The sequence below is a fragment of the Thunnus thynnus genome, chromosome 7, assembly GCF_963924715.1.
Source record: "Thunnus thynnus chromosome 7, fThuThy2.1, whole genome shotgun sequence".
NCBI classification, from domain to species: domain Eukaryota; kingdom Metazoa; phylum Chordata; class Actinopteri; order Scombriformes; family Scombridae; genus Thunnus; species Thunnus thynnus.
The window spans coordinates 18,368,275-18,490,170 of record NC_089523.1 but is presented as its reverse complement, the minus strand read 5'-3'; the positions used below and the strand labels follow the sequence as shown (position 1 = coordinate 18,490,170).

The window sequence follows — 121,896 nt, the reverse complement described above, 5'->3', positions numbered from 1 at the left end:
AGACCATGAGTAAGGAAATCAAGTAAACTATTAAAAATATACTGGGAAATTTAAATTATATTCTATTGGCACTTAATGTGGTATAATTGTAAAGCAGGACATCATAACTCTCACTTTCGTTTCTTCTTAACAGAAACGAAACAGATTTTTCTCTTGTTGTTTGTCAGGTCAACTGTTTTATAAAAGAGCAGTGAAGTATGGCATTGACGTGGTTGCCCGTAAACTGCTTATTGTGCCCATAATTACTTCAGGACAATGCAATCACTAGTTAATCATAAACACCCTCTGCACACTGTAGCTTGTGTCTGTTTTTGTTATCTACTTGTGTCACAGCAAGCAAACAGCCTCACAGAGCTACTGCACTTTGGACTGCTGTGTGTGTGTGTGCATGCGTGCATGTGTGGAAATTCAGAGTGAAGCAAGTGCAACGAGCAAGCATATGATTTTAAATTAAAGTCCAAAACTGTTGTTGCTCCTGATTATAGGAGTGAAGGGTGGAGCTGGATTTGGTTGCCTGATATCAGACAGAATTGTGGTGGAGTGGGCGGATGCAAACGTCTGGGCTCAGGCAGTGGATTTGGAGCTGGAAAAGTAGTTTGCAGCTATTTAAATGTCTAACTGAGATGTAGCCTGACAATACTTGACAACTAAACTTCATCACAAAGGGGTGTGTTTGCCTGACCTCCTCTCCTCCAGTCTATCAGGGTCTACACAGGGCCCAGTTTGGTTTGCCAGGCCCAGCTAACAATGTTTGCTCTGCTTTATAGCCTCTCTGTTTGCTTTCCCCTTCACTGGAGCGACCACCTCTTGGTCTCAGCAGTACTCAAGTGCTGCCACATTTGGGGTCACCAGCCTGGGGCCCGGCCCACCCAGAATGCCGTGCGTCAGGCGATAAGAGATAACTGTTCAGGTGGTTTAGTGCAGAGATGTCACCCTCCTTTTTGCAACACGTACACAATGGTAATCTACCATTTAATGTGGTTCTGAGATTCTCCTTCAGATAGGCAGTTTTTTCTCTGTTTGGCAGCTCTCACCTCAAGTTCGTCATGCTTTCCCTTGAGGACATCATAAAATTAAATAACATACGCTAGGAGAATAAAGGAGCAACTGCATTTTTTTCCTTCAGTTAGAACCTTTGAATCAACCATATGTTGTCATCAAAGGTAATAATTACCTGATGGATTTATTTCAGAAGGGTTGGTGTTGCAGCTGAACTCACAAATTAAAAAAAAAAGAAAGAGAGATGGCATAGCATTAGATAAACAACTGAAAAACAGAGGAGTGAAGTCGCAAATAAAAATTATGCCTTATCTTCATTTTATGCAACTTTTTTTCTTATGATAAAACTGAGGTTACAAAAAATATGTAGACTAATAGAACAGCCTATACCTCTTTATTGGGCTGTTGGTGGTAGATTGTAGCGATTATTTTTGAAATAATAGTGAATTTCACACATCTGTGATGCAAATAAGCCAAAATAAATGTTTAATATGCCAAGACGATGTATTATCTAAAGTTACCTTCATATATAGCATATTGTCCAACAAGAAGTGTCGTGAACTTAGCAAAATATCTACTATGAGATAAATACATTTAATAAATGTTTTCCAAAGATGCTATTGTTTTTTTAACCATTGGATGTTGTTTTGCTTTTTCACCACCAGCAGTTGCAGATTATAGTTTGCCCAGCCTTTTATTTATCCCTACATGACACGAACAACATCCACAAAGCTATGATTTACAAATCCTAATAACACCTTTGTTATAATTGCAGGGGATATTATTAGTTCAGCCTACTTGCTGGAGTAGAGGGAGGATCACATGAGGCCTTTAGGGGGATGGGCAGCAGAGTTTTCAGAGGGTGATGTGTCTTTAAGAGTTTACTACCATCACTGCACTCACTCACACACACACAACAGAAAGTTTGGAGGCCAGGCGAGCAGTGGGACGCCGACGGATAGGAAGTGACGGGACTGCATGAATTGCAGAAGGAGAGAGAGAGAGAGAGAGAGAGAGAGAGAGAAAGACGGTAATATCAACAGAAAGCAGAATGAAAAGCAACGTGCGATCATCGGACTATTGGCTATAGTGCAGGAGAAACTGAACAGCGCATAATCTTATCAACAACGCTGGAGAGAGAGACTTTCAATGGAAGTGAACTCGGCTCCCAGAAGTGAAAAACAGTGATTTTTTACTAAGGGGGATTGCCGTTTCGGTGTAGTCTAATTTCCATGACCGTGTTTGTAATTCTGGAAAGTGCTGGCACACAGGGGACCATATGGAACAGCGACCTGTAAGCTATACCTTGAGTATGAAGGAAAAGACTTTCCGGAAAATCAAAGAGAAGAGTTAGGGGATATGAACGCAGACTTTTGGATTTCGCTTCGATTTTTTCCTCTGTCGGGTTCAGTTTTGCGTGTTTGGGGATGGTTGCGAGTTGCATCAGTGCGGCTTCAGGTCGGATACTGAGCCGTCTCTGCACCCTGGTGCTGCTGGTCGCTCTGGGACTCGGTTCGGAGCTACGGGTCCGGGTCCGGCTCTCTGACGGATTGGTGACTGAGGAGGTTTTGGAGGCGGACAATGAAAGAGACTCGATATCACTCGAATTCAAGCAGGGAGATGGGACACTCATTACTTTTGTGGCGGACTTCAAACAGGTGAGAGGCGGTGCTGTTTACCGCTTAAACTAAAGGTTGTTGTGCCTTCATAGGAGGTTCTCCTCTCTCAGTCTGACACTCTGGTGGTATGAGAGTAGGTAGATGTGGTTAGTAAAGTCTAAAATTACTGTATATTCATAAAATGTACAAAGTGATGGCTAGGGCCAACCACTGGTCCCTGAGGGGTCCCTAGGAGGTCCCCAAGTAAAACAATGAAAAGTGTGTTATTGTATTAAATAACTGTATACAGAATTCATACTAGGGAGGTAAACATAGACAGTTAATTTAATGTGAATTGCCATTCTTTATGATTTTCAAATTACTCAAATCCATACTTACACTATTTCTTGTTTTACTTTGGGACCTCCTAGATACCTCTCAGGAACTACTGGTGAGCTCCAACCTTCACTTTGGGAGAACCTTATTTGATTTAGACTATATTTGACCTATTTTAGCTATTTGGGGCCCCAGGACAAAAACTGATCAAACAATGTTTTGTCAATAGCCTATTTCACATGACCAGAAACCCCTGCTTTAACAAATCCAGGTCATTTACTTAGTGGTGAGGTCAGTAGCCCACAAACAAGCTGTGATAGTTGGGAGTGAATGTTGCCTTGATACCTTTTTGACCAAATTTACTGTTGGTATTATCTATCTTTAAATCTAGAGCCCATCAGGGCTGAAATCTGGGAATCACAATGGCCTCTTTTCTTCAAGCTAAATGATTACCCCTAGGCAAGGATGGAGCATCACAAATCTGGAGCTTAAAGGAAAACATCCTAAAACGCCCAAACCCCCTGGAGCAAATACTATAACTCACACATAAACCCAAGTCAAACTTAGAGTTTCATTCATCTTTTTCCATCTCGGCGGGAGTCTCACAGAGGTCAAGGCAGCTGCTGTAACTTAGATGGTGATGCCCACAGACCCCAACAGCCTTAAAACCCCTGCTGCTCATGGGGGTCCAGCCCAGAGCTCATCATCAGCGGCCATATTTAGCATTCTTCTAAAAGTAGACGAGCATATCAAGTGTCCCTCCCCGACCAGTATTACATTCATGATTTTTTTGGAAAGATGACACTGTTTTACTTTTGACAATGACTACTCAGAGACACATAAATGTCAGTCCTGGAAGGAAAACTACAACTGCTGAGCGTAAGGGAGGGACTCACAGAGGCGCACAGAGCAAAGGCATGTGTCTGTGATGGTTGCTGTCACACAGAAGCTGACAGGCTGGCGAGATGTGAAGGGGGAGATTTACCAGGATTAAGTGGGCATGTCTGACCTTTTTGATCTGCACGTCTGGTTCACTAACCAAAACAGCTAATTTAGAGTTGAAAGAGAAGAGGCCGTCACCCCCAATCATTGGTGACACACCAATATAAAGAGACATACACTGATCTCTGAGCAGGGAAGCCATCGCTTGGTTGTGCAGGCGCCCCGTCTTGTTACATCCTTTCATGCATGCACACACACTTACATATGCACATATGGTTTTGTTTATTTGTATAAAGCCAGCAGAACCTCTTAGATCACTTTACTTTTCCGCTGCCTGATTTATCTGTTCCAGTTGTAGGTCGGCCTCCACATCCCCCCTCTTTCTGTTTCTCTTTCTCCCTCAGTCCCACTCTTCTGTCTCTTGCTCTCTTCTTCCTGCTCTCTCTCTCCTCCATGTGGTTTTTATTCAGCTCTTGTTGCAGTATCTCCAAGATTTATGGAAAGTTGGATGAGCTGTCACTTCCAGCTGCCATGAATATACAGTCCAGATGAACGCATGTGGGAAGAAGATCCACATGAAGTGATATTGAGCACAAGAGAGTTACAATGACCTATACAGCCAAAGGTGGATTTGAACTATGCAAGTTTAAGTTCTCTTTTGAAGCATTTACGCTTGTTACTTTACTCTTGCGATTTACTTCTATCAGATTTTATAGTATGTTTGATTCATGGAAGATTGAGAAAAAAGATCAGATCTTTACAAAGACTAGGACCATTTCAAAAAGAACTCTTTATGAATGACCAACAGAGCAGCCGTCCTGCTTTCTTTCTTTCAGCTGCTTCCTGAATATGTGGCAAAAATGTGATGCTAAATGTTATAGCCATTAGACACTGGCAGAGTATCCCGCTGGATGGGAGAGGAAAGCTTAGTCGACATTATCCAAGCAGTGAATCACTGTGATTTCAGGAGGGTTACATGTGCTCTTTAGGCATGTAGACATATGGAAAAGGTGATGTGGTTTAGCTTGCTCATGATACAACCGTGTCATGTTGAGTAAACCTCAACATGTATGACATTTTCTATTGAATTGAAACCTCTGGAGGACTGTGATATTATCTTCTTTATGAAATATAGGCATCATGGGAGAGAGTTAATCATCTCGTATTTTTTGTCTGTAGTAGTGTTTATAGGTTTCGTAATTTGCTCAGAACTTGAATCCAGATTTTTTACACTATAGAAGAGGGACATCATTCAAGTGATTTCACAATTTCATCAAAGTCAGGTGTCAAAGTATTGTCAAATTATTTACAACCGAGCCTATTCTAAATTATGTCAAATTGCAGCAATCTGTCAAATAATATCCTGATGACATGCTCAATGTCGGTGTACAGTTTTGCAACATGAGTTGAATCTGAACACAGATGTGCCGTTGTGCAGACCTTTTTTTTCCTTCAGCAAGCTCTGTAAAAATTAATAGTCTAACACAGTCTAAGACCTTGAGCTGAACATAAACCATGTCTTGGAAATTAATCCAAAGGAAATGTCTCACATATCTGAAAGGCTGTTTAAGGTCTTTCCAGATGTAAGAACTTTGTCAGAAGAGCTAATCAGTCTGTATGTCTTTTCATGTGCAACTTGTGGGTTTGATCAATGTTGGAATGTGAGCAACTCGGCTGAGTTAACACTTGAGGAAATTTTAATTTGTGGGATAAAATGATCTACATAAACAAATCTGCAAAGAGATATACATTTTTAAAGAAAAATGTACCAATACCATCTAATGCAGTTTAATCATTTGACCTCACTGAAATGCCAACGTAATGGTAAAGTGCTTAAACGTCTTTGGAGATACATAAGCCACTTAAGCCAGCAGCTTTATAAGTGATCACATGACAATCAAAAAGCTCCATTATCGCCTCCACAATACCACATAAGACCAGTCATTTCCAAATGTATCCTCTTTGAAGAGAAATATTCTGGAAAATACCCAGAACAGAGAGAAAAAAGCATTTGTTAATGTATCCATATCAGCGTTGACATGGAATGAGGGACTCCATGCTGTGCCGATGGGTCAAGGGAGCAACAGATGTTGGAAGCCACTTGACGCTCAATCTCACACTATCATGTTAAATGGATCTGGATTTTTGCAAACAATGGCACCACAGTGTGAATGAGCATGTTAGTTGTTTTGTTAATTCTTATTTCATTTCAGCCATATAAACTAGATTTTGTTCCAGCCAGGAGCTGTTTTGCCCTCAGGTTAGTCCTGTTTACATCCTGGTTGTCTTCAAAGCACAGAGGCTTCATGGATACGCCCAACAGCAAGCTTGCTGTAAGAATGAACTGAAGATTCTTCACACACCCACATGTACTATGTAAAAAGCAAAATGAAAGTTGGGGGTTGTGAGGCAGGTTTTGCCTTTCTGCGTGCCCTCCCTTTGGGATACTGTACAGTATCTGTGACCCATTTTGGCAGATGTCCATTCTCGGGTATCTCTTAGCTTTCACATACTGTATCTCTCATTAAAATTGTTTAAATGGATTTGGCCTGTATTAACACTTGTGTGTGTGTGTGTGTGGGGGGGGCTTTCTGGCAATCCACAGTACTTTTTTGTTTGTGGGAAACATCAGTGTTTGCCAAGAGAAGCAACTGTGGGTTGTTTTTCCTTGATTTCAGGAACTCTACATCATTTGCAAGTCAGTGCAGTACAGTCATCGCTTTTTATGTGTCACTTTTTTTTTTCTCTTTTGGCTGCCACACCTTGCCTCTCACTCAACCCTGAAACACCATCCCGCTTTGTCACTTGCACAAACTTGTAAAGACTTTTTTACAAGTACGTGTCACCTGTTCTATTAAATGTTGTTGTTTCAGACACAGTTGAAGGACATATTATAGGGGCACATGAGTCTCACCCTCTTCTGTTGTGAAAGGTCACAATGAGTCATCTGTGAGTCAGTGAGGTCATCCATCCACAAAATGTGACCAGACTCAGTGAAAATGAAACACAACTCCAAATTGACATAAGCTTTCCATGAATAAGCATCCTCAACCCCAATAAATGCTCAGATATTTTAGCTTTGCTTACGCTGAGCAGTGCCTTAGAAGACCTCTACGCCTACTCCATTTCCATCTTCATGATGTGGCTCCTCTTCATGTGGGAGAGATAAACTCCACATAACAGCATAATAAAAACAGATGTGTGATTCACAGGAATTGCAGATACTCTTGTCTAGAAAGTAATCTCTGTTTTGAGATTACTCCAGACATGTTACTTAGAATTTGACTACAGCAAGATCCTGTGAGGTCATTCTGGGATGAAAAACATTTTGGGATTTTGTTTTATATGTATATATTTATATATAGGTTTTCATATTATGTCCCCTCTGTTTCTTCTCTTCTTGCATCTTTCATTGCAATGTGTGCAAGCAGCGGCCCTTTTCAGAGATGAACTCACACATGTAGGTCTTTCTCCTAACTACCCTTTGTTCACTGCTGACTCCGAGTCTCAGGAAAATAGCTTCTTCTATGGCCTTGTTGTGGCCCTTCAAGGCCCACATGGGCCTCTTTTGGCCTCTCATGGCCCCTCGGCCCCTGTTGATGTCTTTATCCTTTATCCTCCTCCTACCAGCAGGCCAGATGTTCATCTGTAATGCTTCTGATAAAGTAAAAAGCCTCCCATTCCCACAGTCTCTCATAGGCACACAGCGAGAACAGCCCGAGCTGAGCAAGACAGTTATCATCCACATTATTAGATTTTTGTCCGATGGGCAAGGACAGTGGACAGCATGGCGCTGCAGTATGCAGTAACAACCTTTGATGGACTAGGAGGCTGTCATTGTGGCTTGCAGTGTGCATAGTTGTGATCATTCGTGTCTACCTCAGAGGTTTTAAGATTGCAGTTGGCAACAAAAAAGCTAACGAAAGGGTTTACTCTGCCAAAAGTTCTGTTCTGTCCTCCACACAGTGTCATTAAATGTCCTTTTGTCAAATTCATGGATGTGTCTGCCTTTTGGCTAGCTCACCCTGGCTAGTTTCAAATGAATTTATTTGATGTGTTAGACTTTATTGTGCTACCTTTGTGACATTTCAGTCAGTTCTAGTGCTAAATAGCCATACCTGTATATCACTCTTTTTCTTGTCAAATAAACTGCTCTTTTTGTCACTTTTCTAGTTCGAAAAAAGAATTTCTGTAGAAGTTCTGAAAAAGAGCAAAGAAAGGTTCAAAAGAAAAGTCATGAAAATAACCTTCACTGTTGTAAACACTAGAATTAAGCTGCTGGGTTTCTCTGTAAAAAGAACATTTGCAAGTAACATTTTCCAAATAGATTGATAAAATAAAAACTCAGTAGAGTAGAAACTTAACAGATCTCTCAAAACTGACACTGATCACATTCAAACATGTTTTTTTAATGACAGTTTAAATTAGTTGAATTTTGGTAGCCTGAAATTTTGATTATTTACCCACTAGGCTTTGTTAAAGACAACTTTAACAACAAACCTTATTCAAATACCTGCATTTACAAACAAATAATCATGATATTTTCAGTTTAAATCATGCTATTATTTTTGAATCCCTAGCCATAAGATAGCTGTTTGTGTGTCCATTGCAACAGGATATGAAAGCTGTGGGACAACAGTTAGAGGCTGAATAGGACTGTAGCCATCTCTATTGTTTATGCCTTATCTATCTGCCTCATTTCCTTCCCTGTTAGCACTCACTGTTTGTCTCCCTCTCATTTCCTGAATGCGAAGTCTCCATAAACAGTTTTGGGTGTCTGGATAATTGTATCCAGATTGTGTGTGAATGAATAGTTCCCTCGTTGTGGCCCTGTGCATATTTTGCACAGGTTTTGAGGCATTTACAGATTAACTTAGAGGCTGTTGTTGGAGTATTTATGGTTGTATTTGGAGCACTTTGGGTTGCTCTGTGCAGGACAAGGTGCTAAATAAATAAATTTGCCTTGCCTTTGCCTTGTATTTCTGAATTCATGTGCAACATTTAAATATTAACACTCCAGCAGTTTGAAAAGTAAGTTACCCTCCATTGTATTCAAGAGAATAGCCAAGATGAACACCTTTCTTTCCGTGGCCTCCAGTGTTTTTATTGTCCATTCACTGCCAGTGTTTACTAATTGGTTCACTCTTTGGACAGCCAGGTGTGACCAGCCCCAAATGTGACTCTGCATTCCTGCCTTTGGAGCCTCTGTAATTAGCTTCAACTCAAGCATTTCTTAACGCAGCGGCTTTTCTCCCGCTCCTTTTGTCTGTGTGAGTCTGTCTCACCCTCTCTCCCTCTGTCTCCCAACATGATCTTTAATCCCTGCTCTACACCTGTGCTTTTTGACTGGGCTGCCCTCGTGCACCAACGCAAATATCTTCCCCATCACCAAACATAGTAAATCCTTATGTTGTTTTTAAAGGAGAATCAGAGCCATTTAGGTAGGTTGGGAGTCTTAAAAGTAAAAACAACATTTCATCACTTATGTTTCTACAAATAGAAGCCAAATAGGCTTTGTGATCCCGAAGCTGTGGGCTTTTATATTTCACTTGTAGACTAGCGTTACTATGCCAACTCGGCCCCCTAAAAGAGAAATATTTCTAGTTGTGTAATATTTCAGGTACTTTTTGGTTTCAGCACTGAACACTTGATTTAAAAAAAAAAAAAAATTCAGACCCAGTCAAATAACCACACAGTCGCACAATGATCCCAAATGACTCATCCGAGCGTGGCTGACCAGCAGTCCTCCCCTGCCAGCCATCAGCCTTATCAACAGACAGGGTCTTAGAGGGGATTGGAAAACCGGAAGAACCTCCTGCACAGGGGATAGCTACTGCCCCACTGTTTGTGTTTGTGTGTGTATGTGCGTGCATTTGTGTGTGTTTGAATGTCCATCCATGCATGCAAGTGTGAGTTGGCACAGTTAGAATAGCATCAAAAGTGAGATGTAAATGTCTGGCAGTAGTCATTTCAACTGGAGCATTTAAACTGCTCCTAGCTACAGAACCTTCATAGAAAATAACAGTATTTTTTATTTTAGTATAGGCCTTGATACAGCTCTCATTTTCACAGCTAGTAAACCGAGTATATACTCTGTGAAAAGAGCGTATTTGGCTAGCTGGGTTATTACTACAGTGACGGAGACTGTTCACTGTAAATGGCACCCTTTAAGTGTCTGAATAGGCTTTTGTGCAACTCTTAAATAATCTGGCCCACCAAAGGTAACCACCAATGAAACACACCCCCACCTCTCGCCTGTTTAACAGGTCTTAGTATGACCCACTAGTCAGGTTGCATGAATACAGACTTGTGTTTGGCTGTTGGCCAGTGGTAGTTTGTCCGCAAATGGACTAAGTCCTGGGTGTCAGGGAGCAATGCTGAGGAATCTGTACTTGTGTTGATTATTTATAGCTGTGCTGACATTTACACTGCTCTGGTGGGGAAAAACTCAAGGCTACCCTGTCCTTTGATTATATTATTACCAGTCTTTTTCAAGACTGGGAAATGTCATTCTTTTAATTCTTAATGTCCGTGCCTGGTGATTTTCTCTAAATGTTGGTCTGCAAACCTTTAATTTCATGTATGTTTGTGGAAATGCACATTTAGAGGGTGACTCATGTTCCTGGTATAGGCTTCACTTCTTTAAGGAGTAGCTGGGAACTCAAATGGCCTTGCTCTTCATTTTCAAGCTGCAGCAGGCTCACTTGGCCAAGATGTTCTAAATTTTAATGTGTTATTTTCCCTCTCAGATGTACAGTATTACCCAGCCTTAACTGTGTCTACTATTTAGTAATGTGGGGTATTTGAGAAGCATTCAACATAATTTTTTATAGATACCCATTACACAGAGGAAACAGTAATGTACCCCCACTGCAAACCCACACAAACTTGGCACCTGCTTCTATCATATTTCCTCATACATCCACAGTTTGCATAATGCTCTGACTTAAAAAAAAAAAAAAAAAAAAAAACACCACCAACCCACTAGGCAGATTTAAAAGAGATAACTGTTGTTTGATCAGTCAGTTCAGTACTCACTCTCTCCTGGTGTTTGGATATAGCCTTTCATCACAACTACAGGTGTTAAACTTCCTTTAATCAAACCAATGCACATTTCACTCTTTTGCTACTTTTATCATACTTATGAGTATGTCTGCACAAATGATTCAGTGTGCTTGTGCCAGTGCTGCTTTCAGGGAGGCAGAAGTGAGTCTAGTCCTGTCCAAACAAATAGTTGAATCCAAGAGCTTCTGTCTGGCTATTTACAGTGGAGATGATGTCATTGTTATTACTCTATTTGCTTTTAGAAGCTGTGCTGATTATTATCTCAGCAACACCTAAACCGCTAAGATATCAACACTCGTTATTACTGTTTAAAGGCCTCTATTAACCTTAATTTCCATTAACTGCAGGATGGAGACCCATCAGTTGCAGACAGAAATATTTTCAGTATTTACAGCCAGCAGTCGGTTAGTTTAACATGAAGTATATAATTGGGGAAACAGCTAGCCTGACTCTGTCCAAAGATAACAAAATCCGCCTACCAGCATATGTAAAACTCAACAATTGACACGTTATATATCGTTTTCTTAATCAAGGGGGAAAAAGGAAGCATAAAAATGGCAAGATATGGTTTTATGGGGCACTCCAGGAAGTGCTAGTTGTTGTTTTTTTGTTACCTCAGACAAAGGCAATTTAGCTGTTTCAAGATATAGCAGGGGTATCAATCTTCTCATCTAACTATCTGGAAGAAAGCATATTTCTGGATTTGTCAAATTATTCTTTTAATATTTTCTATTGTGACACAAAGTTACATCAAAAAGTGTTGTTGCCACAGTAAGCACTGGTGCCCTCCTCTTGCCCTTTTGGCCTGAATCAAAACGCAAGGCAGCAGGAGTAGACAATCATTAATCTGGGCACATAATGACACCAGAGGAGGAGGAGATCTCAGCGTCTACACTTAAGCGTTGAATAAGTTCCAAAGAAGCAGAGTTGGTGGAGCTACACTGCTTCTCTGTAATTACCCAGAGAGCCCTGGGGCAAATCCATGTGGCTGACACGAATGCCTTCCCCCTTCTTTTGCTTTCCCTACACACACGTACGCACACAGTGTCCCAGCGTAGCGCCATGTGTCTGCAATATGGGAGGTCTTAAAGTCGTGGCCTCTGCGTCTCCCTACACTTGAGGGGAAATGGCACTCTTGCCCGTCTGTCTGTCGGCATTGTACTCCCTGCTCTTCACATCTCACTATGTTCACTATGATATACCCATGCCTCCTCCGCTCTTGACAGACTCTTTAATCATTCAGACTTTGTTCTTTTTGTTAAAAACTAAAGTGCCGGGTTATTATCACAGTGTGGGAACATCTGAGGTCTTTAGTTTCAAATGCCTGTTATTCCATGGTCCCTTTGAGTCCATATTTTCATACAACACCAAGCAGCACACAGAGATGTGTGAGGGGGTAAAATCTGAGGTTAATATCACATAAAGCCCATGAATCAATATTTGCTCAGTGATTTGCTTTCCAAAGGTCAAATAGTATCGCATGATTGTCTTGTGTAATACCCATGCTTGTATTGTACGCCTGCCAGAGACTCATTTCAGAGACAAAAGTGGCTCTCAAAATGAGGAACCAGTGATCATGCAAAGTGGTCTATGAAGACCTACAGAGCGTAAACACTTCTGAGGCAGGTTGTATTTCTTTCTTGCCAACATGTACAGTTTTGCATAAAGGAAGTAGGACCAAAGAGCTTAAGAAGAACTCAATGGGGTTATCTCTGGGCTGTTTATCTGTCCCAGAATCCCTTCTGCTCCGGGAGTACAAGCCCTGAAACTGCTTCTCCTCTGTAGCCTGTTTGCTTCAGACGGTTGTGTGAAAAGCGGAGGAGGGGTGTTTGGGACTGTGTGTGTCTGTCTTGAAGCTGAAGCCAAGAGAAGGGGGGCGGGGTGGGGTGGGGGGGGGGTGTCGGATGAATAGGAAGACAGGTCTGCTGGTCTCCTCTCCCCACTGCTGGAGCTTCCCATCATGCTTTGCATGCCCTCTCACAGAACTCTTTATGGCCTTGGGTTTGACGCCAGATTTCTCACACACTTGCCAACAGCAACAAGTTTTTTTTTGTGAATTCTCAGCTATCACCATTTTTCTACTTCTACAGTTCCACAAAACAGTGTGGTAAAATGTTTTTTACTTATACGGCATGTGAGGAACTCTGATAAGTCTGTCAAGAAGCAGGCCCAAAGCCTTAATTTGACAGTACAAGTAACCAGAGCATGACTGGAGGAACATTTCACAGGCCTACAGATATTAAAAAGTATCAACACACTGTCAGATGAGGCTTTACGGGTGTAGTGAACATAAACCCCTCCTTACTTTTAGCCGACAGTTGTTTGAACATCTTTGAACTTTCACATATTGAATTACTTTGAGTGTCTGGAAAAGTGCTACATTAAGTACCAAAATGGAAAGAATATTTGTTCTAATCTGAATATGCCTGCACATATAAACAGTAAGTTATTATAACCAACCCTAACGCATCACTTCAATGTCCTCTGGGAATTGTCTGTTTATCCATTCAGGCAGTCATCTCTCATCCATTGTGTCTTGCAGGATGTGAAGATATTTCGAGCACTGATCCTGGGCGAGCTGGAAAGAGGGCAGAACCAGTACCAGGCCCTGTGTTTCATCTCTCGCCTCAACCGCAATGAGATCATCCCCAGTGAGTCAATGGCTCGTCTCAGGCAGGTATGAAACGCAGCGTTCATGTGTTGTACAATGAACTTTTTTCATTCAAGAAAAATGAAATATTTATATGACTGAAAGGATCTGAACACTGATTATTGTACTGTCTGCTCAGAAAAATCCTCAGGCCATTCGCTTGGCGGAGGAGCGGAGAGGACTGGAGCAGCTGACAATGAGTGCTGCGGTCAATCTGAGTCGGGCCTGGCAACTCAGCTCCCACATCCACAACATGTGCAGCGAGGCTCACGAGGCCATCTACACCAGAGAAGCTGATGTCAAACACTGGCTGGACAAAGGTCAGTGGTCACCTTATCTTTGTTTATCATTGAAACTGGCATTTCACGTTTGGTTGGTGGTTTGAGCAAAACATCTGTCTGTCCCCCCCGTCCCTCCTGATTGTCTCTGTATTCTCTATATCTCTGTACTGACATGCTTTTATCTCCCTAACACTATCTATCATCCCTGTTTATTATCAGCCAAACACTTCTTTCCACTTAATTTTAGTGATATAACTCCCTCTAGTTTTTGTTAATAAGGCTCTATCGCTAGTAAAGCTATCTGCTTCCCTCCTTATCTCTTTACATTCTGTAGAAATGTTCTATTTTTGCCTTGAAAAAATCTTTGAAAAAATCCTCACCCTAAATTGAACAACATATCATTATTTCCATTAACTATTTGCAAAGCGACCCAGTATCTTAATAGCAATGAAGTCCAAATTATCTGGGCCGAGGAGAATGTATATGACAGCACTATTGTCCCCTGACAGCACTGTTACAGAGGAAACAATGTTGATGGTCATGGTTCAGCGAGCACTCTGCACCATTATCAGCAGAGGCAATCACAGTAGCATCTCCTTTGCATAACAAAGCTCCCCTTTTACCGCACAGTCTCCCCTCTTTTTAGCCACTTTGTTTGCCCTCTCCAGTTCAATACAGTATGTAATTGAGCAAAATCAGAAAGAGAATGATTCACACAACCGTAGATATCTGGCTTTTGTTTTTAATACCACATGCTCTGATAATAATGCTCCTCCTCTGTCTTTGTTATAGGTGTGGATGGGTCCATATTTGAGGTCTTGCCCCAAACAACAGAGGTGCCCAGCTTTCAGGCCTGTCACTCTACTAAGGACTTGTGGCAGCCATGTCTCTGCACATACAGCCTGCGTCTGGAGTGGTACCCGTGTCTGCTGAAGTACTGCCGCAGCCGGGACACCACGGGCAAAAGCTCCACCTACAAGTGTGGCATAAAGAGCTGCAGCAAGGGCTACCATTTCACCTACTACGTTCCCCAAAAACAGCTCTGCCTATGGGACGAGGAGACCTAACATTTTGTTCTGGAAGATTAAGAAAAGAGAAACAGATTTTATTCCCAGCCAAGCCAAGGCTTCTCCACCCATGCTACTCAAAGTAAACACAGTAATACCGGACCTCGGTTTATTTGATGTTAAATTAAGCTGTCTCAGGTGGGGAGTGGTGAGACCCAGATGTTTAAGCTGAAACAGAAATGATTTCAGATTCCAAATGAGACCAAAACCTTTATGGAAGGAGAGATGCAGCATGTCAGTATAAGAGGACTCACTAACTTTAAGCCTTTTCTGGGAAAATGACATATCACTGTCAGTTATAATGTGACTTTGCCAAGAAGTCGTCACTTTTGTGCCTTTTTATTTGGGAAAAATTATTGGAGCAGGTGACAGATGCCAACAACAATAACCTCTCATGAAAGCTACGTTATGCACAAAGCTGGACAGTGCATTTGTGGTCAGTCAGACACCAGCAGGGGAACAACAGTTCCACTTTGATCAAACATTGTATAAACACAATCTTCCATCCTGGTGAAGGAAAATTTGGATGGTGGATTTATCTTTCTTTATCAAGCTCTGTGAAAAAACTGTTTATAGCCAGCTAATGTCCTGTTTATAACAATTTATGCTGGCTGACAAAGAAAATGCTTCTCCAATGCTGGCTTTATTTATTTTGGTTGCAAAGTGAAATTATGGAGGACTATTTTTGTGTCTTTTTGTTAAAAAATAACCTCATGAGACTTTTCTTTTCTTTTTGCATAAACAAGCTCTTAAAGTCACATGTCTAAACCACATCTCCTCAATAACAAGAAGCATTCAAACACATCTCAAAACATTTTAACCTCTAGCTTGTCTGTTTCTAGTTTTCGTGACTGTACAGAGAGTGTGGATAAACAGGTCTATTATTCTCTTCAATAGGACAGTTTTAGCTCTGATTCACCCCATCATTCCCCATGGGGGGACACCTCATGCCCACATCTAGCATTCTCAGTCTGTATGAAAGTGTCAAATAAACCAAAGTCAAAGGAAATGCTGTCAAAAGAAGGGTGTAAAGTTTCAGTTTCTAGAAACGGGCTCTTCAGTTTGGTGTTTTTCCATGTTAGGATCCGCTTAAAAGTGCAGTGTGACCTTTTTAATAATCTATACTGCCATCTTCTGGTTGCTCGGATTTTCATTGTTTCACTTTCCTGCTAACAGTTGTATCCCAGTGCCAGAATTCTGGATTTTGGTTTCTGTTTTTTCTCTTCATGTCAACAGTTAAATGTTTATAATTTATGCATCTCAAATCCCTGATCACTTATGTGTAATTCAAGGAGCACTTCTTGAACTTGTGGGACCAAATTTCATTTTGTCTGTCTGAATGTTCTTTAGAGTGATAAGTTGAAGTATGATTTTTAGTTTGTCTTACTGCCATCTTCATTTCAGTCTTCAGTGCCATATCATTTTATGTTTTCTGTGTCCTGCTAACTAAAGAACCAAATAAGTGAAACGTTTCTATTTGTGGCCTTCTCTGGTGATCAAGTGCCTTAACATTTCCACTGATATCTTTGCTATGTTAATTGTAGATTAAGTTGTTAAACATATTTTTTCTATGAAAGAGTTTTAAATATGCTGTAAAAAGTTGCCATAAGGAGAAAATGAAGCAATTAGGTAATGTACCAGTTAAGAGTTGTGTTTTACATGAATTGTTTCAATAAAGTTTTTCTTTGCACTGCACATACAAATTGAACTCATTGTTTTAAAGTATTTGTGGACAGATTATGTTATTAGACAGTATGTAGACGACAACAAAGGTCCTTGGCTGCACTCGAAACTGGTGACATTGCAACTGCTTGGGCGGCTTACACTCTTCAGCCAACAGGACGCACCCTGATGATTGATTCTAATGATAATGTGATGCTTCATCATGTCCATGTGGAAACTATTTTTAAAAATGTCATGGAAGATTATGCGCAGTGACAGCTGGAGGTGGGACTGAATGCCTTACAGGAGGAAACTTTGTCACAAGGGTTTGAGGCCAGGTTTTACAGGTAAAAGATGCTCTCTGCAACCACATAGTCATTGCAGCCCCCTGTTGCATGTCATAACATGAGTATACTATCTAATTCTTCCATTTTGTCCCCCTACTGGAGGGGAATTTGTCTTGTAATGTCTGTTATTGACCACAAGGTGTCGCCACCGTTCATGAAAGATGAGGCATCCTCCCATCGCAGTTGGAAGACAACTAGAAGGATGGAGACATGATGATTCTTCTTGTTAAATATTTAATAAGCCTGCCATAATTTGTAAGCTACAGTATAGTATAGGGAAATACAAACAGGGCACAGTTCTTGTTGATACTACTAGTTGCCAGGTTAGCATATACAGCGAGTAAATAGGTGGAAGGAGAGTTGAGGGATGCTGAGGGAGCCGGCTGACGCTCAGATAAAGGACAACAAATAGCAGCCAGCGTGTCTGCAAACAAACCTTTGACAGCTTCCTCCTGAAACAGACGACATCATCATACGACACAAAATACCCAGGGTGTAAAACGAAGACTCAGCCACATGTGCACCATCGAGGTAACGATGTTTTACTGCATTTGTGAGCGTGTTTACTGTCTCGTTATTGGGAAAACGGTGTGTTAGCTGGCCCTATAACGTTAGCTTGCTACTCGTTAGCTTGCTATCTGATCCATTTAATCATCCTGCTGTGAGAGCATCTTCTTTAAATGAGCCTAAGCATCCATGAAGTAATGTAGCAAGGGAATGTAAACATTAATCCGGCAAGTTGTCAACTTCTTTTCCCTCGTTTCATCTTATAAGGTTCCCTGGACACGTAATTAAACTGTAGTAAACGTGACGTTACTCCTTAGTTTAAAAACTAATGAACCATCCTTCATTATCTCACTCAGAAAGCATTTAACAGCTTTTTGGTAATATAACTTTATTTAACCAGAAAAAGGCCCAGGTTTAAATACAAATCCCCATAAAACATACAAATTTAAACGTATAATGAATTACATACACATGCTGCTATATGAAGAAAACAGTTTTGGAAATGTACTCAAAATTTTTGCACACATCTTGTGTGTCTTACAGGGTATTCATATTTTGCTTAAGCTTATTTCTCTTGATTTTTTTTGTCTTCTTATCCCAGTGTTCCATGTTGGACTGGTTTTGTGTTTTTTTATTTTGGTTTTCTTCTTTTCTTTTTTCTTGTTTTCAAAATCAAATCAGACCAGGGCTTCAGCCCATCATACTGTCATCACATCCATGTTTCCATGCAACTGTTCATTCCTCTGCACAAAACAACTAAGTCAACAACATTTGTGAATTTCTAAACTGATTTTCGAAGGGCATGTCATTCGATAACAGTTCAAAAAGTATTTTTCTCTCATGGGGACTGTCTGAGGCCCGGCACCCAGTGACCTCTCATCTAGTTTTGAAACTTGCTTCAAGTCTATGAGAATCAAGTGTACTTCTTGTTGCAGTCCAGTGAGAGTGGGCTCGTCCATCTGCACAGTCTCACCTCCTAGTACAAACGTCACAACAGAGGAAGAGACGTCCCCCTCACCCCACCAGACCCTCAGCCGGCCAACTATAGTGCTATTATAGTTCAAGCAAAGGCTAATTGTTGTTCACTTACAAAGGGTTGCACAGTCTAAGTCTCAGGACGGTAATGCTGTCTCTTTCTACTGTAAGCGATATTGCAGAGCAAGCTGTGCCTCCATGCATTTTTACAGTGTAATGTGACTTAAAAGTTGGCTTGATGACTGCTGGCAAATAAGTTTTTGAAAGAAGCTGTAAGTTGGTCTTAGCTGTTTTTCTTGTCGGTTTTGCCCTTAGAAGAGAAGATGGCAGTGCTTGTGGTTTGTGCACTCCTGTGCCTGTCCGGCTGGGTCTCTCTCTACTTCATCCTGTGTAACATTAATGGGTCCCGGAGTTATGAGTGGAACTGTCGTCTTGTCACCCTATTTCACGGCATCCTGGCAGTCTGCATCACAGCATACATAGGCTATGTGGATGGACCCTGGCCTTTCACTTATCCAGGTAGGACATCCTCTGTCTGTAGATTAACTTATTAGAATTTAATTTGTTCATTTGTACTGTAAAGACATAATAACAAACGATGAGGGCAGTCTGAGTGATTTAAAGAGTATGAGCTTCAGTGCTTCACAACATTATGTTGTAACTGCTACATCAGTAGCAACAACATCGAATCTGGAAACATTATTCAGTGCTGCAACTTACTTTTTGCTAATAATTTTCTCAATGAATCATTTGGTCTAGAAAATATCAGAAAGTGGTTAAAAAAATGCCCACCACATGTTCACTGAGCCCAAAGTGACATCTTCAAATGTCCTGTTTTGTCCAAACAACAGTCCAAAATCTAAAGATATTAGGTATCTATCATATAAGACAAAGAAAAGCAGCAGATTGTCACAATTGAGAAGCTGGAACTAGGTGTTTTTCATTTTTGTTTGAAAAATGACAACTAGGCTAATTCATCATCAGAATAGTTTCTGATTAAGTTCCTGTCAATCGACTAACCAATTAACTGACTACTTGTTTCTTAGCATGTTGTTGAGATAGTTTGGTGTTACTTGAAACAGCTGTAAACATGCACATTGCAGGGGCCAAATCATTTTACCTTTCCTGTCTTAATTATGTATTGATTACGTATTAAGTTCCTAATGAGAAATTTGTTTCTACATGTTGTTGTTACATTTTTATGCTCCTATCAAGGTGATGACAGTGTTCATCACAGTGATTGCATGTTTTTTTTTGGCTTGTATTTCAAAAGTATGCTAACTAAAAACTGTCTGTTTGTGGATGCAAGGTACTAAGAACACCCCTCTGCAGATAAGTGCCATGGTGGTGAGTCTGGGCTACTTCATTTTTGATATGGGCTGGTGTGTGTACTTCCGCACAGAAGGACCCGTTATGTTGGCCCACCACACGATGAGCATCCTGGGAATCCTGCTGACCCTGTGGTTGGGGGAGTCTGGCATTGAGTCCTGTGCGGTACTCTTTGGCAGCGAAATCACCAACCCCCTCCTGCAGGCACGCTGGTTCCTCAAACAGACGGGACATTACGGGACACTTCTGGGGGACGTTGTGGACGTCCTGTTTGTGCTGCTGTTTGTGGTGATGCGAATCTTCGTGGGAGGCACAATGCTGTACTGTGAGCTGATCTCCCCAAGACCCAGATTCTTTATCAAGTGTGGGGGAGTGGCTATGTACGCTCTATCCTGGGTGTTCATGGTGGACATTGTTCGATTTGCCATTAGGAAGAGCAAGAGTTGGCACAAACAGCAGAGAGACCAGCAAGGGGCAGTAGCAGCTAATGGTCATGAAGGGAAGAAGGACTGATCGGCTTCTGTTTTTCTAAAGGAAATCAATTTACATTAAGTCTGTGTTTTTCACTTTGGAGAAAGTACATAGAAACTCAAGTTTTTGTATATTAAACTGAGATTTAAAAAGGGATATTATCGAGGAGTATCCTGTGACATGTGTCTAGAGGGTCCAACACCTGTGCATTTTGAAAAAAATTCATTTTTACGCAGATATTGCAGCTGAAGACATGTTAGATTGTTGTGTAAAAGGTGCGGAACAAACAACACAGACTAAGTTTATATCACTGAAAACCAAAGCACTTTCTATAAACACATGAACAGATGTTGATTTCAGCTGCAGTGAACTGTGGCCTAGTGATATGTGGCGGTGCTTATCCAAAAGGAGGCTCACTATTAGGAAATAGACAGTTTACATGTACTGCCCATGGTACTTGTGAGTCATATCAAAAAGCTACTTTTGGTTTCTCATCTATCCTAGGGGTTTTTTGTTTTTTTTTGTTTTTGCGTATGTGAACCTTTGAGCAGATGTGAAAGGTATACTCAGGTAGATGAAATCATACCAGAAACTTGGGATGAATTCCAGAGAAATGTGCATTTTTGATTACGTTGTTGAATACACTTTACCAGGTTTACCTGCTGTTTCAAATCCTATTCCAGAGCCTGCACAAAAGAGCACTTCTCTGACTCTGCATTTCTTTTAATTCCCTCATGTGAAGGGATACATGAGAAGGTCCTCTCTATTACATAGTCTTACTTTGGTCATAATAATATTTAGATATTTACATTAAGCTATAAATTGTTTTCAATGATGATGGTGAAATGGTGTCAGAATTAGAAATATAGATGGTATTTGAAGTTATTTAAAGTGTCACTGTATCTGTACTGTATTGTAAAAATTGACCTTCTTGGCTTAATCTTTGAGACAGAAGTCAGACAAAAGATCCACACTCTTTACAAATAGCTCCCTATTAATTTAATTTAATAGTGCAATGTTCCAGTCTCACAAAGATTGACTTGACAAATTAAATATATTTAATATTTTTATGCAGATCTTTTGTCCGACTTCTGCTTTAGCTTGATTTTTTGATCCATCACCTGTAAACGTTTCTTTGGATGCACATGTTCTACACTCTGTCTTGATCTTTGACAAACATATCCTACTGTCAGCATTGAGCAGGTAGCCTTCTGACAGATGACGAGGTGAAAACCTGTGCTGCTGCGCACTTGAGTGCATTCACTTTTGTTTCTAGCTCTTAAAATGTTATGTTTCAATATTAAGTAAGTCTTAACCCAAGTCAGTGACACACACATACAACTAGGGCTGAGCAATGATTATCATTTAGTGACTTTGAGTAAAATCATATCGATATGATAAAATTATATTAAGTTACCGTTTTACAAAATTCTGTTATCCAATTAAATTATTCCAGATTGTGATTAAGAACTAACAAAAAATGTTATTTAATATTTGGATTTACATGTGTGAAGAGTTTTATCTAAGTGAACATCAATTGTAGTATTTTGTGTGTGATTTTGAATACATTTGCCATATTAATTATGAGAAAAATATTCCTTTTAATATTATGATTTTTATGTCAACCATATCATCCAGACACAACACACAAGTGCAACATGGGATGAAGACAAGTGAATTGTTAAATGTAGAGAATGATAATGCTCAGCCCACACCATGACTGGATTGCTGACCAGCTTTCACCGTTGTGCTCAGACTTTATATCTGTGTTGTTGTTATTGTCTTGTATTTTATTTTTTAGTGCACACAAATTTACGCGGTAACGTGCTAAAACACCTGTCCTTCAATCGTTTGTGCATTTATGTTGTAAATGTTATGTGTTGCTCTCATCTACCTGTTTACCAAGCTGCTACTGTTAAGAGTCATGTGAGCATCACCTATATATCTACATACAGTATATCTACAAAACAAAAATCAAACTGGCGTGTGCCTTAGTTATCTGAATGTACTGCCATTTTTGTTTGTATTTTTTCTTTTTTGTTTGTCTTTTGTCTTCTTCTGTACTGTAAATCCTATAGCTTAGATATAGGAGTAAAGAAGAACCATATTTACTTTTTGGTTTCATGATTTTAATACAGTCTTTAGCCTTTGTAATCCCTGTGTGAAATGAAATAAAAATGTGGTGGATTGTTTTTATGCTTCAGAATAAATTTTAAACAACGAATAAGTCATATTTGCATTAAATGCTGCAATTACTCAGCTGTATAATTAGACTGAGACTGAAGTTACCTCACATGTCCACATGATGGTGTCATATCAATTATATATGAATGATCAGTAAGGAAAGTAACATAAGTCATTTGAAAGTGCAGAAATAAATACATTAGTAAAAACAACAAAAAAAACTTTTACAGCCTTGTCAACCGGAAATAGCATCACATTATAGTTTTAGTTAAACAACAGTGACCAGAGTAATATTCTAGGCTACATTAAAATTACTACAAAAGGCTTGTAAATTGCCATTACAGTTTTACTTCTTGCTGTTATTTTTAGCAGGAATGTCAACTGCTTAAAATGTGCTTTTGGTAGCACACAAAGTTTAATATACTGTATGACACTGTATGTTGATACATTGTGTGGTGTCAGCTTCCATAGGGGTACATAATTAGACAGGAATGCAATGCACAGCACTGTATAATAATCATGTAACAGGATACAAACAAACAAATTGACTAAAAGACAGTGGAGAAGAATAATTGCACATATTTCACACATTTATGTGTGCACTAACAAACTTTGACAGATTCAAAACTGCCCTTTTGAACCTCCACTATCAACCATATCCTCTATTATGAAATTTGTGATATTGTGATGTTAAGTTCGTCTTCTTCTCTCAGTTTGATAAAATTCACAAAGACTCACATGTAACTGAACACTCATACGCAGTGGACTACAAATAGAATCAGTGAAGATTAATTGCATTGAACATTGATCTTGGTCTTGATATCTTGTCTATGCTGACTCTGCAGATACAATAAATGAATCAAAGCCTCAAGACAGTTTTATGTGTCAGACTCTTGATTTTTTCTCTGTGTCTTACATTGTGTCACACATACAGCCATCTTAGCGACTTATCCCTCTCTGTCTTTTTCTGTGTAGATGAATTAAAGACATTGCTTCAGAAAACTGAGTGTCCTGTTCGTGGACAAAGGACTGGACTGTAAGATGTGAATAATCAGCATAATGACTGTTCTCCCAGTTCCAGACTAGCCACAGACTTGGCTAGAGTACAGAAGTAATTATATAACAACATGCATCATCATCAAGTTGATCAACCACCTAAAGAAAAGTGCATCCTTAGTGACAAGTTTTAGTCTTAAAAACTGGTTCCCCTGCCATGGAAAAGTAAAAAAAATAGCATCTTTAACTATTCAAACAACTAGAGCTGCAAAAACACATAAACAATTTTCATTATCAGCTAATTGATTTTTTGTTTAGTCTATAAAACTTTAGAAAATTGCTCTCACAGTCCAAGGTGACATCTTCACATTACTTGCTTGGTCCGATCAACAGTGTAAAACAAAAAGATATTTAATTTACAGTGATCGAACAGAGAAAATCCTCCTCACATTTGAGAAACTGAAACCAGATTTATCTTCTGTCACTGACTAATCAGTTATCTAACTAATAAACATAAACTATTTCAATTTATCTTTATCACAGAGATGTTGCTCATGTTTAATAGCTGAATAATTAGTTGATCGACTAACTAGGCCATATACGTAACTATATATCACAGGGCTGCAACTAACAATTATTTTCATTATCTTAATTAATCGATATATTAATCTATAAAATATTAGCAAATAGTGAAAATGTTTCCAGAGTCTAAAGTGATATCAGAGGTCTTCTTTTGCCCGACCAGCAGTCCAAAACAACAAAGATATTCAGTTTACTATAATAAAGACCACAGCAAACAAATATAACAAATATTCACATTTGAGAAACTGGATTTGGTGGGTTTTTGCTTAAAAATACCTCAAATTGTTATTCGATTATAAAAACTGATGCCTATTACTTTTCTGTCGATCCACTAATTAATTAATCGACTAATTGCAGGTCTGACATAACATTTAACAGATAGTTTATTTAGCCTATAGCTTACCATACATACTTATATGCGTATATACTGTATGCATAAATTAAATACTGTTCAAATTAATATAATGCCATCATTTTCAACATATTATCATGTTATTTTGCAACACTGTTCCTTGACGTTATACAGAAACATAATGAGTTTTCCCATCTCCCGGCGGAAGTGGTTAGTGGAAGCGCTATTGGACTCCAACAGCTAGCTGGCTAGGGCGTTGCTAGCGGCAGAAAGTGGGATTTTTGGTACCTTTCCGCAAGTTATATTCCTGTACAAATAACGCCTTGCGTTGGAAAAAACGGCGTTTGATGTTCTCTAAAAGTTTTAAGCGCCTCTGTGGTATTTTTGTTGTTGTTTACAGAAGACTGGTTGTTACTTTTTGTCCCGTTAGCTGGCCACATAGCTAGCCTGCTTTCCATCCACGGGAATTCTGCCGAGAAACGACTGAATTCTGGAAACATGGAGTCAAGGGACGTTACGCTGTGCTAACCGACTTCACTGGATTTTCTTTCCTCAAGGAGACTTTTTGAAGGACATAACACGGAGATATATCGCAAGCCAGCCAACATTCATGCGGTGCTGTATATATATTTTTCGGTCGTTGGCCGGCTCATTGTTGTGAACGGGAGTTTGCTTAGTTTGCACTCGAAACAAGAGCACACGAAGCAAAGTTTTTTGCTGAAAGAGCTCATCTGTTTTGTTAGCTGGTAGCAGGCAAGATTCAACGCCAGCCAACTCTCCGTGAGAAAGGATTTGCTAGAAAGAAAAACACAACAACAACAACAACAATGCGCTTTTTAAAATCGACCGTCTAACCAGTATTGTTTTTGAATCTAACGTCTTACACCGGTATAACATTAGCTGCGGTTGTTTTGCTAATTTGTAACACGGGTCGCTTAAACTCGCTATTGAACGACTCTCATGGTCACGGGAGAGTCGTCCCCACAGCCGCAGACAGGCATTTCTTGGAGCAGGGAATACCAAATGGGACTGGAGGAATTTCCAGCATCTTCAAAGATCATTTAGGCACCGAGGCCATTCAGCCGAGCAGGGGTGGTGGCAGACGGACTACATCGCAGGGCCAAGGTGTCTGTTACGTTGGAATACTGATTGTGTACACACCTCATATCGGCAGAAAACTGGGATGTGAATGCAAAGGATTCATACAAGGAGTTCATACATGCACGACAACTTGTGCCAGCTGGAACAATATATTTATTCTTGTTGCCAAAATATTGTTTATAGCCGGGGTAGGATATCATCTGACTGTACAGCTAATACGACCGAGGCCCCGATTCATTTTTAAGGTCTGCACTGTAGATTCCTTGCTGCTATTCAGATTTGACAAGGAGTATTGGTTGACACATAACATATAGGTAGTATTTTTTTTTCCTCCGGTGTTTCGCAGTGCCTTACAACACCCCAGCAGTGTTCTGCAGTTAATTTATTTTCAACATCATCCTCAAAATCCTTGCCTACTTCAGACGAATGCCAGAGAAGGACGCTCCATGAAATCGCCTCATCACACTCTGGAAAATGTTAATCGGATATAATTTGCTGCAAATCTAGAACCGGAAGCCCAATGAGTGACACACAGTCCAGCTTCACTGACAGGTACAGTATACCACAACCTTTTTCTATCCATGCACACTCCATATGCACAAATGCACTCCTCAAAGAAATGAAAACAGAACATTTAGTTAAAAGTTCTTTGATTTGAGAATGATTATGTTAATATGAAACACAACCCACAGACTGATGAAAATATGTTTTACGTGGTCCCAAGTGAAGCACTTCTTTGTGGTGATGTGCTCAGTAATAACTGTGTTATACAATCTAATTACTAAGGAGAGACATCAGATCTTGATGGAAACTCTGCTGATCTCAGCATGGGTAATGGAGTTCTCTGCAGACAGTAAAGTACTACTTGTCCAAGGAGTGAGAAGGCCTGCCACTGTTTGTGTGCCAGGGAATCTGTGATCCCTGTACACCTTTCAACATCACTATTACCCCTAAGCCTTTAAAGCTTACCTTCTCCTACACCTATTAAAACAATCTCTGGATTTAGACAAAACCCAAACTCCGTCAAGTAATCGCCTTATCCGAGGCATCAGTCAACTTAAACTCAAAGCTCGGACACTGTTGTCAACAGCAGTGAGCTAAATAATGTGTCATAGCCTGAAAAACACCGAATAGTAGAAAGATGTGTTTCTGTGTTATTGTAATCCATTGAGATACACATGTCCATTGCTCTTTTGCATCAGTACATGTATGAATTCCCCTGTTATTTTGTACCAGGAGAATGAAGAGGTTTCTATTCTCAAAATGACGTACCCTGGCAGTGCAGCTGAGGCTGTTGCATTACGTCAAGCCTTCCCACCTGAATCCCACATACCTGCTAGGAGAGCAAGCCAATACACTGGAATGTGGATGTTAGATTCAGAGCAGAAGGAGTCTCTTTGCATAGGTTGGGATATGAAATATTCTCATGGCTAGAGCATGAGCTAGAGGCTAAAGCCCAACCCCATTTTGCATGACCCCCCCCTCCCCCACTGCAATGATGACAGCAGTGGCTGGCACCAACTGCAATTGTGGTGCTGTTTATTATGATTTTTTTTAAACTGATTTTTTAAACAGTACTACCACAACACTGTGCATGGCACTAATGACTTAATCTGTGCAGCTGCTCTGATGTCTGGTGGCTTTCATCAGTAAAATGAAGAAGTCCGTGCTTTCAGATCACTTCAGCAAACCTGTGATGAAATTTACACTGCAGCTGATAGACAGATAAACCACAGATGTCACATATTGATGTCATGAGAAACACAGTGTGAGGTTTTATTGCTATGAGACAGGATGATTTGTCAAAGAATATCATCATGTATTTGCTCAGCTCAGTTTTGATACTGCATTGAGCTGTTTCATCTGTTTGTTTTTTTTACAAGCTTAGTGTCATAAAAGTCACAGTTGTTACAGTACCAGTTGGGCCTGATGCAGGCTATTATATTCATGCAAAACAGATAAATGCAAAACAGTGTGACAGCACTCTGGATGCTCTGCGACCAGCTTGTGCTGAAGGTAAACTCTGTTGCAACAACATGAGAGCTGGCCTGTGATTGCAATTATTGTTCAGGCTGCAGCGGTTTTGGAGGGTGTTTTCTTCCACAGTGGTTGATGATGATAACTTTATTGATTCATGGTGCTGTCTGTCTCCCCCTCTATCCTTAAGTCAATCTGTATTTCCCTGTCCTTGCTTTCTTTCCCTGGCGGTGTGGGGTAGTGCATTTTGTTTTTGCTCAGTTGGCCATGGTGGGAGTGCGCATCTAACATCTATTGGGGTTGGGCCGCCAGCCGGTGGGTCAGTTTAGTGTGCTGTTAGCTCTTTGTCATAGAGTTCTGCTGATCTCCACGTTTTTCCCACCCCCCACCCCCCCTGAGGCCCTCCCGGGAAGTGGTGCTGGTGACATCACTAATAGTAAACAATAGCTTTCAGTGGGAGCAAACTGGCTGTCCGCTGTATGCTCCTCTCAGGTCCATCAGTGTAGGTCAGGTACATTTGGAGAGGGTGGTCGTAGTATGCCTTCATTATGACCCCGTGGGAGGAAAAGGGTCAACAGTGATACAGTATCTCTGTGGCTTGTTAATTATGAAAGGAATTGCAACTAAAAATTATTTATGTATCCTTAAGCGTATCATTTAGTCATGACATTAGTCATTAAAATGCCAAATACAATGCCAAAATGCTCATCACAACTTACCAGAATGCAAAGTGATATCTTCAATAATCAAAATGTTTATTTTGCTTGGCCACAGTATGAAAACTCAAGAGCATTCAATTTACAATGTGAGGAGACAGAATAAAGCATGCAGCAAATTTGAGATGCTTTGAATTTGAACTGGTTGAATGACCTGGAAATGTTAATCAACTATCAAAATCGTTATCTGTTGTTATTATGTCAGTTGACTAATAAAGTAATCATGTCAGCACTAAATGATAACAGGGCACTGGAGTTGTTATTTTCCCTAAATGCAGAGGAATTTGTCTCCTCATGACAAATGTGTTCATGAGTAGCTCTGACAGCGCGGTCTGCTTGTGATGCATCTCCTGTATTTGGCAGCCCTCCCTCATAATGCAGTATGCTTCTACTCCATCCAGTCAGCACTGATACCGGGGAGGCTGTGTCAGCTGCTCTGAACTGTGCATTAAAATGAGTATCCAGAAGTCATTTAGAGCTCTGATCTGAGGTGCAAAGGCTCCAGCCCTGCATGCAGTGGAGAGCAGCAGTATTTATATGCTAACATGTTTCACACAACTGAAAGGACAAGATAAAAGAAGTTGGGGAAAGAAACTCAAGTTCAAGTCAAAATTAGCATATTAAATTAATTTATTAATAAATATTTAAGATATTAGCCTGCAGGAAACCTTAAAGCTATAAGATACACTGTCATATCCAAGTAGGGCAGTCAAATAGATAGCTGTACAACTATATGCATTGTATGGGGAAAGCACAACGCCTTCTGCTGGGTGAGAGATACCTCCAGGGAAGTGTCATTTTATGATTTTATGATGCAATGTTCTTTGGCTTAAGATTCTTAACACCTTATCTTCTCCATCAAATTGCTATGGAAAGTGTGACTTTCAAAGGCAGCGATTTCTCAAGAGTGAAGGAATTCATTAAATATAGAGCAGAGACAAAATAATTTTTTACCATATCTTAACCCTAGCTATGATAGCCTGTAGCTCTGACTAACCCTTTCATTAAAATCTTTGTCACAGAAATGTTTTGGGTCACAGCAAGCTTTAGCCAGCCTAAATATCACTAGGTTGTTGCCAGCTAATACATTTAGGTTATTTCAGGGTTATTATAGGTTCAAAATGAGGCAGCAGTGGTATTAAAAAAAAACACCTTCACAGAACACCTCATCTGTAAAACAAATGCCACCCAAAGCAGATTATATACAGTATGATGCTAGTGTATGCTGTATAGTCTTATGCAATCTAACACAACAACTCTGTAATAAATCCTACCTTACTGAGAGTATCATATTAAGACTTTGTTCAAATTGTGTCAAAGAGGGGTTGATTTAATTCCATTGTACATTTGGATGTTGTAGTTTGTGGTGGTGCACTGAAAGGTGTTTCTAATGTTTTGTCCACAATGGCTTAATACCTTTGACCATGAATATATTAACTAGTAGGTAGTTAACAAGGAATAGCAAAGATTGATATGTTGCAAGTGCGTGGTTGTCCACTGTCACAAGCTGATCTAGCTGTGTTGTGGTATTTATACATTATGAGCAGCTGCGCCAGCAAGAAGTAGACACAGTTTAACGGTGAACTGGATTACTGCATTGATTTCTACTTATGTTGTACAATAATATGGTCTCAAATCCTGTATGGACTTTTTTCACATTGAAAATCTATGTGAATAGTGTGTGTTGGTGTCAGTATGTGTCTAAGACTTATATGAGTGTATTGTTAACATTTAAATGAAAAGGGGCAAAAATAGGGCATCCACAAGTACAGCTATTATAGACATTATCTTCCTGTTTTCAACATCTGTCGTCACTACCATCACACATAGACACTCTCAGGCAAACGTCACCAGTTAAAAGGGAAACTACTAGTTAATCCACATTACCAATACTCTGACTCCTCCATAATCAGTCCATTTCCAATCCAATATTCTTCTCTTATGAGTTCCAACAAATTTACTGCATCCTCTAGTAATGTGAATTATGGTTGTAATGACCAGTATTTGATTATTAAGTGGTTATCATCGTGCTATGTTGACTTTTCACCCAGGCCCACACAGAGTTATTACACTGTTGCAGTTACAGTTGGCAGTGATGCATTTTACACAACACTCATGAAATATGTTGTGTGATTGACGACATGGTCCCATTTTGGTAAAGGTGGAAAGCTTTATAGTCTCTATGCAGCAAAACTGCTGCAGTGTTGTCTAAGTATTCCTTCTGGTTGTGAGTGAAGCTGGCCTTGAGTTGTCTGCAGTGAATCCTTTTACCTACCAAATGTAAGCACTGAGTGACTGGCCAGATTCAATGTTGTTTATTTATAGAATGTAAATGAGGAGCTTAGGAAGACTCTGCTCACACCTGTATGTCACTTTGGCAGGCACACACCAACTCTCACCATACTCAGGTCCCATTTCACTCTTTTTCACACACTATCTCGATCACATCCATCACTTATCCCATTCTTTGCATCAGTCAGTCCCAGTCTCCCATTATCACCACTATTATTATTTATCATCAGTCTTTATTATGCATCAAGGTGGGGAGTACTCACTTTTGCATCAAATTCAACAATTAGCTACATACGAATGAAAAGTTGACAAGTCAAAATGAGTAGGCCGTTCTGTGGTTTAGCCTGGATCTTCTTTGTGTCTTTTAAGGTTATTAATTTTTCTGCAGTTATCTTAGTCAAGAGAAACCTGGCTAGAAGGAAAAAATAGACAGTGAGATAGAAAAGGAGAGGGAGATGCAGAGAGGAAAAGAAACAGGCAATGCCTCGGGGTTGGTGGTGTTGGAGGGGGGGGTGGAGTCAGGGCATTAGCTGGGGGTTCTTATGTGCAAGGGGAGTTGGGGTCTATCACCCAGCCCTGTGATGTTGATGCTTGTGGACACTCTCTACAGTCCTCCCCTCTTAGCCAAGAGAGCTTCAGGGCCCAAACATTACTTTCACTTCACAAAAGACAGGATCACAACAACAGATAAAAAAGAGGACAAGGGAAGAGAGCTGTCTGGCTAAAGTGTCATGTAGGGTTGGGCAATGTTCTCTATAGTCAGATCGTCCTATCATCACCCTGTGACACCCTTGTCACTAAAATGAGAATGGACTATATCTCTCGCTCGCTCTCTCCAGGAGCGAACACAGCCACGATAGGATAACAAATACAGTCTATTATGTTGTTGTTGTTATCATTACTCAACTATGAAGACCAGAACACTGGGCAGTCTTCTGGGCAGGGTGAAGCAGCCTATGGCCACAATTCCCAGCAGCGAGCAAATTCAGAAATCACAAGTTATTGATAGTGATGACAAGTCATTAGGATGGTGGAGAGAGAATGGAAGCCACTTTCCTTTACTGGCAAACGTAGAAAATAGAAAACAGGCTAGAAAATACCCGTGTGTCCCCGCAACCAGCACCCCAGCAGAGCGCATGTTCAGTGTAGCTGGCAACATCGTTACTTTCCACCACAATAATTCTCAAACCAGAGAGAGTAAACCAGTGTGTTTTCTTGGCTAAAAATCTGTAGGCATACAGATCGCTGGCCTGCCTGGCAGCATAAATTGAAAATTGTGATCTTATATTGTTTCTGGCCTTATGTTTATTTTAACGGTACGATCAGCCTGGCACCTCAGCCTGTCCATTTCATTACAGAAAAGGACATAATTTATTTCTGTAGCCCTACAGTAGGCCTAAGACAAAATATTTTTACTATCCATCGTCTGCTTACAATAAGGTATTTGATTGCACTTTAACAACTAATCTGATTGGCCTAGTTTATTTGCAATATTTGTGTTATATATATATATATATATTACATTACATTAGGCTGACATTGTTAGTAGGCTTTTATAGTCTGTTATTTTTCATAATAATAATTTTATTATTAGTAGTAGTAGTTGTAGCAGTAGAACATTTATTTGTGTTATTAAATAATTTAAATCTCTTTAGCAGTTTTTAAATTATTATTGACGTTAGAATTTAATTTGTATTGATGACTTTGAATAATTAGCTTGAGCATGGCTCAGCGTTTGACGGAGCTTTGAAATAATCAAACCTTTTATATGGCTTGATGAGATTATTTTATTTAAGTATTTAAACATTCCAAAAATTCTATTAAATAGCAACGCCTCCTCTATTCAAGCAATCGCTCCCTTTTAAAAGTCTGTGTGTCTGTGCTTGGTGTGACAGTATCATAGCGTCATGTTCTGTTTAGCATTATTATCTTTTATATCACAATTCAAATCATATCTTTAACGTTAACTACTCTTATGGAGTGCTGAGCAAAGTTTTGGTGAGCTCTGAGCGGGCATATGGAGAACGGAGATGCAGGGTGGAAAAGAGACCACAAACTGGTTTGTAATTAAGGATTTAAAATTAATCACTCGAGCTGATCACCGGGGATCATTACAGCGGGCGGACATGCCGCTCCACCAGGAACATGCACAGTAGGGCACAGATTTTAGAGATTTTTTATAACATCTAAGTTCTGATAGTAAGTTAGTTAAAATTGCCTTAATATCGGCTTAGGAAAAAACAATCATCAAACACCCCTTCAATCGTTGATACTTGATCCGATCACCAATCAGCATAAGCCTAGTATCATGTCCTCACATGTCCATGTAAAGTTTTTGTAGCCATGAAGTAGGTTGTGCCTTCGAGCTAACTGTGGCACTTATGAAGCTATTATATTCTTCAGACAGCACAGTGGCTAAGAGACATGATGGTGGACATTTATCTTTATTTCTCTATTTTTACTGGGAGAGTTTAAAAAAGACAGTGACTGCTGACAAATTCTTTATCTCATTGATACAGTTACTGTAGTACATACGGTATGTTGAAGTGTTTGTGAGTTTGCATGTACGTCTGCTCCGTCTTTCTCTGATACAGAAGGACGTAGTTGACATTAGAAAGCAGTTTCTCTGCTGATTTAATATAATTCATGTGGCATGTTGAGGCTCCCCATCCCCAGGTCTCAGAATGGGGACGCTCTAATTGAATGTTGTCTCTGTGTGCTAGTAGAGGCTGTATTGTAGAGATACCACCAGCAACCTGCTGCTGCACTGTGATTAATCTTACACTGCTTGTTTCTGTTGATTCAGGGGTGACTAGACAGGCTGAAACACAGTTGCACTTTCTCAAAAAGAACCGCTGTCAGACACCAAGTTCTGTCACCAACCTGGAGGCATGCTGAGTGGAAGACACTGTTGTCTGAAAATGCAGAAATGCTTTGATAGTAGAAAAACAGTGGAGAAAAAAGGAAGGCGAGTAGGAGAAAGTGCAGGGATGAACTGTAAACTTTGGTGTAGATATTTTTGTTGTTCCTTGAAAGTCCCAATGACAGGCTTTTTACCCTTGTGATGAATCAGTCAGTATATTAAGTATTGTCTCACATTCAACAAGCCAGATGTTTTTATTGAGTGTTGACCAATTGATGAAAGGACTTACAACTGTGGAAAGAATGCAGTGTGGTTTTACTACAGGTTGCATCACCTTAAATGTTATCATAGGTCATCTTGTAACACCCATTAATATGTCTTTGAGGTCATTGCAGGATACCAAATTAGACACAGAAAGTTAGTGATTCCAGGTGTCCATGTTTCCCTGCCAGACACATCAACGCACACTGTCAACAGGTAACTCGATTAACAGAAAAATGTTCCCCCTAACCAACCTGAACTAAAAAACGGACTAAAAAGAAAATAATACATTTTCAGAAAAGTTGCTCCTCAATCAGAGAAGTTCTCAGGTTTTTGTGGCAGGGCTTTTGACCAGCTGTGGTGTGGACAGTGTAGCATGTTGAACCACCTCCTTTCCTTTCTCAGTGCTGGAGGACAGCAGACAGCATAGCGTGAAGAAATGTCTATCCCCCAGCCCTCATGTCAGGAATCCTGATGAGGTTTATTGGGGCAGAAAGGGCACAGTTTTCCCCCTGAGGCTGTAGCTTGAGCTCCAGAGCTACTGCTCTTGTCTCTCTAACACACACCACACCTCTCTCTCACTGTCTCTGTCTCATACACTCACTTAATGCTCTCTCTCTTGAACTCTTTGTCTCTTCTATCAATGAACACATTGATACATGGAGAATCTGCTGATGTCATGGTGATGATATCAGGCTAGATTATAATACAGAAGGTAGTTCAAAGAAGGAGTATTACTGCGTGGGTGTAGACTGCTTCTTTCTCAGTGGCTGGGAGTGGAAAGCTGTGACGTCAGGTTGGCTGTGTGTTTGTGTGTGCACCCACATTGTGTGACTCAGGTATAAAGATGAGATAAGCAGTGTGTGTTCTCTCCCGTTGGCAGTTTGCAGGCATGCATCAGGCTGTTCAAGAGACTGTATCATTACACCATTGAGATAGAATCACAGACTCTTTTTAAAGAGGTGGCATGAATGGCTGCCTGGCTGGCAGGTTGAATAGGAAATATTGTAAGCTCCATAGGGTACTTGGCAGGCCACTGGCATGACTCAGCAGCACAGAACACTGCTGAGGAGATTGTGCTGTCACCACAGAGCTCCATACCGGTACTGCCAAGTTTTCCAGTGTGATCTAACATCTGAGGATGTTAGTGCTGCAGTGTGCACCTCCTGGAATGGAACACACCTCAGTCTGATCTCCGCAGCCTGAGGGCAACTCCCAAAATTGTCCAATCCTCTCCTAGTTTCAGACAGGCCCCACCTCCTCCAGCTTTAACAACACCTGAGAGCTGTGTTGCTGGTTCTGGTAGGAAACTACACATTACAGCAGCGACTCAATATATCATGTTATAATTTAGCAGGATTGTCTGATACATTTTTATTTATCTAGCCTACTCCCCCTACTTTGCTCCTTAACTTTGGAACATAGGATTGAGGAAGTAATCTCTCCATTTGTGCTAAATTTGATTCTAGGAGGAACTGAGAATAACCTGAAGTGCTTCCTCTGAATCTTGCACGAGTTGGTCTAGTTCCTTATTGTTCACTGTTTTCCTTCCTCTTCATTTTGGGAGACCCTTTCACAGAATTAGCTGTGTGTCGAAGTCTTGCTCCCTTAGGGCTGTCCGTCCCTCCCTCCTCCACTACTTTTTCTCTCTCTCCATGGTTTGGTCTGGTCCCTGCCTCTTTTGCTGCCACTGTTGCTGCAGTTGACCCAGCTCTGCCACAGTTTTCCATCAAAACACCAAACCTCAATGGAGCATTCAAGCCCAGGCCCGCTGCAGTCCCTCCCAACCCTCCCGTCCCACCCTGCTCTGACTCTGCCTTCTTTCTCCCTTTCACTCTCCCTGCAAATTTAATGGCCCTGTCCAGGAAGAGGTCCTAGTTCAGACTTGAAGACTTATTTAGCTGGATCTGAAGAATTAAATGAGCCAAGGAAAATTGATTCTTAAACACAATATGTATGTTTTGAGACACAAACACTGTCTTTTGGGGGACTTGTGTTTTGGTATGTTGTCTGAAGCATTTCTTTTAGATCTTCAGAACATCTCGGGTCATAAGTAGAAGAGCTGTGATTGTCTGTCTCACTCTAGTAGGAAGATTGAAACTTTTTTTTTTAATATATGACCAAGAAAACTATTTTTTCAAGTGCTGCAGCAGAGCAAAGTGGAACTGTGATCTCAGCCTCCTCATGATTCAGTTTTGTTTACTGATCTATCTTGACGGTCACAATTATTAAGGCCTTTACATTACATAGTGATATTAATGATTAAATTCTTGCAGAACTTAAATGTTACACTCACTACTGTTCACATTCACAGCATTAGTGTGTATTTTCTCTGTTATGTCAAACAACAAATCATATATTATTCTCTATTGTCACAGTAGAGTATTTAAAAATCATCAGGGCATAGAACAATGAACTACTGTTGTCTACAGGACAGATAATTCACTGCCAGTGTGGAACCATTATGATACTACTCTAGAGATTTACTGTGGAAGACATGTAGTTATGTGTGCTATGACTGTGTGTCAGTGATGCTTGTCAGTGGAAAATTGAGAGAAGTGTTGCCCTGGTATTGAGACCCTTTAATAAGACCAGTCAACCTTGCAGTAACGGAAGTCTGCATTGATCTAGATACAGGGCTACTGTAGCAAACATTTCTAAAAGGATGCACTGCTCTTTTTTCTTGGCTTGTTCTCTCACAATTTGCATATTGAAACTATGCTGTTTCCTTTCCTTATGGCAACCACTACTGTATATACAATACCAGTCAAAGTTTGGACACATTTTCTCGTTCAAGTAAATGGGAAGGTGTGTTCAAACTTTTAACTGGTACTGTATATTATTACTATGGAAGCACTACTGACTTAGGACAAACTGAGCTAAGGTATATTACTCACTATGCAGCCTGCTAAGCTATTTAGTAGCCTACATAACTATGACAGCTCCTTATTTTTAATAGTAAATCTTTGGGTTTAGAATGCATTCAGTTCTTAACATGTATCGCATAAGTAAGTGTTAGTTAAATGCATTTAAAAAGTGCTGTTTTTTATGTATACAGAGCAGAGCAAAAAGATAAACAACACGTGTTATAATTGAGAAAAAAAGCAAAAAAGAGTGTTAATGAGAGGCTTGTAAGCCTACCTGTTCATTTGTCTTGCCAATGCATAAATCAGGCATAATGACCTTGTTATTTAGCTGCTTCGCTAACATACAGGCTAGGTGCTGCAGAGTCTTGTCATGGGAATTAAGTCTGTGGTATTTGCAAGTGACTCAAAATGTGGTTAATGTGTCACATCTGTTAATTCCTCATTTTCCACCAAATGAAACTTTCGTCTCCATGTTGAAAGTAACATCTCTTTTTTCACTTTGTGAATTCAAAATAGATGTCATTTCTGTTTTGTATACCTCTGAGAAGGCATTCAATCTAATCAGTTATAGAAAGCTTAACAGATAGGAGAAATTGCCAGAAGAGACTTACTGTTAAATAACTTAATGTGTAATTATGTTATTATGAGGACACTCACTAACCAAAATGAATGACCAATGCTATAAAGATGAATCATATCAAATAGCAGCACGTTTCACCTCCCTGTATATTGGATGTGTTTGTCAGTTTCAACTTATAACCCCTCACCCCTGTCTTTTTTGTCCATCCATGTAGTAAGCAGGTTTAACGTAATGAAATGGCCCTGTAGGAGTTTTATTCAGTGTCATGTGTTGCTTTTAAAAATGTGTATATCACACAGCTGATTGCCAGACAACTTTTACATTTTTACTTGTACACAATTACAGTTTCTTTTGAATGCCTTTGGTAGCACTCTCTGCCTCTGATTGTTTTTTTTTTTTTCTTTCTTCTATGCCTCCAAAGTTGTGATGGGGTTTCTTCTCATCTTTCAGACAGGTCATTATTAGCACTGCTGTGCTGTGTTGTGTTGTGTAGTTGTGCCGTGATCCTGGGTCAATGTTTTTCATTTTTTCAATTTTTCTCCCACACTCATTTTTTTCTGGTTCAGACAGAAAATCAACGTGACAGCAGCACTCTCATTCGCCTAGGTGGAAAGTTGTCCTTAGAGAGAATAGAGAAAGTTTTATTATAGCCTGCATTTATTTTTATATTGACATTGGAAAAATGGTTGTCAACAAGAGCATCCAGACCTTGAAAATGGTTTACAGTGATCCAGATCTGGTTGCCAGGCACAAGCCCTGGAGTGGTTTGTGTGTTTTCACCAACTTCTACCAGAGGCCTGGGAGGTTCAGGATTCTGTGCAGCAGGATACTTTTGGTTTCCCATTTAGACATAATATCCATAATTTAAAGTCCCCCTCCAGTCAAAAATATGTTTTTCTTCTTGTTCCTACAGTTGGATGTTTGAGCTTCACTGTGCAGAATAATGTATGTGCAGAGTTTGACACTAGAAGGCTGTTTTTACATTCATCTGCTGAAAGTGGAAAGTTTCTCTGTGCTCATTGAAAATCCAATTTTAAGGGATTGGCCCACAAGCATGATTTGTGACATTACAACTAGTTTTGGAAACCATTCTTGGTTCAATTGAAGAAGCCTCCAGTGCTCATACTCTGAGAATTGACTTTTTAAGAGACATGTTGTGTCCAACAGTTAAACTTCTGAAATGAATATATTTTCATATTTATAGTTTCTAGAGTTTTCAATGAGGGAGAAGAATAAGATGACATTTTAAGGATTTAAACAAGAAAATTGGACTTTTTTGTGGAAAAACCATATCAGACACAAATTATTATTCAAAGTAAAGTATTTTATACCCCTTTTCCATAAGTTAACACAGTTCCCTGGGGTCTTAGTAAAATGTATCTGACATGCTTTAGACAAAGTACCACAAGGATCAACCCCTGCAGCAGCCTTCTCATCCTATCTAAACAGCACAACAGGTTTGAGCGCCTGTCCCGCCCACGTCACCCCCCCTCTTCTGCGGGGTGTGCCGGCTACCATGGCGACTGAAACATGGAGAAACATGGCTGCCAGAGAAAACATAGCGGTGCCCATGAGTGGTGCAGCAGACACACCAAACACCTCGCATTACACATGCGAGTTTGACCGCAGGATCATTTGTGTTTATTCGCCCTAAACAGCCAGCGAGCAACGGCAGGCACCGACTAGTCCCCAACCAGCGCGGTAATGTTACTAAAGCTCGGCCTGAATTAACCCAAAATAAACTTTGCTGTAATTTATTTGCAATAAACAGGTCAAATGGATGCCAAAATAACTACATCATGATGCCCATTTGTAAAAAGTCTGAATTCATGCTTGTCAGGTCTGTCCGCATAACAACTAACAAACATTTAAAATGTTTGTCTTCTGAATAGAGTTCAGATCGATCAGGGCTATTACAGCATTGTAGCTGCTGCATCCACACTCAAAATAACGTCATCTAAAGGCATAAATACAGCAGCAACATTACACTTTAAAATTATATAAACTCACCATCATTTAAGATGTTTATTATTGATGACAGCACCTGAGGTGGTGTGTGACTCTGGTGTTAGCTCCGGCAAGGTTGAGAAGCGAGTTTGAAGATAAATCCACTTAATCCCAAAAGTTTAAAAAATAAACTGCTCTCATCAGTAAACTGCTCCGGATCAGAGCAGAATCAGGTGTTTATTCCCCCTGAAGATGAGGCAGCAGCAGCAGCAGCAACGCAGGACTCTCCGGCTCTGCTCCCTGGCTTTCTCCTCCAGAGCTGGCCTGCACTCAACAGCCGTCTATCATTCAGGATCAGTGGTAACAGTGATGTTGTGATTAGTGATGTCTCTACTCTAGGATATTTTTTTCATATCAATTGATATTGATATATATTATGACATGAATCAAGTTAATATTCCGATCCATTACTTTCATTAGCTTCTCAAATCATACCTTTTGCAATAAATCAAAAAGCAACAGCATGTATGACTGTGTTTCTTTTTGTCTTTTTGTCGTATGGTGTAACGCTAGAAAACGCCAACAGGCCAGTTTATTGCTGGGGTTTTCTCTGAGCAGCTCCCTGCTCGTTCCAGGGGACGGGTTTACTTGTGGTTGTGACTGTGACTGTGAGCGCTTGCTTTTTGCGTGCTCTGTTGCATGACAATGTTTCGGGTGATGAAATAAGTTTGTTTTATTTTTTTGACAAACGTATTCGGCAGAGTTTACAATATAAGCTCCACTCTGTTCCAGAGTCGTACTTTAAGTAGCCATTGTACCGCCACCACCGTGTTTTCACCTTGTCTATCTACAGTATCTCCTTTGTTGAAGGTTGTTGTGGCCGCTGAGCTGTCGCTGTCTTCATCAACACTAGAAGTTTCCTCTAAAGGAGCATTAATTGCTTTCATGACTCTCTTGTATAATCAAAACAGTAGCATGTGGTTTGCTCAGCCAAGTCAACCAACTGCTGTGGGCGTGGGCTGTTCATTCTTAAAATACTGCCATATGACTGGTTACAAATAGCTTTGTTCCTGTGATTTGCTGTTGTGCTCTGTCAGGCAATGTCTCCTATTGACAGTTATGTCAACGTTTCTAATTTTCTTATTGTTTAAATTTTATATCGCGGTGAGTTTATATATCATTTCTATCACCCAGCCATACTCTCCTCTTGTTTCTAGACATTTCTGTGATTTCTTCCTACATTGTTTCTATTGTCCCACTCCTCAGCCCTCCAGTGTGTATCAGATAGGCTATTTCAAATGAGTCGTGTTTTTTTTTTCCAATTATTTGCCCTTCTGGATGCTCTCTCTGCTGTGACCATATGAGTCTTACCCATGGATAGTCAGGATGTAGTTACTGTATGATATGAATGCTACAATAATTCCCTTTTAATTGTTTTAACTTGTACAAAACTCAGTTCAAACGTCTTGTAGACCTGCAGTATAATTTCTAAGGACATGACTCATAAGTCTAGTTCAGCACAGACATTATAGACAGCCTGATGCATCATCCATCCTGTTAGAACTGGGTTTGACTGTCATTTCATTTATTCCTGTATGATCAACCAAGAACAACATCTGCCTACTCAGTTTTGCCATCATGAGGCTTGTACTTATCCATGTCCCAGTTCAGCATATGTGTGTTTATGTGCTGACTTTTCCATCTCTCCGATTCAGAGGTTTCAAGGGAGTGGGCGACTTAAAGCTAGTTTTTTTTTTTTTCTGCTGGAGGCTCTGGAACTTATTACAGTCAGCGGCATTTTCATAAACGGGCCATTCAGCTTCCCCGGCATGGCACTGAATGGGACACACTGTCGCCAGGAGAAAGAGAGTTAATGTGGGCTAGTTAGTCGTGAGACGTCCCCATTATGAAGACTGGTGTTCTGAAATGTTTAGTTACTCGTGCTACTCTTTTGTATTATATTACTGTGTGCATTTAGAGTTTAAAGAATCCCACTAAAACTTACAGCCTGTCTCCTTTTATCTTTGTCTAGTTAACGTTTCTTCAAGCATTTTATGAAGCATACTGTATTCAAGGCTTATTTAGCTAATTTTACAGTCTTGCAGCTTTAAAATTACCGTTGTCTCGCCTTGCAAAGTCTCAGAAAAAAGAGATGTGGGCTTGACAATAAAGTTTAAAAAGGTATTTATGTTTCAGCACAATAAAATAATAAAACTGAGTCCAAATTTAGACTTTATGGTAACTATGTAACAATATAACTTTGAACTAAGTGAAAGTGTTTTTTCATACTACATGAAGACAAATGGCAAAACATGACTCTCCCTGACTGTAGAAAAATGAGCTATGCTGACTGTGCAGACCCCACCAGGAGTAATATAGAGTTGAGGGGCCACCCAGATGATTGGCACAAACTTCACGAGTGTTCAGGAGATTTCATTTCAATGAAAATTGCACTATAAATAAAAATTATTATTAATATTACCCTTTAAATTACTTTGGAATAGTTTCTCTTTCAGTCCCTCATTTACTTATAGTAAAGCTATAATTTAATTTTGACTATTTTTAAGAACAGATTGCGTCTGTTAACCATTTGTGAGTATTGTAAGTCAGAGTGAGGAGGAAGACATTTAGCGTTCATTACAACTCTTTATCTTCGGTCTAAGCTGAGTCCATACACTGTATATTAAAGATGAGATTAAACACTTACTGCGAGAATTAACAGTACACTATCTCCTCATATCCAATTTTTTTTATCTATTCTGATGTGTCTGCCCAACAGTAAGTCAATTCGCATACAGTATATGTAATTTCCAGGAAAATATCCCCTTTTCCAATATGGTGCTGTCTATCCCTAAATTATTTTATCTCTACATCACTCTGTGGCACTAATCGGTCTCAGGGCAGGCTGCCTCGAAAGAAACAGGCCATGGATGTGATTAGGATATGATTATTACAGTCAAGTCGTGATGTCTGTGAAGAACTAAATAGAGGCGCACACACACACACACACACACACAGCTGAGATCTGAGAGGCGGAGGACATTTGACCTGGAAAAGGCTTTAATCTGCGGCTGAAGAACTCTGATGTTTGATCAGGATTATCATGTTTACTGCTATATGGGTCTCAGGAGAAGCTGTCAGCCAGGCATCTTTTTTTTCTCTCTTCGGATAGTCATAAACAGCTCCGCTTTTTTTTTATTTATTTTTTTTTTTACTTTATCATATTAATAGTTTTGTCGTGTCATTGCTTTACTGATGATCATTCTTGTTTTATCCCACAGGTTTCCCAAGAAAGCAAACAGGTAAGAGTCTTTATTTTCTCATATTTTATTGTAGAGACATATTCGTGCTTATGGGCGGGTAATCCTGTGGCCACAAACACACATACACCAGTGGTTTACATACACAGAGCTGCAGATGAAGGAAATGAGGCAGGTTTTACTAGGCCTGGTGTGCTGCAACACAGAAGTCTTCAGAGTTTGGACCAAACATACCCTCCCCACCCCCCCTCCTCTAACTCATGTACACACACATATATACACACACAGTGAGGGACAAAGGGGTCCCTCTTCTAAGGGCGGCCCATCACTGCCTTTCACTGTGAACAGAACAGTGGCCTTTCACAGTTGGGGCCGGTATAGGCAGAGGCAGCCATACATAGCCTAGCGAGGTTCAAGCCGGAGTCTGGCCTTGTGGCACCTCCTCTGAGGACTGTCCTTTCTCTGGCCCTGCTCTCTGGGCACTCAGCAGAGCGGCTCCACATCCTCTCTGGCTGTCACATTATACAGTAGACACACTCAGCGTGATTCATACACTAGGAGGTCCTCTTGCCACATTATTCTCGATACTGAAGTGAACAATTGCTGGTTCTGTGTGTTGCTCTAATTCCTCCTGAACCTTCACTGGCTTGCAGCTTGTGGTGGGCATACAGGGAAGTAGTACAACAAGACGCATGCATTACAATGACATTGCCTGTAAAAAATGCTACATATAAAAGACTACAGTGTTGTATGTGAAAGCACATGCTGGATAACTGCCAGTTTTGACACTTATTTGCAGTGAGATTACCTGTTTCTCATCGGTGTTCCTCTTTCTGTAGAACCAGCAGCATTCTCAGTAAAGACCACCCCCCGGACAAGAAACCCAAAAGTGACAAAACCTCACTTCCCTCCAATGAGTTTGACCCTACAGGTAACTTCCCACTTTCATTCTCAGGGTCTTGTTCTGTTTTTATTCTTTTGCTCACACTTTTTTATTCTCAATCACTCTTTTTTCCCATCCTGTCCCTCTTTCTCTGTATGCATCACTTTATCTGATTGCCTCATACTTTTCTGTCTGTCCCACTCACCCATTTCTTCTTCCTCTCTCTGTCTCTCTCTCTCTGTCTCTCTCTCTCTCTCTCTGTCTCTCTCTAACACACCTGCAAACACTGAAAGAATTGTGCTGATGATGGTTTGCATAAGGCATGCTGGGATGGTGAAAGTCGGTGTGTGTATCTTGTTCTATGCTTTGTGCTCTCTTTGAAAACTCGACATTCATTTTTTACTTGTGTGGTCTGATCTAAGATGGGTGTTATCGCTGAAACATGGCAACTTATTTTAAATGTGTGTGTTAGAATCATCTGTCTTTTTGAAATAATTCAACTAATGGACAGTATTATATGTGTTTATTGTCTAAGTCATAGCTGCAATATATTAACTGTTTGCTTTACATGCTGCAGATTTTAAGCCAATAAACACAGAAAGACCACAGGACCTTGGAATCTGAAGCTGCATGTTTAATGTTCACATGGTTCTTGCAGTTTTACATAAGTCAGTGCACTGTGGGTTTTTTATGCGTATAAGTTTTTGGGTGGTCTCAATGCATACTTGAAGGGCACAAGAAGCCTCTAAGTCTGTTATACACTCCAGTTTCAAGTTTATTGCAGGGTGAGATTGTTAAGGTTCAGATACAGACTAGTTTGATATGGTGACACTCCTTGTGCTATTTGTCAGCAATCCAGGAAGTATGATTTGAGATATGACCAAAGCTTCTGTATTCAAAACAACACAGAAAATCCTCTGCACCACATGGTGGCTTATCTCTGTATGATGCAACAAAACATAGACAAGATTATCTGAGAGGTTACGCAAGACATGCACGCTGTTGTCTGTAGGTGTGTAGCACCACACTAAAAATCTTTTTCCATGTATTTTTCTTTGGAATAATGCAGTGATTAAACCAAATTACACAGTATACACAGAGAAGCAAAGGCTGCTTTATTACACTGAAATCTACATCTTTACATCCTCCTTAGATTACTTTTTCTAGACATGATTCATGTTTGAATTTCTGATCTTTTGCATGCCTGCATGGTGTTAGTTTGTAAGTCTGTTTGTCCTTTTTTTGGTTATCTGCTAGTTGCATGAACTCTAACAATCTTTTCTCAGATTATCTCCTGGTTGCACTTTCTGACTTAATTTCAAAGTGGTTTGGGTTTATTAGGGATGGGCACGAGCTGTCAGATACTTTGGAAATAGATGTTAAAACAGACTTCTTAGATTCACACTCTCAAATGAATGGGTTAAGTGCAGCCATTCATTCATTCATCCATCCATACCTTAAAATTACTGGACATTTTTAAGAATTGTTTAGGCTACTTATTTTGATTGATTGGACCAAGACTGGTTCTTCCCATGTTATTAGCTGTCATCTATTTTTAGCGTCATCTCCTTTACCACAACTTGTAAACCACCTTTTTGTATGGGCAGACAAACCTCTAATTGCATTGAGTACAGCTGCAGTTGCATCAGCTGTATATTTAATTTCAAATGGAATATGTTTGAGCCCTAATATCAACACTCAGTTGCAGTGTTCAAGTGTCCAGTTAGGTATGGACATTTTAATAATAATCCAGTATTTGGTAATGCTTAATGTTACAGATCCTTTCATTTTATACTAATTTAATGGAAATTTTAATTTAATTTTTTAGTAATTTGTAGGTACTTGACAGTTAATTTTTAGGACATATTTCATTTTTTTTAAATAAGTATCTATCTTAAAATATAAAATGCTCTTAAACGGCTTATTTTATGAGGCTCATATAATATTTTTAATGCAGGATACAAAGTTTGAAAATGGGTCCCTCCTTAATGAAGTCATGTTGAACTGGTAGAGTATATATGTACCAATAGGAGCATAGGTGTTTTTAAAAAGTAACACCTGGACATGTTCCTCTATCTTGCACATTTCCAATCCTGACCTATAGGCTGTGTTTAAATTATAACTAATTTCAACGACAAACCAGGTAGTTCATTTTTAGTGACTGCGCTCCTGCCTGTCCAAACCATTATGTTTTATTAATTACCTATTTGTTCATTTAATTTTTCTTCTCCCATGATTGTTTCTCCCTCATGATTTTCTCTTTCCTGTTTTGTGTTTCCTTTCCTTGTGTTGGTTTATGTTTTGTTTGTGCGTGCGTGTATGTGTGTTCGTATGCTACTGTGCTGTCTGCGTGGTGGGGGCTGTGAGCAGAAGCTCTGGTGGTGCAGAAGAGTGGCAGCAGCAGTGTGCTAGCAGAGGGGAAGCCTGAGTCCTGTGGTAAGACGCTCCTGCTGGAATGGCTGGTGTGACAGCTGTATTGATACATTCTTCAGACTCTGTTGTGAAAATGCCTCTAGATGTTTGTTTGAAACAGAGTGACAGCAGAGAGTTGTATTTTTATTTTTAATGATTATGATATCAGGCTGCAAGGTCAGAGCTAGATGCCCCTCTGAGTTGGATGCAGAATCAGTGCCAAGAGTTCAGCTCAAGTGTGATACATCATGATGTCATTCAGCTGCTTTTTATATAAGGACAATTAAATTCATGCCTAAGAAAAACCAATAGACACTTTGGAATGAAAGTTTGGACATTAAGAGATACTTTTTCCTTCTCTTTTTGTACAGTTATCTGTCTACAGTGCATAGATGGCCTTACTGTTGGCATGGGGACTTGTTGATAAAGTTTTTTTTTCCTTTTAGATGTTCGTTGACTATGGATAGTTTTTGTATTACTTTTTGTATTATTACTTTAATCACACACTTGAGCCAGGTCCTAATATTTGTGTAAATAAATTAATAAGAAGTTAAGTGATCATCCAAATATGATTAAATATTAAGCTCAGACAGAAAGTAATATTCACATGTTTACACGGACTTACTGTTGCTTAGAGTAACACCAAAGGTCCACTGAACAATGTCTTTAGTGGGGTGTTTTCAGAATCTATACATTGCTAGAGTCGTTAGAAACCACGAGACAGATATAGTGTTATCTAATGTGAGATGTCCTCACATTACATCTGGTGGGTGTCTGGTCTCACCTGCAGTGAATTGACAAAACAAATTCTTTAGGCAGCCATCAACTGCCAGTCACTGCTGATCACTGTCTAGTCTCTGTCTAGGAGACAGTTTATCAAGATAATCCTCTACCATCATATTCAACAAAGCACAGGAATCTTTTGTCTGTCTGAACCAGTTATTTCCATTATGTCTGGTCTTCCACCAGTTTAAAACATTCACAGATGGAAATCCTTTATTTCAGAACATTTGAAGCTCTAAGTACTTTGACTTTTAGATTCAAGAAAAGTAGTCTGACCTTTGTATGCGATATTCTGATGACTTGGGTTTCTTCTTTTTGTGATTGTGTCGCTGAAGATGCTCTGTCAGTATTAAAGGTCGGTTTATTCTCTAGAGTACATTTCCTCATGTTTCAGCAAAGGATGCTGAATACAGATCAGTTAAACCTCTGAATAATACATTAGTTTAGATGGATTAACCTGGTCAATGATCATGTCAGCACTTCCACTCCTCATTGTTTATAAAATACCGACCAAGATCTCTAAAAAAAAAACTAGGAAATAAAGCAAAAGATCAACATCTAGAGGCAAATTCACACCAACTCTATAACCCATATGGCTTCATCTGTTTCCTTGACACCCCTGCCCTCTCTCCCCCTTTCCCTTCCCCCCTGCTCTCTCAGCTCTATGTAACCCTCTCTCTACTCTCCTCCCCCCAGCCTGGGGCTTTTACCTCCCCTAACCTCTCTCCATCTATTAGCTCCTGTTCCTTCCACTCTCCAACCCCCACCCCACCACTACCCCTGTCGATCTACTCACCTTTCTGGCTGATGCTGCACTGGCCAGGAAATCTCAGACACAACAAGAAACTAGTTCAAGGGTCACATAGTTTGGGTCACTTAAAAAATCAGCTTGATAGAGATATTTGATTTTAAGATAGCTTGCTATTATTGGAAAATCCACACATTTCTTGCTCTTGACAACATGAGACTGTCTATTTGAGTAGTGTAGTGAGTGTCAGCCAGACATTAGATAAGCTCTAATCTCCTCTTGCCACACAGATGAAATGCCGCATAAAGAACCTGAAAAGCAATGTTTCTCCTTTTAGCCTGTGAGACAACAAACAAAAATGTCTGGGGTGTGAGATCAATTTCAAATGTCACCTGACATGAAGGGATTATCAAAAGTATTTACATTTAAAAAGAGATTTAAGGGTTATTTTTTATGTTGTCAGTGAATAAGTTTGTTGCTAAAGGACAATTTCATGTTGTCCAAAAGACAGAAAGTTTCCATCAAAGATGTTGTCTCTTTAAATTTGTCTTCTGGTCAGCCTTGACGGGTTATATGATGATGTGTTAAATGAGGGGTCTGCTCCCATATCCCCATATCCCTCTGTGAAACCTCCCAAAAGCAACTAATGTTCATAGACTGTATCAACTGCAAAATGTGATTATTGTCACTTAATTGAATCCCCTCACAAGGCATATTCTAACTTCTGTTAACCATTTCATACAGGGGTGAGGTTTAGTTTTATATTTCAATAACTTTGCAGTTGATGCATGTCTTCAGTGATATAAGTACATTTCCACTAATGGCTTCCTGGTCCTTTTTGAAGACACTGTTATGTCTTTTTGTCCCGTCTGTCTCACTTGCAGGTCTGGTCCAGCGATGTGTAATCATCCAGAAAGATGAAAATGGCTTTGGGCTCACTGTCAGTGGAGACAACCCGGTGTTTGTGCAGCTTGTCAAAGAAGGTAAGGCGGAGTTTCAAACTTTAAAGGAAGAAAAAGATGTTATTACAATGACTGCTGCTGGTCTAAGCCATTGCAATAGAGATGTGGGCCCCTTTTTCATGCACTGACATCAAACTGTCATGATAGTTTGCTCTGAACTCACAGATATGAGGAGTAATTGGGACTCCGAAACCACCACCACCACCCTGGCACTTACTGAGAGTAGTCACCATTGAAGCCACTGACTGTACATTTCCTCCTCAGTAGTTTCAGAGTAGCTGCATCTTCTGCTTTATCATGTTGTCTTTTTAAGAGGGGACTTTGACAGGATACTTATGTGATCCCTGGCAGTCTCTTACTGTCTGTAGAGGATGATGTGGGTTGTTATCAGGTCACAGAAAACATTACATGGTCTGTACAGTAGTGTAGAGAGACAGAAGAGGAAGGAACTGATGAAGGACTTTTGTTGCACTGTCATCAGCGCTTGGCAGTTTTCAACTATTCCTGCACGGCTTCCCATTTGTGCTTTTGTCACTGACTCAACACTAAGAAAGTCTACTTAGTCTAGTCTGTTCTTTTTATTGTAAACTTGGAAGCAAACTAAATACATCTTTAGTATCTTGCTGCAGATTTTCACATTCATAGTTGTGTTTTCAAGTTTGAAAAGAGAAAGATGAAGCCTAATTAAACCTTTGTTCATATGCCTGCAATTTTAAATCTTGATGTTTTTGTTGCCCTTAATCAAATCCTCAAAAACCCAATATCTAAAAATCCTTTAGCCACCATTCATCAGTCACATTCCCCTTCTGCATTTAGATGAGCTCTTCAGACAAGATTGTCTTTCATTCAGTGACACAAATTCGCATACTGATCCATATGACGTAAAGAATTCCCATAAAGGCCCAAAATGCAGATCATAAGAAGTGTATTAGGAAAACTGTATTTGGTTTACAAAATGCTTCAGCTGTTTGCTGCTGACTATAGAGTCAGACCTGGATCTCATAATTACCTGTCTCATGCCTAAATCCCTTTGTTTGGGGTGGAGCTGTGAAACAGGTCCTTCTTGTAATATAACCACTGTTATGGTCTTTCAAAATAGCACTCAAATAGTCACTTTGCCACATCTGGTCTGTCAGTGCTATATGGTGTATTCATTGTGCAGAAGTATCAACAATTGCACCATGAACCTGTATGTCTTTTGTGTCCCCCCTCCCATTTTCCCCTATTTCATTCTTCCATTTCTTTCTTTGCCTCCTGTGTTTCTTTAATGCTCTTTTTCCTTTATGTTTGCCAGATGGGGCTGCTATGCGGGCAGGTGTTCAGACAGGAGACAGGATCATCAAGGTATTGTGTTTATCTGCCTCACTGTCTTTAAACTGCTAATGTCACTGTTTCCTAGTCTAAGGCCGGTAAAGAGGATGTAGGCTGCCACCTTATGGTCAGTCAGTATTTCTGCTCTTTCTGCTGTAATCAGGAATGAAATTGGGTGTGAAATTGTATCTAAAACTTGGCCTAGAATGGAATATTTTGATCTTTCTATCTGGTTTTTATTTCTCATAACACCATTTCTGTCTTCCAGGTTAACGGGACCCTTGTTACACATTCTAATCACATTGAGGTGGTGAAGCTTATCAAATGTAAGTTCTTCTGTCAGTCTATTTTTGCAGAAATGTTCTGTTTGGAAAAGGTTTGAGCAGAAGTAACATGTGGACAATTAACCTTGATGTAAGTCCAATGTGTCTTTTTCATTTTTCTATCCTAGCGGGCTCCTATGTGGCCCTCACAGTGTTGGGGCGCCCTCCAGGGCTTGCCCAGATCCCTTTGTCTGAAGCAGAGTCTGAAATGTTGGGCGTTAGCATTTCCTCTCCAAACTCCCCAGCAGCAGAACGCCCCTACAGTCCTCAGGACCGCCTCTCCTCCACACAACCACCATGGGTATACGAGGACATCAGTTACTTCTCTTGCCCTCTTCCTATATCTTGACTGATTCTGTGTCATTGTGGTTATCTATGTCTATGTCTTTCTTCTAAATATGCTTAGATTTTTGTGGTGGCGTCAATTTTTTAGAATGTTTAAATATTTGTTAAATGCATCTCTTTCAAATCTATTATTTGCCTAAATGCTTTTCATCTGTTGTCAAATATACATTTCTTGCATATGTCATTCACCTTTTTTTTTCCTTGTTTCCCACAGGATGAGAATAGCAGCATCTGCAACCAGAGGGTTGACATCTTGCAAAAGATGCTCTCAAAAGAACAGCAGGAGCTGCAGGTTAGCATAACAATCACTGTCACATATTGTCTTCTCTCAATTGAAATAGTGAAATCATAGCTAGGTGTTGGCAAGAGCAAGATAATTTGCCTTTATTCCACACTTAGGTATATTTAAACCCTGGTAGGGAATTTTGTATCATTATCTGTGTTGAAAATTATCTGTTTTTAAATAGAACATTGCTTTAGGTAGGAGGCAGGAAAGGTGTATAATTGAACAAAATGCACCCCAGGCTTCATCCCAGAGTCTAAATATTAAACATTTTACATTCCTTATTGTATACAAATAGAATATGGTTTGACATGTAGAAGCTACTATTGCTTCTGATCTCTTGTTTTGATTTCACCCCTATCGCTGTCCAGGCCATGAAGGAGGAGTACAGCAGAAACCCCTCCCCCAAACTACTGAAAGACATCCAGGAAGCTAAGAAACACATTCCTCAGCTGCAGGGTCAGCTCTTCAAGGCCACTGGGGCAACACAGGTATAGTAAATAACCCCTCTTTAACTAACTAACTCTCTCCATGCACTTGCAAATGTAGCCTAAAGAATAGAGTATCTAGGGACACTGACATACCAGCAACATCCAAGCAGTCATTGTGTGATTTTTGTGGAGAGCATTTAGGGATCGTTCCAGACAAACATTAATCCTAATCTCATCAGAGGATTAGGCTTTCTCTGTGGGAAGCCACTCTTTTGTGTCTGTGTGACATCTTATTTTATATATGTCAGTCACTGTGCCTGCTGTTATGTACATCAACATATTAGTCTGCTCTTTGCATTTCAAAAGAAAGTTATATTTTATGTGATTACAGCCTTAATATAGTGATAGATTTATACATTTATTGATTGATTGGTCTATATAATGCTCTTAGCCTGTGTTTAAACATTTTTCATTGTGGAGTTTGCGAATTTCACTGTTATGTAATTAGCTTGTTCATAATTAGTAACAAATCTTGTGTTTGCATGAATCTGTAGGAGGCTGTTCCAGGTGGAGATGCAGATGATGGTAGCATGTTTGAGACAGAGCACACTCACTCCTCTAAGGGAGACAACAGTACAGATCTGTCCTGGACCAGCACTCCTGTAAGTTGTCACATCTCAGCACTACTAATCAACAGTAGGAAATGGATTCATGGCATTATGATGAATTAATTGAATTAGTTTTACTTTGCTCTTCTTAGCTTTAGCTACTTTCGATCTATGCTGCACCACCATTCTATATCATGTGTTCAGATTTTTGTTGGACTGGATGTTGTAGGCTAACTAAATAAATGATTTCACTTCGGATGTTAAGTTTTTTTGGTGATTTTTATTCGGAATGGATTGAGAATACAAGATTGTCTTCCATACCACCTGCAGATTTCTCGTGGATTTTGGCCCGGATCTCCAGAGAGTTTGTGCCAAAGGGAGTCATCCTGCCCAAGCCCAAAGAGCACGCCCAGGAACAGCTTCAACTCCTGCCACTCCCCAGACGCAGAGGACACCACTGATCTGGTAGCTATAGTCTTTGGCCTTGTGCAAATTCTCCTCAAGAAATGTACTTATTTATTCTTGGTGTAATCTTGAGAAACAAGTTTTTTAAGTGCTCTTGTCAGTCCCAATTGAGCTTCTCTTTGTGAGAAATAGTAATTCTACAATATACCTTGTCTTGTCCCCAGGACTCTCTGTCCCCTACCACAGTCAGCAGTCCCTCCTCCTCTCGCCTCGTCTCGCAAATCATTGGAGCTGAGGACGACTATTTTGATTCAGACCAGGAGCAGGTATTTTACCACACGCCAGTAATGACATTTGTGTCATTCATAATCTCACTAAACTCAGTTGACAAATACAAAATATTTTTTAACTGTCACAAACCTAATTTTGTACTGATTGTACTGTTTTTCAGACAAATGGCCAGTGTAACAGCTTTAACAGCATTGAGCAGCTCAAGTCTCGGCCTGCCCACCTCGCAGCTTTCTTGCATCATGTCATCTCTCAGTTTGACGCTGCTCCTGTGGTAATACCTTCTTCCTTCACACCTTGTTGAAAATTCTTTGTTTTTAATTTCCTGTTTTCTTGCAGCCTGGCAGACTCTACAGCTCACTCTTTTTATTATTCCTAATCTTGTGTCCCCAGCTGTGCTACCTCTATGCTGACCTCTACAAGCAGACCAACTCCAAAGAGACCAGACGGGTGTTCATGGACCTCCACACCTTCTTTATCGATAGGGGAGCAGTAAGTACACTTCATGTTCATCACAGAGAAACACAGGGAACATTGTAGGTCAGACTCATTCATTGTTCATCTGTCCGTCTGTCCATCACACATGATGCACACAGCACTCCACTCATCAATATATTCACATGTTTCTCTTTGTTCAAGTTTGTTGTTTTAAGTACTAAACAGTTGTTTTTTTTGTTACAGAATCTAAAAGTTGCTGTTCCTGAATCCATCTCTGCTGATCTCGGTAATTATTTCGGGCTTGGCTTTTGCTTCCATTTGGTTTTCTGCCCAGTGACATTATAGTAGTGATTTTTTATTATGGTTACCTTTTGAACTTCTGTTGGCTCCCTTCAACAATTTGGCCATCCTCATTATACAGTCACTGTAAGTTGCTTATGTACTCAGCCATGCACACTCTCGACTAAGGTGTCAAATGCTCTGATGGTTCGGAAAGTATTGCTTAACTTTAATAGCCATATTTAGTGTGCACATGTCAGAAAGATTTGGCGTACAGTATATGTGACTGAGTGCATGTGTTTGCAGACCGGCGGCGGACAGAATTCATCCCAGAGGAAATACACAGACAACATGTTCAAACACTGCAGGACTCTTTACTCCCTGACATCCTGAAGAACCTTGAGGATTTCAGGTAAACATCTCAACTCTAAATTTTTATTTTTGTTGGGTTAAATTAATTGCTTAATTTGAGAACTTGAGATTAGTTCCCTCATCAAAAAATAATAATGATAAAAACAAACTTATCTAGCTTAGTGCACTGCCCTTCATTAAGCCATTTCTCTCTGAGCCATTATGAATCTGATCACAGTATATGATCCAATGTGTTGGTACCTGCAGGCAGAAGCGCAGTATGGGCCTAACAGTGGCTGAGGTGGAGCTGGCCAGACTGGACCAAGAGCGAGTCAGAGACCGTGTCACTCTGGAGCGTGAGCGCTCATATGCTGAAAATATCATCACCAAGATAGAAGATATCCTGTAAGTAACACATACACACGCAGACACACGCCACACATACAGACAGTTCTGCTCAGAGAATCTCAATTTTGTAATCATTCCTGCCCACTGAGATATTTTTTCTTCTTTGTATTGTTTATAGGGCAACTACTCAGACCACAGAGGAAGAGAAATGGTAAGCAAACTTACATTTTGGAGCAGTTGGTTAATTGATATAAAAAGCATATCTCAAAGCATGTGAAGGAAGATCATTTATGGCCGCAAGGGCTCCCATGGTCCCTCTAACCATCTGTCTTCATTACATTTATAGTCTGTAATGTGAAAAATCTAAAGGAATCTCCAGATCAGAATAAGTTCAGATCATATTTTTCAAGACTTTTTAGTTCTTTCAAATGAATGATTGAAACAGTCAATTCAAAAATCTTGTGATAAATTAATTAAGTATGTCAGGGCTGATAAATTTGATCTAAAGTATGGTCAACAACATATTGGTGTCATCCAAACCCACAGTTAAAAATTGTCCATTTGGGGTATTTAGGCTACTTTGGTCATTTAAATAACATGGGTTATCTCATGTGATGAATGTGGTTTTATGGTAATATCATACCACCCTTTAGACTGAGTTATACTGATGGCCATGCAAAGCAATTAGTGTTCTTAAAGATACTTAAATTATAAAACAACAGGACCAAAACACAGGTGGTAATTAAACAAACTCATTTTGTGACTTTAGACATTCCTTTGTGAAGACAATGCCTTAATACAACAACAGAGTATATTTTTCAGTATTAAAAAAATTTCTCGTTGGTAGTTTTAGGTATATAGCGAACCCTGGTGGTTCTAGTGTTAAAGAAAACATGTAATTTATGCAGTATGTTTATATTAAATAATTCAAAAGTGTGACTGATTGAAACGGTTTTGTTTGAAATGCCATATGGTCGTAGCTTTCTCCAGATGGTTTGTGTAGAAATTGTACGAGAAGGACTGGTATGACATATGGTGCAGGTCACAATATGGACACTTATTCTCTTCATATTTTAGCATTCTGTTGTTTTCTTGGTTACGATTGAGAAAGAGGAGCCAAGCTCAAGTGTTGTCACATTTGTTTTTCATTTAGCACTACAATGCAGTATGTCATCTATACATACATGAAGCACCTTGGTGTGAGGGTCAAGGAACCTCGCAGTCTGGAGTCCAAACGGGTCCGGATCAACTTCCTTCCTAAGATTAAGGTATTTAATTTCTCTTTACGCCATGAGCCTTCTCACTCTCCCTTTTTCAATTACTTGACACTCTGTCTTCTCTTGTTTTTGATGAAATACAGAAAAGCATCAAGACAGAAAAGGAAGGAGAAGAGAAGGTGAAGAAACCCAGATTTCCCAGTATCCTTGGACCTCAGCGCAGGCCCAGCCGCATTGAGGCAGCATCAGGTGAGTTGTGACTGTTGAACAAACCAAAATAATGAGACTAGTTTTAAAGCTTTTTCAAATTCTGACACCACTTCTCTTTATATTCAGTGGGTAAAGCTCTGGATGGTCGCCCTCGGCCTCAGAAACAGTTGTCTCAACCTACTTTGGGGGCAAGTGAGCACATGGAAGGTGGTCGTCTAAGAGGCAGCCAATCCAGCGAGGGCTCTGAGCTCACACACTCCACATCTGTCAACACCTCATCCCCAAACAGTGCCACGTATAGCTCAGATGCTAGCAGAGACACTGATATAGGTGAGTGACTGAGTGAATTCAACACTGTAAAATGTATGTAAAAGGAGAAAGCAGTGGTTTATAACTTCGTGCTCGTCTCTCAGGTGGGACTCCAACCTCAGGCCCCTCCAGGCTGAGTGACGGCCTTCAGTCCGATCCTCTGGATGGGTTGCCGCACCCTGCTTCGCACTTAGACCCATACAACCTGGACCAACTGCAGGAGGATGACCGAGAAAGTGACAGGTGCATTTACAGTCAAAATTAGCAGTAACACTTTTACCTTGTTATATTAAGAATACTTATTTTATCATTGATTTCTCTGTTGATATTTATTGTAGAGCCCACGAGGGAACACCAAAGACTATAAGAAGGTGAGGATCAGTTTGACATTTCTAATTTAAATCCATCTTTAAAAAAAGATAAAAAAACTAACTTTCTGTCTTGGCTAGGCTTGAGGGACTGGGTGCTGGTGATGTCCAGAGTGAGGACGACCAGGGAACAGACTCGGAGCATGACCCTCCAAACTGGCAGCAGCTGGTGGGGCGAGAGGTCCTTGCAGGTCTCAGGCCTCATGAAATCAAGAGACAGGAAGTCATCAATGGTAAGTACATTGTGTACCACTTCACAAAGTTTGACAATGCATTAAAGCATCTTTTTAAGAAAAAGAGAAGCTCACCCTCCAGGCATTTTAAAATACTATTTTGTAACAGAATATACTGTATAGAAGAGAGAGATGTGCAGCAGCAGAGCATTTGCTTGGATGTGACCCAAGTTTCTGTCAAACGTATATTATGTTGAGTTGTGCAAATAATCTGCCATCTTGAATTAACATCTTGGATTGTGTCCGCAGAGCTGTTTTACACAGAGCGTGCACATGTGCGGATGCTGAGAGTTTTGGACCACGTTTTTTACCAGAAGCTCTCTAAAGAGGCCATCCTGCCTCCTGCTGACATCAAGAACATCTTCACCAACCTGGAGGAGATTCTACAGCTGCATGGTACACACACACAACCTAAAATCTCATCTATGCATGACTTCCTAACCATCATTAAGAACCAGTAACAAAAAAATCCTCAAAAGGTAATAATAATGTAAGTAAAGTTTGATGTAAAACAAAACAAATACAACAGAATGATAGAATACATATTTTTTAATGTATTCTATCATTTATTTATCAATTAACTGTGCATAACACCCAGCCATTTCATGTTGTATTCGTCATCATTGTTATCTTACACACACACTCAAAGACACACACTTACTGTCCATTGGCGCCTCTCCTTTGAATTTCAGTTTCAATACTGGAGCAAATGGTAGCGGTTCGGAAGAGAAATGAGTCTTCAGTAATTGATCAGATAGGAGACGACTTGCTCTCCTGGGTGAGTACAATTCTCAGGCTGAAATTGTATTTCCTTTTTCAAACATTTTCTTATATTGAATAAATTTCAAGATGACTGATGTGGTAGAAAAAAAAAACATATTGTGCACAAAGAAATTGAACTGTTGCCTGAAATTGCTTTATAGCAAGAAAAAAATGTTGATGTGGGTATGAGATTGCTTTTCTCAGTCTCATATCTGTTTATTTTTGACACATTATATGTACAAGAAGATGGTTATGTGTAGTAAAGAAGGGGTTATTTTTCATACTTTAAGATAATTTAACAGTAAATCATTAAATCTGACACCAAAATCTTGAAAGAAAAAGCTTAACCACGGTACAAAACAACTCTGCACTTCCCTCCTCGCCAACTAGAAATGTTATCACAGTGGAAGGAAGAGAGTGAAATGGAAGCCTGTTTCTCAGTAAATGGTCATGTCAAACAATGCCCTAGATTCCACTGACATCTCTGCATCATGTCTGATACATTAGATGTGAGATAGCCACATATCAGCTGGCAGCCTTGTCTAAAGTGTCTCTGTGGGGGATAAGTAGGGTAAACGGTCCCCTGAGGGTCTCAGCATTGATCTAGTCTACATTAAAACTTAAGCTGTCTCTGCTACCAGGACTTAAGCCTGGCCCCCTTCTGGGTGTTGCTGCTCAATGTAGTGGTTAAATACAAGGCATTTCCATGGCAACTACCCCTAACCCACATCGATCGAGTGACTGATAGTCTCTGTCCGTCTTTGCTCCGTCCTGTCCTGGGCTGGGTGGTTACAGTTCAGCGGTGGAGAGGAAGAGAAGATCAAGCAGGCGGTGGGGACGTTCTGCAGTAACCAGCCTTTTGCTCTGGAGATCATCAAGACCAAGCAGAAGAAAGACTCGAGGTTCACTTCCTTCATTCAGGTAATAATAAGCTCCACAGACAAAATGCACACACAGTTCCTTATTATAAAATGTAGGAAATTTAATTTATTTTTCAGTGACTGCACGGACTGAATGCTCAGAATATGTCACACAGAAGGGTTAAACTGAGGATATGTATCTGTTTTACTTCATTCAACAGAAAAAGTTACATTTAGTTTAGCTCAGTCGCCACTCATTCTTGTTAAAAGATACATTTTGGGTGTTTTGTTACTGCTTAAGTCTACCCAACAAGTACTGTATTTACTTATTTTTTGCTTTGCAGGAAGCGGAGAGTAACAGACTGTGCCGCCGACTGCAGCTTAAGGACATCATTCCTGTAGAGATGCTGAGGCTCACCAAGTATCCCCTGCTACTAGACAACATCTCCAAGTACACAGGTGCTGTAGTCTTGCCTTACCAGCCAGAGCTCCTTCACTACAGCAGACAGTGATTTGTTCATGTGGTAATCAGCTTATGCACACACATGGCTGTTTCAAAGCAAGATTTACTCCATATACTTACTGCTTGCATGGTCTTAGATGTAACAATGATTTAAAATAACATTTTACAAAACTACAAAGTTCTGTCATGTCCATATTAGTCACTTTGATCAATAATAGAACATGGTAGACATGACTCTTAAGATTAAATCATATCCATGAAGCTCATGCCAGCCACTCACCTTGGCTCTGGACACACATGAAGCCTTAAAGATGTCACCATGCCCGCAGGTAGAGCTACAGAACCGATTTGTCCAGTTAAACAAACCACTTACAGATTATTAAACCTATCCCTCTCCTGCTGTCTTGTTCAAACACTTCAAAGTCTGTTTCATTCAGTCACAAATACTTAGTCGATCACATGGAGAGAAATTGTGATCTGCTTTTAAAAGACACTATTAGAAAATTTCTCCTTACTATTACATACAGTCTAAAGGCCCATTCTTGGTTGCTGCATCCTCATAGTCACAAGGGCCCACGTGATGTAAATCTCGTCATCTGCCTATGTCAGTGCAGGCACCTCACACAGACCAAAATTTGTGACAAATGCATCCACTGTGTATGCACTAGAAGAGCAATCTGGACGCTTGTTCTGTGTGTTGTATGTATGTACTCGGTGCTATTAGGCTATTTCTTGCAGCTGTTACAGTAATATTTATACAATAATTATGAACTTAAATAAAACAATTACAAAACTGAACTTGACCACTGCATTTGAAGGAATATTTTAATCCATTAAAAACATTTTAATTCATTAGTATTTTCACTCTCAGTGATGTGATATCAAGTTTATGCCTTGTCCTTTCCTCATCCGGACACATAGGATATGTGATCATATACAACAGAACTTAAGGTTAAATGTTAATTTAACAAGTCACTGCTGAATTCAGCTCTATGTGCAGCACGCAGCAAACTTCAATATAGAATAGAAAATAATAATATGCAATAGCACAACGTACTCTCATCCTAAAAATGAATAGGCTACAGTAGATGCCTACTTGTCAGGCTAAGAAAACAGTCTGCTTTGATGACGGACTTTTGTCTTTTTATCCTTTCCTGTGGAGGGGTCATCCACAGCGTTTCACCCCTCTTTTACCCACATCTCTGCAAATCTCTGAGCAGGGAAGGAGGCAACCTCTGGTCAATTTACTGTGTCATCACATAGCCTAGACGAGGCGTCATCTCTATTGTCACACGAGCGCTGACAGTGAAAGTCCATTTCTGATTTTTATTGTTGTTTGCACTATAGACTGTTATCACATTGCAGCACTTTACTTAAGATTTTTTAAGTAGCTTATTTTTATTTTAGATATTTTATATGGTCTATGGGTTAAGCAGCATAAATCACTGAGGGAGGATACATTTTTGTCCCGACTAGGGATAAAAATAACTGCCCCCCCTGCATATCGCACCCTGTATGTACTGTTTTCACTATCCTTGGTCCTATTCCCAGTAAGTGGTCGCACACAGAATTCTTTTTTCTTGTTCTTCTTTTTTCTTCTTGAGTGTTTCTTGTTGTTCAGCCAGGTATAACAAAGAAAAGGGCTCTACTTCTTGCTGTCGTGAGGTCGCCACCTTGTTTTCTAGCGTGCATGTGTGGAACGCTTCTACTTACGCAGACCCCTGATTGTAGAATGTATTGAAGCACATGTGCGTCCACTGTTCGCACGCAGGTCCACAACTGGCTGATTCTGCGTCTGTACTGAATTATGGAGTCACTTCTCTTAATGGACCAGTTCGTCATACTGGCTGGATAGGGCTTTTAGCTGCCAGGCTGTATAGCTTTCTGTACCAACAAGGGTCTTTAACATCTTGTCTGTCATTGCTGTCAAGACAAGAAATTAATTGTTGTTCTAAGAATAGCAACACCTCTGCATGTAACCTCCCTGATAAGAGTTCAGTCATTGTATTCGGCCTTTCCTCTCCCTGTGATCCTTAAATCAATTAGATTCTATGAAGCAATTAATTCAGTATGGAAATTAATGTACTCATATTGCATGTAACCATGGAAACTCGTAATACAGGAATAATACCCAGTTTGCATTTTCTAATCTGAATGTGATATATCACAATAGACGAATGGAAATCAATTCTTGAGGTAGAAGAAAAGTAGATAAAAATGAACCGAATGAAGTCTTAAGCAAGACCGTGTGTGGCAACATGCCAGCCATTAGTGAATTACAGAGACAAATGGAGAGATTATCAGTTTAATGGTCCTGGAGCGATGGTGCACATTTTGGGAAATGTCTCACCCATTATTTGGTCCATCATTTTAGTCTTGGCTGGGGTTTGGGACTCACACAGCGAATGCACTAACGATAAAGTATAACCGGCTATTATGGGATCATAATGCCTCCCTGCTTTATCATAATTTATGAGCATGATGGTGTGTTAATGGACGAAAGAAATATCAATTTGCCGGACAGCCCCCTGCAGAAATAAGGAGGCCTTTCTTCTTATTTGGTGTCATAATATCTTTCAGATAACGCAGTGGAGAAGGACAAAGTGAAGCAGGCAGCAGACTGCTGTCGAAAGATCCTCAATCACGTCAACCAGGCTGTAAAGGAGTCAGAGGACAAGCAGGTTTGATGGTTTTTAAAGTCTCCTTGCTATTTTATGCCATCCTTAGCCTTTTCTCTTCCTTCCACTCATTCTCACCCCTAAGTCCTTCCTTTTCTTTTTCCTGCTCAGCCACAATTTATTTTTTCACTACTCCCTCCTCTGCTCCCCAGGCAGTGGACTCACTTTAAAGAGTGCTTATTAATCCCCTTTGCTCTGTTTCTGTTCTTCTCCGTCCTTCCTCTAGAGGTTGGAGGACTACCAGAGAAGATTGGACCTCTCCTCTCTAAAGCAGACAGACAACCCCATGATCTTGGAGCTAAAGGTGACTTATCTACATGATCCTTTTAGGTTCTGTTAAAGCACACCTACTTGTTGTACACCTACGCAGCTTGAAATATCTGCTAGGTAGAAAAGAAGTGCTATGTGGAAATGGCTCCACAGACCAGTAGCAAGTACTTATAAGCTTTCTCTGTTTCACCTCCATCAGAACCTGGATCTAACCAAGAGAACTATGGTGCACGAGGGACCACTGTCATGGAAAGTGAACAAGGACAAGACAATTGGTTTGTAATCAACACATTATAAGAGTCTGATTGTTGCTGAGCCTTGATATTGCTTCTAAAACCCCCCAGTCAACCATCACTTATGTTTTTGCAGTAAATTGAAGTCTTCTCTTTGTCTCCTTTTCAGAATTGTACACTCTCCTCCTGGAAGACATCCTAGTTCTGCTACAAAAACAAGATGAGCGTCTGATTCTGAAGTGTCACAGCAAAAACCTGGCTGGTACCGCAGACACCAAACATATCTTCAGCCCCATCATCAAACTCAGTACCGTGTTGGTGCGCTCCGTGGCCACAGGTGAGTTAACACCTGTTCTCTCGTAAACATGTGAAATGTATTTTGGTTAAACAGTAGTCTAATTGATCTGATCGGGGTCAAAATGTAACTTAGCATACTGTACAATCACCAGACATATGACCCAATAATATCAAGAAGTGTGTGGCTTCATATTGATTAATCTTAACCCAAACCTTCTGTCCACCCTCTCTCCTGCCAGACAACAAGTCCTTCTTCGTTCTTTCTATGTCAGACAACGGAGCTCAGATCTATGAGCTGATGGCACCCACAGTCTCAGATCAGAGAACGTGAGACCGAATAGCTTTTGCTTGATTGACTTAATTTAAATTGCACCAGTTGTTAAATGGGCTGATGATGTGTTCTTTCGTTTTTCTCGCACAAGGTGGCAGCGTCTAATCACCCAGAGAGCTGATGCCATGAAAGTCAAACCTCACAGCGTCATACCTTTACCTCAGACTGAGTATGTTGCTCATCTTTAAATTTGATCAGACCAGATGATTCTCAGCCTTTGAGCGTGTGACTAATGTAAGTTGTTTCTTGTGTGCCAGTGGGGAGAGAGATGGTGTGGAGATAATCACAGCAGGTGTTTCCAGGCTCAGCAGAGACGCTGATCAAACATCCACTGGCAGCACCCAGTCCACAGGTTACCAGAGACCCTTTTTTTCTTCAGTCATTGTCAGAAACATTTTTTTCTTCCAGATTGCTTAAATATTCTGTCCTACTCAAGCTTCTGTAATTATAGCTCCTCAGATAACTGTAATTACACCTCCTCAGATAAAGAGAGTGGTCCAGCTGCGAGAAGCGTGGTGCAGAGCTCTCTACCAGGTAATAATCCATTTGAGGGAGTGAAGGCAGAGGAGGAGGAGGAAGGTTTCGTGGACCCTGAACTTCCATACCAAGTGGCTGAGGATGGTAGAGGAGACTCCTTCAACATGTTTCCCTCCAGAGCAGATGAAGCACTGAAAACATGTAAGTACACAGAATAGACATGTTGAATACATGAGCTACACATGCAGTGGATTCATGTCAACTGTACACAGATGTTGCATTTTAAAATACAATTTAAAAAAAAAACATTTTTACTGTCCCTCAGTGGCAGCATTAAAGCAGGTGTTGGTGACCCAGCTGATGTCGCAGGAGGCTGGAGAGCGAAGCAAGCGCTCCACAGGGGCCCGTCTCCTCAGGACCACCTCTCTGAGGACCCCCGTAGACAACCGCGCACGGGTGATGGTCCACAACGGCTCAGAGAGGAACAGCTCTCAGACAGAGGACCCAGCTCAGGACCTGGGCTCTGGTGATACCGGCTTCTTTGACTCTCCTGAAGACTATGGTGAGTCTGGCCAGTGTGAACATTTTATTTGTCATTCGGCATTACAGTACATGTATGAATAGTCATAGCATTTTATACAAATACATTTATTTATTGTAAGCCACAGTTTGATATCATTTTCTGTCCCTGATCCTGGCTTCTTTCTGCTTCAGTGGTGCTAAATAACTCCTTTGATTCTCTCAGCAGGATATTTAGTCCTGGAAGGTTACGGTGGCCCGGGAGAGAGCAGCACAGATGATGACATCTTGGCATCAACCACAGGGAAGCAGCTGAGCACCTCACAGGGCTGTGCTGCCGACTCTGGCATCAATTTGAGGTTTTCTTCAACGTCACATGCTGGCAGCCTCTCCTCTTTTAGCAGACAAGTCCTGTCTCATCTTAGAAACCTTCAGGCCAACCTCAACTATCTGAAGGTATCTAACATGTATTCATTAAACATCCTCACCTCCCTGATGCACTGATGTATAATAATAGTATTATATAAACACATAATGGTTATTTTTATTGAATGATCTGACAGCAAATTGTTTCTTTCTTGCAGGAGGTTGAAGCCAAGTACAATAATCTAATACGCCAAAGGCCAGAGAGGTCAGCCGCAGACACGGATGGAAACAAAGGTAGCTCAATTCATGCTCAGCGTCAGCTACAAATCACTGACTGTAGATCCTAATATATGAATCACTTCCTGTATCTGTCCTTTATCTGACTGTATACCTTCATTCTTTTTACCAGATAAGAGATAGTGGAAGTCCGTGCCGCAGCTTTTGGCTCTGGTCCCAAAGAGGAAGTACCGACTAGTAGTCTGTTTCTACTTCTTGTGTCCTGGACTTTCTGGACGTCCTATAAGCTTGTCCTCTCAATGCTGAGCCCCCTTTTTCCATCGCAGTCGCCCACGGTTGCCACAGAGAATGAGAGACTGAGTGTGAGCAGAAACATTTGAAGGGTGGAGTCATCTTTGTGATGCCGCAACTCCCACCCACCCTCCCCTCCATCAGCACAAGGCAATCAGGGAAGTGGGATTGCCCTAAAACCTCACCCCTCTACCATCTAACACCCAATATCCCCTGAACTCCCTGCAAGAAAGAGAACTTATACCAAAATGTACAAAGATATGTGTGCAGTATATATATATATATGTATATATATACATATATGTATATATATATATGTATGTATATATATACTGTATAAATGACACACAAAACAAGAAAAAGGAAAATTTTAAGATAATGTATTAAGATTTTTTTTATCCCAAGATGTATTTATTTTCTTTCTTTTCATTTTTTAAAAAGTGTTTCCCGCATTGCTTGCATGCTTTTTGGCCATGGTGTTACCATTTTTGGCTGCTTATCCTGCTTCAGTCACACAGGGTTAGTGTGAGTGTTGAGTGCACGCTAGCATAGGAGCACGCTAGCCTAGCTTACCCTGATGAAATGGCAGGAATATATTCAGACTGATAGAGGCCAGAGTTGCACTGGTGATGGATAGATCCCATTGTGTTTAAAAACTCTTGAATTGTGTTAAAGTCTAGAATTTCAGATACAATTCTAGGTGTGGTGTTAACTAGAATGAAGAGTCTGAAGGCTCTGATCTGGTCCTGTTGCATTTCCGTGCTGCCTCCTTCCTCCTCTTCCTCCTCCTTCTCCTCCTCTTCACTGTAAGGGGTATTATGCCTCTCCTATGGTCCTCTTCTCCTTTGCGTGTGACTCCCCCACCCCAATCCCCACTCCCCTCCTTTTTCCCTGTGAACACTTATGGGTGTCATCCTTCTCCTTTTCCTCATAGCCCAGTGGCTTTCATGCTTATTTATCCCCTCCCACACTCTATATGTCATGCTTCCTCATCTGCCTTTGGGTATCTTGCCCCGACCCTCCCCCCCCCTTCTACGAGGAGCAGTCATGCTCCTTCTGTATCAGCTCCTGACAGACATGCTGCTTCTTTCTGCTTCTGTTGGCGATGCTGATCTAACTGCCTGATATTCTAATAATGTCATGAAGTTCAACATATACTGTACAATGATCAAGTTGGAAGGTTATGCATAACTTTAATAAATAAATTGTGCCATGACACATTCAAAAAGGAAACCCTCTGACTATTTTTTCTGTATGATTTTATGTACAGAGCTTTATGTACTATGTTTGAATTTCATGAAGAGATTTCAGGCTGCCACACTGATGGTCAGTTAAATATCTTACTTGTACAGTACTTATGGAATGACAGTCTCAGTAATGGAGAAATGATGGAAGACCTTTTTTTCACTTAAATAATGTTGAGAAAGATCCTCAAGGACACCTGATCATTTCTCTTGATGGATTTGCAAAGTGTGGTCTATCCTTGAATTTTGACACACCCTGTTGTTAAAATGACTCTATTTTATCAAAGTGACAAAGAAACATTCAGTAATATTATTAATCTATAAACTTTAAATAACCAAGACGTGAGATTGTAGGTTGCTCACGCCATTTTTTTTCTCCTTTCAGTTGAGTTATAGCTTGTGATGAAGAGAGTCATTGATATTTGTCAGAATATTTCAACCTACTGTGTCTACGGGTCATAATGTTTCCTGTACTACATTTACTGACCTCTTGTCCTTGCATGTAACAGATAGTATAAATCTGTCAGATTCCCATGCTCATGTTACCTCCATGCATCTCCATGTAGAGTTTTATGTTGTGCAATAATGTAATCTATATGTAAAATAATATAATCTATCATAAGATTATTCTCTATGTTCCTGTGAATTCTTGATATAATCATTTTTTTTCCAGGGTATCAAAGGTAATTTAGTTCAAATGAATTCAGTCACAATCAGTATTAAAGGACCAGTGTGTAAGATTTAGTGGCATCTAGTGGTGAGGTTGCAGATTGCAGCCAACTGAATACCCCTCCCCCTCCCCTTCCAAGAGTGTAGGAGAACCTATGGTGGACACGAAACTTGTGAAAAACGCAAAAGGCCATGTCTAGAGTCAGTTTTTGGTTTGTTCATTCTGGGCTACTGTAGAAACATGGCGGTACAACTTGGTGGTCTCCGTGGAAGAGGACTTGCTATGTAGATGTAAGATTCTAAGTTAACAAAAACACAATGATTCTTACTTTCAGGTGATTATCACTAATTAAAACATACTTATAAATATTATATTACATTTCTGCCAAGTCTGCTCCACTAGATGCCACTAAATTCTCCACACCGCACCTTTTAAAGGGTCTTTAACCTGCAATAACTGTTTTTTTAGACCTCTTGGAGGCAGCAGAAGCAGATAATTAACACAAATCTCAGCGACAAATCACTTCTTGAGATGATATGGCGACCTTGCTAGCAAACACTTGCTTGCAGATGCGAAGCAACATTAGCATCTATTTGGAAATCTATTTGAGTCCAAAAACTCAGGGGAACTCCCGAGTTTGGGGATAAGTTAGTGTGGGTTCATCACAAATCCTCTTTCTCATACCAGTTCAGATACATTCTTATAAAATATGAAATAGATTATATCCCTTAAAAAGTCTTAAATATAGTTTCCGAAGTTGCTTTTTCTGGTATGTTCTATGCCACAGCTAAGCTTACGTTAGCCCTCAGGCTAAATTTAGCCCTATAATTCCATGTTATTCAAAGAAAATTCAACTTAATAGACTCCAATGCCAAACAGGTATACAGTGTAAGTAAATAGGGAGTGCAGGAGCATTTTGACAGATGTTTAACAGTCTCGCTATGCAGGGATTCATTGTATTGTTCACGGACATTTTAGAGATGGCCTCATATGTGAATACATTTCAAATTGAAAACAGGGTTGGAAATTTGGACAAGGTAGACATTTTGAGGCATTTTAATTTGATCCTCTTAGTCAAATGTCAAGAATTTCCTTTTGACCTTAACAGAATGAAATGTTTTTGTGGACATTTGGCAGCACTAAATGTCAGAGGGGTGAGTGTTTTTAAAGGAACCTTCAGAAAGGTTTGATCAGGGACACTGAAGAAGGTGATGATCATTACCAGCAGGTGGCAAACTTTCACCATTAAACTTCACATTGAGAGGACCCACCCTGAAACCTGCAGTGACATCAGTGTTTGAAATAACCAAAGGTACATAATGATTTTCCAGATATATTTGACTCTAGTGTCTGACAAACAAATTAACTAAAAAATGTATCCCTCCTTTTTGAGACAAAGCCATGGTTAGTCTCATTAAGTTGGATCCCACGGAGATCTGTGCAGCATTTATTGTGACTTTGTTGGGGGCTTAATGCTACCTGTAGCAGTGGAGTCACATCAGTGTAATGCCTGGCAGTGACTTTGCTTGCTGTGTCTGAGTGGAAAGCAGGAGGAAGCTTCACAGTCTCAGTAGGAATGACATGTTCTCTCTTTTTCTCTCTCTGTCACCCTGACTGTCGGCATGCTGCAGTGAAACACAGAAAGGAGAGGGATATGAGGAAAAAGAGAGAGAGAGTGAGAGAGGATATGTTATGAGGAGACAATGAAAATCCAGAAATCCAGACAAGGTATGAAGGGGAAATTGGTAAAAAGAGGAAGAAAAGAGGATAAATTAAGAATAATACAAAGGAAGAGGCGAGGGACAGAGTGTGATAAAGACACAGGGAAGATGAAGAGAGGACAGGGGGAGACAGGAGGGACGGTAATTGATTGTCTCTTTTCTCCACATGCACCTGTCACCAAGCTAATTGGAGTGGTGAAGACAAAGAGGAGAAAGGTGTCAGTCACATCAGAGGCTTTCAGGAGGGCAGTTCATGTCAAGCTCCCGATGAGACGAGCCTTTCTCCTCCTCCTCCTCCTCCTCCTCCTCCTCCTCCTCCTCCTCCTCCTCCCCCCGGCTCTGCTCAGATATGCAACAGTGCTGTGTGAGTCAGGCAGCAAAATGAAGCTTTCTTCTTTTGGAGGAATCTGAAATCAGTCCCGTGTACAACCAAAGGCAAAGACCTGCATTGTTGTTTTTCTCATTTTCACCCACCAGGCTTTTCAAGTCGTGTCATCCTTTTAAATATAGTATAAACCAGAGCAGAAAACATTCACCCACGTGTTTTCAGATACTGATTTGCATACATTTTTGGATACATATTCAAGGCTGAAAATCAAGTTGAGGATTTGATGTGTTTACCTGATGCTGCGTACCACAAAGAAGCGTTGCGGATGATTATGGGGAGCACATCATTATGGTTGTTGCCATGGGGCTTAATTCCAAGATAAGGATGCTTGACTAAATAACTCACCTGTGACAGGAAACAAACAAGGAGAATTTTCTGGAGAATGTGGGCTTTTTCATCCACATCCCCCCAAACAGCTTTGCTATCATCAAACTCTGAATAACCGAGGATATAACTGGAACTGAAGTTCCTGGTAAAAAAAACACACACACACACGCCCATATATGTGTGCATGTTTCTGTCCCAAATGACTTTTCATCAATATGCTAATGCATCTACGAGTGCATCTATTACCATTCTGATGTTTCAGGTCTTATATATTAACTGTCTGCAGTCACTGTTCATCCTGCATCATTTTATGGAATTGAATCAAACTCTTATTGTTGCTGCATGACTGCTTGCTACAGCTGGTGTTGTCACATAGTATTCAGTGTCACAGCCCATGATAAAACTTGAAGTTGTCACTCACCAAATCATGCACAGAATAGGCCTCATTGTTTATTCTGCGCTCAATTTACGAGTCTGGTGGTGTGCACTTATTCATCAATATTCATCCATCTGTTTGCACACATACAAACACACACACATACACACACATCATCCCTGCTCTTATCAATATATGTTCAATCAGTGAAATTGTGAAAATCTTAAGATCAGTCAACAAAATAATGAGTTATATTCATTCATTATTTCTGCATGGCTTTTCTTGCAGAGTCACAGTGTGATTCTGTTTCTCAATGCAATAAATCACTGTCTAGTTGTATGGTGCTCATCAAAGACTATTATATTTGAAACTGTGGAGGAAATAAATAAAGAAGAAAATAAAATGGACTGCACCTAAATGTTAAAGTTGGATTGGAATAAATCAGCTATTCAGATGGTGATTTATGGCTGTGGCTATTCTCCTTTTTGGAGGGGAGGGGGGGAGTAAGGGAGGGAGGGTGTTTGCAACTCCTTGTCAAACTAGAAAAATTAGTTTGTTTTTCTCTCCTTTCTGTAGACTTTCATATATTTATTTTCATTGTAAATATTTACATTGCAGAGATTCTATTATCCCCTTCAAGTGTTTGAATTAAAACCGTGAGTTTTCTTGTAAATTACTTTCCCAAAAGTCTGTTTATTTCCCCCTGTTTTCAGGGTAGACTGTCAAATGCATGTCACACTCAATCAAGGACATTTGATGATTACTTGAAACACGCTCACCTCAATAATAACCTGTTTCCTAAACAGGAACCCCTGACCTTATGGGATTGATTTTCATGCTGCACTTCTCCCCCGCCATCGAGCAGAAGCCAATATCAGATGGATTGGACTGAAGATCAATCCGCCTTCCGCAGTCTGATTAATCCATAGCCTCTCTGGAGTAATCACTGTCCCAAGCACAACAATGAGCCATGCGAGACGTGGAGAGGATGTGTTAAACTGATGCCGAGAGATGAATGAAGTGACTCTTTCAAATAGGAGGATTGTACTAAAAAATGTGCCGCTGAAAGAGCAAGGCCATGTATTCCAGACAACAAAATGATAACTGAACCTATTCAGTAGCTGTGGCTGTGGGACACTTTATAATCAACCTATCCAGTAATAAAAAGGCACCTGTGGCTTGGCTTGACTTGGCGTTAACCCTGTCTAATTATCACACCACACTTTGATGGAGTATCTGGGTGAAAAGCTTCAGGCAGGCCAGCTGGCATTGGGCTCCCCGGTTCAGTCTGCTGTGAAAGAGAAACCAGAGAGCGCCGGCAGCCGTTGAGCTGTTGAGCTGTGACCTGGGACCGCAGCCGGACTTAACGTGAGCCACAGAGCCACAGTAGAAATCGATGGCACTGTTGGCAGGCGTGCCCCCGGTTGATTTTGGGGACCAGCACTGGCAAGGTAGGCCTACACGGCTGCTGCCTCTGTCCTGCATGGTTAGCCGGTCACAGAGTATGTTGTCTTGTTTTGTGTTCGATGTCATGCACAAAAACAGAAAGAAAAGAGGAACTTTTAAATCCAAGATGAAGACAAAGCAAGGCTTTAGTGGGCTGATATGACATATGGACGGAGTCAGCTGCTCTGTGTTGTCCTCTGGGCATGTGATGGGTCCTCAGCTACAGTATGTGACAGCGATGAATGGAGACTGCCTCATTCCTCCTGATGCTGGATTTGGTTGAGAGGAGGAATTGATTAGATATTTATCATCCTTAATATGTGGCTGCCAGCATCAAGACACAACGAGAAGAGTCATTCAAAACAGAAAACAACACATAGAATACATCTTTTAGTTTAACCATTAAAGGAATAGTTTGGCATTTTGGGAAACACTTTTATCTGCTTTTATCTGATACCACTCTCAAGAGATATCCATTTTCTCATCTATTTCTTGGCAAGAGAGTAAATAAGTGTGCTCTCCAAAAGGTCATTCCTTTAAAACATGAATCTGAGAAAAAATGATATGAATGGATAATTCTTAGCTACTGGAGAGACAGAAGAGCAACATAGATACAGTTTACTTTGAGGAGCTATATTTGGGACTATGGAGAAGGTGGGTTTAGAGGTTACCAGTAGCACTTTGTACAGTACAAACTCCAAGAATGGAGACATACACACATACCAATATGTTTCTAAGCAGGTGCTGGTGTGTAACAGCTCACATCGGGCCTCATTCACAAACAGTATGACATTTTAAGCACAAATCTGGGATTCGTCATTATGTTCTTACCTGCATTTGTTCTTACTCTGCGAACAAATTTAGAACAGACTTAGAACTTGTGTACGCACAAATCATAAACATCCCACAGTCTTGAAAAATTATATAGTCAATATTTATTCAATGTAAACAGTATATTAGAACCACAGTTATTTAAAAAATGATTGAGTGGGAGGGGGCGGTCTGCTTTCACTACATCATGGTCTGTTGTTGACAGAGATGAAACACGATGCGCACCTGGCACAGCAGTAGAGATTTATTTAGATCAATTCCACAGATCTACACATTTACCAACTTTTTATTTTTACAGATATACTACCTGGTGGTGGTGCAACAGGTATGCAGGCTGTAGACAGGATTCACTAACAGTTGTGCCAATGACATGATTACCAGCCAAATCTGCCTTTTCTGGCTTCTACTTCTGCAACTATTGTTTGCATTTCACTAGCAGTAAAGTTTTTCTACATTTTTACCATCATGGCCCTCTTTGCAACAAGTGACAGCTCTCTCTACTGCTGCACCACTCCAACAGAGCTTTCCTTATATAGAGAAATGGGGGCATGGTGGTATGCTAATTACTGACAGCAGTCATGGGCCTGTCAATGTAGAATGATTCTAATTTACTTATATACACAAGAACTAAATTGGGGCACGTGGCATGAATCATGAGTCATTTTGCGTGTGCACTTATCTTGTGTGCAAAGAACATTTCTATGCACATATTAGTGAATGAGGCCCATTGGATTCATAAACATATAAAGACTTAAGACTCAAAGGCTGTATTATTGTTGCATAAATCTGACAGTATAAAAAGCAGTGCGTGGCATCCTCCTTTTTTAATTCCTCCTCGTACAACCATATTCATGAGTCACAAAGTGTGAGTCATCTAGCAATCATGAGTCTTCCCTTCTTGCGTGGAGCATTCATAGTTACCTCAATTGTGTGATCATTCTTGGTGAGCATGTACAGTATAAACAAGCTTTTGAGGTATATCTATATCCATGATTACAGCATGTTGTCTTCTCATGAGTCGCTGATGCCACACCGCTGGCTTGCTTTATGTTTTAAGCATGAGCATGAATTTTTCATGAGCTTTGAAGCTGAATTGGTTTGTCTTACATTGACAGTATTTGTAAACAATGAAAAAAGGCTTCAATCGCAAGATGTAAGGGAGCAAAATGCATATTCTTTGGTTATAGGTGCAGCTCTTCATGGAACCAGAAGCTAATTTCTGAAGTGAATTCATCTTAAAGATGTTTGCCCAGAGAGCACCATATGTGCCTCCTCTGACCACAATCCTATTCCACCTTTTTCTTACTCTGTCTGTTTTGTTTTTCCATTTCAACTTTCAAAATATGTAAATAGATAGAAAAAATGATTATTCTGAACTCTGCCTTCTCGGTTTTTCAAAATGCAACTGGTGATACAGAGAGTGAAGAAACATTCTGAGGTCATATGAGATTCATGAATCTTCAAGACAAGATTTGAGCGCTTGGTGTATTTTGGGTGTTGGGAGGGAGGGCCTCATCTCACTCAGCTTTTACACGTCCAGCTGCATCTCTGCATTAGATAAGGAGCAGCCTGTCTGAAAGTCCTGAATGGATGCTGAGAGACCAAGCTAGGGTCAGGGGATTTAATCTACCTGACATGCTCCTATGGAGTGCTGGTCAATAATGCTCCAATGCTAATGTCAGCATTAGGAAAGAATGAATCCACTTGAAGGAAGAAAAAAAAAGATAAAAGTGAGCAAAGACGGAAAGAGAATCACAACAAAACCTGACTGGAATTGAAAACGACTCTTTTATTTGGTCGTCCGTTGCTATTCTCGCCACAAACTGGAGGCCCTAAACTTGTCATTTGGAACATCCAAGAGGGTCTCCTGCTGTCCGCTTTAACTCATCTGACAGCATCCTGCTGGATTTTGAAAAGGGCACGAATTCAGTGGACGCTAATAATCCCCTGGTAAGGCCTGAAGGTGAGCTGTCTCTCAAAACCTACTGGAGCAGAAGTTCACCCAGGGGTTCTACAGAGAATGACTCCAGTCAGGGGGCTCCGCTAATCCCGCTAAACTAGTTCACAAGGGCACTATTTTGCAGAGGGGCTGTAAAGGAAGGGTACCCACTGTATTAAATGGTGGCCCACAGAGAGGCTGTCTACTCTCCTGCATTAACATCTTCACCTTGAAAATTAGATAAAAGGTGCTTTCGCCTCTCAAAACAGCTTTTACAGCATACAGCCTTTTGTTAAGTGTTCGGGTATTTTGACCTTTCGAAATAATACCCGTCACTCCATTCTTCTCTTTCCGAGAAGGAGCACCTGCTCTTGAGAGACAGGTTATTTAGGTAATAGCTGATCTGGAATGGCCTGTTTATAGAGGTCATGCACTGGCAGTCCCTGTGTGCCAGTGGCTATGATGTAGTCGACTGATTACTAAAATACACTCCTGATGTATAGACAGCTCTAGAGGGAGGGGGAAATTGTGATCTGTGCTATTTAACCCCTGATGAAGTCAGGACTGTTGATTGACACCCGGACCAGATTACTCCTGAGCTGAGGGAGATGAAAATAACAGAGGATGTTGTGTAGCCTGCAGGTGAATCTTCCTAAATTCAAACTGACTTCTTCATTCGGGGTCAAAGATGTGTGCACTTGACTCATCCGCTGACGGATGGTGTGTTCCTGAAAGGGCAGCCACGGCAGCGCAGGAGAACTGTGCATGCTACATCTTAGTGATAGAAGGTTAGAAGAAATGTGCACGCTTCAGTGGCTGCACTGTTTTCCCAGAGATCAGTATTTGGTCTTGCTTATACACTAGAACACTTCTGAGAGTCTTTGTGTGCCAACTCGCCTCGTATAGCCTCCTCCTCCTCTAGATGCCTCTCAAGCAGTGATTTGAGTCTTTCCTCAAACTATTACTGTCACTTAAACGCTCCCACCTGTCCTCATTGCTCATTTCTCCTGCCTTGCAATGAGTAAAAGAAACACTTAACTGCCCATTCTCTTCAGCTGAGTACAACATAGCTATTCTGCGTGCCTGGGTAATGGTTTGTTACGAGTGACGAAATTGTCCAAACAAAGCATGTAACCCCGGGTTTCCCCATCACACACTTATGCTCAACAGCACCTTCTCTACAAAGGCATAAACACTGCAGCACATGTGGATCCAGATCCAGGCCACATGTAATTGTATGATTGCATTCAAAACTGTCACATACAGTTAGTGTTTGGGTTGGCCGGCTGTGACAACAACATGGAAAAGGACGTCTTGGTTTGCTGTTCCAAATGCATGTCACTCTGCTCTTCTTTAATGGTTTATTTCTTATTACTCACCCTCTCTCTTTTTCTCTCATCCCTCACGTCATGTCTTCTCATCTCTCTCTCCAGCCACTGGAAGAAAGCCAGAGCCATTAGCCTGCTGTCGATCTGAAGGAGGACGGGGATCTATCCTGTTAGCTGATGCAAAATGAACAGCACCACTTGGTCACACAATGCACAATACTGGAGGACCTTTGGGGATGGGAGGTGATGCTGTAGAAGCAGAAACATAGAGAGTATATGTACACGCACAGATGCCATGCCACACAACTTGACACATCGACACAGCAGTGCTGCACCAGTGCAGCAGTGGTCTGATTCATAGCTAATGAATATTTACCAGCTGGCCGTGCCGTGTCTGAAACTGCACCCGCTCACAGGGGAAACCGAGGTGCTGAACCACTAGTGGCTGAAAGTTGTAAATCAATCTCTAACACAAACAGCTGTCAAGGTGAAGGGTTTACTCTCCATGTACATGTGGACATGCATCGGTGAGGTATTGACGGCTTTACATGTCTGTACATATATTTATGTGTATATCCATATGTATGTGGCATTGGATAGAAGCTCTTTCCTTTATCCCCAACGGGCTCTGATATGGTGCAGTATGATTGAAAGATGATCATCCCTAAGGACTGTGAAATCAAGCAAACCATCTGTGCTGTATGATACTGCTTGGTTTCATTCCACCTTATCGTTTGATCATACACCAAAATCATGATATAACAAATATGATAAATACGCCTCATAAATGTCCCATCTCACATATTGACCCACATTAACTTGGAATAAAATCCCCAGAAAGTGTTCAATGTGTGACATAAACCTACGTATATGTGGGAATCATGCGTTTGCTTTTCAGTGACATAGATTTATTCCAAAAACCGAGGCAACTGTATAAAACATCAAAAGAAACAACTTCAGTGCCTTTCTGCAAACAGTATAGCAGCATACGACTTTTAGAGTGCATTAAAGGCTTCCAATCTGAGGTATTTCTCTATGACACTCATTAGTAAATGTGTTACAATCAAAGTTAAAGTTTGCAAAAAAAACATTTATTATATATTATAAGTTTACCACTCAAAAACTCAGCTAACCTGCTTAATCAGGACTGTGTAGGTGTGGTTTGATCACATTTGACTGAATAAGGCCTGGCAACATAAGCAAACAACCACACACATGTCACGATTCAAATATTGCTAAATCCTGATTGGTGCACAGGAATGTATGATGTCGCCTTTTTACAATTTCTTTCTGCCCACCTCAAACCAGGAAAAAGAGCTCAGACCGATGGGGGCAAAAAAAACACAAACAGAAAATCTTTCATGTAAATCAACTGAAGGTTTTGTGTTTGTCACTCATTGTAAGAAGTGGATTGAGCAAATTGTTTTTTCCACAATAAGATGGACAGAATAACTGGAGATTAACTCATGGTGATCTTTGATTCTGGTTCAGTGCAGAGTCCACACCAGTCCTGCAAAGGAACCTCTCAGGTTTGCAAGTGAATAAGAGAGTCAATGCCAAAACATTTGTTGATGGAATAATGCTTTGAATGCTAATAAGGGAAATTGCTGACAATCCATGTTCTGATTTGTCAGTGAATTTTATTCCCTGTTAGTGCATCTTGCCAGCTTCCTTCAATCAATACACCGTTTAAGGATGCACCCACTCTTTGAGTTCAGCATAAATGTATCATCTATTGTGAGTTGCACCACACACCCTTGTTTTCATCATTGTGAGGTGACCGTACCCTTGTCCTGCCGTTTCAGCATCAGCAGCCTTATTCACATCCATCCCGCCCACACATCGCTCTAGCTCATTTGGGATTTAAGACTTTGTCAATAATGCCTATTGCAGTGTCAGTGCGCTGCCTAATTACAAAATGGCTCTTGCTCAAATATGCTTTGTTTCTAGTGAGATGTGGTCATGCAAACATAAATAAAAGGCATACAGAGTTCACCCTTGTTAACGGCAGATGGCTGAGAGACAACAGCAGACTTTTGGATGAAATGGCTCGAGTGGAACATATTTATGAACACATCTTTTTTTTGTATGGCTGATTTTTTATCAATTTTGCTTCAGTGACCTTTCCACTGCAACTTTGTACTAGATGGCTCTCGGTAAAGCATATACTGTACTGTGCCTCGGCAAATGCAATGCAACTGTCCATGTGCCAGTTCCACAAGTCAGATGTTTAGCCACAGTTAGGAAATTTTCTCCATGTCCCATTAATGATCCTGATTTCACATCAGTAGATGCACACTTTCAAGACTGTGCCTAAAATAGGACATCAGATATACCCGTTCATATTCTAGGCACTCTTAAGCTGCAGCACTGCACAGCACATCAGTCAGGGGCTATTTGGACAGCCCATCTACCACTGCACTGCATGAAAATTAGGAAAATTTGACAGTGCGTTTACTGTATATCTTCAGTGACCGTGTTAATAATGTAGGAATTGTCCTCATATCTGCTGATAGGAACACTAAGGTGTGGTGTGTTCATGGGGTGTATGGCGTTTAGTAAAAAAGCCACACCCCTCTTGCAAATTGGAATTTAAAATTTGAACATTTACGATATCCAGACAAACAAACTGAGAAAATGAAACACATTTTTGTTACATAACTGTGTGTCAATAATTAAAGTTACTGAATATAATTTTAAGGAAAAAGCAAGCAAACACACCATTAATGAACAAACCACTGGTAAAAATAAACTCTTTCTGTCTATATTATGCAAATGAAACTCTGCTTCGTGTATAATGCACTTTGGTTCATGGAGCAATGGGAGGGGTCATCAATCTTCAACATAGAGACTTCTGTACAGTTCTGCAGACATACTCGAGGGAAGTTCTAGTGATCAAATAGCTTTTTGGTATATTTTCTTTTTTGACATGCTTCTTCAATTGAATCAACAATTAGACTCCTATTTTAACTTATTCTGACTTCAGTGTTCATTTGAAACAATACAACTGTAATTATGACACTGATAAATGTGATTTGTAAAGCATTTTTTGAACATGGTTTTTAATAATTAATAGAGCTAATTAAGAGACTATACAAGACAAGAGACAATACAAAATGATATAAAATTAAAGGGCAATAATAGTAGATTAAAAACATTCCTTTTGATTTCAGAGAAGAGGAAATTCGACTCGAACATGACAGACTTCCTCATATGAGGTTCAAAGGTCTGAAAATGGAGCGAGACTAGCCCTGCAGTAGCCGTACTTTGTAACAGATCAATAAAATAATGAAATTAGTTCTGACAGCACGGGGATATTCTGATTGAAATTTGCTCGAAATTGTTATGGTTCAGAAAATACATCAGCTGCTTTTTTTTCTAACGCGTTTGATTAGATGGGCAGCTTTGAAATGGGCCAGCAGTTATTAAAGATCACAGGATCTGAGTGGGGTTTTCTCAGAAGGGGGTCGACTGCTGTGTGTTAAAAAACCAGCCAGTGGTCAGTAATGTATTAATGACAGACAGAGCGTGAAATCTAACAATGTCAGTAAAATAATTATACAAAGTACTAACCAATTTGACTTCTACTAAAGCAACATTTTATTGCAACATAAGGGCTTGGTTCACATTTTTTCAAGTCTGTCTTAAAACAATAGTTAAGTGTCCAATGTGATGTGGTGTGATGAGGCCTTTTTCCAATTAAATGCCACAAAGACCAAGGATACAGTCATTGATTTTAAAAGGAAATCATCGCACCCACCATCTAAGACCTTCATCAAAGGAGTTGGGTTTGTAGAACTTTATAAATGTCTTGGAACAGTCACTGATAAAACCTGAAGTTTGATGCCAATTCTGATATGGTCTGTAAGAAGGGACGCAGGGAAGCAACGTTTGTACTTTCTTAGGAAGTTAAATGCTTTTAATGTAGATAGGAAAATGATGTCTTTGTTTTACAAGTCATTTATTGAATCTGTTATTACTTTTTTTATCATTGCTTGGTATGGTAACCTAAACATCAAGGACAAAAACCACCTGAGCTTTATTGTGAAGGTGGTTGGTAAGGTGATAGGTGTCCCACAGAGCCCCCTGACGGCTATCTTTGACCAGCAGGTTCCCCGCAAGGTCAGTTCTATATTAGATTGCACAAACCATCCCCTTCACTTTGAGTTTGAAACTCTTCCCTCAGGCTGTAGATTTAGAGTACTGCAGTTCAAGTGCAATGGAGTAAAAGCTCCTTTGTTCCCAGTGTAATAACCCTGCTTAATGTGCACGTCATTTAGCATTTTAGAGATTCTTTTGTTGTATGAATGTGTTCTATATATTGTATGTACAGAAAACATTTTTGTACTTTTTTTGGGGGGGTTTTGTACTTGTGTTGTTTTTTTATCGTGTGCCCCTGAAGGCAAGTCAAGTTTCCCATCTGGGATAATAACGTGACTGAACTGAACTAAACTGAAATGAACACTGAAACAGGTTTTTCTCGTTGTAATCATTCCTCCTGTTAAACTGGCCATTTAAATATCCCTTCTTTGTGCTTTCAATGTCAGCGATGGAGGACAAAATCCACAGTCCTTGTTTGTGCAAAAATGTTTTCAATGCTTATTAGCAACTTTTATGAGGCTACATCTGTTCAGATTAATGGAATCATATGGATATCTCCCAAATTTTTTTAGTAAAAATATCATTCTTTTTGTTGCTGTCCTTCCACTGCCACTCAACAGGGAAACACTGTCCAGACAAACACAACGAGGGATTTTTGTACTGAAAAGACTTTAACTCTGGAATATATTTGATTGATTTGCCTAATTTGAACACCTGACCCTCATATCAGCTTCAGACAAACCTGCATAAATTTCTGCACAAAACATGGACTGTGGATTTTGTCCCCCATCTTTTCCATTGAAAGCGTATTAGGAAGGGGTCTTTTTATGGCCTTTTTCAATGTTCATATGGGCACTTGACAAATATTTTAAGGCAGACTTGAAAAATTGTAAACCCATGACAGTGCTGCTATACCTGAATATGGTGTTTTGGGTACTCTTTGCATCTCTGAAGAACTCAGTGACTCTTCCTCCTTGTTACTGAGTGACAGCATGTCTGTGACACATCAACCTGCATGATTGCATTTTGCAACAGCTTGGGCTGATATGCAAGATAATAACAGTGATTTAGCCAATAAGTTTGGAGAATAGTGAATCCGTATTCGGCACAGCTGTGTGTTTGTCCCAGGGGGCTTATGAAAAATTAATATCAACTCTCGGCCTGTATTATTAGACACAAATATCCCATTACATTTCCATTCTGGCCACATATAATGGAATGTGGATGATGGGTACCACTTCATTGAGTCCTACTTGAAGCATGCTGATTTCATTTTTTATCAATAATAGATTATGAATTACACAACACAAGGCTGATTGTATGGTATGCAAATTGCATTAGTGATAATGCACTTCAGGGTATGGCAAATCTGCTACCATGTTTGTGCTTATTACGATGTAACTCATTCATTCACTGTGTTATTCTTGTGGCTGTGTCTAAACTCGCCTGCGGATAACTACAGAATCTACTGCAGGTGATTTCTAAGGAATACAAAAACCCACTGTGTAGATGTAATCCAAGAGCAATGCAACAAAAAAAACACATCCCCAGTCTGCTATCATGGGAAAAGCATCCCTCAACTGATTTTCCTCCCATCTGCTCGTACGTGACACGATTCTTCGATTCTCCAAGCAATTCTCTTTTGAGCAGTACGGTTGCATGTGGAAGTGGGGTGTTCCTCAGTATTTCTCTGCAGCCTCTCCACTGTAATGACAACTGTGGCCTGATTGATGGGTGTATTGTGGGTGGGTTGGGGGTGAAAATGTCAAGACATGATTCTCAGATGTCCGCCGCATGGCTCTCACGAGCAGTTACATCAACCTTCACCTTTTACTGCAGTGTTTGGTGTTTAAACAGACATTTAAGTCCACTGAGCATGTGATTAATCTGTGTTACAGAATGAACATCCCTCCGAGTGTAACCTTCACCATTTCTCCCACCGCATAATGAACTGGTGACCATTCTAGTGCAGGAAAGGTTTGAAAAAAAATGCTTAACCAACAAGTCACAGGGCAAGACAGAGCAGCAGTATGACCTTATTGTTCACCCATTAAATTCCCTCAGATCTTGACAGATGTAAAAGTGCAAGGCTGTAGGCTGTTTGCTGATTGGTGATAAGGTCAGGAACTCCTCTCTAGAGATTACAGTGTACTTTTCACCTGTTCAGGAGGGAGAACACCTTGTTGCTATTCTGTCTGTGGTCTGTAAATGCTGCTGATACACACCCAGAGTAAGAAATATTAAAAATTTATTCATATTTTAACGTGCCCTGAGGTGCAGTAAACAGGTAGGAATAGATTTATTTATAGGAGGTTGCATTAAAGAGATGTGCTCCTCTCTGAACGTATAGTGTTATTTAGGTTAATTTCTTTTGCTTTATGATAAAGGTCATAATCTCATTCTTGAACATTCGAGCATGCAACCACATTTTTTTTTTTTTTTTTTTAAAAAAGATGGACTTATCGTTAATATGTCATTTTTCTTTGATGTCAGACGAGCTTTTGCGACTCAGACTGCTCTCACATGTTGAAGAAACGCAGCTCCGGAGTTTTCAACGCTCATATAAATGCATCCAGAGTCCGGAGCGTGTTGCTTTTCACGTCTGGTCAGCCGTGGTGTGAGGAAGGCACCAAAAAATCCCCTCTTACTGTGTGTGTGTGTGTGTGTGTGTGTGTGAGCGCAAGAGAGAGAGAGAGAGAGAGAGAGAGGGAGAGAGACAAGGAGACAAGACTTCGTCGCCTGCACCTCAATCTGCTCTGCATCTTTCCACCGGACCGCAGTGGATACAGGCAGCCGACTGTACAGGACTACATCTACAACACAAAAGATGTAAAGGAGGTTTCGTGTACAAGAGCGTCTTTCACTGGTCTGGTTTGTTTGGAGAGAGGAGCACAGCACACATAGAGAGAAATCGCTGCCTGGCTTTTTCCCTTTGCGCTCTTGCCTCAGTGGTAAGTGGGATGCAGGATACGCAGCATCACCGGTATCCTTAAGCCTAATAGATAGACCTTCCAGTTCAGTAGGCCGATCAGATTTCAAGGCAAACCGAGGTGAGGACTGAACAGGAAAAAATAAAACTCTTCATCGACCTGAAAAGGACTGCTGCTCACCGGGGGGGATAAAGTGAGGAGGGATATTTTCCAACTATTTGGGATGTGGATGTTTTTTAATTTACCGGGCGCGCTAATGCCCCTATAAAACAGGAATGATTTGGTCATCTGAAGAACAGATTCAACTGGACTGGTGTTGATCTTATCGTATTTTTACCTGCTCATCTGTCTGCCCGGAGAGTCTCGACAGAGGGAGGCGCGGAACAAGATCCAGAGAACTATACCGGGGGAAAATTGAGTTACATCGCTGTATTAGGCTTTTCTTGCAAAACGGCGTATTCCTGCGGGCAGCGGGGGCACACACACACACACACACACACATACACACACACACACACATACACACACACACACACACACACACATACACACACACACACGCACACGCACGCACAAACCCGTGCCAAAGTAACAAAGAATTTATTTGAAACCCAGGACAAGACGCAGCACACGGATAACCAGGTAAGGCAATTAAGTTTTTAAAGTGGATATTAAAACGCATCATGTGTAAGATGAACAAACAGAGCATGCTTAAAAGGTTTATTGCAAATTTAAAAAATATGTAGCCTAAGCTGCGTCAGTGACTGACTAACCCGCCTTCAATTTAAGGCTATTGCTCCATTATGCAGCAGAAGTTGAGACACTGATTATTCATCATATCACTGCTGATGTTTAAAGCTGTCTGGTTTTTACTCCAAATACTTTAACAACCAGATTACTATATGTAGCCTATATTTTTTTTTAGGTGTGTGTTGCCTTGGAAAACTCTTGCTGTGCAGTCTAATTGTTGCATGTTGGATGAATGGAAACTGTCCTTGTGCACCAGTGATTGGAAAGAAAGGCTCAGGGTCTCACTAAGGGCTCACAGATCATTAATTCGTGGTAGGCGCAAGTCGAGGACGCTTTAGTCGTGACGGATGATAGGAAGGCTTAACACAGTGATAAAGTATTCACTTTAAGTGGAGTAATACAGATCAAGCTTAAATTCATTAAGGGGGATGATCGATTGGTGTTGCTTTTAAGTGTTGAAATAAGACTCTTAATAGACTTGGAGTTTGGATCTTGATTCATTAGGATTTTTTTTTAAAATGTATTTAAAAGAAACAAAGAAAGAGGAAAGTGATAAATGTGATGTAACGAGAGAGATAGGAGAGGGTAGTTGGGGGAGCATGAGCACAATTTTGGCACCACCTTGTGGTTCAATTTAGTGCCTGATTTGGCTCCACTCATTGCATCCACAGGTTTTATGTTTATTAGCCTTTTATGGCACGATGGTCGAACCCCATTTTTGTTTATCCTCTCAAATAATTAAAGTGGTAAATTAAAATGTGGGTTTATTCTTACACAAGGCGAATAAATCCAGATAAAATTATTTTATCTGGGTTTGGCTTCCACTACACACCTGGTGAAGGTTTCCACTGAGTATTTCTTAATAATTGCTCTCTTCTTGTGTAAACAAACCATTATTTGTTTACACAAATTTTATTTTTTTATTTTTTATTTTTAGCAAAATAGTCCTAAGAACTTTACTGGCAACTTCTTGGTAACCACCTGTTCGTGCTGCACTAGTGCCAGCTGATGCTAGCATTTCTGCAAGCTCAAGTGCTTCGTGTTGATCCCAAAATGAATAAATGCTGCGCCCATAAACTCAAACTGCTTTGCTGGCTCTGTCTTATTATAAGTCAGATATTCGCTCTACAGAATCCATTTCATGTTCGTAAGTTTATCTGCAGCTTGGCAATTCAAGTTCACACAGTGTTTGATGCCAAGTGTCACAGCTGATGCCTCAAAGGAACACTTGGATTTTTACGGCTCAGTAATTGGGGATGGTGATAATGTTGGATAGGCTTTGTGCAATTACGAATTGGGTGCATGTTAATCTATTTATTGTTCTGCAATTTCAATTATAGCGGAGTTTTCCTTCCAAAACGTAGATAGTCCTGAAAGCCAGAAATACCATATTTGGGAATTTAGTCATTAGGAGCATCAAATGATGAGTATTTTGACATCGCTACTTTTACTTAAGTACATGATCTGAATACTTGTTCCACGACTGCCTGCAGGACACCCTTGATGAAGATATCCAGACTTAAGGAGTATTGTCCTTTTCATGTATCAGTCCTAGCTTTGTGTTTTTCCGAGGCTCATTGAACGCGGCATACGAGTACGCGTTCTCACTCCGGGAAAACGACTGAAAGATGGTCGAGGTGAATTTTGGTATGTTAACTTTAATTTAGTTTCCTGCTTGTGGTGAAGAATATTCCGGCAAGTAGGTAGGTTAGGTTAATTTACACTTAATTTCGGAATAAATTGCGTTTCACCTGGAAGTCTGTATGTATTTCGCTTTGTCACCTGCCGGTAACTCATGTTTATGCATTGTTAGCATAAGTTGGCATTAGCGTCAGTATAGAGGAAAACACTTCTCACAGGTTGTTTGACATTATACCGCTGTTTCGAAGACCTTTTCTGACTTTCTATCTAGTTGAACAAAAAAACCAAGATCCCCTGGGCTGAATTTAAAAGATAATAATTAGTAATAATTAGCTTTAAGTGCTGACATGAGCTAACGTTACTACCTAACCTTAATGCTAACTAGCTACGTTAACTTCATTTTAATAAATAAACTGACTTATAATGACTTACAATGACTAAATCAATATGTATTAGTCATTATAAGTTGCCCCTTTGCCTTTTCAGAGGTCTAAAGCAGGAGAGGGAGAGAAATTTTTGATGATTAACATTAATTTTTCTGAAGGGTAGCCTATTAAATTCTATGAATCAAATTGATTTTTATTGCAATAAACATCTTTTTTAAAAAAATTGAATCCAAATTAAGTTTGATTTTTACACATCACGTTACATTATCAGTAAAATGAAATCCTTGGAATCCTTAATTTTGTCAACAGAAAATTGTAAATTTATCACATGATATGAAATACTATTATGATAATACCACTGAGACGCAATATTAAATAATATTGAACTATTGCCAGGCCATCAGTCAATTTTAATAGACTTTCATGTGTCCATATATTTAATTACTAATATTGACTTGACTAGATTAGCCTCAGACAGACAGTGCATTAAAGTTTCTTTAAATGCATACTCATATTTCACACATTTCACATACAACAGATGTTAGAAAGGGTTTACTGTGCTTTTAATAGAGTACTGTAAAAGAGTGGAAGGAGCAGCAGCTCAGCCCAGCAGGCCCAACCCACTTCAGCATCAAGACAGCACAGACAGGGCCAGTCCAAGTCCCACACTAGCAGCAGAGCTCAAGCCAAGTTCTCAAGCAAGAAGGAGGTTCAGTTAGCAGATGAATGACCTACAGGTAAAGTCTCAGTAACAGATGTTTGGTGCCATGGGGATTATGCATCTGGATTCTCAAACAAATACCAGATTTCTATTATTAGGTGACACCAGTAAGGCTTTATGGCTGTTTTTGTGCTGTACTTTGTGGAGGTGCAAATTCTGGTGGATTACCCAATTTTATTTGTCGCAAATTCAATTTTTGTGTCCTCCTGTGCCTGTTTGTGAATTTCATGGCTCTCTTTCATGGCTCCATTTCTGAGATGGGTGGAGTGGCATTGCTCAGTTCACTCTCTGGGTACTATTTATTTGTTTGTGTGCTCCAGAGTCCACTCGTTTGTAATGCTGTGCGTTATGAAACAGATCCCCTGTTTTAACAGAGCAAAATGGGGCATTGTTGACAGCTGGCGTACCTGGAGCAGTGGTTGGCAATTAGGTCCTGCCAAAGGCCAGTTTTTCAGCACATTGGGGGCCATTGCTGGTTTACTGGTGCAGTGGAGACAAAGTACTTTACATTTTTAATTATTTTCCTTTTTTTAATATTATTATTTTCAATCCCATTGGAAATGGCCCACAAATTATCCATAAGAGAAGCATAGCAACTATAGTATACCTAGTTTTACAGCCATATCAAAGGCCAGATTTGGCCCACAAGCTGCTATTTGTACACCCCTTGATTACATAAACAAATGACTGGAAGTGGTCCAGGCTTTAGATACTGTATACTGTATTATCTTATGCTTAATGTAGATACCAATAATCATTCTCCATTAGCCCCAGAACTGATATTCCAGATCAGCGCAGGAAATCCTTAATTTAAGATAAGAGACTGAATTTTATAATGATGAATATTCATAATTATGGTAATCCAAGTGCTGAATACTACTTTTTGTCAAATGTTACAGGATTAGTAGCAAAAAGCAAATAATAATAATCAGGGCAGTGGAACTTTAAAAGGAGATGTGTACACCTCATTTGCAGAGGGGCCTGCTATTTATTCAAGTGTTCATTGTTATCTGGCAGATTAACACCACTACACATCTGAACCACAGTTCTGTGAGAAATTACTGTGATATTTGGATGGATGAAAGGTCAGAAAAATGAAACAAATATGACAGGCTGAAGAGAGATTTTTAATTCTCATAGCAATTTAATTGCGGTGTGTGTAGTCTCGGTATGTTTCAATCCTTCCAGCGTTTCTGCTTTCACACTCTAGTCAGACAGAGTCAATACGGACAGTGTTTGGATCCATTGGATTTCCGTCTTTAGCTGGCACCTTAAACTGCCTGCTTCGGTAAGCAGTCTGTTCACTGTGTGTGTTGTTGTACCTTCAGTGAAACATTCATTCCATCTTAGTCGCACAAAATGATTAAGTCGTTTCAATCAGGTGCAATGAACTAATTATGGCAGTTGCTTGCTGAACAAGCTGTGACAAGTATAAGCTTAATTAAACATAAACACGTTAACCAAAATGAGGCAACACTATGCATCTTATGCACTCCAATAAAACAAAATGAGAAGACAAGGTCAATACTTTTATGTTACAAACTATGGCCTCAGAATACAGTCTTGGACCCTAATTAAGTTCACAGTATTTTTCTTAACAGTATCAGCACTGGTTTTATTCTAACTTTGTAATGTTTCTTTAGCATAAATACCAAAGAAGTGTTGATTTTCTTGAATTTACAGATGTTTTACATGAGTGAATACATGGCCCAGCTCTCAGGGTTTGTGTGACTTTGCTCTCCGAGGTCTTGACTGATTGTGTTGAAGGTTAATTATCATCAGCTGCTTTCTACCTCACAGTGAGGGACAGAGTGACAATCACTAGTCCTTAACAAAGTCTCTTTCCTGTGAGTGGGATAGAACAGTGCTGTCGTGCTCTGCATCTGTCCTACTTCATTTACCCAACCTTCACTGCAGCATGCTCACCCTCATGACTTCATGCTCACACACATACTCAGCATACATTAAATACGGACCTTTTTAGGACTGAGGTCTGTGTGCTGAGCCGGCTTCCTGTTTTCATCCTTGCCTTTATAGGTCATATTTAGCATATTCATTGTGCTAATATAGCTGGTGGAGTCATTTACTCAAGGTTACACTAACAGCGTCCTTCACATGATAAACACAGCATCCTAAACACAGCACCCTAATGGCACTCAGGTATGCCTCTCCACCTTCCTGATTTCCACTCATACTAACCATTACCGGACAGGCTTCAAGGTTGAGTATTAAGGCACATCCTTTAGAGGGGACATATTATGCACATTTCCAGGTCTATATTTTTGATCTGGAGCTCTACTGGAATATCTTTGCATGATTTACAGTTAAAAAACCTCATATTTATCTTATACTGGCCCTTTACACAGCCCCTCTGTTCAGCATCTGTCTGAAACAGACTGTTTTAGCTCTTGTCTCTTTAAAGACAGGCTAAGGACAGACTTCTGCCAACTCCAGAGGCTACGTCAACAAACAATAGTAGGTGGATTTCACTTCTTTTTCTCATTCTTTACTTCAAATATAAACTTCTCAAATACATCTATACATACTTGAGCCCAAACCCGACATTACAACAGTATATAAATGACAGAAAATAGGGTTAGGCCGATGGCTGACAGTCATCGATCACTGAGCCTCTTCCATCGTAACATTGAGATTTAAAAGACCCCCCCACCCCCCACCCCCGGCCCTACCCGTGGTGAAACAGAGGAGGGAGGGAAACTTAGCTCGACCATAAATGACAGCGAAATGCAGTAGACGCTCACACTGAGCTGAAATGAAACAAGTGCACATAAATTAGGTAAATAACATAAATAAACAGTGCCTTCTGCGTTTTGCTGTCATTTATAGTTGCGCTTAGTTTCTCTCCTCTCCTCTGTTTCACTGTGGGTGGGGCTGAGCGCTCTGTGCATGTTTGAGTGTGTGTCGTCTGAGCGGAGCAGAGGAAAGACAGTGAACCACGTGAAGTACTTGACTTGACAACAACTACACTCGTTACGTTACTGTAAGTGCAATAAAAGCTTTGAGAGTAAAAAGCCAATAAGAGTATTGCCCCCACTCCCCCGCCACCCGATATCATCGTCCATTGCGATGTTTCAATGTGGACAACCCTAACAGAGAATCACAAAAAGCACGTTATGCGTTGTGTCTCCTTTAACAACCACTTAAGAAATGTGCCAATTTAAGAGTTGTTATTGATGTAAGTTGGCTTAAAAGATCCCTTGTAACAGCATTGATCTGATATACGCTTGTCACCATTTTTGTGGCATTTTTGCTGTTGCCATTTTCTGGGTCTGGCACAGAAAGATGGTGCCATTCTTAATACTGCTTAGAAAGCTCTTATTGGCTTGGTTGTTGTCAAACTAAGGAAACAGACATCATCCGACCTGTTTGAATCGCTTAAAAAAAACAGAAATGTGGGCAGCAATCCAGATGTCTGGAACAAACATAATTTTGAGGTTAAATACAGCTCATCTTGGCTTCAGTTGCCTTGAAATACACTTTAAAGTTTACCTCCACTCAAAAATGTGTTTTTATTATTGTTCTTTCACTTGGATGTGCAGAGTTTGACACCAGAAGACTGTTTTCACATTAATGAAAATTTCACTTCAACTTGTAGCAGAATGATTTGTGACATCACAAATAGTTTGCAGCCAATTGCGGTCCAGTGTGCAACCTACACAAGTGTGATGTGTAAACCTGAAGCTTCCAGTGCACAAACACAAAGAATTGGCTTTTCAGTGAAGGAGGAGACATTTTGTGTCCAACAGTTTTTGAAATGAAAAAAATATTTCCATATTCATCCTAGATTCTGGATTTTTTTAATGAATAAGAAGGAGTAGATGTAATTTTGAGAATTTCTAATAAGATAATTTAACTTTTTTGTTGAAAAACGCTGTCAGACACAAACTGTTATTTAAAGCAGAGTTTTTATATGTCTTAAAACATGTCTGGAGGGGATCTTTGAGTTATAAAAACTAATTTTGATTTGCCTGTGAGTAAGCCAACTTGAAGGGAAAATGTCATGTCAGAAGTCTTTTGATAATTTCATTGATAATTATCAGTTTGCCTGTTGAACAAACACAGCTCACCAGTACAAATTTCATACAAAGATGACCTGTTCATGTGCATATTGTGTGTACAATTACACAGTTAACCGAGAGGTCTAGTTATATCTAAATCTAACTAGCTTAGGCCTTTCAAACTTTAACTGTAGAGGCTGATGTTACTTTGTAGTAGTTATCTGTTGTACCTGTCATGTGGAATCAGATCATTTTCACAAACAGTGGCATTGTGTCTGCACAGTAAGCTTTCAAACTATGTTATTTTGTAAAACCTAGTTTCAAATCTTCAGATACACTTTCCACTGTGGCGCACATCGTTAGAGATGTTATTTCTCACTGGTTCTGGTGTTTTGTCTGCACATCATTTTGACTGAGATGAATGAAGTGATATTACTGTCATCCAAGCTCCCATAGGTCATTGATTTAGTTACAGGAAAACAAAATCCAGAAAGTCAAGATTGATTCACTTTCAGTAAAACTGATCCACATTCAAACTGATTCTTGTTCAGTCAAAACTAAACTAAGTTCACTCTTCCAGTAGTAATGCTCGCTGTGTTTTGTTCAAATAGTCACTGTTAAAGAAGAATCTTGCTGCTAAGACGCTGCTGGAAAGCCCAATTATGGGGATCAAAGACAACTCATACTGGGTTACATTCTGCAAGCATGTACTGTAGTATTCTACACTATTCATTGATTTTCAAACTAAGGAAGAAGAAAGGGGCAGTGAAACTTTTAGTTTTGTGTCTCACAGTATATCTTGAACTGATGTGTAGGGAGATTTTATTGTGAAACAATAGTGACAATGATAGAGGGTATTAAAGAAATTGAAGAGGAAACAGTCTGGGGGTATAAATAAGCCTAGCTCCTGTAATATCATAGAATTTAAGGTCTGTCATCCAAGACCTTAATAAACCATTGTTCCTTATTGTTACTCTGTAGAACTATTTGGATTTGTAAAGAATCCCACCTTTGTTGTTTCCTGTGAGGACAGTAATTTTCTAGTTTTCCCCCTTGTCCTTTATATAGAGTTTTTTATACAAATTTTCAAAAAATGTACAGTATGTTTTCTGAGCTGTATTTTATGCACACATTTATGCAAGAGTTTTGAGTAAATAGTCATCAGTGGTGGACCGAACTGCCTTTTGGTCTGTTTGCATCCATTAAATGGACAGATTGCTAGGATGTCAGACCTACGAGTAAATAAAATCTTAAAGTCTACTCAAAAGAGAAAAAAGTTATAGAAGTGGAAAGCCAAAGAGAGCTTTCTGCCTCTATTTTGAATAAGTGCCAGGCTGAGCAAACATGATATTACCTTTGCAAGGGCCATTTGCAATGTGCTGACAAGAAAAGTGAAGTAAGATTCATGGTCTCATAGTGTTTGTGATCAATTGATGGATTGGACATGGGAGCCCAGATCCCCAAAGTTGTGAAGGTTAACCAGCTACTGCACATCCATTCTTTAGCCTTTGAAACATGCATACAGCAACTACCTACAATGCAGGTGAAAGACATGTCATTTACCTGGATAGTGGTGTACTTGAGGGGGAATTTGCATGAGCCATTTGACAACCTAAGAGTACGCACAAGACAAATCCTCTTTCACATACTTAATCCGTTTTCAAAATGTAACAGAAGGAAAGAGAGTGACTACAGGGGCCTCTTTCTAAAAACACAGATCTTGAAGATAAGAGATGAAAAGCCTGTACAGAGTTGTAGTTTTTTGCAGAAGATGTCTGCTTTTGTCACATAACATCTTTGCAGCCCAGTTGCAAGCACCATACTGACCAGGTAACAGCCTGGTCGTTGAAAATCACTGACCTATTGTATGTACATGCTTCCTCTTGGGCTTAGTTCTTTTCTCATTTTTCTCATGACAGTATGCCTGTGTCTGTGTGCACAGAGTGCCTTTGGGAGTAGTTCATCTGACTGTCTAAGATGATCCATATCCACTGCGCTACTTGTCAACTGTTTGGACAGTGATAAACGAGAGGGAGAATATGTGCAAGGCAGGCTGCCATAGATAAAGCACCTGCATGGATGCTGACCTACCTGTGGTCAGGAAAAAAGCTAGATGGACACTCTATAGATACACTGTATGAATTCCTTCCCCACACAGTCAGTGAAATAGTGCCACAGTCTCATAGTCTCTGTTAGCATAATGATACTTACTTACATTTTTCAATGATGCTTTTGCACACAGTATGTAATTTAGGTGATAGTAAAACAATTTCTTTCCTATATCATAAGACAATCCATGTATACTTTTATGTATACATTTACTTGACCTTTACATTTTAAATAAGGCTAAAGCACTTTCCAGCAGTGAATTAAGGTTTAATATTGAGCTTTTTTATTACACATGAACACATAGAATAAAAACTATGACAGTACAGTAGCAGATTTTTTAATGAAGGCCATCAGATTAAGTTTAGGTTAAAAAGAGTTCGTTCTTGTGCACTCTCCCCTCTCAGTCTTCTCCCAGCGTACCATTTAGTGGTATGCAGTGTTCAAATGAGAGGGCATATTGATCGATTTCTTCCAAGGTAAACTAAAGCTGGTGCCTTGAGTCAGGCAGTTGGCAGCCATTCATTCATGCAGTATCACAAAGCCGTTTAGGTCACTGTACATCAGGGTAGATTTCAAAGAGGACCTGTATAATGGACTCTGAAATGGTCCTGAGTCTCAGGCTAAAGCATAAGGAAGGGAGAGGTGTGTAATTTCCCTTTGCCCTATGTTATCTTATCACTTACTCTTGTGGTAAGTCATATGTTGGAAATAAAGCACTGAAAACTGAACATAGAAATACTGTTAGATGCAAAGACATGAATTATCCAATAGCAGCACATTTTGTTGAATTTGATCATCCTATTTCCTCTCTAAGATATATTGGTATTGAGAAGGTATCACTCCCCCCAAGAGGAGGCAACTTGGATGTATTACTTTCCAGGAGGGAACACTGTTGGATCCACTGTCTGAGAACCCTGTCATCTCATGGATTGAATATAGACTATGACTTGAAGTGTTAATTGGATATTTAGATTAAGTTGTTTTAATGTTCATCTAGAGCTGAGGTTTAACTTTTTCTTTATATTCTTTTATTCTTTATATTATTTTATTTGTCTATTCGTTCCTTTCTTTCTTTCTTCTATTAGAAATCTATTCAAAATAAATGTGTTTTTTAACATTTTTGAATATACTTAACCAAAAGTTGTAATGTAAAATTTAAATCTCTATATTTGGTATGAGAAATAATGGTTCTTGCCACTTTGAAGTGATTTGATTGGCTGTAGTTCCTGTCATTGTTAAGAGTTTTGATTCGTTTAAGACCTCTTGATTGTTTTTTTCTCACCCTAATGATGGAACATAATTGTCTAATCACCATCAGATGTGTTACTAGGGTGTGGCCTGAATAACAGACCAGTGCCTGTGTCCTACTATTATTGTTGATCTTGAAGAAGGCCTGAGGGCTGAAACGTGATCTAAATAAAAGAGAAATGCATATGGAGCCAGAGTGTGCAACACCTTTTTCCTATTCTAAAGTGTACTTCGAATGATCAGCACCTCACTTCAACCCTTGGTGTGCGTTACTTTTCCATTATACTGTTGCGCTATGTTGAAACAGATAAATGGTCTCCTTGCTGTAGCCTCGCCCTCATTATTATGCTACAAGGGAGGTTAGAGTTTCACCACTGCAAATCAATAACACATTAAAGCTGCAGGCAGTGATGATCGAGGCCTCGCACCTCACGCGCGTGGGAGGGAGTGGCATCCATGGTATTGCTACTGGTGGTCGGTTGAGACACAGCAATACAATTACCAGAGGGCAACTGACATGGATATACATTTTCATGAATATTGGACACTGCATGTAGGAGATAACTATCACTTCCTCTGTCCGCTGTGTGGTGCTGGAAAACATGCCACCCACTTAAAATTTCATGTAAATCAAAGGAAGTTTGCAACATAAGACCACACTTCATGTTGCCAGTAGGTGGTGCTACACAAGTGGGTCATTAATGCAGCAATACATTTAGTGGAGGCTGCCTGACATGCATATATTTTTTTATGAATATCAGATGTTGCACCAAGGAGTTAAATGTCACTTCCTGTGTCCGCTATGTAGCGAATATTTGAGCAACTTTATCCCGACTATGGCCTGCCATGCAGTTTTGTGAGTTTTTGAGCACCCCTAGCACCTCAAAAACAGCTTCCTGTTGCATAATGCTTCACCATGGCAACAGCACTTGATGAAAATTTACTATTTAGCATCATCAAGGTCTTACAAATTAGCTGACCAAATTTTAGGAGGATCTGGTTAACCTGCTAGGAGTAGTTTGTAAGTAAGTAGTATGGGGCCTATAACTTCCTGTTGCCAGTAGGTGGCACTATTACTGTGATTCAATATTGGCCTGTACATGTCTTCAGACCAGGACTCTAATCAAATGTGAAATTTGGTAAAGATCTGGTGATGTGGAGTTGTGGACAAAGCATCGAAATTCGCCACATTGCCACAGCAACGGCGCTAAATGAAAAGTCACAAGCTTCACAATATAGCATCATCAAGGTCAGGCTTCTGACCAAATTTGAGGTGGATCTGGTCAACCTAGTAGGCAGAGGTCTTTAAAGTACAGCACCTGTAACTTCCTGTTGCCAGTAGGTGGCGCTATGACTATGACTCAGTACTGACACATATATGTGTTAAGGACGGGACTCTTATCAAGAAAGAACTGTAGAAATTTGGAGCAGATTGGACAGTATACATTCGAGTTACAACAACTTCCTGTTTCATTGCGAAACATCAAAATTTGCTGTGTAGCCACGTCAACAGTGTTCCATGTAAACCGAAAAGCTTTGCTATGTAGCATTGCAAAGGTCTTTAGATGTCACAGACCAAATTTGAAGTTGCTCTGGTTAATTCTGTAGGAGGGGTTTGGTAAAGTACAACACCTATAAATGGCAAAAATTGCATAGTAAATTCAAAATGGCTGACTTCCTGTTGGGCTTAGGGTAAGGCTCCAAGAGGCTTTTTTGTAAGTCTGGAGATGTTACATCTGCCTACCAAATTTTTTTCAAGGTGGTGACTTTGAAAATTGTTGGGGGGTGCTATTGAGCCAACTTGCCAGACTGATGCCCAAGACCCATATCAGATATCCATTTTCAAAGTTTCAATGTGCATAATTTAGTGAGCTTCGAGCTTAACTAATAAACTAAACTAACAAAGTTTATGTAAGCAGATTGGACAGATCTTGCTCACTTTTTTGAGGTAATCATCCATAGTCGTGTTTCGACCGCAGGAACTTCCCCCAGGTACTAAAAACCTTTTGAGGAACTCTGTTCTCCTACCTGCGTTTCCACTGGAGGGAACAGGGTCTAAAGTAAGTTCAAGGAAGATTGCTTTACCCCCAAAAAATCCCTGCTCAGGGGGTAGTACAGTACTCTCCAAAAGTACAGGAACTTTTGGGGTGGGGTTTGCAGGGATGACTGTTGCTGATAGGTCAAACACACACAGTGCGGCTGCTTCAACTTGTGTGCCGCTTCATTCATAAAACAAAGAAGTACTCGAATCGATTTAGGACCATTTTAGGACAGGACATTTCTCTTCGTTTGTCAATGTCAAAAGTAAAGTAAGGCATTGTTGTTGGCTTCCCAACTCATTTAAAAAAAGAACAAAAGAAAAAAGAGGGGTGCGAGAGAGCTGAGAGCACGAATGAGTGAGAGAAAGAGAAACAGCGTGGCAGTGGTCGAGTGACGGTAGAACAAAGCCCTTGAGTAAGAGAAATAAAATGTTATTCTCTGATTGTTTCACAGCGGTTACGTTCTAAAGCAGACATAAATAACCATCAAACACTCAACAGATGTTATACTGTGTAGACAGACGCTCTTAGTTTCAATTTCATTTTCCTCTTCTGCATTTCTCCTTTTCATTCATTCATCACATCCAACTCGCATCCGATGCAGCAGTAAATATAAAGAACAGGACAAATCTGTGTTGTTTCCTCATGTGTTAATACTTTGTCTCTAAATGCTGCCATCATTTTTAAATTCCTCATGGGTTTAATTTGCATGATCTACCTGGCTCCTCAGATGTGGTGGAAATGCAAACAGGGCTGCACTACAGGGACTTTAAAGTTCCAAGTTTAGTCTCTGAGATTAGTTCCTCTGGGTCCAAACTACCTGGAACTTTTGGTGGAAACGGGGCTCATGATTTAGCTCTAATTTCACAGATGGCTTGAACTGCCAGTGATTGTTTTTTGAGCTGAATACAGGGCGCTATCATTTGCATGATGGAGCTCTGTTTTTTGATATCACACTGTCTTCTAATAATCTGCATTTTGACCACATTTTGTAAGTCTAAGGGGGTGTAATTCACTGTGCACAGAGAAGAACTTTCTATAGCTTTTATTCAGCACTATCCTGGTTGCATGATACTTGTTGCCATAGCAGCCAGTCCTTACCTACCACTTTGTGTCATTCTGGTGATTAGCCACAAAATGTAAGTTAATGTATGAGTCAATCAATACAGGAACACAGTGAAAATTAGGCTCTGTCATGTTGTCAGACTGTGGCTATTTAGTTAGATTGGGAAATAGTGTGAAAGGGTAGAAACATACTGACTCGATGTCTCCAAAGCAACTGACAACTTCTACTACATTCATTCTTTTTTCTCCACTGGAAGGCGTTATTTATTTATATAATTTTCCTTCTAACAACATAATGCCGGGGCAGGATTTTCTTTAACATGTAGAGCTATGAATTTATTCAGTTTGAGATAGACTTCAGAACCTTTTTTTATAAGAATCCAGTAGCTTCAAGATAATATAAACTAACTCAGGAGCAGCAGCCGTAGCACGGGCTGTGTATGGTCAGCCACTGTGAAATCAGACATTTTTTAAAGACCCTGCAGCAAGTCACAGCATACAGATATTTTCATTCCTGATACAACAGTCAAAAACAACAAGTAGTACAAAATTCCCATACAAACAGTAACTTAACGCTACTCTTTCCTTCCAATAGCAACATGAAAAATAGTGGACTGAAAGTAACATTAACATTACATCCGCTGCTCTTGGTAATGTTACATTAGTTTACCTTACCCTAAGAAATGTTGGCTTGCTTCCCTGCATGTTTTCGTAGTTTGTCCCAGCTGTCTCGTTGCTGCTTGTTGTTCAATTCTCAGTGGGTTGTAGATGAATTTAACACTAGCCCATAGATCTGATTTGGTAACGATAACATTACTAACAGAGACATACCTCTGAATGAAAGATATTTTTTGCTTTTTTAATCAGTGGTAGTACATCAGTCAAGTGGCTAAATTAACTTGAGTTAAGTTGAGATGTTCTGAGGGGGCGGAGGGTACTGTTTTACTAATCAGGAGCTGTGTGATTCCACAGATGCATGCAGGTCGTTGAGTAAGACTTTACATAGCAACAATAATTAGTTCATTAGTTCATTTCTTTATTCGTGCGTCTTTCACATTATCATTTAGTTTTTATTAGTTGTTGGAAAATGTAATACATTTTGTCATAGTTCTCATTTTCAGAGGTTACTTTTTTCGTTCCCTTTTTGTTGTAGAAAAAAAGTTTGTCAACAAATATTTTTCAGAGTTTTCGTTTTCGTTGCATGAAGACTGGTGACAAATTAAAGGAAAAATGTGAAAAAATGAGCAGAGCAACGTAATAAACGCAAATGATTTCATACAGGGGCACGAGGGGTCACTGAGTGGTTTGATACAGATGATCAAGTGAATCTTACGCTATGGCCCTCACAGTCACCAAGTCTCAATCCAATTGATCACCTATAGGAGATTTTGAACCAGTATGTAAGGCGGCGCTCTCCACCACCATCGTTAAAACATCAAAAGAGGAATATCTTTTTTGAAAAATATGGGCATCCCTTCAGTAGACTTCCAGAAACTTGTCAAATCTATGCCAAGGTGCATTGAGGCTGTTCTGGAGCATCGTGACGAACAACACCTTACTAAGACACTATATGTGGGGTTTTCCTGTCATTTTTCACCCATCTGTATGACAGTTTGTATGTATCTATAACTGATTAAGGAACTTCATCAATTTTCAGCTCAGTGACAGTTATTTGTAATAACTTCCATGGACTGATAACAAAGCCACTATGCTGGAAAGATGCATATGGTGCAATTTGTGAAATTCTTTATTACATGAATATCTATTCAGCTTAAGTTCAGGTATCCCCTCCTGGTCTCAGCTCTGTAGACTATCATATTAATCTATCTGTGTTTCCCTACTTCTCCCATTGGTGCGTGCAGAAAATGAACATTGTTAGAATTGATCCTGGTACATCACTCCTAAAGCTCCCCATCTTGTGAACCAGCCCTCCGTGCCTTCCCAATTCCCCCTTGCTGGCCCGTATGCCAGCCAGCTCGGCTGGCAGCCTTGCACTTCACTTTGATTTGTGAATGTGAATTTTATCAAACATCAATATTCTCTTTTGAATCATATCCAAATGGGCATTTTATAGTGCTGCAGGCAAGAACGAGCACTCTGCTCAATATTGTGTCTTTCCTAGCATTGCCAGACCACCTCTTATTCCCTCTCAGTTCAAGATGAAAATTAGAACTCTGCTCCCCTTCACTTGGCCACGACAAGACAATCTGTGAGCAGTAGATTTTATATTTCTATGGGTTGTACTGTAGTCCCAAAGGCAAATATGATGTTTAAGACCAGAACAGGCTCTTGTTCTTGTCTTGGAGTCAGCGTTCACAATAGATTGGGATGCTTCATACTGACTGAGGGAGAATTGTGTTGCTCAGTAAATTCTTCCAGTCCCCAGAGTGTAATCCATACCAGAAAAATTGTACTCATTTCTCATGTAGGTTTTAACAACTGCTGTGATTTGTCTTTTGGTGACAAAGGACACTAGCTGGTCAGGTCCCAAAGTGCTGGACATTGTGGTCTTCGATGCATGGTTTTCCGTTACTTCCCTTTTTTTTTTTTTTGTAACTTCTTTTTCTCCAGCCATTCTTGCTTTTCCAACTTTAGTCATTTTCTTAAAGCTCACATTTCCATTTTCAATTTTCCTCTCTGCTCTTCTGCATGCTAATTCCATGCCATGCTCCCCTTTCTCTCTTTTTGCTTCTTTATTCTGATTAGTTATGAGAATCAACCAGTATCCATCCATTTTCACTCTTGGACCGTTTCAGTGTCTGTAGTCAGTTGTCCTTAGGAAAAATGTCCCTAGCTCAGCTGGGCTGCGCTGCACCTATTGTCACTTTTTCTTCTTTAGCCTGCTTGCAGATCCTTCTGGACAGCTTCTTCCACTTATTGGTTGTCTTTTCTGTGCTTTCTTCTTTCCAGTCTCAATTTCTGAATCTGTCTCTCTTTAAGGGAGATTTGCGTTTCAGTGGTTTGCCCTAGACTGCTAGAATTCCTTTGCCACCGACTCTTCCTCTCTCCTTTTCATCATTCAGTCTTGTAGAGCTGCAGAGCTGTGTCTCTCCCCATAGTCCTCATCAACATACACTTGTAGCTCCATGAGACCCCACTCTTTTTGCTAAAGTCCCTTAATGTACAGCAGATGCTATGTGGCTTTCCAGTCATTCTAATTGGCTAGTGGGGGTCATGAGTCAGTGCACATCTGCACCTCTTAGCTTGATTGACATGTGGCAGCAGGGACCAGTCATATCCCAGGTGCAGAGTTAGTATGTCCTGGCCACTTTTTAATCATGTTCTCCAGGCTGGGGCTGATAAGAGATGTAAGGGTGATTATGGTTCAAGGAGGACGTCCTTGCGCAGGGGCCTTGGGATTATGGCTCTTCACTGTGTTCTGACTGGGGGAATGAATACATCAGTATTCAGATGGTAGCCTCCTTAGGGGTTACAGAGTTACTGGAGAGATTTGGAAGGAAGAAGAGAGACTCATTCTGTCAGAGAACTCGAATCGAACGCCCTAGGATTGTGTGTAATCTGTGAACTCATTCCATTCTGATGAGTACAGCAGATGACAGTATGGGTGTTAATAGCATTTTAGATATGATGAGCTCGGTTGACCTCAAAACTCTGTTCTCACTTCATTCCCAATATATGAAAAGTACAGACATGAACTGAGGCTATGCTCCTGTGTAAAAGGTGTGGGCATATAGAGAAGCCACTGTGTGTCCTCTCTGATAGTTTCTAGGCTATCAAAAAGATTTTGTTAAATAGTAAGATCAAAAAGGCCCAAAATAGCACAGCCATATCTACCTATGCAGAAATGTACTGCCTGGAAAGGTAGAACCATGGCAGGTTGACTAAATATACAATGATGACTACATTTAAGAGGACCTTATACTCATTTATTCTTATAAAAACTTCACAAACTGACACATAAACAGACATTTTGCACTGATCATGTCACAGCTTGAAAACAAAGTATGACAATTGGTCATACTGTATGTAGCAAAATGGTAATGTTGCTACATAAATATATTGAAATCATCAAAATCTATGCTTTCGCTAATATACTCACACACAGCCAGGGTAGCCCTGTGTTTTGTTTAACTAGCACAACATATTTGAGTCCTGCCAGCAAGCCGTTTGTGACTGAGAGGATAGATGGGCCGATACCGCGGGAACATTTCAAGTTTCGCAGTGAGTAGCCAGCCAGTGACAGTAACTATAATATATAACTATAATAACAGCAGTGCTCCATTGTAGCCAGCGCTTGGTTCAGTTTGTCATTTGCTAAGTGATAGTTTAAAATAAATAAACAAATATATATATACACATATATGTAAAATGCTTTTTGTCCTGGAGGTGTCCCAGGGAAGATCTCTGTTTGTCCCGAATTCATTTTTTACCATCCCCGGGACAACGGGACACCGTTGGTCTCAATCCCTGCTGCGTAGACTACAGCTGACAGCCAGCTGACTGCAGACATGCACAAATGTTCTGTGCCATTTGTGACAAGAAATAAATAGACACTAGTCTGTATTCATACTCAACATGAAGAGACAAACAAAACAAACCAGCCAACCATTCTCATGCCTCTGTAAATCTGATTCAACACCCTGGTCATATGCTTGGAATACAAATAAGGCCATTGAAAAAACTGCAGTTGGCACTGTAAAGTTTTGCTTTGCTTTACAATGATGTTGTCAGCTTGTGTGTGTTTTGCTTGTCTAAGAAGACAGGATAAAGCAGAGGTGACAAGAGGAGGAGAAAGAGCATTAAATGGTTGAAATCACTGATTCACAAGGCTGAAGAGCCAGTAAATCAGGCAATGAACAGACACACATGGGTCAATGGCACCCAAAGGCTGACTGAGTGTGAGCTAGTTTTCTTCAATACATACAGTACAAGGAGGTTATATTGCTACAATTGACTGCATCAGTTTTCGTTACTTTGCATACCCAGTTGCAGCTATGTCTGTGATTATATACCTGACTGATGTATTTACTCCAGAATTGGACATTTCATGCTCCTGAAATTGCTTGTGTTTTATAAACACAATGACAGGAGGTAGTTTCTCTGGCTGCTGCTAAAGTGACTGACATTTATGTTCTGTAATCAGTCAGTCCATGACGGGAGAAAACAGATGGATTTGTGGTGATGGTTTTGGGGTATACATATGGTTATTGTCTTGTTGCCACAGACCCTGAACGCAAGACTTCTTATAGACATTTGACCCTTTTTCACACTGCACAAGGACAAGGGAGATGTGCTTTCAGTCAGACCCGTAATACACACAAATCTATGCCTGAATATATCATTACATTAAGAGAGGCATTTGCATACTCTTCATAGACATACAACTGAAAGAATTTGAACTCACACCTACGTACATCTATGAAAGCACATCCATTCAAATGATTTTTTTTTTTTTAAATTGCCCTTTCTGCCCTATCTGTCTGGATTGGTTACAGCTCTCTATTTCATGCATACGTTTTATAAGCAGAAATACAAGGAGAGATTAAAAAAAGTGCAGAACCGATTGCTTATATTACCTATATGTTCATGCTGATCACATTATGTGACCTGCAAGGGGAGGAGACAGAAAAATTGGATACTTGCTGCCCCAAGCTTCTCATTTAGCCCACAGTATGTGTGCCCAGTCCACACCCTTACATTCACACGTGAATGCATATTACTTCCCTCCTCTGCTACACGAGATCCTTTATCATTACAGAACCATCTTTTCTGACCTTTTCAAGCATGATATTCATGAATGCATGAATAATTTTTTTTCTCTACAGCCTACATGAAGTCATCACTGTTACATTAAGAATACGGTTGCAAAAAGATTCTGCACTGCAGACTTGTCAGCTCAATAGCTAATTGGGCTCTAATTCAAAGTAATTTTTTCAAAATTACATGAAAAAAATATCAAAGTGTAAAATATGGTTAACATGGTTTATATACAGTCAAAAGTTTGGACCCACTGTCTCATTCAAGAGAATAGGTAGGTGTGTCAAAACTTTCAACTGGTACTGAATGTTATGATGTGATTTACATTGTTTATCATTATGATCTTATCTTATCTTATCTTTATCATTATGGCTTATTCAGCTTTACATTGACACCTTGATTTGGATATGATTGAAATTTAGATGCTTAAACCAAATTCTTTTTTGTCTGTTATGTCATGTCTCGTTGTCAAGGCCAACACAAACTGTTAAAGAAAATAATATATACTTAAGTTGTGAGGTGGTGTAAACTGTATGATCTTCTTTGTGCTCATTTTGTAGTTATGTGTTGGAGATTTGAGGTTTGAATAAACTGCAGTAAATACCTGCAGTGCTTCTTTAAAGCATTTAATTATGTAAAACTGACCCAGAATGTGGTGTAAACATAGATTTTGTGACAAGCCCCTTTTATTTTATGGCTCCACATATTGGCTGTTGGATTTGGTGGGTGGGCTGACTCAGGTGTTTGAGAGCTTTAAAAAAGAGAGGGGATGATGAGCAGGTTTAGGTGATGGCTCACCTGAAAGAAGCTGATAGAGACGACTGAAGTTGCTTGCTTTTGTTACAGTTTTGTGCACATGTCCAAAAAAACAAACTACTAAAAAAGGACAGCTAGTCCTAACGCTAGGCTTGCTGGAGGAGTTTGTCCAGTTGACTGCCACAAACAGGGGGGACCTGAGAGCCACGTTCAGTCTGAGTTGGACCGTGGAGGTAAGGTTACCAATCCAACAGCCAATGCCAGATTATGATAATGTTCATGTTAAAACTAAAATCCAACCTCAGTTAAGATTTTCCTAACCTAAACTACATTATCCCCAAGACAATAACTCAGTGCTTCCCACAGCTCCTTCACTGTAAAGGGCATCATCAGTAAGGCTTTTACTATGAAGCAGGAAGTACTATCTGTCATTGTCAGTTTATTCCTCCCTAACTCCTGTCCATTCCTGCGGGATGGATCTCTTATCTTGTGCATGTTCTGACGACACAATTTAGTAGTCCTCTCATCTCAAACCCAGACGACCCATCCCCTTTTTGAGCTAGACATAATAACCTGTGAACGGCACGGTGTTCAGTGACAGAGGACTTACACTTGTGGGCAGAATGAAATGACAGAATTCATTAGTAATTTTAATCAAGACATCATTGTAGGTTTGTGTTAATATTTAAAGTAGTTTAATCTAAAATATAGGGGCCCCACTGGCCCATAAAATCAGGTCTCAGCTCTCAAAGACAATATTTAAACTATTAATGTTGAAGGAGACCTTGCTGTGGATTCAGTTTTTGTAAGAAGTCGTTAAGATTTCTGTGTTCATTACATGTAAGTTGCAAATTACTTGCTTAATATCACCTTATCATGTTTCTCCATTCAGAGTTACATTGTGAGAAATATGTTAAAAAAAATCAACGGTTTGACAAAAGCTTCACAATATTTTCTGGGCCAAATGCCTATGGAAATTTCAAAGCTGCTGACTGATGACAGATTTTTAGGTTGGTCTAAACCATGTGCAGGACTTGAAAGGAAGTGTAGAAGAGAGAAAGCGAATCTTATAAAAAATTCAGGGAAATTATCATACCAAGACACAACATCCTTATCTGAGTACACAGTTGGCGGGAGTTGTAGGAGTAGTGACTGACTAAAAGGTGTCTTTATGCCTCTGTGCTGGCGACAGCCGTGGCTGGAGGCATTATGTTTTTGGGTTGACCTTTCGTTTGTCCGTCTGTCCGCCCATCCCATTCTCATGAATGTGATATCTCCGGAACGCCTTGAGGTAATTTCTTCAAATTTGGCAAAAATGTCCACTTGGACTAAAGGATGAACTGATTAGAACTATGTGGTCAAAGGTCAAGGTTACTGTGACCTCACGTCTGTCCCAATCTTGTGAACGCGATATCTCAGGAACACCTGGAGAGAATTTCTTTACATCTGTCACAAATGTCCACTAGGACTCAAGGATGAACTGACTGGAAAAGGTCAATGTCACTGTGATCTCACAAATACACGTTTTTGGCCATAACTCAAGAATTCATATGCTAATTATGACAAAGTTTCACACAATTGTCTAACAGGATAAAATGATGAAATGGTGACATTTTATATCCAGAAGGTCAAAGGTAAACTTCATTGTGACATCATAATGTTCTACAAAAACACTTTTCTGGTCATTGTTCAACACCATAACTCAGTAACAGAAGGGGAGATTGTGACCATATTTCACATTTGGTTGGGTACTGAATTGGTGACACTAATCTTGGGTGCCCACCTTGAAACTGTGGTGATTGTGTAGATTTTCTGTACTGCTGGGTTGAAGATGTGTGTGAAGCATCCATGTTTTAGAATTTGTAGCTGCTTTGCAGCAACATCCACATCTGTCATGGCTACAACTTTGTGTTCTATCAGAATCAGCTTTATTGACCAACACATACAAGGAAAATACACTTAATATACTTTATCAAATTCCTTCAAAGTCTTCACTACAAATATTATAGGAGTCTGGACAGACATGGATGTAAACTGCAACTTGACTGGTTGACAGATGCATACAACCTCAAGGCAGTATTTCTATTTTTTTTAGTTCCTAAATAGGAAACAAAATAGAAGACAGGTGGATGAGAAGAGTTGATGGATATATTTCCAGGCCTTATCTTTTTTCAAACCACACATTTTACCAAAGAATTTACATAACTCTACTTAAGGCTCACTAGGCTTTACACATTTTTGACCTCCCTTTACCCATTTCCAGTGTCAATCAAATGCTCAGCACATACTTGTCCTAAGACCCAATGACAGCACTTCCAGCCTTAACCAAACCCAATGTAGAGTGCTTTATTTACTGGATAATTTAATATGTAAAGTAAAGCACTTTAGGGAGATGCCTGAACTATTCACTAACGATGCTACATTTGTGTAGCAACTGACTAACTATGTAGCTAAGTCAAAGGCTGACTGCCTTTGTTGAAAATTCTGGCATGATGGAAGGAAAAAGGCGGAACTCAACTGCGAGGGCAGCTCAGCACCTGGACAGTCAACAGCACGCATACACTAGAGTTATCTTGTAATTCATCTTCAAAAAAGGCAGTGTTTGCAAACATGTTTTTGATTTAATGACTAAATAATTACCTTTGTGAGATGAACGTGAAGTATATTGTGAACTTTCTCCGCCATCACTCAGAGACTAGCGTTAGTGGAGCAATGAACTCCAGCAGTAACAAACGAGACCGGCTGACCAACACACATTGCAGCATCAAACAACTTAAACCAACTCTGAAGTGAAGAAAATAACTCAGTGCTCAGTCTATTTTACCTCAAAAACCCTACGTCTGCTCAGTGTTTTGTACAACAATGGCTTTCCCTGGAGCTAACGGTGCTGCAGAGAGACTACGAAATTGCAATACAGACATGCCAAAGATATGTGTGAGGTCATTTGGAAACGGTGTCGCCATTGTCCACAATAAAGCAACAACAAGTCTCATGTTTCAACTCTAAAATGTTTCGCTGCATGCGTATCTTGGATACAATTCTGTAGTAACCAAATTTAAACTGTCCTTTGTTTAATTGTTTCAAAAAATAATATTGGCCGATTTATTGTTGTCAGATGTTTTGACTCTGTCAATATTGGTATCAGCCTCAAAAATCCAGTATCATAACAAGCCAAAATGAATTTTTGGCCTGTACAAGTATGGATTGTATTCTGACTGTACTCAAACTGTGTCACAATTTCTGTATCAAATGCTTCCAAATTCTGGTCTGAACTGCCAGTCTGAAAGCACCTTCACTGTTAGTTATTCTGGTTTGTATTCTTACAAAACTAGATTAACCACTTCATTCTCTATCTTCCCCCTCATTCCCTTCCCCTATTTTCTCTTAATTTTCTTTCCTTAGTGAGTCATTGGGCAAAGTGGGCAGATGCAGGGTGGCAAGTACAAAATTGCATCTTGTTTTAGCTTGATTATATGGGTGTTTAGAGAGATGCAACTCTGTACTCTTGCTGATGGAAAAATTGTAACAATCCTACCTATCACAGCTTGGGCCTGCTCCTTTCACATCTGCTTTGAGCACTACTCAGCTTTGACACCTGCCTCATGTACAAGTTTTAAGGCTACATCTGTTACAGGGCTCTTTATCACCCACAGAAAACACCTGCTTCTTCACCTCCAGAAATGCAAGTTGCTGCTACATTTTATAATTTCATCTTTTCAAGAGAGAAAGCCTTGCTATTTCATTGAGTCATCAGCGTCAGGTTTACAATCTGAAACACCTGTGGTGATTAAGCAGGGCCTGAAGGAGGCCAGGGTAACAGAGGAGACACCTAGGCAACTGAGAGGAATAGACATGCAGGTCTAAAGTGGCAGATCGGAGGCTGAAGGGTGTGCGTGTGTCACAGAGAAAGATACTTGCAAACAATGGCATTTTATTTGGTCTTTTGTGGTGTCAGCTGCTAGGTAGCTGCTAGGTCTAGTTTCACTAGACTTAGCAGGTTTCCACAGATCTTCTCCCTATTACCATCTTAATTAGCCTAATGGGTTGAGTAGGGAGAAAAAAAGTGTTGAAAGCAGACAAGAGTGTTGGAGGCAATTATTGTACTGTCCTTCCTGTACTGGCGTTATCTGCTGAAGGGTGGAGATTGGGATCAGTGGACTAGCAGTCTTCTCCAACATGGTGTGTGCTGTAGAGTCTGGTATCGATTAGAACAGCAGAGGAAGAAGAGGAGGAGGAGGAGGCTGCAGATGGAGATTAGTGAACCCTGATGTTCTCTGCTTGTGGGATGTATGCTGCCACTGCTGTGTGTTTTCCATACCGGGTGATCTCTTCTAGACAGACAGTGGGCTAGATATAAGAAAGGTCATATTACTGACAGTGTTACAACCCATTCATCCGCCTTTTGCCTCTGCTGTTGTTTTCTTCCTGAAATTTTTGACTGAATTTCTTTTCTTTGTAAATGCATGCATTATGTCATGTCATGTCATGTCATGTCATTAATATCAGTGCTTGTACATTATTAAAGCTTCAGCTCGTTGTTCTGGAATTTTTGTGTCTTAATTGCAGTCGATGTAATGCCAGTCCTTGCCACATGTATTGCACTTACTTTTACTCTTACTTTCTTTTTCACCTTACCACCTAATCCCACTAGGGCTGTAGTCTCCTGGTCGACTGGTCGATTAGATGGTCGATATGCTCTCGTCCGACTAAATTATCATTGGTCGAATAATCTCTGTGTTATTTTCATAAGGAGAGTGAAAGTGCTACATCAGTAGCCTTCCAGGATTAATCCATTATTTCCTGTGGCGGAGGGGACAGACTAACAAAATACCTGTGTATTCAAAACACCCCCGTTGTTTTCACAACTTTTAACTCGCCCAAACTAATGGAGACTGCTGGGTCTAACTCTACTCAACGTTTACTAAATCAGTGTTTCACCTTTAATAATATCAACGAACTCCCGCCAGGCTAAAAGATAATTTTTAATGCCAAAAATAACGCTAAAATATCAGTAGTGTAACTCCGTTTAGGAATAGGGCAGCGCTTAGTATGTTTGCGTAGCGAGTGGGAAAGAGCGGCGGGAAAGTGACGGTGGATGTGAGCAGGGCAGAGGAAAAGGTTAGTGGTAAGTTGTCAGTCTGGCAGTAAATGTACAGTACAGACTACAGTGTAACAGCTAATAAATGCTAAAAAGTCAGGTCTGTTGTTTCCCCAAGTGCTGGAAAAGTGAATGGGTTCAGCTCTAAAGTTAGCAACAATAGGTTAGCCTAACCTGAAGAGGCAAAATGGAGAAATATAAGTTCACTGTGCTTCCTGTCTCATTACAACCCCCCCCCCAAACCCACCCACGACTAATTGATTAGTTGAAGATTATGTACGATTTCAGTCAACCAAGATTTATTTTGGTTGACTACAGCCCTAAATCCCACACTCCAACCCTGCTCCAATAGTACCTCACCTGATGTTGGCAATTTTTTTTCATAGAAATGAAATGTATAAATAGACAACCTCATTCTTAGAAACAACAGAATGTGATTTCCGTCTCTTTCTCTTCCCGCATGTTGCATGTTGTTAATAATACCTTTATGGCTTTTTCTGTCAATTTCCATTTGACCATTTGGTACTTTCTTGTACTGGTTCATTGCAGGACTTTGCATGAAATATAGACTACAGCACAGATTAGGTATCAGCCATGATGTGACTGATCTGCAATAAATACATTTTGTTTGTCAATGTCAATGTAAAGTTTTGTGTTTCCACTATTACTATACAGCAATCCCTGGCCCTTATGTTATCTTGCATGAAAATTATTCTAATGAGTTTCATACAGTAAGCTCTACATGAATTTTCCATTTGGGGAAAAGAGACTGATATCTGATTGATACTCTTCATCAACAGATATCCTGAGCTGATATTATCAGAATCTGTTGGATCGTTGCATCCCTAATTAGGCTATGTGCATGCTGTTCATGAAACAATCCTATTTTGACTGATTTAATTTTTAATTAAGTTGAGATTTTTTTTATTATTGAATTTTTTTTCTAATCACTGTTGACCAAAAAGGTATTAAAAAAAAAAATCAAAAATCTGATCAAAAAAATGTAAATGTGACAATGAGGCAATTAATGCACTTGCATAAGATATTTAGCATGTGCATTAATTTAATTATGAAATTACAAAACAGGTCATATTGTCAATTCATAAAAATTGTTCAAACGTTATGGTCACAAAATGTTTACTTGCCATACGGCAGTAGATGTAACCCTGAAAATGCCTGTCATGAAAGCTTATTGTATAGTCCTCATTTGTGATTGGTATCAAAGTCAAAGTAACCTTTGACCTTTGACTAACCTTTGATATTTAGTCATTGCTATCTCCGCTAGGTGTAAGCCTGGAGGCGAGTGTTTGGTCGTGTGTGTGTGTCTATGTGTGTATCTGTCCACAGCTAATCTTGCATACTACTGGACCCATCAGCCTAGTATTTTTTGTTCACATTTATCACTGTTTGCTCAAGGACCTCTTGCGGTGATTTACAATTTTTGAAAAACCTATTGTGTAACGGCATTGACTGCTCTGTTTTATAGCGGGTCAGTAGAGGCCGCAAGTGATCAACAACTGCTTCAGTATGGAAACTTGTTTCCGTTAGGGACAACCAATCATGCCTTGTTGCCACGTTAGATCAGTCATTGCCAAATTTCGGTACCTTGAGAGTGGGTTGTGTTGTGAATTCAAATAAGTATTGATAAGATTCCTTATGAGACTATTGTAAAGCTTAGACTTTTGTCTTTTCAGCAGTCCTCACCATTTTACAATATGCCTTACAACATAGCAGAAGGCATTTCTGGAAATTGGCTAGGCTAAAAAACAAGGCTTACCTAGTCTGTTGCAGGCCATATTTTGGCCTTTGTCGTGGCTCAAAAACTGACATCTATAGAGAAATTTGGTCTCATCTGGAACTGGAACATCTGCAGATTAATTCCATACCCGATATGTTATGACCCACTAATGTTAGGCACGATACAAGATTAATAAATCCCTGTTTTTGTTATCTTCGTCGCCATCTTGACTGTACACACCTGTGTCCAGATGCATAAATGATACGTATGCACAAAAACCATACATACACCATTTCCCGCACATAAACTGGTATTTATAAATACAGAATGTGTGGTGAGAATGTGCGCATCTCAGGCATACTTGAGACCAGGCGTACATGTTTCTCCTTAGCGATCTGAGGGTGATGTGATGAAGTGGAGATGAAATAGAAGGTGAGAGATGGGATCTTTTAGTAAAACACTTTGTTTAGGTTGATAACCAGCTGCACTGATTGTGTGATTTATTTATTAATTTTTTAGCATTTACACAGGTATTTGTTAAATGGCAATCAAAGGCGCGTTTATTAAGTTAACATTGATTCATTACTTTTGTGTTTAATTTTATCATTCTTTTAATTTACATAGGAATCAGCTTTTTATTTTGCTCTTATTATCCTTTTTATTTTATCCTTAGTTGTGACATACCTTGTAAAGTCAGTTTAGATACGAGCGCTACAAACTAATCATTGATTACATTTCTGAGATATCACTGCCGACGACGGTTTACAGGTCCATGTGATGAATTAATGATATGGACAGTATAAAGAGCTGCACAGCCATGCATAGTGGTTGCGCGTAATGACAGCTGTTGTGACTGTTGGAGAACCTTGCCGGTGCAACATAAACAGTGTAACTGTATCTCTTCTTTCCCATTTGTTTCATTGACAGCTGTACAGACTGGTGGGCAGGTGGCGAATTGATATGAAAACTGCTGGTTCAGGGTCTGTCTTCATCTGTTTATGGTTAATTGTGGGAGTGGAAATGAGGCTTGTGCATGTGCGCCCAGTTCCTCAATGACTGAAGTTTATAAAACATAACCATACGAACTTTAGCTTTATAAATCTGCATATTTCTGCGTACATACAGTTTTAGTCATGAATCTACACACAGTTTTATGCATCTGGCCCCTGGTGGAGATTTGCACTCTTCTAGTATTATACATGGTTTCATTTTGTAAACTATAACAGACTAAGTGTTCCAGCCCCTCTCTCCATTCAGTCTGCTTCTGTAGACTTGGGGAATAACATAATCTATGATCTATATGTATTTAGCTTGCCTACAATAAAGTGGAGATAATTTTGTGTTTTCATCAGTGCACTTATTGCATTTTTATTTTTTTTTTTGCTACTTGTATTAAGAGCTGAATATGTCCCAGTGTTTTCATGTCTCCTAGCAACACCAAAACGTTCCAGTGAAACTATAGTAATGAAGGGTATCCATAGCAACAAGTGTATGTGGTTTCCTAAGCCAAATTAATTGATGTGAATAAATCAGCAGGCAGTTTATGACCTATCTGTACTATTTTTTATTAGTTTTTTTGTGTCCTTTGATTGAAAGGATGTATCCCTTTTAGTTTTAAAACATTTTACTTGGAGATTGCTTTTTGTATAGCTGTCTCCAATCTAATGATCCAATGACATTTGCGGTTACATAAAATTTATCAAATGTTTTTGTATCAGTAGATGTCAGATATATTGTCATCTGCTGCCTGAAGACTCTGAATACTTAGCTACTAATGCTCCTGAAGGGGCCAAGACCTCAATTTTTCATTCCCGGCTTTTCATCACAGTACAGAGGTTTCTTAGTACTGCCATAATGAATCACTTTTGAGTGTGATAGCCTGTGGGCCTTCTGGGAAACATAGTGTGGTGTTGAGAGGGCATCTGGTCAAGTTGTGCTAAAATAGAAAGCACACTTAATGAAGGCAGAGTGCATTATGGGTCAGGTGCATTGGACAATTGCTCTCTAGAGACACAGACCCTTCACCCATAGACATTTAGGATTGCCCTTTGATTCTCATATATGCACACACAAACACATATAAATTCATACAAACATGCACATTCACATACTTACACAGTTAGAGGCATTTAACCTTTTCTGCTGTCATGTGCGGCATTGAAGGTTTATTGTATATGATAAATACATCGAACATCTTGACAAAATAATTAAAAGGAGTTATGATGGGGTTGTCTGTATGAAGTATGGCTTTTTATCAGAGTAGCACTTCATTTAGTGCAGGTTTTGAGGCAAGTGTACACCTAGCATCTTTCTCTGTCTCCTTTTGCTGACATCTCATTAGAGGCATGTCAAGGCCCCTTGCACAATGTTACGATGATTATACTTCAGGGATGGTATGGTTTACTGTGATGGAAGGAAAAGGGACAGAGGTTCCTAGCTACCTTCTGCTCTCATCATGAGCAGTGATGTGACCATGGGGTTAATTGTGATGCCAGTGTAAGAAGGATCAAACATTTTATAAAGCTCGGAAAATAACATAGTTCTATATCAGTTAAACCTTTTCAGCTTCAACAAAGGGCCCGATTTGGGTACAATGGGAGACAAATACCTGTGCGACAAGAGGACAGATAAACACATTTTTAAAAATTAGAATTCTACTATAGCCGTGTTTCGACCTCAGAAACTTTCCCCAGGTACTTTTTGAGGAACACAGTTCCTCTACCTGCGTTTCCACCAGAGGGATCAGGGTCCAAAGTAAGTTCCAGGAAGATTGTTTTAACCCCCAAAAAGTCCCTGCTCGGGGGGTAGTACAAGAACAGGAACTTTGGAGGCGGGGTTTGCAGGGATGACTGTCACTGATTGGTCAAACAGCGCGGCTGCTTCAACTTGTGTGCTGCTTCATTCATAAACCACGAAGTACTCTCATATCGATTTAGGAGTCAGGCACCTGACTCATTTTAAAAAAGAGAGAGCGCGAGGGAGCTGAGAGCACCAGCGAGTGAGAGAGAGAAAGCGAGAGAGCGTGGCGGTGGTCGAGTGAGCTAGAGAGTGAATGAAGAGAGGGAGGGGCAGTAGTGAGAACAAAGCAGTGAATGAGAGATCTAAAGTGTTACTTTCTGATTGTTTCACAGCGGTTACTTTCTAAAGCAGAAATAAATAAGCATCGAACTCTCTACAGATGATTTACTGCGGAGACAAATGCTCTTAGTTTCACTTTAATTTTCCTCCTCTGCATTTTTCCTTTTCATTCATTCATTACATCCAACTCATGCAGCAGTAAATACAAAGGACAGGACAAATCTGTGTTGTTGTTTCTTCATGTTAATACCATGTCTCTGCATGCTGCCATCATTTTTAAATTCCTCTTGGGTTTAATTTGCATGATCTACCTGGTTCCTCAGATGTGGTGGAAACACAAACAGGACTGCACCACAGGGACTTTAAAGTTCCAAGTTTAGTCCCTGAGATTAGTTCCTCTGGGTTCAAAGTACCTGGAACTTTTGGTGGAAACAGGGCTTATATATTTAAAATCTAAGATCCTTTACAGTTATGTGCCATGTGCATCCTCTAATACAGGGTGTTGCCAGAAGCTTCTTTTTACTCGACCCCTATTATAAGAGCCAACTGTTGACACACCTCCATGAGATCAGTGCTTTATTCACAGACCCCAAGTGGAGCTGGCCAAAAACATAACAGTGAAAACAGCACCGTTCTCACAGTTTGATCCTCTGTTCCAGCTGCTGCTGATTCTAGAAATAATCAGCAGCAAGATAAAAGCCAGGGGATGCCATTGACCAGTGGAGAGCCAACTTTGATCTACCAACCTCCTGCAGTGAACTGCCAGCACCTAAAACAATTCAATTCACCCTTTTATTATGAGCTATTCAGCGTACCATGACCTGATGATCACCGGCTCATCATTTGCTGCCACAACCCCTCTAAGAACAACTCAAGTGCCCAGGTCAGCTGGCACCAGTGCGTTCCCTCACCAGCTTCCACCCAAGAAAACAGCCAATTTTGCTTGTTGGAAGGTACAACTACATCAGAATCAAACCTCTGGTACCTGTGGTGTGGTGGCTTGGCATGTCTCGCACTTTGTTTCACCTCTGAAACTCCAGACTTTCTTGCACCCGAAGGCTTATTAGAGTCATATTCTGAGAAAGTGTTGATTCTAAAATAGCACATACAGTCAGCCTACCTCCGACAAATTAGAATGGTTATTAAAGCCTAATCCTTGAGATATCTTTAATGATGTCTTTATCAAATAATATAGCCCAAGCATGCATACCATTATCTGCTTATCTGCTTGGAAAACTACAATATGTAATCCTCTTACTCTATTTTAATTTAAAGGGATGTTAGAGGAGTGCTAGGTTTGTATATGCTAATCAGTTCATGATACCTAAGTGGCTTATAGCCATGATGGCATTCGATAATAAAATGTTAAAACATTAAAAACCATGTTAGCATGCTCTCAAAATTGACATTTTTAGTACAGCATCTGATCAAAAATCAATGTAGACCAACTTGACAGCAACCTGATGCTTTGATATGCTCTTGTGTCTCTTGAAAATCTAGCATATTAATGAAATGTTTTTTTTTTAAATTTTCAAATGTCATATAACAAATGTCCGCTGCTGGATTCAAAGCACAGATGTTGCAGTGATGTTGCATGCATTTTAACCAGTAGGCTACTGGGCTTACCCTACTACTAGTTTTTAAAGTACAATGTCATAACATAGTTAATATACAATACTCTGTTACCTATACTGTATATTATAAGGCTTTGAAAAGGCTGTTATGATGCTATCCCATTGGTGCTGCTGCACTGTAATACTCCAGACAGCGCTTCAAATGTAGCTGGTCTAGCTACATTTATCTGCTGATGAATGTGCTGGCTCTAAAGCTCAGGCTTAAAGTCATCGTGCTTGTGTTTCATAGCTTTCTTCCCACTGGTGTTTCTTAGAGCTGTTCTTTACTCTTTTACACTTCTGGAGGCTCCCAGCCAAACACAACGGAATGCCTTTAATTAGCAGAGTCTCTGCATACAAAGATAATTGCGAATAATGCAGCTGCACTACCCAAGGGTGAATGAACACAGCATTTGGCTCATGCCTTAGTTTCTCTATGGGGCATTTCAGACAATTTTTTCCTGAATTGAAGGTTAAATGTTATAAGAACACTGCACAGAGGTGAGGGAAGGCCGCCCGATCACATTGACCCAATGATTCATCTTCGCTTCCCCTGATGTTTTGTGAATTGGGTTTGGGTGTGCTGTAGCTTTGTTCTAAGTGGGTGGACAAGGTGACCCGTGCTGTAGATCAAATTGCTGAACAACTGCTTGGGGACAGGGTCCTGCCCGCCTGACTGGACATCATTTTTCTCCATTTAGCCCCATCTCACACCTGTAATAGGGTGGTCGTCCACATGAATGCTCACAGCTCCACTGGGATAGAGCCATGTTTTTCGCTCACATTGCTCTGTCATTAACAACAGAAGTCAACAGATTTACACCACTTCTCTTCTGGATTGAAAGGACTAAACATGGAGGCTGAGCTCCATGTTTAGATTTTTTTTTTGAAAGAACTGTTGTGGTTGAGGTTTTTTTAGCTGAGAAATTTAGCTTGATGTTGAAATGCTTATAGTGAAAAAAGATCAAGTCTCTGTCATTGTTTAGTTGGTCTTAAATACATGTTCAGTATTGATTGTAATCCTTTTGTATGAAAAGCATAATGTAGAAAAATGAAAATAGCCTGCACCTGGTGTAGGGTATTGTGATGTTGCTGCCATTTTAGAGCAACAGTCCCTTGGTATTTCTGTTTCTCAGACACATTGACATTTCCTTTGCTGTATCTATGCCTGACCCTCTTCCTCTGAAGACCAGTATGCACACAAATGCAGTCATATTATCTTTTTTTAACCAAAGACTGTACAACTAAAGGTACAAAAAGAAGAAGTAGAAAAACTAACAAAGTAAAGTGATGGACAATTTATATATATATATATATATATATATATATATATATATATATATATATATATATATATATATATATATATATATATATATATATATATGTGAGGTTCCTAAGATTTTCATTTAAAATGTTAACAATAGATTTGTGTGTGGTTATTCATATTGGATCAAATGATCTTTTTATGTACTAAAATGGTGACACTCCATTTAAAAGGATGACAGAAACTGCATGGGCTTGGGTGACCTAATGCTCTTTTTTAATGCTCCCTCGTCTTCTGTAGCAGTGCTTTTCACCTTGGAAATATTATGGTTAATTGTTGTATTCAACTTTGAAATTCAGGTGTGGAACTGAAATACAATATATACTGTATGTATATACATTTATACAAATATCAAATGTCAAAATAACATCCCTGCGTGGTTCAAAGGTCACCAAAACATTGTTTCTCTCAAAGAAGACTTTCTAATATATCTTTTTTATTCTTTGCTGAAAAATTGTATATCCCCGTTAAGTTTGCTTTATATAACCTTGTCAGAGAGGTATTGCTGGATTTAATACCTTTAATACCTAAAAGTGCCTGACTTAAACTGCACACACACACACACACATACACACACACACAGAGTTAATGACCACTATGAGGAGTGAATCATAGTTCCATCCAGGAACAAGGAGTGAATCCAAGTTCAAGAGCTGCAGGACTCTTTAATATGCCAGTAAGGAGCATTTTCTCATTGTCTAAGGAATCATTAATTAAAAAGATGAAAAGTGATAAAGCAATGTCCTGACTAGGGCTGCAGCTATCAGTTATTTTAGTAGTATTTAGTAGTTGAGTAGTATTTAGTAATCGAGTATTCTACCAATTATTCCAACAATTAATCAAGTAATCAGATACTATGCTAATGCTAATGCTAACGTTAACATTACCTTGTGTTGTGTCTGCTCCATAGACTGGATGCTTTCTGCTGAGATGCTGAAGCATTGACATTATGCTATTGTGAAGGGCTACTTTGGTTTTTTCCATTTTGAGTTTCCATTTTGTTTCACCTTGAAATGATCCCAAACTTTGGACACTTCCTATTGTTTTCCCTGGCCTGTCTCTTCTATTCGCCCCTCGCTTTTAATCTCTCTTCCTCCATTTTCCAATCGGCACCATCAAATCACATCCTCCTCATGTCACGTTGTAGCAGGTTTGACACTTTTAAATGAAGAGGGGGGTGCCAGTCAGAGTCACGTCTGACAAATAATAATTCTAAAATAGAAAGAAAATAGCTCCGTCAAAACATACACAACAATAAAGCAAATCGCAAGTAGCAATGAAATATACAGCACCAAATACCAGCACTGCAAAAACAAATAGCCCACAACTCAATTCAATTTTCGATAGGTGTATTAAATCAAGCAAGCAAAGCAATATTGGTGTGTGTGTGTGTGTGTGTGTGTGTGTGTGTGTGTGTGTGTGTATGTATGAAGGACCCGTCCCACAGTCTCGGAGTTTAATCCACTCGGTTAAGAGTCCGTTTTTGTTACTGGAGTTTCTCAAGGGATCGTTTCAGCCCTGGTCCTGACCATGAACATCTTAATGATATGTCACTATGGACAATGTTCCCTGTGTTGACACACATCTGACTGTTTTTTCCCCTTTTTTTTACTTATTGTAACTGTGATCATCATCATTAAGTCATGAAGCAAGCATTTTTGATCTAATCTACTATACTTGTAGTAAGTTTTCTCCACGAGGGGTGCAAATATTGCTTAATGGGCTTCAAAAACAAAAGCCCAGCTGCATTTTGCCCAACAACCACTTTGACCATGTCCTTCTTGTATCACTAATTCTGAAAACAACAATGACAAATGAATTTGTTTCACACTCATTTAAACACAGTAGAATAGCCTTCATTTTACAGTGTCCAGACAAAAACATTACAGAAATAAATAGATATCAATCACTATCAGTATCACCAGCTGACTGTGTCTACAGCCTAGGTATCTGGCAAAAAGTGTTCTAACCAAGCCCTCGAGGTAAGGTGCTGTAAAGAGCCTCACAGGGTATTGCAACTTCTGGTAGCATCACATGACACACACTGACCTAACAAGCATTTTCCCATACACAATCATTGGGAAAGGATTGGCTGTAAAACAGTGAATGAATTTTTCCTGAACGTCACAAACTTCCTGAAATGACTCTTTGTATAATCAGGCTTTGCCCCAATTCTGCTTATCGGTTCCTGAGCGTGATATAACCCTTTATTATTGCAAACAAAGGCTACATACCTGCAAGGACATGGCTATCTGCCAGGACCTGACTACGTCACGCATCAAAGCAACAGCGTGCAGACACCTGTAGCAGGCAGACAGAGTACGTCCCACCCGCAGCTCGGTGGCAGGCTGGGTAAGGTGCCCTGCAGGCAGCAGAGCCCGTGGTCGCGGCTGGAGGTCACACCGCTGCCCTCCTGACTCAAACAACTGCTAGTTTAAGCGCATATGAGCTGGCATGCATGGTTAACATCACATCAATAGTGAAAGATGGATTGTAATTAACGCTCAGAAGTGTGGCCTAACTTTATTAAAGACAAGGCAAAGTGCAATGCATGTGGGAAGCTAATTAGCTGTAAGTCAGGTTGCACTTCAAATCTGACCAACCATCAAGGAAGACTGTGTTTGATGTCTTGTGGTCTCCGAGCCTGAGTGCGTCATCTGTCAGTAGAGCAAGGGACACGTAGCAGCGCCACACCATGTGTGCTTATAAGTTACTGTATTCCTGTTGTCACAGTACAGAAGCTAGAGATACTCCAATTTACATGCAAGAACTCCTCAACTGCATCCAGATTAAAAACAGGCCTATGTGAAACAATACAAGGGGCTGTGTTGGTGTGGTCGCTGGAGAGACAATGAAATATGATCCAACAAGTCCGGTTGGAATAACAGATTATTGCGTTTAAAGGCTAATCAGAAAGCACAGCACAGTCGTTTGTCATAATCACAGCCTGGATTTTACAACTCTGGAAAGTTATCATGCTGCAACCCTTTTAACTAGGACTCACATGTGAAATGCATCTGTGTGAATTGGCCTTTACAGTGACAGCACACTATGTCATTGAGGGAAAGATGAGACAGAAAATACTCAAAACAATAGCAGAATGCTCAGTGAAAAAACATTGAATTTACTTATTTTAATGAAACAATAAAAGTCAAAGTAAATGCTTAAAAGAATAAAGATATTTTTGTTATCTTAACATTTGAATTCTTTTTTTTTTTTTTTTTTTTTAAACCATATTGGAATCAAAATTGGGAATCGATAAGAACTGGAATCAATACGCAGAATCGGAGTAGGGATCAGAATTGATAAAATTCAAACAATACCTATCCCCACATATGATAATGTTATTTGATCAAATTCATGTGTGCTGAGAGAAAACAGAAAGTCAGTAGGCTCAGCCAGCAGAAGTCTCAGACACGCATTGTTCTCAACTTGCATGGATGGAGACGACCTTTAGCACATATATGTTATCGGCTCTAAAACACAGGAGCATGAGGAAGCCCTTTGATATTTTTGGCTTATGTGTTCAGTGAGAAACTTTCATAGGAATTAATGAATTTTTGAACGCGGAGTCCAGTTCTTCTTAATACATCCATGGTACTAATGAGCAAGATAGCTAGTTAATTTCCTTGATTAAATAAATTATAGTTTTTCCTGAGAGTGCTAGCTACAATGTTGGACTAATTTAAGTACTCACATGTTGAAGTAATTAACCACATGTGCATAAATTATGCTGTTACATCAGGTAGTTTTCTACCAAGAGTGGCAAATAGCTGCTATGTGAATAACCTCGTTTGCTTTTCGTAAAGGTATGTCACAAAGGATGTCCTTGTTGAGGTAACTCATTCATTATAATCTTTCACTGAAGGTCAGAGACATGGGAACCAGATCTAATGTCAGAGTCATGTAAATATGTTTGGAGATAAGTGGTATGACTAATAGATAGTAATCTTTCTCACAAGTAGTGCAAGTCTTTTGCCCAGTTTGACAAAGAAATAATATGTTTTGTCTCCATTCAGTATTCAAAAAGATCAACGACATCATCACCTCTCTGACTGCGGGGTTGTGCTTGTTGCTTTTTATGACCCTGACCAACATTTCTTCCCCTGTAACCACACAATAATGAGAGCAAATGTGAACCAGCACATATTCTGAGTCTTTTATGTGTGTGTGTATCAGACACACAGAGCCCTCTTGTTAGCTCTTGATGCTCGGCAGTCCAGGGCACGTGCTTGGCCTTGTGTGAGTATTGATTGAATTGACAATGTGGGCAAAGTTCCACTGAGACACACTGTGAGGAATGCCCTATGTGTCCAGTGCCTGTGTGTTTGGTTGGTTGGGGGGGGTCATGTTTGTGTACACAATCATTTGTACAGTATCTGTGACTTAAAAGGACATAGATGACAACAGAGACAGCAAAAGTGCAGTGAAAAACGCCACAGTTCCACTGTCCTCCACTTGAGTGACATCTGTGAGTGATTGCAATACGTGCTCTATCAAAGGATCAAAGAGAGCTGGAGTTGCTCTGCCATTCAAGTCAAACAGTGACTTTGGTACACACTTGGTGCGATGTGCTAGCTGATGATAATTGAAATTGCTCCTCTCTTCACTCCAAGCAAGGGCTTGTTCTATTTTATTCCTCTTCTATTACCTCTTCTGTGCTCCCTGCAGTGAGTCCCCTCCCTCCCTACCCTCCATCTCCTCCCTCAACCCGCCTTTCCCCTCTACATCTTTGCCCTTTCTCCCTGACTGAGTTGCTCTTCATTCACCACTTCCTTCTTTTCCCCTATCTTTTCCCATTTTTGGCTTCTATCTCGGAGCAGAATGTCAATGGTGTTTGCAAACAGCGTTTAGGATTCACACAGTGTGCCAGGCATAAGCTCATAAGAGTAATTAGATGTTCTCTCACTGTTGTTCTTCCCTTAAAATAGAGGTTATCGTTTTTGTCTCTTCTCATCCCCTATCATTTGACATTCTGACGTCTGCATGGGCACAAAGAGAAACAAAGGGAGAGAGAGGCAGAGAGAGAGGGGTTTAAGGAACGAAAGAAAGAGAGGGCAAGAGAGAGACCTGTGAAGGGAACAGGACACAGAACTTGGCTATGGAGGAAAAGAAAATGGAGGCCTTATAGCTTCTGATAAACAGTACACTTTATGATTTATTTAGGGACTCAGACAATAAACAGGTCCACTAGTGTATACAAGGATGACAGAAGAAATAGATCTGTAAGAGCAAAGCTTGTCAATGTTGTATGTGTTTCTCTGTGTACACATACATAAATGCTGATTTTCTCATACAAACAAACACATAGAGTACATACTGTATACGCACGTGTACATACAGAAGTGACAATCCTCTATTCAGTGATCAAATACGGTCTGATGTACGTGTCATGTCCTTGTCAATGTCTTTTCTCGTCAACAAGATTTTATGCCAACTTCAAGCTTTTCTACACTAGAAGAATGCTAATCCTTAAGTGTTGCTGGATCACGTTTGGCAAACAGACAACCAAAGCACAGCTTATGGCTCAAGGGGCTCAGAGTAAATTTGAAAACTGTCAGCCTTATTTTGCTTTGATAATATAAGCTATGATAGAACAACTGCATTTAACTAAGCAAGCTTAATAATTGACTAAAACAGCATGTTTTTTTCTACATCAGGAATGCTCATTTTACTCTTGATTAATCATGTGTTATGTTTAAAGTTACATACTAAACATGTTCTTTTATTACGTCTTAACAGCAGGATAGGAACATATATTAATCATTGTGCAGGTTCTCAGTTTCACACTAGTTGGTTATAAAAACATTTCAGTGCAAAATATAGATACACATGAACCTTTATCCTCAGCTTCCCCCAGTGACTATCACTCAGCACTTCCTATGGCTGAACCAAGACAACAGCCATAATTAATTCTCTTACCTCGGAGGCTTTATTTGTGAAACAGCAACAGGAAGTGTTGAGTTTGCACTAACAGCACACTAAAATGGCAACACGTTTGCCTTTCTCCTCCTTAGTGTCATTCCTCAGCAGCACTTGTTCCTGGTGAAGTGTTGTACTCAGATTTTTGAAGGTTTGAGCCCCATTTTTAGTTAACATGCTGCACTAATGTAAACCCTGAAGCAAGGCAATAGAAAAAGGTACTCATTGGCATTAATTATCATCAAATCTCAATTTTTACCATCGTTGACTTCAAAGATGACAGTGTGTGTGTGTGTGTGTGTGTGTGTGTGTGTGTGTGTGTGTGTGTGTGTGTGTGTGTGTGTGTGGTGTGTTTTTGCCTACTGTTCCTACTATCAAATTTGGTGCTCTGCAAAGTTTCTTTTTCTGATTCATCCATATTATACCAAGGCCAGGCAAAGTTCAACATGTTGGGTATGGAGAAGTTGGATATTGCCAGTACCCAGTTTGAAATCTATAAAAATCTGTATTTTATGAATGCCAAGTTGTTGACTGTGTATCCTTCTAAGCAGCATCAGAAATTGATGGGGGGCAAAGGGCAAAAACACCCCAAGAAATCTCAAAATGCCCCTTAAAACCTTGACTGCAGGGCAAAAATTTTTTTTAAAAATTATATTTACCAGTTTAGGCCAATATACTAATCCTACACTAAACCATCATTTTATTTTCATTCAGTTCAAGTTATTTCCATTTCTCTAACACACACTCACACAAACAGTGCTGCTGTTCACACTACACTGATGTTCCGATACCTGGCAGAGGCAATGCAATTCCTGCACCAGCAGTGAAGTTGGCTGCTGTGATGGACTGGTACCTCATTAAAAAAGCTCCAACTGTTACCAAAGAAAACAACCCAAATCCTGGGCCGTCACCAATGCCACCCACAGCAAATAAGACGGCAAAGAAAGTTGCCTTCTACAATTGGAAAAATGGAAAAAAGACTGGCTCAGCGTTGAAGAGGTAAATAAGACGACGTTCCTCGACTGTAAAGCGTGCAGGGCTCACCCACCTAAACATAGCCTTGGACAGCTAAAAGCTAACCACAACTTAAAGGAAGTGAACAGGCTAAAAAGTATTCAGCTCATCGTCACCAAACAAGCAAGCATCACCAATTTGCTTATGGTAAGTAACTTTAACACTAATGCTAGAGACTTTAAAATATGTTTTGTCTGGCGTGTTAGCTAACATTAGTTTTAGCAAGTTGGCTAGATAAAGTTAATGTTTCAGCCTGCATGTGGGTCTTTCTGACTGGTGGGGTGATCAGTGAAATAAGCTTTTTAATCCCAAATCTAGAACGTATTTTTGCAGTCTACTAACCAATGATGCAGTGCTGGAAAGTTGAGTCTATAATGTTATTTCACCCATGCTCAAAACGTCAGCAAGGCTACATTTGGAGATGAAATAAAGTATGCTAAAAAAAATTATTTCCAGAACAATAAAGAAGGAATATTACACTTATTTTGGCTCTTTTGACAGTACTTGTCGCAACTATTCTGTAACTTTGTGCAACACCTGAGGCTGTGGCATGCAGTGCATCAGACCTACAATCATGAAATCATTGAAGTTAGACTAGCTTTGACTTGTAGGAGATCTGAATATGACATTACCCACCCAACCAGAACTTTTGCTTAATCTAATTAGATCAAGTCCATTAAATATTGTCATGATCTCATGATCATTATCTTATGCTGTCATCTAGTGGTTTATCCTGAAGGCTCTTCCTAAATAAAATCTTAGCTGTTGAAAGGGAATAGGCCTGCATTGTTTTGTTTTTCAGGTGTTTATTATTGTATTTAGAAAAT

General features: G+C 39.9%; 4 protein-coding genes across 8 annotated transcripts in view; all 4 read left to right on the top strand.

Moving 5' to 3' along the window:
• Positions 1-1,897: 1,897 nt before the first annotated feature.
• oafa (OAF homolog a (Drosophila)) lies at positions 1,898-16,633 on the top strand. Its single transcript, XM_067594706.1, has 4 exons — positions 1,898-2,657; positions 13,483-13,617; positions 13,730-13,910; positions 14,664-16,633. The coding sequence occupies exons 1-4, from the start codon at positions 2,427-2,429 to the stop codon at positions 14,936-14,938; spliced, it is 822 nt and encodes a 273-aa protein (XP_067450807.1). The 5' UTR covers positions 1,898-2,426; the 3' UTR covers positions 14,939-16,633.
• Positions 16,634-17,113: 480 nt separating this feature from the next.
• Positions 17,114-22,421, top strand: tlcd5a (TLC domain containing 5a). Of its 2 annotated transcripts, none has more exons than XM_067594705.1 (3): positions 17,114-17,478; positions 18,745-18,948; positions 19,832-22,421. In XM_067594705.1, exons 2-3 carry the CDS (start codon positions 18,753-18,755, stop codon positions 20,269-20,271), a joined length of 636 nt encoding a protein of 211 aa, XP_067450806.1. In that variant the 5' UTR covers positions 17,114-17,478; positions 18,745-18,752; the 3' UTR covers positions 20,272-22,421. The 2 variants fall into 2 exon arrangements, with proteins under 2 accessions (XP_067450806.1, XP_067450805.1); XM_067594704.1 differs by having other exon boundaries at positions 19,739-22,421.
• Positions 22,422-24,552: 2,131 nt separating this feature from the next.
• arhgef12a (Rho guanine nucleotide exchange factor (GEF) 12a) lies at positions 24,553-64,759 on the top strand. Of its 4 annotated transcripts, XM_067594701.1 has the most exons (42): positions 24,554-25,689; positions 25,791-25,996; positions 42,229-42,249; positions 43,047-43,138; positions 45,461-45,526; positions 47,918-48,016; positions 49,290-49,339; positions 49,575-49,632; positions 49,758-49,930; positions 50,189-50,266; positions 50,629-50,748; positions 51,243-51,350; positions 51,627-51,761; positions 51,926-52,027; positions 52,153-52,263; positions 52,383-52,481; positions 52,671-52,713; positions 53,013-53,118; positions 53,325-53,462; positions 53,584-53,616; positions 54,559-54,673; positions 54,766-54,871; positions 54,959-55,162; positions 55,246-55,384; positions 55,480-55,512; positions 55,591-55,742; positions 55,992-56,138; positions 56,435-56,520; positions 57,300-57,425; positions 57,709-57,823; positions 60,408-60,508; positions 60,732-60,809; positions 60,975-61,050; positions 61,178-61,345; positions 61,545-61,632; positions 61,728-61,805; positions 61,894-61,988; positions 62,120-62,314; positions 62,439-62,675; positions 62,859-63,088; positions 63,217-63,292; positions 63,408-64,759. In XM_067594701.1, the coding sequence occupies exons 2-42, from the start codon at positions 25,965-25,967 to the stop codon at positions 63,416-63,418; spliced, it is 4,320 nt and encodes a 1,439-aa protein (XP_067450802.1). In that variant the 5' UTR covers positions 24,554-25,689; positions 25,791-25,964; the 3' UTR covers positions 63,419-64,759. The 4 variants fall into 4 exon arrangements, with proteins under 4 accessions (XP_067450803.1, XP_067450802.1, XP_067450801.1 ...); XM_067594702.1 differs by having other exon boundaries at positions 24,553-25,996; positions 62,862-63,088; XM_067594700.1 differs by having other exon boundaries at positions 24,554-25,996.
• An 18,417-nt stretch (positions 64,760-83,176) lies between these two features.
• grik4 (glutamate receptor, ionotropic, kainate 4) overlaps positions 83,177-121,896 on the top strand; it is a 303,837-nt gene continuing 265,117 nt past the window's right edge. Inside the window, exons 1-2 of the mRNA XM_067594699.1 lie at positions 83,177-83,224; positions 84,175-84,341. The gene's annotated coding sequence lies outside the window, so the exon portion shown is untranslated. The remainder of the gene's footprint in view (positions 83,225-84,174; positions 84,342-121,896) is intronic.

Excerpts from the sequence above, each read along its gene's own strand:
- oafa (XM_067594706.1), top strand. The coding sequence starts at position 2,427 with ATGGTTGCGAGTTGCATCAGTGCGGCTTCAGGTCGGATACTGAGCCGT. Across the intron at positions 2,658-13,482 it reads TTGTGGCGGACTTCAAACAG|GATGTGAAGATATTTCGAGC; the intron begins GTGAGAGGCGGT and ends TGTGTCTTGCAG. Across the intron at positions 13,911-14,663 it reads CAAACACTGGCTGGACAAAG|GTGTGGATGGGTCCATATTT; the intron begins GTCAGTGGTCAC and ends TCTTTGTTATAG.
- tlcd5a (XM_067594704.1), top strand. The coding sequence starts at position 18,753 with ATGGCAGTGCTTGTGGTTTGTGCACTCCTGTGCCTGTCCGGCTGGGTC. Across the intron at positions 18,949-19,738 it reads CTGGCCTTTCACTTATCCAG|GTACTAAGAACACCCCTCTG; the intron begins GTAGGACATCCT and ends TGTGGATGCAAG.
- arhgef12a (XM_067594701.1), top strand. The coding sequence starts at position 25,965 with ATGAGTGACACACAGTCCAGCTTCACTGACAG. Across the intron at positions 49,931-50,188 it reads CCTCCACACAACCACCATGG|GATGAGAATAGCAGCATCTG; the intron begins GTATACGAGGAC and ends TGTTTCCCACAG. Across the intron at positions 61,051-61,177 it reads GAACAAGGACAAGACAATTG|AATTGTACACTCTCCTCCTG; the intron begins GTTTGTAATCAA and ends TCTCCTTTTCAG.